This window comes from Lepeophtheirus salmonis, chromosome 2 (genome assembly GCF_016086655.4).
Source record: "Lepeophtheirus salmonis chromosome 2, UVic_Lsal_1.4, whole genome shotgun sequence".
In the NCBI taxonomy this organism is placed as follows: Eukaryota; Metazoa; Arthropoda; class Copepoda; order Siphonostomatoida; family Caligidae; genus Lepeophtheirus; species Lepeophtheirus salmonis.
In genome coordinates, this window is record NC_052132.2 from 18,450,647 (window position 1) to 18,594,825 (window position 144,179).

The 144,179-nt window shown below is 32.5% G+C and overlaps 5 protein-coding genes and 1 long non-coding RNA gene across 13 annotated transcripts; 3 read left to right on the plus strand and 3 right to left on the minus strand.

The window, feature by feature from the left end:
* Positions 1 to 34,180: 34,180 nt before the first annotated feature.
* Positions 34,181 to 96,994, minus strand: RhoBTB (Rho-related BTB domain containing). 8 transcript variants are annotated; one of them, XR_011778954.1, is made up of 12 exons: positions 96,637 to 96,994; positions 40,093 to 40,461; positions 39,737 to 40,038; positions 39,449 to 39,656; positions 39,135 to 39,392; positions 38,605 to 39,075; positions 38,454 to 38,549; positions 37,971 to 38,387; positions 37,426 to 37,574; positions 36,029 to 36,141; positions 35,024 to 35,394; positions 34,181 to 34,513 (listed from the first exon to the last, which is right to left on the minus strand). XR_011778954.1 is itself a non-coding variant. In XM_040727753.2 (11 exons), exons 2-11 carry the CDS (start codon positions 40,270 to 40,272, stop codon positions 34,392 to 34,394), a joined length of 2,316 nt encoding a protein of 771 aa, XP_040583687.1. In that variant the 5' UTR covers positions 40,273 to 40,461; positions 96,637 to 96,994; the 3' UTR covers positions 34,181 to 34,391. The 8 variants fall into 8 exon arrangements, 6 of the variants coding, with proteins under 6 accessions (XP_040583687.1, XP_071742759.1, XP_040583688.1 ...); XR_005869297.2 differs by lacking the exon at positions 96,637 to 96,994 and adding an exon at positions 40,803 to 41,022; XM_040727753.2 differs by lacking the exon at positions 35,024 to 35,394.
* Positions 96,995 to 98,860: 1,866 nt separating this feature from the next.
* On the plus strand, positions 98,861 to 99,863 carry LOC121132357 (uncharacterized). The gene is made up of 2 exons (XR_011778955.1): positions 98,861 to 99,380; positions 99,437 to 99,863. It is a non-coding gene; the product is annotated as an uncharacterized lncRNA (long non-coding RNA).
* Positions 99,648 to 101,185, minus strand: CHMP2B (Charged multivesicular body protein 2b). The gene is made up of 3 exons (XM_040727756.2): positions 100,917 to 101,185; positions 100,150 to 100,539; positions 99,648 to 100,080 (listed from the first exon to the last, which is right to left on the minus strand). The coding sequence occupies exons 1-3, from the start codon at positions 100,951 to 100,953 to the stop codon at positions 99,866 to 99,868; spliced, it is 642 nt and encodes a 213-aa protein (XP_040583690.1). The 5' UTR covers positions 100,954 to 101,185; the 3' UTR covers positions 99,648 to 99,865.
* A 131-nt stretch (positions 101,186 to 101,316) lies between these two features.
* Positions 101,317 to 103,223, plus strand: Coq7 (ubiquinone biosynthesis protein COQ7, mitochondrial). The gene is given in 3 exon segments (XM_040727757.2): positions 101,317 to 101,619; positions 101,621 to 101,799; positions 101,853 to 103,223. Coding segments are annotated over 3 exon segments (579 nt in total). The 5' UTR covers positions 101,317 to 101,485; the 3' UTR covers positions 102,119 to 103,223.
* Positions 103,224 to 107,768: 4,545 nt separating this feature from the next.
* On the minus strand, positions 107,769 to 117,702 carry LOC121132358 (kinesin-like protein KIF11). Its single transcript, XM_040727759.2, has 9 exons — positions 116,290 to 117,702; positions 112,470 to 112,662; positions 110,596 to 110,778; positions 110,115 to 110,365; positions 109,598 to 110,039; positions 108,937 to 109,533; positions 108,432 to 108,824; positions 108,236 to 108,364; positions 107,769 to 108,165 (listed from the first exon to the last, which is right to left on the minus strand). Exons 1-9 carry the CDS (start codon positions 117,204 to 117,206, stop codon positions 108,034 to 108,036), a joined length of 3,237 nt encoding a protein of 1,078 aa, XP_040583693.1. The 5' UTR covers positions 117,207 to 117,702; the 3' UTR covers positions 107,769 to 108,033.
* On the plus strand, positions 112,662 to 115,576 carry Wdr37 (WD repeat domain 37). Its single transcript, XM_040727760.2, has one exon. It carries the CDS (start codon positions 113,493 to 113,495, stop codon positions 115,290 to 115,292), a length of 1,800 nt encoding a protein of 599 aa, XP_040583694.1. The 5' UTR covers positions 112,662 to 113,492; the 3' UTR covers positions 115,293 to 115,576.
* Positions 117,703 to 144,179: the final 26,477 nt, after the last annotated feature.

A 144,179-nucleotide genomic window follows, 5' to 3' on the forward strand; every position in this document is an offset into this window, starting at 1 on the left:
TTTTTTCATGAAATTAAATATTTAAATTTTTTTCCAAGAAATGAAATACCTGAATTTTTTCCCCAATTTTTAAAATTATTTATATATCATTTTTTTAATTTTAATTTTTTTAATGTTTTTTTAAAAAAAAAAAAATTGTGAATAGTTGTAGATTTTTGAAATAATAATAATATATGAAATTTAATTTTTGTAATTTTGTTTAAAGAAATTTAATAAATGAATTTTAATTTTTTACTTTTTTTTTCCAAAAGTTTAAATTTTTGTCCACAGCTGTGGATATGGGAAATCTTTTTCCATAAAATTAAATATTCGAATTTGTTTCAAAGAATTTAAATACGTGAATTTTTTTTTTCAAAAAAATATTATTTTTGGATTTTTTTTGGAAAAAAATCCAAAACCAAGCTCTCCTCAAAATATAATGCTGCGTTTGGCCCTGGTTACTCCCGTCAGTTTCCCTTCAGGATGTCTGTGTGGGTCAGAAACAAGAACTGCTCAAATTTTAGTGTTGGATATAAAAAATATCTCAACATTTTACCATCCCAGTGTAGTTCATTCATCGGAGGAGGACCTCCGATGAATTATGACATGTACGTTTTATTGACTTTATGTCTGAAGATAATCCTGTTTCGACGAGTAGTTGATGTAGATACATTTACTTGATTTTAAGTGGCACACTCAACTCAAAGTGTTGTCAGATAGTCTGAAAGGATCAACAGTATTGCATATTATTAGGTTTTGTGTATTATAAGTCAAAGAAAAAATATAAAATGATATAAAAGGTATAACATTCTGATTTTATAATTGGTATTAAAAAGATTTTCCTTAAATAAGAAATTAAGGTAGGTTTATAATCTTCAAAAATATTAATATCTTACCCACACAATTACATCTTATATGTATGTATATAAAAGAAAGACTGTTTGTGTGCGTGTGTAGATGTCCTTTATAATTTCCCACATCATTGAACCTAGGAGGCTTAAATTTGGCATTGGTCCCTATTTTGAGCTGGGACAGGCTACGACGGGGGTGTTGATTTTTGGGGAGTTTATATATCCCATACCCAAAAATCGTTTTTGACAGCTCAAGGAAACTAGATAGGTGGTTGATAATCAATAAGTGATTCGTGTTTCGAAAACAACTATACGAATTTCTACGTTTTCTAAATTTATTCCAAATCAAAAAAGTTATGGACTAAAAAAAAGAAATTCGGAAAAATTGTAATTTCGTTTATTTCAGTTGAAATAAATTTTTTACTTACAATGGAATATGGGATAGGTAAATAGAATAAAGTTTGTAGAAATTTGTCTGGAGATTCGTTTGCATATAAATAAAAATTGATGCTTAATTGAAATATCTGTCATATTCTGCATAATTTTTCAATTGTTTTGATTTTTTCTCTCTTTGTTTTTATTTTTTTCATTTTTTCATCGATCATCCATTTTCAGTTTTTTTAAGAAAAAATGACACAAGACGATGATTTTTGCGGAAAAAATTTCCAACGCAACAGTCATCCCCGTATTTTCAATTTCCATACGAATTTATTAAATAATTTTTGCAATATTTACAAAAATGAACCAGTTATCGAGTGTTATTTTTTGTACCACATTATTCTTCATAACTTTTTTGTTTTTTGCTTGTACGAAAAAATATTGGTAGGTTTGTGTTTCTTTTACAATTCCAATAAATGCTAATTATTTTTTTTTATGCAAAATTGTGGAACAAAATAGTTTTTAGCAATTTTATTTGCAAATTTCGATTTTTTTATATATTCATAATAATAATACTTAGGTTACAAGAGGCAATAATAATAGTGGTTTTTAAGGGGGAGGGGGAGTTGCGATGATGAAACTTTGTCGATTACTTTACTTAACCGGATTGATATAGAGTGAAAAATCCAAACGAATTAGAATTATCAGGATCTTTTTAGACAACAACGAAACACGATTTAAATTGCATTTTTAGTATTGCTATCTTGTGCATCCATCTTTTTCTCTTTACCTTAAATGTATTGAGCAATCTTTATAATTAGATAATAACATATTGTATTTTAATGTTTTTTTTTTTGGCATTTTATTGTGTATTTTATTTATACTTTTTGTCCAATAACTACCCACAATTGCATTTTCAAGAAGTTTTAAGCACCATGACCCAGGATATTGAAAATATTTAGATCTCTAATAAAATGCTTTTACACCTTCTCATATCTTAAAGGAATAGAAAAAATGCAGAAACATATCAAAGTTCAAAAAATACATTTTTTGAATAGGTCTAACATCTCATTAAGGATTATTCAGCTTAATAGCCATCAACATTTTCAGGAAAAGTTCAAAAGACCGTTAGCATCGATCCTAAGACTGGGCCCAATAAATAAAAACGGACACAATACTACTGTTACCTAGCTAGCATAAATATGCACAAGGTATTTATGTCAGCTGTTGATGTTTCTTCTTCTTTACCCTTTATCAATTTTTTGAATACTGATTGGTTGAATAAGAAGGATCCATTGTTAAGCTTCAAACCATTCCACACAAGTATGTACTAAATAAAAAAAAAGGATTCTTTACCAACTCCTTTTGGCTCTAATTCTCTCTTAATTTTTGATCAAAAGGTTTCAAGATTCAATCAAAGTAACGATGTGCGAAACATACCTCATTCAACCTGACTTTGTGCACATGAAAAGTACGATAGATTCAGTTATCTGTAGTTTTTGAGTATTTTTGAATCACTATTATTAATTCACTCTGTATTTTGTTGACAACTGTCGATATAATTCGTGTTCTAACACGACTTTACCTCGCTAACAAAAAAAATATCATATGTGTGTTGTTGTCATTTGTCGATTCCCACGTCTGACTTGATACTTCCTGACTATTTGATAATTTATTCATTTTGTTTAATAAAGGAGATAATAAGTTATACAATAATTATGGTCCGTTTCCAAAAGGACAGGAATACAGTTCCTGTTTGTTCCTTCGTCGAATATTGTGTTGTGTCTGTTCATACATAGGAGGACGGTCCAGTCCAGTAGTCCCACTCATCAGTCTTAAAAGAAGGTGAAATGTAACGTTATTTAGGTTTTTTTTCCATTTATTTAATTATTCCGTTATATTTTTAATATCTATATATTAAATTCGAATGTGCATGTGTCTGTTTGTACGGGCATCACGCCCAAACCAATTAATGTATTTTGCTGAAATTTATCATTTAGGTTTTTAAGGCTCAAAAAATTGTTCTGGACATCTTCTTTTTTTTTTTGGTCTTTAAAGAAATGGTGGCCTTTAAATGACATTGTTGTAAAAACCAATTGTTTGATTAGTAAAGGACTATTTTATATTAAAAAAATAATGATAATTAACGTAAAATGTTAAGAATTATTCTCCTTACACATTGGTATATATATTTGCACACTTTCTTAAATGGAGATTATAAGATTTAGAGAAGAAGGAAAGAATAAAGAATACCACAAAGGATGTTTGACGATAATATGGAAGATGAGCAAACGATAGCTTAATTTGAATATTGTTTTCAGAAGAGTTCAAAATTAATTTTAATTTCTTAATATCCTGAACAACGCGGGGAGAACCTACTCTATTCTCTTATAAAAAAAGGTTGCAAATATATCAACATACAGCTATAAGAATTCTTAAAAAATTAATTTTTCGTTTGATATTAAGTAGAATAATTCTTAATTAATTCCATTTTCTGAATGCCCTGACAACACTGGGAAAGCCTATTCTAGTAATAAATTATACAACTAAGTAACAATATTTCTATGCCCCTATTTAATTGCATTACAATGAAAATAGTAATATTTTTTTGGAAGAGATGTGAAATCATCTTAATAAATAATCGATATTCTTAGGAAAAAATCTCCTGAACGATGGTTAAGAACCGGCTACAAGGACTAGTCACAAGACTGGACTGGGCCGAATAAATAAAGGCCGAAAAACCACTTGTTGTATATAGTTATTGTGATCAGGTTGTAAATCTGTACAAGTTGCAAATTGTATATGCAAATTGAACCTGTTGCAACCAAAAAATGGAATGAGTAATGTTTAATGAAGGATGTACAGTATTTGGATGAGGAGAATGCACTAATGACAATTTCCATGGATGATTGATATATTATTAATGTTGTCATTTTTAACTATTTTAATACAAATTACTAAAATACAAGTATTCTGCGGCACATTATAAAGTTCAGCTGCCCACTGTCATATTACACATAATTATTGAATAACTATATTATTTAAATGGATCCACATAAAATGATAGTATCAATGTATAATTGGTAGTAATGGGAAGATTTAAAAAAAAGATCCCGAGGCCAATTCCTTAAATTGTGAAATACCTTATAATTAAAAAGTACAATTTTAGAATAAATTTCGATGATTTACTATTGATAGAATAAATCGTTTTCCTTTCATTAATGTTAATAATATTTACATTTAAAAAAGGAAGACCATTTCTCTGCCCGTCAAGCTTTCTCCAAGGCGAATTTTCCCAGGGCACGTAATCCCACGGCAAACTTTCCCAAGGCCAATTATGCAAAGACAAGCTTTCCCAGATCCCTTTACATAGCTGATACCCCTAAAATCAAAACAGCATTATTGTATCATAAATGAATTTATTACGATATTGTATAAAATTATAAGATACAAGTAACAAATTTACATGGTTGTTCCTATATCTTGACAGATATATTATTTTTTTTTTCATGACTTAGAGAAGTAATAAATAGTTAAATAAATAGACGCTAGAAAAGTTTTTGCCCGAGAAAATGTTATTAGACAGAAACAGGGCCGCAGTAACCTCATACATAGTGCCCAAGTTCTAGAAGGATCCCCGAAAACTAAGGTCGCTTAAGACAATAGTTTTTAAAATGAGGCCGTGAGATGAGGCTCGGGAGGGTGGGGGAAACAGTAAGATGGAAAATTGAGGATTACTTTCAGTGAACATATACACAGTGCACATGTTTCTTACACAGTAGAGGCGGTCTGGCTTAGGAAATATTATGGTTGTCATATTATAGGGTCACGAAAAGCTTAGGGGCGGGGCTAGATCCATAATCTACCCCACCCTTTCCTTCTTTTATTTACACTCTCTGGTGCCTGAAACCATTTTTTCAGATCCATAAGAAGCCCGTAGCTATTTGGAACTCAGATACAACTGTATCACCTGGCGACGTAAAAAATCATTCGGGAAATGCTGCATTTGCACACACACACAAAAATCAGAAAATTGACTTATTTATTAAAGATATAATATTCTATATTTTCTTTACATATTCTATATAGGAACAAAAGCACAAGAACCGAGATTGATAAACAATATAATGCGGTCTCGGTTCCAGTATCTGTTCGACTTTGTCGGTTTGGCTCTAGCGGGTCAGGAATCGGAAACGCTAGAACTGATATGACTAATAAGGGCACAACCTTGTTAAAAAGAAATGAACAGTTAAATACTAGTAATAAATAATAATACATAAGAATTGGAATCACGGATTAAATATTTTTATTCCGATGCTGATTACAGAAAAAACACCCGATTCTCCGATCAATCGTCCCATCACTAATAATTGGTAATTAGAATGTTCTATGTTGTAATTAAATAAGACATTTTAAGACGAAGAAATTGTAATGTGTACACAAATGCGTATATGTAAAAATTTTAAAAATCAACAACTGCTCTAAAAAAACAAATAAAATTCTGGGAAAAAATTTCAAATAATTTAATTTTTTGAAAAAAAAATTTCAAATAATTTAATTTTTTGGAAAAAAAAAAATTAAAAATTTAATTTTCTAGTAAAAGCCCAAAATTCCTTCATTCGAGGGGGTACAGCCCCTCCAGCCCAACCCCTGTGGCAACCCCTACTAAGAGATAAATAGCAGTTTGTGCGATTGATTTATTTAATTAACTACTTGATGATTTAAGGCCTTTTTGTTTCTTTTAGGTAGAAAGTTTGCATGATACAATAAAGGTAACGACGTACAAAATATATCTCATTAAAACTTATTGTGTTCGAATGAATATTGCAAAGTTAACAATAATTTTAAATATCTTAGAGTTGTTGCGTTTTATGAAATACATTTAAAATATATTAATAATTTTCATGTAAAAGAACATTTAAATATCCCATTATCTTTTTTTAAATTAATGATTTTGAGAATATTATGCCATTCTATAAAATCGAATTAATTATTTACAAATTCCTTATGAATACTCTATATTTCAACCCTACATATAATACAATATTATGAACAAATGGTATAATTTACCATATTGTTTAAATTTACAATGCTGGGCTTCCATTGAATACAATTTTTGTTTACATTACCCACACATAATATCGTTAATAGAAATTGTTCCGTAGATCGCAACCTCTCCTATGTTCAATCACGTAGAATATTAATTAGAGAGCATATTATTATTTTGAACTTGTTAATCTTGCACCATGACTTGGTTTACATTGAATTCTACTAAATTAAAATATAGGTAGAGTAGATGATCTTTTAAAAAATGATTTGTACAATCCAATAAGACATTTATTTATAATTGTAGGTTGCTACTTATATTTATATCCTCAAAGAAAAATGCATTCTAAGCTCCATCTGTTGTATCCAGTTAATAGCTTGTTATTTACGACCATCCACTTTATAATAACATTTTGTTATGTACACTTGATTTGAGTATTTTAAAGGGATTTGATATATCACGAATTAAATAGCCTTCTTTTGACCATTTGTCGCATTACATGGGATCCAATCTTAACAAATCTTCATTACAACCAAGCTTTCCTATAAATGTTGTTCATACTGATTCTTAAGGATGCCTAGATCTCCCGGTAAGTCACATGGCGATCTTGTTTTATTATCTCACGGATGTACAGCATCGATGTACTCTGGTACAACTATATATTTTGAACGTCCCTCACGAAATTTGTCGTAGAAATAACTTTGATCTTGCTGGAATTTTTATTAAACTATAAGATGGTGCATGATCGCCATATGACGAATTCTGTTCACCGATGCACTGTTACCTTGGTAACCATCGTCGAAAGTTATAAAAAATGAGTCACTTGCATTTTTTTTATTGGAAATAATATTTCAAATCACTATAAAATACTCCAATCACGTCTAAATGACAAAACTTAACAATTGGATTCACGTGGCTCACTGAGCACTGCAATCGACAGAAATTATTCTCTTCAACTCAATGTGCGTCGATTCGTGCCCCAGTTGTACCTAGAGACGGAAATGTACATTATGTATATGGACTTCAAAAAAGATTCCTAGGTCAAAGGGAGTAAATGGGTTTTAGGTAATTTAGCCGCGAACATTTTTGCCGACGGTAAATTTACCACTTAGATTTTTGTAGTTAGTAATTACCCCCCTGAGAAGATGATCCGGCATGGTATATTCACCGTCTTTTTAAACTTTTATATTATCAGTTCAAACTTTATTCTCGATCAGATTTATTTTATAGCTAGTAGAAGAATAAAAACAGAAAAAAAAATAAATATATGTTTGAATTAATTATTAATGTATTTTATTGTCAGTTGATTTTGATTTGTATATGTTCAGTTGATCTATCAATTTTTTGCTGGAAAAATGTAGGCAACAAAATTACCTGAGGTGAAAATGTTTGAGGCTAAATTACATGTCATGGAGTAAATGTAAAACTATAACGTTTACTTATACTTAATCAATGAAACTCGATCTGACCCATTCAAAGAAACATTTAAAAGAAAGTTATTATAAAGTCAATATTTTTAAATGACAAGCTATCAACGGGATACAAAAGATGGAGATTACATCGCATAGCTTCTTTGAGGACAGAAATATAAGTAGTAACCTACATAATTTCAAAAGTAGAGCAGATTTCATTCTCAAATAGTTCATATAATTTGGCTGAATTTATTTGTAACAGTTTAAAGATGGTTGTCAAATAAGAACATTTATTAGATTTCCAGTTGAATTAAGAAATGAAATTATTGTTTTCCCAGTCATGAGTCATCCATTCAATTCATCATATCATATGTTTTTATATATCAATAAAAAAAATAAACCTTTAATGTATAAAGCTTCTCATATTGAACATGAGAAGAGTTGTATAAAATATGTCATTAATGTGTGCGAAATTATTTTCTACAGGATATTCAAGATAAATGGGGAACGATTTCAATTGCTTATATCTCGGATTCCATAGGTTTTGTTATAAAACATCTTTTAGCCACATGTGTTGTTATTAAACAAAATTTTATAAAATAAATCAGTGGTCATATATGGAGAATAACAGAAGAAACGTTATTTACGCATTGTGTCGCACAGGATTAACTCTGCATGAGAATATCCAGCGTCTGAAGTACTCGAAAAGTAGAGTTAACCGCATTTTTGATAAATTTGATGCCAAGGGTAAAACTACAGGAAACATCACAAGGTCAAAGCTGACAAAAAGACGATCCTCAAGCTCCGTAGTGGGGCTTTAAAAGTCCATCGATGCAAATCCGACCACCCCATGGCCAAGCTCGTAATGACCAGAAACTTGACCAAGACGACCATCAAGAGAGCCATCAGTGTCAACCTGGGATATTTCTCTAGAGTCTGGGCTGTCAAACATCACCTCACTAAGGACAACAAAAACACAACGCCGATCACAGGGGAAAAAAATCATCAATCATCAACTCGATGAAATAAACTCGAGGATTCTTGACATTTTATTCAGAAGAGAAAATTTTCATGGTTGACTGTCCATCCAACTGTGGGGAGGACAGGTGGATCTGTTCAGACTCTTCTGGGATCCATACCATCATGAAGACGAAGAAGCCAGCTGAAACCATGATCCTGGGTGCCATCTAGAGTGAGGGGTTCCTCCTGCCTCCACCTCTTAAAAAAAGGGTTTAACAGCGAAGGCGGGTGTGTACACGAAGGTGTTTGTGGAGGTGGTTATTCGCTTGAAGGGTAGAGTAGTCCAAGGAAGAAAATACACCTTCCAAAAAGATAGTGCACCAGCCTACAAGGCCAAAATAGTGTAGGATGTCTTACCCACAAAATTTTCACATTTTTGGAGCCCGTATTTTGGCCTGCAAATAGCCCGGACCTGCCCCCATGTGATTTATATTACCTGAATAATAGCAAAGCTGGATCTGTAAGAGGTCTCCCGGGACTGCCAAAGCTTCCTGCACCGTATGACCGAGGTTACAAAAGAGGTGGATCTCAGTATAATTGATTGAATTTCATTAAATGTAGCTTTCATATCAAAAAAAAATTATGGATTTAGTTTGCCCGTTAAAGATTTTCACTATTTATCTGAAATTCTTGAGACGAGAACATCTAAGTATAATCTAATCACTAGTGTGTTTGCTCATGAAAACGGAGAATAACCCTAAGGATTTGTTGCGTAGTTATGATTATAAGTCCTTGTTGGACTCGGAGTATAATTGAGGATCGAAATTGGAGTAATTTCTATCTATAGCATTGCAAGATATTATGAAGAGTGATTTATGTTGATTCCCTCACTCTCATAGCTGCTAATTTAATCAAACCTTATGACAGCTTAACAACTCTCCTCCAAAACAATCAAATGTTCAAATCGTCAGGAGTACCATGTTGATTTTTGGTTTCTTTTATTTTTAAATACCGGCTGGTCATATTTAGAGTTGATATTTTCTTAAGAAAAAAAGAGAGCGAGGAGAAAGAGGGAGGGATACCTCTGGTACTACTGAATCAGCTGTTTGATATTTGATTGACGGGGGAACCTTCTATATTTAAAATAGCTAAAGATGGGGATTTTGTAAGAGCACGAGGAGAAGGTGGGAGCTGACAAATGGTAAACCTGAATTAAGACCTTTGTTAATATCAGGTGCCTGTTTTATCATTTTGGGGGAGAAAATGAATTACTACTATAAAGAGGAGAACCTTCTACATTCAAAATAACTTTAGCCCAGGAAAAAACTTATAATTATGTACTTTTTGTTTATACATTTTAAAAAACAATTTACAGATCAAAGATAGGGAATAATGCTTACTTGAGAGGAAAAAGTTAACACCGGAACGACCTATTAAACAATTAACAAAAACGAAGAAAAGAGCACCCTGCCACAGCAATTTTTTCATTCTTAATTGCATACTTTTGCCTTTTTTACTCAGATCCCTTCTTTAACACTGGAAAGATGGATGGTTACGATCCCCCTCACACGACGGTGGAAATTAAAAATGATACCCATTTATTTATTTGTGGTTGCTAAAATTGAAAGTAAAGGGTTATCCGTCACATCTCTAAACAAGATAACACAGGGGTAATATCATCAAAATCTAAATTATTAATAAAAATTTGTAAAAAATATCGGCGAAAATATATTTTGGTTGAATAAAGCCTTGACATTTGATCTAAAATATCAGCTCCACACTTAGTTATAACACTGAATTGATTTTGGTAAAATTTTTTGTTTATCTGAAGCTTTCACACTTTTGTGAACAGAGCTCAAAATTGAAACATTTTGTTTTGTTTTTTAGTTTTAAGAAGTCAATTTTTCGCCACTATTAACAAAATTTCTAAAGTTTAGTGCTTGTTTGGTAGCCTTTTGTACAGAAGGTATTTTTGAAGGAGAACAACTCATAGTTCATAAAATACTCGTCCAATTTTTCTGAAATTCTTTTGCAAGAGACATTACCATAACGAAATGATGTATTCTATCCCTGATTTATCCAAATACGGTTCCACTATCTTCATTCATACATATTCTGATAAAGATTGATTAGTTGGTATTTGAAAATCTATTTCCAAGTAAGGAAATCAATTTAGCAAGTATTTGGACAATACATCAACTCCTAACAAAAATTTTATAGAAAATTTATTATACTTCATTGCAATATTTTAAAGAAATAGATACGTAGCTCTTGTTGAGAATAATTGCTCATCAATGTCAATGTTTTTACAAGGCCTGACTTACAACTTTCGACGAGTCAATCTCATAGCGTTGAAATAAAAATGAACTTGTCGTTACGGAGTCTTTGTAATCTTGTGGAACAAATATGAAAACGGATAAATATAAATAATTCGTTATTTCTGTCGAGAGCCATAGTGTTTCTAAAAGAGATTGATACCCACTTTTCTTGATCAAATGTCGGCTGCCCTTTGGCTAAGATTCCTCTCACATATAATATAGCAATTAGTTGGAGTATTTGTAGAACAAAAAAAATATTTGGAACGATTGGATATCAAATATGATACCACATCTTTCTAGGAAGTGTTCACTATATCAAAAAAAAAAAAAAAAAAAACTATTTCTAATTTAAATTTTGTTTTTTGGGGCTAATAAATGAACTATGAAAGTTCATGAACTTATAATCAAGTACACTTAATAAGTTTATGATAATATTTAACTGAATCCCAAATGGTTATCAAAATGATACCCTCGTTGTTAATCCATGAGTAGTGCTAAGGGGTAACATATATATACCAGGACCTTCTTCTTTTTTTCCTGGACTTTTTTTTTTAGAATGTTGAATCTTCCAAAGAAAAGTGCCGCCTAAAACCGCCCCTGTTTACCTACCACGATTTTTTAAATAATGAATAAAAAAGAAGAAAGAGCACACACATCAACCGTTTTTCGATATTAATCGCTATACTTAGTTTTTTCTTTACACACATCCCCTCTTTAAAAATTAAATAAGTACAAGGCAAGATTAATAGAAATGCAAAGATATGCCATCAAGCCGTCGGACTTGCCAGAATTTTCAATTTGATGTACCGTACCGACTGCTGTATAAGACAGACAGATTTTGACGTCATAAAGTATAACAGTGGTACTCTAACAGTAACAGTCATTACAAATATTACAATTATATTTCAATTTATATATAATAGGTTGGGTAACAAGTAATTTCGTATTCTTTTTAATGCTTTGAAAGTAGTGTTCATTGATCCAATATAAGCCAATTATGCCCTGTTTTGTTCGATAACTTGTTACAAACAAGAATCCAACTTCATGATGTCCTTCTTATATAACCATTAGAACCTTTTGGCTAACAAAATTGGACAACCAATTTCCACAGTCCTCTATTGAGAGCAAATTTCTACACCCAAGTACAAATATCCATAGACAGAAACATGTGATTGTCAGTTGGTACCAGGTCCGGACTGTAGGGCGGATACATAATAACTTTCCATCCGAGCTCATTTAGCTTGTGGCGTGTGACCAAATGTATGTACAGCCTGGCAATGTCTTGAAAAAACATGACACCTCTCTTATTCACAAATGTTGGCCGCTTCCGTTCGATCACCACCTTCACAACACAATACGAACCGAATCAGTTTTAACCCCGTATACATCACAAAATTTTATTGGTTGCTTTCGACGCATTTTTCCCTTTCAGGTAGTAAAAATGTAAAATATGGCAAATTTCTTTCTTCGAGACCTCAAAAGTGAACGCAGGATAATTCATCACTGAACGGGTCAAGCACAATACTGTCGAAAAAGCTTTAGTAGTATACACTTACACCTATACAATGTTTTATCGTATGATGTGATACGACCAATAATAAAAACATTAGAGGTAGTTAAAAATAAGGGTCGAAATCCGAAATTTCCCACAATGAATTTTTAAAGTAATGTACACCAAAGATAGTTGAGAATACTTAAGTCATCAATGGACTTAAATACAGTAATACCTTAAAGTTCTAGTTTTATTCGTTTTGGGACAGAAAAATTATTCCATACGAAATAACTATGCAAATTTCGTTTGAAACGGCTCTTGCGTCTTGTTGCCAACTTTCAAACAGCGAAAAAAAGGTATATTGGCACACTTGTATTGCAAGGCATTACAACTATTTATTAACACTTCTGACTCACTGACATTTCATATTTTTATTTACAATGTCCTGTTAGGATTTTGATGAAGCATAGGCATAATAATCATTGACAGCTTCAAAAGTCACATAAATATTGTGTTGCTCATATCTCATAAGTCATATTACATGAGATATTAGATTTGACATTTTTTTGTGATTTATAGAAAAAAAAAATTAAATTAAATTAAAAGTCTGCATATTTTCTACAATTTGGAAAATTGCAGACGGTCTTAAAATGTTGTGTAATCTGTCTATTAGATAAGAAGTATTTATATATTAATAATGTAGGTATTTATTATTCTTCCATCATTGTAAAGAGTTTGGGACGAAATTTAAGTCCATTAAAAAATAATTACAATTTTGTAAAAGAAACTTGAAGTACATAGGAGATCCTGGAATAAGAAAAAACAGTTTTTTATTCACATAATTAGTCAATTTAGGAAATACACAAATCTCTCTACTCCTGAGATTTTCTACAGGGATGTTCAGGTAAATTCAGACTATCTTTAACTACATCCTGAACAATAAGGAACGCAATTCCTTCGGATATTTCAATTTTAAAATGAGAGGTTGAGTGTTTGCTTTAAGTCAATTGCACTACTTTTAATTCAAAACTAGGAGATCTGGAGGAACACCGTTATCGAATTTACTTACGCGGGAAATATCCCGCGTACATCAAGAAGATGCCCAGATGTCCGAAGAGCACAGTCTACGACGTCTACAAGCAATGGAAGGATGTACGTTTTTATCACAACTCCTAATATTCTTAGTAGGCCTAAAAACTTTCCTTGAAGACATGTTCTGGGACTCCGATTAACGCTCTTGCCAAAAAGCTACAAGTATGCCGTGCAACAGTCTCCAGGGCCATAGAAACTGACCTGAGGATAAAGGCATGCCGCTTCTACAAAATACATATCCTTATAGACAAAATTAGAACCACCCGGGCTGCCCACAGAAGAAAATTGCCTAATGGTTTGAAGTCCCATGGTAACTTAATCATCTCTTATTCGAATGAGACGCAATGGACTGTCCATAGATCCCACAATATTCAAAACGACAGATGGTTAGCCAGAGAGAAAAATATTGTCACCACGTATTTAAAACCAATTTTCCCGGCCAGCCTCATGAACCTTGGGGTCATTGGGAGCAACGGCAATGCCATACTTCCCATCTTCTTTGAGCCAAAAGAGAGGGTGGGTCCAAACAGTTCCTGTCCGACCAAGTGATACCTTTGATGAAAGATGTGGCCCATGGTGTCGAGTTCCTAAATTCACAATTAATTTCCATAATTATACAATATCTCCGTACAGATGAAAAATCCTCAGCTTGCCCTGTGACTGAGGTAAGTTGACTACTATGTCGAGGCAAGATGATTATCTTCAAAAAAAAAACATGTACATATTCCAGTAACAGAGTAATAAATAAATAATTTTAAAATGGTGAATGTTTTTGCTATTTGAATACCTAACTATTGGATGGTGTAAATAAATTGGAAATTAATTAGTTAATGTTCCATTGTTTCAAGTTTCACGACAAAGTGAGCTGATCCACCAACAACACAAGGGAAATGAAGTTTTGTTAATAATATGCCTTGCTTACAAAACGTGGTCTTGTCATTATTAGGGTTTGCTTCTTATCCAGCTTAACTCCTTATAACTTAACCCACCTATAACATTTTTTAAATCTGCCTATGGTTTTTTTAAAATGTCACATTTTAAATGTAAGTTAAATTTAAATATGCCTTGAGAAAATGGATATTGTATTCTAAAATGTAGTTCCGTTACATACCAAAACGAACAGATACAAAAAAAAGTTAACTTAAGTTAATACAGATTATACTTCTGACTTATGTGTTTTGTTACTTTTGCATATGTAATTTGTAAGCAGAAAAAGGCCAGACAAAGGAATTAAAATCATTTGATAATATCATGGATGGACAACTCTCTGAAAATTTTGAGTGACCTATTTTTTTATACAAGCTAAAAGTTTTTTTTTTTTTTTCAGAAAGAGTTCTTAAAAAAAGATTTCGGTTATTTTTTTAGATGAGTTGTTTGTATTATAATATCAACTGCCTGTTTTATGATTTTTGAGGGAAAAAATGAGTAACTGGTAAAAAGAAAAGAACCGTTTACACTTAAAATAACATTAGTGCAAGGAAAATATTATACTTATATTTAAATTCATTTATATTTATTTTATGAAGCATTTTTAAATCACTTTCCACAAAAGGTACAGTTTTACTAGTATTATATATAGTGATGTAAATCTTGCTTATTTTTTTTTGTGGCCTGTTTATTGTTGCTTTTTTGGAATTGGTTATCTGAAAAATCAATTTCCTTTTTCTTAGACTAGACTCAATTAAATTATAAATCTGATTGAACATTCGTGAGGGCACATAAAAGACGGTTGCAGAATTATAATTTACAATGACTAATAGTAGAATTGATAATCGATTTCGGAGAAATTCTTACCGATGTCCTTGTTTATATTATTTTTCCCTTCCTCCCTTGTCACAACTAATTGTAGCTGATATAATAAAACGTCATGAGAGCTAAGACGCTCTCCTTCTAAACATTCTAAAATTGGTCAGGGTTACCATATTGGTGTACAGTTTATTTTCTTTGTTTTAACATTTGTGAGAGATAATAAAAGACAGAGAGTAACCCTGAGGATTATTTGTGGAGTTAGAATTGTAAGTCCTTGTTGGACTCTGAGTAGAATTGGGGATCGATATCGGAGTCATTCTTTCAAATTTCCTTACTTATTTTCTCCCTTGCCACAGCTGATTGTAGCTGCTCTCCTCTGAAACATTATTTAAATTACCAGGGTAACCATTTTAATTTTTGGTCTTACACACAATTTTCATCACTAATGATATATATGGTGTAGGTATTGTTAAATCAGATTAATATATTCAAATGTATGACTCAAATATCCTATTTATAGTATCAAATATATTTGCAAAATCTCTTATTAAATTGTCATTCCTTTATCTCTGATTTAAAATAGATATAATATGCTACAGTACAAATATAAGAACCAAAATTTTGTTCATATATGTATATTGATGGTACTACAATAAACATTTAAATAATATTCATTTATAATATGGAAATTTGGAGATGCTCTTAAAGTATTTATATACCCACTTATTTTTTTAAATAAACTTATAAAAATATTGCAAACTCAAACTTAGGCCAGATAAATCATCATTTGGACAAACATAGTTCATTAACATTTGGTAATAGGGTAGACCAGGAAAGTTGCTTTTAGTTTAACTTAGACTCACCAAAATTTAAAATATAAGCATCAGAGTAATTTTTGCCTATGATCTTCCTATATACGGAGTGGGACTTGTGTTTAATTCCTTTCCAACTCTCTCAGGGTGGCTCAGAGCTAATCTAACAAGACGAGCTAAGCTGTTCAACTCTCAAACATTCTTCAAATTGTCAAGTTTACCACGTTGATTTTAGGTAGTTTGCTTATAATATGCCGACAGGGTGAAAATCTTGTGTATAATGGGCATGTTAAAAATAGAAACCAAAAATCAAATGGTAACCCTGAATATTTCAAAAATGTTTTAGAGTTCATCAGCTCTGATAGGGGAGGGGGAGAAGGAAATAAACGTGGGCATTGGCAAGAATTGACCTGATGTCGATCCCCAATTTTACTCCTTAATAATAAATACAATTGCTACGGAAAAGAAAAATTAACAATTCCAAAACAACAGCCCAGCTAAAAAATCACATAACTTATATTATCAGTAAACATAATATTCATCACTGTTTGTGAGAAAACTTCAAGAGCTGAAATGATGTAGTTACGGGTTAGTGACTAAGTCATTTCAGCTGTTGCAGCTGCCATAAAAGACCAATAAGCACCGAACCTTATACTGGCATATTATATTAGTCCTGGACGGATAGAACGGCATTCTTTTTATATTTTTTAGAACCGATCTAACACGGGTGAGTTTTGAATTGTTATAAAACTATATCCACTGATATTAAAGGATATAATAATTCATTCAAATTATATAACTTAGAGCAAAACAATTATAAACTAGCTGTATTATTACAAAAAAAAAAAAGGATAAATAACAATCTTCTTTTATTCCTTAAAATCAGTTTTTAACAAATATTTTGAAGAAAATATGACAAAAAAAATTTGGAACACCATAACCTACATTAAATGATTCAATTGTATTTAATATTTTATTCCTATTGATTATTCGATATTTGAGGGAAAAGGCATGTGTTCGCCGTCATAGGTCTCCCCTATCCTTCAAGTTTGATTATTATGATAATTATTTCACTCCATGAAAATGAGTCATAAATGCGATTTTGTTTGCAATCAGACTGTATTATTTGGTAGAGTAGAGTAAGAAATTATTATATAAAGATATTTAATAGTTGTCACATAAATTATTCATAGTATATGATATAATTTAGCTACGAGAAGTGTCTGAGTCACGAATTGAGGTAGCAAGGTTAAATCATGTAGGTATGTAAAGATTTGCATAGGAGATGCGAACTCTTTATTAGCAGGTCAAGTTTATTGATTAATATCAGAGAGTTTTATTATGGGCATTATTTGTGTGCATTTAAGTATTCATTTAATACTAATTTGCAGTGAGTTAGAAGAACGAGTTCTACTAATATCTGGAGTGGACCAAGACTCAATCACTTAACCTCATGTAGTATTTTTTTTTTTGTTAAACATCTAATGGCAAAACCAAATTGACTTTGTACAATATTATCCCTTTTTATTTCATCAGAATCAGAGAATTTATGTGAAATCACGTGCTGCAATTAACATATATTTCCATTCAGATAACATTTTTGAACTGAAATAATAAAATTTTTGGATTAAAAAAAATTTGCATAGAGTAAGTTTTTCAACTTGGGATTGCTGCAGATGTTACCTTTAACATATTTTTACAAAAAATGAAGTTTACAAAGAACATTTTATCCGTTAAAGTTATGAATAATCTTTTTGGGCAAGGATATACAACATATTAGGTTAGGGTAAAAGTCATTTCGGATTTCCCGCCACTTTTTTTTAAACTAAGTATATCTTGTTCATTATTGGTCATATCGGATCATACAATAGGGCGTTGTAAAGGTGTGACTACAGACGCTTTTGGTGCAGTATTGCGCTTGGCCAGTTCACTCGTGAATTATTTTGCATCAAATATGTAGGTCTTAAAGGAATAAATTCGCCATATTTTACATTTTTACTACCTGAAAGGGAAAAACACGTCGAATGCAAGTAAGAAAATTTTTAATATATACCGCCAGATACTCTTTCTATTCGTGTTACACAACAATGGCTGGAGCGATTTTTTTTTCTTTCTATATTCTGCCCTCCATTTCAAACAAATTGAAAACCAGGCCGAAAACATCTTTGATTGCGTACCAGATAATAAAAAAGAAGAAGCATAATAAGGTCATGGACTGCCTGCACAGTCCATGACCTAATCTCATTAAAAATCTTTATAAGTGGGCAAACTTACAAAATCGACAAGAGATCAAATACTTATTGTTCTAAATCGTAGATTTATATTAATAATAAGTGAATATGACCTATTAATTATTATATTCGACCATAGAATGTTAAGAATACAGACTCCAGTACTTAAGTACTCCTTGGATAAAATATTAAAGATGGTTACTGAGTAAAAATATCAAAATATAGTCGTAACAATGTAGTAAGAATAAATCACGCAACCTTCTCCTTATCTTCTTTTCTTTTTTTATGATGTCAGTGTTTACTGATATTTTAAATATCTCAACAATGAATCATTTTAAGGATAAAAGTTGTAACTTGTTTATGTAAATTCTAAAATTGTATTCTTAAAATGCACGTATTTTTACTTCTCTAACAATGGGTACCGGTTTTAGTATGGGCAGACCCTCTAACATAGCTTGCTAATATTCTTTCTTTTCTTCAATTTATAACCTTTGACATTCATTTTAAATTTGGTTATTTTACAAAATAATTTTCTAATTCTTCTTTTTAGAGAAAAAACAAAAAAAATGATTCTTCAAATGGCATTTTCTTTTTTTATATTCTATTTTATCTCTGTTTAAACAACTGTTGGTTTAAACATAAATCACAAACATTTTTTTATGGTATTTTTTTTACAACAATTTATTCTCAATCTGTATAATTTTCAAAAAATATATCTAGCGGTGCCCCTCAATCAGGAATAGGGGTAGTGTCCCCTATATCCCTCACACCAAAAACATATTTAATTGATCTTTATATAATTTGTTCTATTATGTATTGTATCACGCAACCTTTTCTCCAAAAAGAAACCTTAAAAAAAGTAAAAAAAAATCATATATATACATTTACGACGAGGCATCAAGAGGAAAATATATTTCTGTCCCGTTGGAAACAGAGCATAAGTGTAGTATAAATTATTACTTCGTTTATTTATCAAAAAGAATACATTCTCAAATAGGCATTTTCAGTAATATTTTAACGACTAAGAATAGGAAGGCTTTTGCAACATCTCATCTCTCAATGATTCAAAGAGATTCAAAATACAAGTAACAATCAAGGTTGTGCCGGGTTCATGTTCAGCAGTTCTATCGGTTTTTTCATTTGAATAGTTTGGGTTTAGATCTACCCGTCTTGGGTTCTATTTTATACAGGCTCAGTTTCACTGTGAATAAATACAAGGGGCGTCGTTAGAAAATTTGGGCACAAGAAATTATATTTGATACAAACAGGGCTGGAGTTACCTTATACGCAGAGTCTCTCGTTCTCAAGTTCCATCAGGGGTTCTAAAACTAAGGCTGCTTAAGACAATAGTTTTCTAAGTGGGGTCATGGGGGAGGCTAGAGGGAGTGGTGCAAGAAGATGGAGGATTGAGGATTGCTTTCAGTATTCACATACATAGTTCGCATGTTTCGTATAAAAACACCTCAGGTAAAATTGTATCAGTGTAGGGGCCTTGGCATAGTATAATTCGGAAAAATATTATAGTTATCATATTATGGGCCCTGACAAGCTTAGTAGCGGACCTGGATCCATAATCTACCCCACCCCTCCGCTATTTTATTTACACTGTCTGGTTCCTAAAACCGCTTTTTCATATCCATAAGAAGCCATTAGCTATTTGGAACTCAGATTCAACTGTATCACCCTGGCGACGTAAAAAATCATTGGAAAACGCTGCATTTGCACACACACAAAAGCCTTGTCGATTCTGGTCCTAGCGGTTCAAAAAACTGGAACCACTTGAACCGCTAGACCGATAAAGGCACAACCTTGGTAACAATATATAAATATTAAATTATAATTAGTAACGCAGCATTATGTAGAAAGCGTGATATTTTAACTTAAAATACAGGGTTTGGTTTATTTTAGTAAATAATCCATGGGAAAGATATGTAGTGCACTAGCACGCCGTAGTAACCACAGTGCAACTAATTCCGAAACTATCGGAACTGGCACTGAAAACATAATAAAACCCCATTTTCAGATGTCATAATTTTGAATTCAAACTTGAATCTGAGGATATTTAAACATTTTGTCGTAAAAATACTAACATATTCCGAAAAATATTGACAAAAGACGCAATTCCATCACAGTTTCGAAATCTTCCTCTTTATTACTCAAAAGCAATTACAACACTTACACCAGAAGCTTATCTTTCTTCATAGTTGGGTCTTTAAGCAAATATATATATTTTTTTTTTTAAAGCCATTACGAACTTTGAGATGATTGACACAGTCTCTTCCTTATAATAATTTTATGTAAAGATTGATCAACCAATTGTTTAACCAAATAAATAAATGTAAATTTTAAAGAAATGAATATTCTACAATCTTACATTTGTAAATTTCACTGTGGGATTTAGTATCAAAGTTGATTTTAAATTGTCGATTCAAATTTGGTAAGGAATTTAACCATTTAGAGTACTTTTGCGCTTATTTAGATACAAAAATAATGAGCTTCCATTTCACCGCCTTTTTGCATATTATTACCAACAATTGTATTAAAAAATGTGACGTATTACTGAATATACAAACTTAAATATTTCCTTATAGTGTTTTTGAACTTTATATTGAATGATTCAAATTTTAATGAAGATATTGATAATGTAAAAACATCTTTACATTTCAAAGGTAAAAATTTAATGTCAAAAGTAGATTCTTTTGAATCAAATTGATTAGGGTGGACTAACTCTGCCATCTGAAATGATATTATTAATTTGCACTTTTGCATTTGAAATATTTTTGGAAGTTAAAAAAAGATGTTAACTTAAAAAGACATCACTTCTTTCAAAATATCTAAAAAAATATATGTATGTATAAATTTTTATGAAAATGTTAGCAGATGAGGTGACCCACCCATATGCTTTTGACATTTTGGAATCAGAATATGATGATGATCATCGGCTAGATCTCTTTATGTAGTTACCCTCGGCAGCCTTCCCTTCCTTGTTGTTGTAGTATTAATTGGCACGACCTATTAAGTCATACAGAGAAATCGACAGCTGACAAATTAATACCATGGCATTTTTGTGTTAGCGAGGTAAGGCCGTGTTGTATAGCTGAATAATTAAAAAAAAAGTAAAGACACCCTCCATGACGTCACAAGGGATCAATTTTACCTTAAGGGCCGACAAGTGGGACTGGATTCGACAGGGTGGGATCAGATTGGACTACGGTCATAAATAAGGACTGATACAACTCTAATTCTAATTAATTAAACACAAGCATAATAACTGTAAAAATTTCTATTTTTTTTTTAAACTGCTGTTTAGAATTCAAGTTCATATCGACTAGTGGTGTGTTTCGGTCGGGAAATGCTAGACTGGTCTGAGACGGTTATATTTTTGTTGGGCATAGTTAGTTTGGTCCAACAAAAAGCTCAGTCTGAACTGGTATCATAGAAAAAATTGGTCTAAATCAATCCAAAGGAAAATTTCGGTCTAGATCGGTCTAAAAGAAAAATTAGGTCCAAAAAAAAATTTGTTTTACCGATTTTACAGATAAATTGCTTATAAAATGAAATCCTATGTATTTTCAAGTACAACAATGGTATACAAAGTTTAAACAGAGATCGCCCAGAGGATTTTAATCAACTCGTCCTTAATCTGTGTCTTTTTTCTAGAATATATCGTGTAGTTTTGATATTTTTATGAAAAAGTCAATGACTGCTTATCTAAAAAAAAAGGTAGGCCGTTATATGTGAACCTGAAACAAAAATTGGTCCACAGATTAAGACCGAACCGAAAAAAAAATTGGTTGCTGGACCGAGGCTCAGCAATAATATCTACCCATATTGAAAATGAGAGTTATTTTTAACACGGCCTTACTTCACAAATATACATATTTAAAGTGTATTTTTTATGAGCTGTCGATATTTCTGCATCTTTTCCCCTTATCAGTATGTCGAACCATGATTGGCTGAATTTGAATTATCTCTTGTTAAGCTGTGAACAGTTCCGAACAGTTATTGAATAATTATGATAAAGTTGTAAAGAATTTGCCAACTACTTAATGATTTTGGTCCTTTTTTTTCTGAATAAAGATTGCAAGATACAACATTCTGTGTTACATTCATGTTTTCTTTACATTTTTACTTTTAAATAGAGAAAAACTCTTCTTTTACAAACTAATTAGTGATGTGTCACGAGTAAAAGTCGTAAATTGTAAGAAATAAACAAAAAAGACACCAAAAATTCGGCTCGTCTGTCTAAAATGCGAGTATTTATTCGTAAATTGTACAAAATTATGTTTCTTTCTTTTTTCTTCTTTGAGAATATAAAACATGTAAATCATCAATACGTATTTTTTTTATTTGGATTTAATAAGTTTCCCGTCCGCAAGATGAAGAAAGCTGCTTAAGAATATGAATATTATTAATAATTAGAGAAGGGAAAAAAAGTCAAATTTCAATAATCTTATAAAAAATATGATTTTTTGATAAACCAATTTGTTAGCATCCAAAAAGTGTTAGTTAGTGTCAGGGGCATCCGCAGGGGATGGACTGGAGGGACTGCAGTCCCTCTAAATTAATGATTTTTTATCTTTACTACCCCAAAAACTATCGGGTTGCCAAAAATTGTTAGTTTCATCCTCATAAGAGTAACGGGAATTCCAGCGAGTAACGAGTAGAGCTCGTAACTTCTCAAGTGGTTTTTTTATTAACTCAAAAATATATGAGCCAGCAAAATTTAGCTACCGGCACATCACTACTATTGATTATTTAGAATCCTCAGCAAAATAATGATATTTATGACACTTCCATTTCTAATTCACAAAAATGAAACTTAAAAATTACAACTTCTTTGATAATTTGTGATACACGTATAAAACAAATAATTGCCCATAAGATTGCATTGCAATAGCAATTTAAAAAAACTACATTTTTAAGTAGTAAATATTACTTATCGTTTTTTGTTTTTTTTATACGAAATTTTCATTGACTTATAATTGTAACGCTTACAAATATAAACGATAACATCATTGTAATCTTATTTTTCATTACATATGAAATAGAGGATGACGTCATTGATTAGTTGTAAAGGAATTATTTTACATTCGAAATAAATGTGGGGCTACAAGGTTTGGACATCGGACTTTTTGGTCTGTGTAAAATTATTTTCGGACGGCAGGCTTTCAGACTCGGACCTACACCGAATCCATCTCTACTTATAATTGAGAACAGCAATATCATTCTTCTGAGAATTGTAACATGGTTTGACAGGATTTGAATTATTCCAAATGAAGAAAGGAAAAAAATGATGGCATAACGTTTCATTAGATCTCCGCTAATTAGCTGTGACAAGGGAGGACGGGAAGAAGGAAGGAGACAAGGACATTGGCAAGAATTACTCCGATGTGGATCTTCGATTCTATATTAAGTCCAACAAAGATTTACAATTATAACAAATCCTTAGGATTACTCACGAATGTTCGATCACGTTTATAATAAAATTGAGTCTTGTAGGAAAAAAAGTTTCCTACTCAGGAATTAAATAATTATGGCAACATCTTAGACAATAAAAGTAATTCTTTAGTTTGCCGACTAAAAAGACGGGCAAGCTAAAAAGGCCACCCGATTTTCATCTATAGATCTACCGTCTTCCAAATATGAAAACTCCTTAGTTCCGAAAGACATCTTTTACTCTAGGACTTGAAAGCTAAAAACGAGCCTGTGCATTTTACATGAACTACGTGCTATTCATTTTCTTATTAGTAGTTCGTAGTTATAAATATAAATTAAATCTATACCCATTACTTTATGCTAAAATCTTAGTTGTCAAACATATTACATGTATACAAGTTAAATACAAAAGCAAACAGAGTTCACTTCCACATTAACAATTGCATCTGATAACGATCATTCTTTTGTAGAATTCTTTAGAATCTCAATTATTGAGAGAGAAGCTGGAAGGAAGTCTCAAAAGTAAAGTTGCGAGTTTTTGGGTGTGTGAGTTAATGAGTTTCAAGCTTTGCGTCTTATTAAAATCTGAACCTTGTCGATCTGACGACGAATTTGTAGATAAGTTACGAGTCTTCCATATTGAGTCCAAGACAGATCTGAAATTTCTTTTTTCTAGTCCAAATCGAGTCTCCCTGGAGTTCAAAGTCCCAATCTAATTAGAGTTAATTACAACCCATATTCGAGTCTCCAATTCTGATTAGGGAATTATAATTAATTGATGACCAAATAAAGAGAAAAATATTTTCTTCAATTAACTTCTATGTATGAATGTAACAACGTAAGAAAACAGCACGCCCTTTCAATAGGTTGGGTGAGCCATTCAAGTCCTGAAGTAAAAGATGTCTTTCCTAAGTACCGTACTCATTAGTACTTTGCTAATTTTTAACTAGGAATTTAAATCATAGCAAATAATTGCAACCTTATGCATTAGCATTAAATTGTAATTTATCATGCCTTATAATTATTTACGTCTCTGAATTAAAAAAATCAAAATATTTTATTTTCTACGACATATTTTATTTTGAAAGACATTCGTGGAATATCTTAAGACGATAAAAATTTAAATGAAGAATCATGCATTCATTTACGCAAATATTTTTTTTCAAAATGGCGTTATCATTTAGCCCCTAATTATAGAAGATTATGATTTAACTCTACACACGGTTTACATCAATAACACTCAAATGTACTGTGGATTTTGGAGTCTGCTGTTAATTATATTGCTTCTTTGCTTCTAATCAGTGTTCGGAACGTAAATTGATTGAATTACAATTATCTATTCCCAACAATAGTTGGGAAGTTGGGAAGAATTGGTTAACTACCAACTGATTTTGAGTTCCTTGTTTTGTTTCATTTCGGAATAAAGGTTGCGTGATACAACAAAGGTAACAACGTGTAGAATAGAATATTCAGGCTAATCTTCTTTTTTCCTTCCTATAAATAGACATTTTTCCCTGGGTATAGTTAAAAAATGACTTGACCAATGTTTTGGTAAAGTGTGTTATTTTTAAGTCCAAAAATAAGATTTATGAATTAAAAGTTGTACATTTTATATTTTATTAGGGGTGTCCGCAGAGGGGGAGGGTCTGTGCAGCCCTACAAATTAATGGATTTTCCCTTTTTACTAGAATTCTCTTGGGTCAGGATGAAAAAATTTAAAAAATGTAATATTTGAAATTTCTTTTCAAATAAATTTAAACTTTTTCAATAATTATAGGTTTATGGAATTGTTTTACAAAAAATTAATTTTTTATGCAATAGTTATAAATTTTTGAATTTTTGCAAAAAAATTTAAGTTTTTGTCAATAGCTTGAAAAAAATTGATTTTTTTTGTGAACAGCTGCAAATTACTCAAAGTAGTGGATAATATAGGTGTGTCGGTTAGTGTCTGCATTCTGATTGGCTGAGCTGAGTGACGTCACATATATTGTATCCAATCAAAAATTAAAACAATAATATTAGTATAACAACGTGAATTGAGAATTTACCAAGGTGGTGGAGGATATAACTATCTTCAAGGTAATGTTCTGGTCAAGGGATCTCGACTCTTTAGGAGAGATCTAATGAAAAAGTGTTTCACTTGGCGGATCTCATATCCTTTAATGGAAAGATCGTTCATTGTGCAGGTATCTCTTCATATCAGGGTGACTTGTGACTAGTGATCCTCCACCCACAGCTCCTTCTTTGAAATTATTGAAAGTCAACTCTGCTTCGTCTTCTACTCTAAAAAACTATTCCATTAATAAGAGTCCTTCAGTTTCTTGGATATATATAACGCAAAAATCACTCATCCCTAACACATTTCTATCAATTCCATCAAGCTAGTGCACAGACAGATTAGGAGTTATTATTCTCTGATGATTCATGATTTAAAATGGTTTTTTGTTCAAAAATAGTTGTTAAAAATTTGTTTGTATTAAAAAAATATTTTTTTTAAATAAATATAGAGTTAACATAACGGAATTTTCTTTTTAAATATTAAATACTTAAGCGAATTTGACACTATCAACTTAAATAATATTATAACGAAATAATACATTTAAATAATTAAAACAATTAAATGTGGGCAAGACATGTATTACACAATTTCACTTTTAATAGACCGAACATTGTTCCTCCTTTCTCTGTTCGTCTCTTTCGAGAAAGTTTTGTGTGCATCTTAATACGAACTTGGCTATATTTTCAAATAATTTATATCTTCATATTATAACAATTGGGTACGGCTATATTTGTTGTTTCTTTTTCGATTTGATCTTGCAGGATTTTGGCTACATTTCTTAAATCATTTGTTGGCAGTGATCCACAGCTCCGTCTAATTGATTTTTTTTTTTGCAAAATTAAGCATTTTATAGAGCTCATAACTACTTTCAGATTCGACCTTGAAAGTTGCATTGCCCAACAGCCCCTCCTAACAACCATAACAGTCATGTATGACTTTGGCCCTCTATCATTTACTTTATGTACTTATCCATATTAATGACAGAAAAGATTGGGAGGGGGTTGGGGATTTGGGGAGTGAGATACTAGTGGGTAATAAGACGGGGTTAGTTGTCCAGGAGTCGGGGTAGATGTATTGTTCCCTTCTCAGACTAAGCTGATGTAAAAAAAAACAAAAAAACATTAGTTAGTGTTAACTTTGAATGATCCAAACGTCTTCTTCAAACTAATTACATCCCAGCCCAACCTATTTTTATAGATGTTGAATGATTCTACCCAAGCTATACATTAAAAAAAAGAAATCTGCTTTACAATGCCAAACTGACATCAAAAATAACTTGTCGTCTCCATATATTTCTTTCTCTATGGGAAAAACTCTCACTAATCCAAAAAAATATATAATATGTTTATTTTAACATGAATAAGAGTATGCAATTATTCCCACATATCTTGTGTTCTTTACCCATAACTTATGGGTCATAAGCCAAGCATATATGCATAGATTTATGTAGATTTGTATAGGAAATTAGACATTAACGTATGCATATGTTGTTTATAATAAAATAAATAGATAGTAAATGGCAATGTTTATGTCTAAATATTTCAAGTGATCTGTGTTCTAACATTTACCGGGTTGTCCATTCATATATGAACACTTTGATTTTTTAACTTTAACGACTTATAATTTATTAAAAATATAATTTCAACAAAGTTAATACATTAAACAGATGTTGTGAGACCTCTTTTAATCATTCATATAGCTTCCCTTAGCGGGAATAAATGCTTTCAGACGGGAATGTAAGGCTTGGCACTCAGTGTGTATGTAGTCATCTCTTATCGCGTCTCAGAGTTGGTGAGTGTGGCTTTGAGGGTCTTGGTGTTTTGATGACGAACACTCGAGGCCTACAAATCGATATGCACCCAAAAGGTGGAGTCGAGGGGGTTGGCATCAGGGCTATAGAGGGACCAAAAGTGTTTGGGCCAGAAGGGAATGTTGTTGGCCAACCTTTTCTATGGTTTTTTGAGGTGTGCAGGAGCATTATCCTGCTGGACTACTATATTTCCCTCAGAATAGTCACAAACCGAGCCTGTACCTGACTGGGATCCATACCAGAGGGTATGCCTTACCAACAGAGGCCACAAAGCCCAAGGTTATGGTGGAGGCAGGGTACTTTGTGGTATTAAGTTTCATTATTGATACATCAATGTCTCCCAACCTTAAGTACCTGTCATTGTGCCTGTTCCTCACAGTGTTGACGGTCTAGGTCTTCTCGTCGTAGAAGGGGATGCCCCGTTTGGTTATGTACTTCTTGAGGTCATTGCATAGAGTTATGCTTTAATATATCTGAACATGAATTGATTTCAATTATTCAACCTTAATTATTTATTGAGTTAGTCAGTGTTCAGATTTCAATGGACCACACGGTACATGATTTCTAGTATCAATTCTAGGACCGATTCAGACCTGCCATCCTTGCTTTCTTTTTATTCTCTTCACTCCAAGCTAGAACGTATCATTAGTTGTCTAAATCGTGTGTATTTTTTAGATGGCCGTTCTGAAAAATGAATTCCTTAGCAGTTGGCGTTATTATTTAATTGCAAAGGAGTAGATTTATCATGCAATTATATACAAAAACGGATTGAACCTATGTGGGTACGGGTATCCTGTATAAGTTGGCCCACACGTCATACTTTCTCTTTCTATCCCCAAATTGGAGTCAGCGATAGAGGATACTGAAATTCAACTCTCACAACCTCACAAATCCACAAGTGTTCACAAAAAAATAAAATTTTTGGGAAAAATTTTTAATCATTAAATTTTATGTAACAAATTTCTAAAATACAAAGTTGATCACAAAAAATTAATTTTTTTGTAGAAAAATTTCAAAATCCCCAGTTGATCACAAAAAAATTTCAACTATGAAATTTTTTTGTGCCAAAGTTTCAAAAGTTTTTTTGGGAAAATAATTTGAAAAATTGAATTAAATTTTTAAATATTACATTTTTTGAGAAAAAAATTGAAATATTAAATTTTTTAGTAACAAGCAAAAATTCCTTAATTTGGTAAGGGCTACAGCCCCTCCAGCCCACCCCCTGTGGACGCCCCTTATCATAGGATAGTATCCTCTTTAATGCAAAAACTGTAAGCTCGCTCATTTTTCCTGTATATATATATATATATATATGTGTGTGTAGCGATAACATTAAAACAAGCTGGTATACTTTTTCTCAATATTGCGACAGCATGATAAACGTATCCGTTGATATGAGTACTATAACTTTGATTAATTCAAAAAAGTGATTTAGCCTGATAAAAATCGTTTATTTGGTAACACTGAACAGAAAAAAAATAACGAGACGTCATGACGTGAAATTATTATGAAAGAAGAATTTATAAGTATTTACGTTGCAAAAATAACAAAAAAAAAAGCAAGGGATTAACTGGTTAGAAACTATCCACAGCAACTGAAATTGATTATATTGACGATATCAAAATTTGATTTAAAATTCAAATACCGCTTAATCAAATTGACTGAATTTGTATATAATATGTTCATGTAAAAATATAATCCATATTTTAATAACTTGTTGGACAGTTTTTCAGTGGTTCAATATTGTATTTGACTCTTTAAAAATTCCTCTTCGGTTTTTCATCGAAGTAAAAAACTTATATTGCGTTTTTTATGTTTCATCTAAAAAACTTTCTTTTATGTTATCACCACACATATCCTGCATTAAAGCAAAAAAACAAACAAACGAGGAATAGCATGTTCCCTTGGGATTATTGTACTACTATTTTTCTTTTAAGCATAAATACAGCAATGTGTAACGAAGCAACCCCAAATGCATTTGATTATCCTCGTCTTAAAAAGCTTTTATTCTAAAAGCACAATATTTTCATTAGTAATATAAACATTAAATACCCTATCACCAATTGGATTAGTATTCATTTACTTTTAAATAATACAAATCACTGTTGAAAAACTGCAAAACATTACATGAGATTATTCCTTTAATATATCGCTGAACCTTTTTTCCAAAAAGATACAGAAAAAAAACCAAAAAAAATTGTGAACCAATTCTTCCTAAATCCAAATAGTAGATAGGAACGTATCCAGATAATTATCATACACGCAGATTAGTATCTGGAACATCAATTTAAAAAAAAATACCCACATATTAGTCACATGTTGTTGTTTTTTTTGTTATTGGTTATATAATTAGTAATTTAATACACATTTTACAGAACTATCTGTAAACCTTGTATTATAACGTAATAAAGATTTACTTATACCGAAGCTGGGTACTCCGGATCTGGCTCCAAGACCCATCCTATCTCTATTGATTCGTCAACAAAGTAACGAAAAAATAGAGTGTATGTTCTACGAATAAACAAATGGGCTGAAAAGTCCCGTACTTCAAACATAGATGGCGCTATTTTTTATTTATTAATTCAGTCATTTTCAATTAGTACCAAGTTTTAAAAGATAGCTGTCAAAATTGCATGACCATCTGTTCATACAATTTGTAAGTGTGATTCGACTTTTGTCATTTTCAAAACAATGGATTCAATTTTTTTTTGTGTTTTATTTATAAACTGCATTTTGATTGGGAAAAAATACCGTTCAAGCGAAGCAATAGCTTAAAAAGTGCAGCTCCATAAAGTGAATAATTAAAAATATAATATTAATAATTTAAAAAAAGCGAATTTTGAACGAAAAAAAACATGTTTTCGTTGTTAAGGCGTGAAATTTGCAAGCCATGTGTTGGAGTATTCCTTTCACTAAGTTACACACAATCAAAGATATTACTATATTTGATATTTTTATGTTTCATGACATAATTTCACTTGTGTTACGTGTAACCCTGGTATTTCCGTTTTGTATTTAAGACATGTATGTAGTATGTACCTTTTGTCTTTAGAAAAAGTGCATTATATCGAATAGCTGTTGACAATGACTAATCATGTTCAAGAATAAATAATTATTCATTTCATTCAAACGAGGGAGGGTTGAGTCACTTCAATGACTTTTGACACTGATGGTTATAATTATGCAATGCATAAATTAATCGATTATTGGATTATGTAGTCGTGTTTATGTTTAGAAACAAAATATTATTTGCCGTAGCTAGGATTTTTATTTAGAAGGTGACGGAATTCGTTGTTTTTTTTACTCCTTATAGGATATGTCAAAAATAAAGAAAGATTTTTAACAAACTAAGGCATCCAAATTTGTTTTCAAATTTATTTCTTTTCTTATGTTCTGGTTTACTTTTTGACAACACTTTGACAATTTTGCCAGAACTTTTTTTGAATATGCTTCTTTTCTTTTAAGAAGATTTTAACGGAAAAATTGACAACCCTCCCTCCCCCTTCTACTACCAATTGGTATTCACAAGCCTTATCTTTGCTTTTGACAGCTTTCCTTGCAGCTTAATAATAGGATGGTCATTTCGATTTCCAAAACAGACGATTTTTTTCGTCCGCTGTAATAATTAAATAAGTAATAACGCTTTTCCAACTTATGTTTCACTTCCACCACACTTTTTAATAGTGACGTCAAAGAGTATAATATACAATTACAGTTAATCATGTAATTTCTAGTACTATATACTGTTAATATACCGTTGTTATATTCAATGATGTCCGAATATGTTTGTCCTGTCCAAGAGGTCGGTAAGGTACATCAAATTGGAAATTTTGGCAAGCCCGATTATATGATGATATAACCTTGTATTTCTATTAACCTTGGGATATATACATATAGTAGTTCCAAAATTTTGACGTATCATTCCATCCTCTGCTATGTCTAACAGTCGCGTCCCAATCCAAAAAGTTAGCTCTTCCATATAAAAATCTTTACTCAATAACGTCATCATATATATCATTCACTGACGTCATAATCAATCTATCTTCATCAATTTTTATAAGAATAATGAATACTATACTTAGAGCCAAATTAAGAATAATGACAGTCTATTATAGTCTATGAAAGATAATTATATTTTTCCTAGACTAATTCAATTAGTACACTCAGGTAGTAACTTTACTATAATATTAGTGAAAGTAATGCCTTCTAGATGGCCCATAACATTATGGACAGAAGACTAAGTTATGAGTTAGCATGACTAATGGCTTTGCTCTACCCTTCATAATAATTTAGACGTAAGCGATGTTTTTGAAATGTGATTGTATATACTATAGAGACGTTTGAAATTTGTGAAGTAAACTTATAAATGAGTTAACTTTCCTTAGTTACTAGTACTTAATAATTATTATTTATAATCATTTATAAAAAAAACTTTAAAAGTACTTAATGTAAGCCTTAAATTATAAATAAGTTCTTTTAGATAAATTATACTAATTTTTGTAGCCGGAGTCGGTTAAAATTACCGACTCCGATACCACAAAAAAAGCACTGATTCCAGTCCTGGACTAGAACAGAAAAAATAAGGATTAAAACAACACAAGTATCAATGCAAACGTACTTGGCGACGTGTATACCTACATAATTAATGACCGGAGAGGTCATAAACATTAATTTTTTATACTTCCCACCAAAAAGAGTATTTTCACGGGGGTAAAATATTAACACAAAAACGTGACAGTCTAATGATTGTATAACAGTCTTTTTTTTGCTGTTGTATTGTCGTTCCTTGACTACGAGTGTATAAATTATGTTCATAAACTTTTGAGTCTACTAGGAATAGAAAGATTTTGATCCACTTCATTCGTTGTTCATCTTGTTTAATATCTTATATTCCAAATGTTTTCTTAATACTTGCCATAATTATTTGCTACATATAACTAATAATTACCTATAGCTATAAATTAAATCAATATTTATAGTCTCTTGACTCAAATCATTCAATAGTACTCAAACATTTATATAAATATTCATCCATGTCCGGTACACTTTTGATAGCCACAAATGTTACACATTGTTTACATTGCTACACGTTTTACATGAAAAGTTTGATATTTGAGAGCTGCACATATAAGATTTGGGCCTATTTGTTTTCGTTTCATACTATTCAAATATTTTTTTAAGTCAGTTCCTTCATTTGAAGTAAAAAAATAAACAACATCGTCAAAAATGAATTCAACAAAACATAGAATCAAGAGAAAAGACACAAAAATATAATTGTTACAAATCACTCATCATCAAAATTGAATAAAATTCAATGTATGTTTATACCCATTTTATATCTTGTTCTTGAAAAAGTTTAATAATATATCTTACTGAATAAATAAAAAATCCATAATTATTTATTTAGATTTGCATGCCGCCAATAGTTACTTCATGAGTTTTAACTTAAAAAACCGACTACATAATAAAGTCAAAAAATTGCTAAGAAATTTAAAAAAATTATAAAATGTTTTTTTCTTTTTTTATGCCTTAAATATAATAGGATTTATGTCCTTTTTTTTATTTGACTTCATTTTGAAGTACTTACGGTAACTTTGACCGGATGGAGGGTAAAAGTTTTTAATAGCACACAAAAAAAATTACCACTGTATATAGTGCTCCCTGATGTAAATCATATAAATATTTTGATACAAGAACTAATAGTGTAGTCGTATTCATAAAATATTGCAGGCGTGTGCGTGTCACGAGTACAATATTTCTGTTGTTTTGTTTTATTGCTCTCTTATGTATATCATAATTCCAATGCATTTTTAGTATATTATGTTAGGACTTGAATTATTGAGTAGCTTCGATTGAGTGTGTTCATGAAAAATGTAGAGTAGTAATGAAGAATGATTGAGCAGTTATCTTACATACCATTAAAGAAAAAATTGTCTTTTAGTCGACACTTATTTACTCCAGCACTACTGCTACTAACATAATAAATACGACTTACACGAGACTTAGCAACGAGCGTGTCTTGTAACAACTCAGTCTTTAGAATCTTGCACTCCTTGGTTCTTCACATCACATTAAAAAAATAGTTATGAACCTGTTATTATTAGCTTTTATTCCTAGGAAGACAATCTTTAATTATTAAGTAAGTTTGTGTGAGTATGCTCATTAAAAAACATGGAGTAACGCTGAGGAATCCTTGAAGAGTTATCTGGTATAATATTAAAGCAATGTTTGTCTATTTGTCGACACCATATAACCACCGATAATGCCGGCTACTACCCATTAAAAACATCTTAGCTAATTAAAAATTTCCACCCCAAAATATTTTTTTTTCAAATTAAAATGGGTTGTACATCCTCAAAATATGAGCTGACAGGTCTCAAACTCTATTTTCTGGCTGTGGCCATCAACCAAGGACTTTGTGAAGAAGGAAAAACATATTAAGCCGAAACAAAAACAGTCTAATGTGTAATATCTTACTTAAATATATGCATTATACCTATATCCCAAGTGACTCTTACAATGATATCATTTTGAAATTAAGAACACCATTCTTCAACATGATTGTTTATATTTTTCATTATTATTTCTGTGTGTTCTATTTGAACATAATTAATATACACATCTATATATATATATATAATATAATTACAAATCCTGAAATTGAAAAACAAAAAAACATTCACAAACATATATGTACAACAAAAGAGTGAGTAAATGCCTTTCATACAATTTATCACACAATGATTTAATAAGTTCCATATTTTACATAGGCTTTAAACGTATTTTTGTTCTTTTATTAAAAAATAATTTATTTAGGGGTTGTTCACAGCTTGTCATTCTACTGGGTGAGAACCAGTGTCGGAGTTGCAGGAGGGTCCATGCTCCTACGGTGAAGGATATTTAATAGGGCGGAAAAAAGTGAGAAAAATTAGACCAATTTTTTTTTGGTTTTTTATAGAAAATACTTCTTTTAAATTGAAGGATTTATTTTAAATCAAGGTCAGTAAGTGATTTTTTTTAGACACACTATTAAGCAGTTAAATTAAAACTGCTAAAAATGTATTATTTGAATACATATTAAGGGGAGCCTTTTAGTTAACACATAATATGTACTACTTAATTGAGGGGGATGATATGACGAAAAATGCTTAAAGCCTTAGTGTTTAAAATTTAAATTAAAAAAGTATATAAGAATACTTTGTGGATCTACCTAGATCCTTTTTTGTACTAAGGAAAACGATGCTAATTAGTAAATAAATTAACTGTCACTGTATTTCCCTGTGTATAATATAATGACTGTTAGCAACATGAATTATGATGCTTTAAACTATTTGAAGTGGCAAACTGTTGATAGAATTAGTCACAGGTGGCAAAAAAATCTTTATAGTACATACTGCAAGGCCAATTCGAGTTTCAAGTCTTGGGTTACAATTTCAAGTCCTTCATTGAGTCCTAAGATTTATTTTATACAGGTCATTTCAAATCCATATTTTTAATATAGGATCCATAGAGTTAAAGCCCTCCTTTAGTTGACCTTAAGATGAAGCCTTCAAGTCCAAATTGAGTGTCAAGTATCGATTCCAAGTGAAGTCGCGAGTAATTGATCATGACATCATGAGAAGTCGCAAGTCTTCAAAATATAGACTCAAGTTGAGTGGCAGGCTTTAGCTATGGAGTCCAACTCCCCACCTCTGGTTAATCATCTTCATGTCAGCCAATTAGAGTACATGACTTAGGATATCATTAAAATGGCCCATCCTTATAGCTAAGGGGGAAACAGTAAGGATTATAATTCAGCCAATCAATAGTAAATAAAACTCTAGGAGGGATATTTGATTTATATTTTGTTTGTGTCTATTATTAAATGAAAGAAATGTGTTTTTTTGTATGAAAAAAAATTTGTGGAATCATGTACCATAGTTTGTCCTTTATTATTGTTATATTTAAAGGAGGTGAATTATGCATTTATATGCCTATAAGAGCAAAATAGTATCAATACATGAAAAAGTCTATTTGTTTGTTTGTTCCTAATGCACAAACTGCTATAAATAACAATTTAGTTCAAATACAGCATAAGAAGGTATAAAGTGAATTACAATGATTGTTTTATTGATTTATGTAAATAGTATATACATAAATATATCGACAATCGAGGGTCGAATTTCTAAATAATATATCATTTTTTGGTCATTTACAATAGTATTTATTAATTGTGAGACAAAATAGAAAATATTGGAGGTACCTAAATTATCCGTTTATAGGAAGTTAGGAGGGAGGGATCAGGGCTCAAATGGGCTAACATATAATTTAATTATTATTACATCAATTATAATAATGTGTAAAGATACAGTTATTAGTAGGGGATAAGTGAAAATTACATCAGCTTTTAATTGTTTTACCAGAGAAGCATAGACATCCAGAGTTATTTCGAGTTCTTTTTAAATTCTTGGGACTTTTGTCCCTTTCTTGCTCAGAGAGCATTCTTTGGTAATTATCGAAGTCTTTGAGATACCTAAAAAAAACAAAAAAACAAGGGATTAGTACAAGATATATTTATGACATATTATGTTCTAAATACAAGGCTCTCAAGTTTAGAAATGATGAATTCGCAGATATATTTTTACATCATCTCATTTAACTGGAATCTCAAGTTATTAGGAATGTTTCACACAGTAACGTTCTCAAAGCGATGCTATATTTTTATTTATTAGGATTCAAAAGTGTCGCTGTCACGCGAGGAGGAAATCTTGTTCCTCCGAGGCGGTTAAGAATGTAGAAAACTTACTATTACTTATTAGAAGTGTTGTGTATATATTATATAAAGAATAACTAAAAAAAGGAAAAACGCCTTCAATGGTGTCACAAGGGATCAATTTTACCTTCTTTATGAACCGACAGTAGGACTGGACTTGACCAAATTCACGTCCAGTCCAGTATAATATAGAATATAGGAGCGTCCACAACGGGTGGAGTGGAGGGCCTTTCTTTTCTAAAAAAATTAATTCCAAAAATAATCATCCAGTGGACAAGCCCCTGGACAAAACACTACTTATAAGAAGAGCCGATGTCTTTGTAAGAAAAAAAAAAAGAGCAAGGAGAAAACGGGAGATCCCTGTTAATATCAGCTGCCTTTTATATGATTTTAAGGAAGAAAATGAATTTATGTCTTAAAGAGAAGAGCCTACAACATCTAAAATAGCTTTAGTGCTGGGAAAATATCATAATTATATTTAAACTTATATTTATTTATTTTATTATGGATTTGTAAAACAATTTACTCCAAAGATAGGCAATAGTGCTTACTTCAGAGGAAGAAGTTAACAACACGGCAACCTATTACACAATGAAAAAAAGAGAAAAAACCTCACAACTTTGTTTTCTTTTTCTAATCACTAAAGTTATTTTTTTCTTAACACGGATTCCTTTTTAATTATTCCTTCGTTTATTTATCAAAAAAAATAAATTACATAACCACCATGATGTATTAGGTCAGACAAGAGAATAGACAGCTGATGTAGATATGGTATTTTTGTGTTGGATAAGTAACGCCGTCCCAAATAAAGAACAAACCCCACATTTATAAAACGGGACTTGTGCTCTAGTTTGTGACCTTTATTACAGGGTTAGGAATTTAAGAATTTGGGATTTCTATACAGCCCTTTATACTATCATGATTGATTATAGAGTACAAATGCGTGATAAATGACATGTGTGGCGTGACATTGGATGGAAAGGCGTGAGTTTCAGGCCGTGAGACTTGAGAGCCCTGATAAGTATCTAAGATATATAAAATTACCAAATCGGAGGCCATCTTCGAACATTTAGAGTGGCTTGATTTTCTGGATGCAAGCTCCGCAAAACCTTAGGATATTTCCTACAAATAAGGTTGTAGTTTTGGGCTAAATAGGCCAAACACCATTCACTTAATTGGTCCGCATTATGAATCTGTAGAGAATATATATATATGTAACATAGTATAGAATGTAATAACAATTCTGTCTTTAAAATTAGTTTGCAAAAATATTTGAAGAATAAATTGAGTAGCTTCAAGGAATTTTTGATGACATTCCTAAAGGCGGCGTTGATTGCTTGGTAACTATAAATTTACTTGCTAATTATTATTTGCTAAACGAATAATTTATTTCCCTACACTTTCAAACTTAACAATTAAAGCATAAATTACGTGTAGTACAAAGCTTTTCTTGACAGGGTAGAAGAAATAAAAAGGAATGATAAGGGGTCAATCAAATACATTTCCTTATAGTAGATGGTCTACTTAAAAATAATGGATTGTTGCCTTAAAATAGAATGAATACACTTCATCAATAAGTTATCCCTTACCTGACAATGTTCTAAAATTTTCAGAGCGTCTTCCGTGACATCTCCACCCTTGTTGACTGTACTGCTCAGTTTCCCCACTACGGCAGTTTCAATCAGACTAATGAGTCTCGGTAAACAAAGACGGTTTCCTATTTCTAAAATTCCTAAACAATTAGTAGCAGTGACATGAGGTGGTGTTCGGTCAGTATACAAATAGTAAAGGAGCTCTTGAAACGTAAAACGAGAAACTCCTGGGAATTTAATGACTCGAGCTGATTTTTCAACAAAATCTTCATGAGAAAACATGGCATGCATCATATCACATCGTGCCATAAGCAAGGGTTTGTGAGCAGAGCATGTTCCATCGTCTAAGCTAAAAAATATGTCGGCAAACAGTCCTTGAATAAAGCAAATCTCTTCGAGACCTCGTTGAGCACACTGAAATATATATTAATGCATATGATTAATTCGTGTCGAATGAGGCAACGAAAAATTTGATTTTACCAGTAGATATTGAATTCCATTTTCAGAGCTATAATGGCAAGCTTTCGTATGGTAAATAAAATTATACAAATCCGGAATGTCAAGGAACTCTGCCGCCTAAAGATGTATGATTAAATGTAAATCCGGTAAAGGATTAATAGAAATTATTTACTTGTTTAAGCTCGTCTAATTTGTCGAAAGCTTTTTCCAGGGTACCAGTGTAGATAAACCTTAAAGCTTGGCTCATAGAAAGAGGTGTAATGATTTTGGAACAAGTAAGCACAGTCTGGAGAGAGGTAATCACCTTTCCCGATGCATTAAGGCTTTCACATTGCTGAACCTTTAGGGATGTAAAAGCTGGATGATTTAGTGTGCGCGATGTTTCGGGTGGCCTATAGGATGATGGATTTGACTGTTGAGGTGAAGATGATAAGCAGGAATACGGTAAATTAAAGGATGAGGAACTCTTATGCAGTGTTCCGCTTAGTCGTCCACCACAGCCTCTAAACCTCGGTGAATTTCCCAACAAAGAAAATTTTGAAGGTGTATTGTGCTCAGATGGAGGGATGAGACATTCTGTTTCTTCATCGTAGAAATACTCGCCTCCAGTGAACATTGGACTTGAGCTTAGACAATAACTAACCTGCAAATAAAAAATGAGAATAAAATACACCATTTCCCTTAAATACAAGTTGAACTTACAAGACTAGTTTCACTACTACTCCGTGTAGGGGCAATATCTGAAGTGCTAGATGTGAAAGACTCAATGGACAATAGTCTTTGAAGGGTAGGACTGGATGCTGCAAGAATGAATTTATGAGCAGAGAAGCCAACGTTTCCACAAAGGAATATAACGTCAGTAAAATGCTGGCCGTCAAATAATTTAATCCTATCGATTCCATAGACACTAGAAATGGGCAACACATCCGGCAGCTTAGGACGTGGGGGACAGTGGGGCTCCTTAAAAAGAAGAAAATACCTGAAGTAAAATCCAGTTAGTTTGATAACGGCCTTACCTGTAAGGTTGGGCGTATAACTCTTTTAAGATTCGTCATCCAGAACCTCTGAGCTCTTTTAGCACAGAGGGCAGCTCGTATAGCATTTTCAAAAACTTCATTTAAGCCATAGTAGGTCAAAACGCTGGTTTCATAATATGGTATTCCCAGCTCGTTGGCTACTGCCCGTCCTTGCTCCGGAAAGACAAGGTCTCTTTCCCTCACTTGTCTAAAGATCAAATAGATAATCATTAATCATATGTAAAATCCTGCACGTACAAACATGAAAAATCATTCCTTATTACAAACCTTACAAGAGGGCTCCTTTCTTTACAATAATTGATGTATTGCTCGTCATGTAAAATGAAGCGAACATCATTTTTACATCCTACCAGGATAACTGGAGTATTGGGACAGAACTTTCTTATTTGCTGATACCACATCTCCCTACAATTTTCCAGAGAGCTCACTCGCCCAATATCAAAACACATCAGAACCACATCTGAGCGCCCATACGCAAATCTACGATCCTTGTGATGATCCCCAAATGTGTCCCATAGTCTTAAAGACACATTCACACCATCAAGGACCATCCAAGAGTTCTCCAAAACCTATATAAAAATGTTACTTAACCAAAAATGAAATAAGAAAATTGGCATACATACATCCTTGTAGATGCGATATTGATCAATGGCCCAAACCGTGGGGACGTGAGTATTGAGGAGTTGAGAGAGGGATACTTTTTGTTTACAGGCTCGTGCACAAATGAGACGTGTTTTTCCGACGGCATTGTCTCCGACAAGTACGCATTTGACTAATTCCTGATGAGGTTGCTCGTCATCCATTATAAACGGGGGCGGGAATTATATCAGAATATCTTAGAGGTATCTAGAGTTTCTCTCCAAATTTGGAGATGACAACTGCTAAGGTGATGAGGATAAATGACCAACAACGAAATTTGTCATAACATAAACAATACTTCTCGAAATCGGGCTTCTGGTGAGAAGAGGACGCAATAATTTCCTCTCATTTACCTACAGAATTATAAATAAGTAAGTTTGTTAAAATTAAATAAAGGTTTTTGGTCATATTAGCACATGTATAAATTTTCTAAAAACTGGATATTGAACGTGGGTCTATTGATCCTTTGTCCTATCTCACTCCTTGATAATAATTATTATGCAATATTACTTGAATTGATGTATAAACATTGCAAACTGCATTGTGTTGTTATAAACCCTTTAATGTATGCATTCTAGACAAAAGTACTCTCGTTGTACTTTGCTTGAGAGGGGTTCCAAGATTTTTTTTAAATATTACCGGCAAAAACGATCAAGTAACACCAAGGTTATCATCTTGAAGTACCATTACTTACTATTATGTTCCTCTCTTCGTCATATCCTTACTTAGCTACTGGACTCCTGACGTAGAATCCTTATAAAAAACTAAAGTTTTGAACACTGCAATTGATTCAAATCAAAACAAAGGCACTATGATATATTATAGAAATAACGTCACAACTGAAAGGAACTAATAATTAGTGACAACTGAAATAAAAAAGCTATATTTATCTGTCAAAAAATATAAACAAACGCATAAGAGAGGAAAGAGACAAAAGAAGAATTCTCTTTCTTCGTTCTATGTGTGTATGTACATACGTCGTTGTTATACATTATATGCTCGTGTGTGTGTTTAAGATTTGTTAATTTGCGTACGTAGATTTACGAATAACGATTTAGCTGCGCGGAAAAAAGGGAAGAATAATTAGAAAAGATCCGACTACGTAGTTATTTCTATTCACCTCCTATTGAATATGTCATTATATGGAAATCGTTCAAATGCTTCATTTTGAAATAATATCATACGAAGTATTAAAATAATTTTTGTGTGTTTGTTTGTGTGTGATGTTAAGTGTTGTATCGGCCCTTATTTATTCGGTTCAGTCCATTCTTAGGTTCGGTCCTTAGGACAGATCCTAAGGACTGTTGTTCCTTGGAATTTTTCATAAAATTTCGATGGTTTATTAAGACAAATAAGATATATAAAATATGTATTAAGATTATTGCACATATCTTGCAAAAAATATTATATTTTTCATGATAGGACAATATAATAAGAACATGTCATATTGTTACTTACTTATATAAATAATTAAAAAGAGCAAAAAAACCCTTATTGACGTCAAGAGGATCGATTTTACCTTCTTTAAGAACCGCCTGGATGGGACCGGACTGAACTATACCACGGTCGATGGTCATAAATTAGGACCAACATAACACTAGTGATGAATGTCCTGCTTGGAAAAATAATGATAAAAACGCATTTTTTTTTTTTTAAAAAATGAGACAGATATAGACTTTAAACATAAAATAAAAGTTGTTCAGAATTTTGAGTTACGCACATAAAGCCATGTTTAATTCTGATCAGACCAGATTCCTGGGCTCTGTAGGGCAAGTTTGACTTTTCCCAAATAAATTTAATTTTTTTTTTTCATAAAGTCTTAAAGTTTTTGTCTAAGGTATGGGTTGTCGATTCAAAAATGCACCAAAAAAGTTATAAATAAAAAAAAAACGAATTATTGTACAACAGAACGTATATTAAATACGAATTTAAAAAAAAGGAGAATTAGGATGAGGATGAGCAAGTGAATCTTAGTATATATCTCCAACCTTCTTTACGGTTGAAGAAGAAGTATGTCAAGTTAGCAATGGCAATCACAATAAATAGATCACAGTGGCAAACATTTGAAAAATTACTTTATATTTACCAAAATCAGTATTTTCACATGGTCAAATAAATGTTAAATTTTCAAGAGTGTCAAAAGGTTTAATTATATTTACATCAAATGGACAGAAAACCACAAAAAAAGGGTTGTATTCAAAGAGGTTTTGCAATTTAAATTTATCTATTAGGTATTTCTAGTTTATCATAAACCGTTTTAGCTTAGAATTTGAACATAATCAAGCTAAATATGAATAAAATCTTTTTTATTGGCTATCTTTAAGATAGCGTGTTCATACTTGTATTTCTAATATATTAAAAATTCTGTCAATTTAAACATACTAAAATAAGTCTACATTAGAAATGAAGGAAATTTGAAGTTGGCAAGATCTTCAGGAGTCTTGTTGGATGGAGACATCTCATAATCACTACCACTGATTTCACTTAACCTCGATCAATAATATAGAATATAAATACCCTTCGTAGATGATTAACGTTATTTATTTTTGTTTTAAAATAAATTTTATAACTTTTTTAGAGCATAATTATGTTTGAGACACAATGAATTATGCTTTTAATTAATAGTTTAGGTTTCTAGTTAAATCTAAAGAAAAATACATAACCTTCTCCGAAACGTTGACTTCCATTAAAGTACATTGGATGAATCTATGTCAAAAGACGTGATAACAATTAACTGTGCAAAAGAAGTTCAAAGCGCATATGCACTATTTTAGACCAATCAGAATTGGAGATAAGAAAACACATTTTTGATTGATCTACATGACTCCTCTTTCCCTTATAGTCTTTTTAGGTACAATAACCTTTTGCACAAATGAAGATGAGGATCCTTCCTCTAATTGGCTTTTGTTGCTTCCTTCACAACTCCTATCATTTAATCACTACCCTGATTTAATCATATATATATACCGATTAGACGATTAAGCAATCGCTCAAAAATCCTAAGTCTTTATATAATATAAAATAACAATAAATATTGCAGGCGTGTGCCTATATTTTTTGTATAAAGAGTTGTATAAAACATCAGTTACATAAACGCCGGCGATACTTAATTCCTCTTTTTTTTTTTTTTTTCCATTTTTTTTTTTAAATGACTCTACATTACTTTATTATTTCTTAGATCAAGTATCTATACAGTCTTAAGATACACTCAAAATAGATTGTACGTAGTACATAAATATAAACCGATAAACATTGCTTTATTGATATAGATAATAAGGAATTCAATCTATAATTTGAGGACTGCGTAGACGTTCATCGATTTGGAGTTTTATAGCCCTCTTTTTCGTTTATGGATATTTTTGTTTAATTCGTCGATTATATAAAAGTAACAGGTATCTTGTATAAGTTTGCCCGCATGTCATACTATCTCCTTCTATGTCGAAATTGGAGACAGCGACAGATGGTAGTTGAAATTCAATTATCCCAACCTTTTAATAATAAGGTAACAACTTCGATACGTTTTATTAACTTGCATTCCTTCGCTTGACGTACCGAAGTTATTCAATTGGTTTCAATTTTCGGAAGAAAATATGAAAAATTAAATTTTTCTGAAAAAAAAAATTCAGATATTAAATTATTTGGAAAAAAAAAATCCAAAAAACCATAGTATTTTCAAAAAATCATAAAAATGCAAGGCTTTTTATATAAAATCGAATTTTTTGGAAAAAAATTACAAAAATCCACATTGATTCTCAACAATCAATTTTTCTAAGATTTTCCGGAGAAAAATTTCAAAAATCCAGAGTTATTCTCAAAAATTTAAATTTTTTGGAAATCTGTTTCAAAAATCCAAAGCTGTTCACTAAAAATGATTTTTTTTGGAAAAAAAGTTCTAAAATTAAATGAAATTAAAAAAATAGAAATATTAAATTTTTTGGAGAAAAATTTCAAAATCCAGTCATTCACAAACAATTAAATTTTTTACTAATTTTTTTTTTTAGATCCATAGCTATTCTCGGAAAATATATTTTTTTTCAAAATATTTCTGAAATTAAATTTCACATATAAAATTTTTTGAAAAAAAAATTCAAATATTAAATTTTGGGTAGAAAAATTTCAAAAACTATAGTTGTTCACAGACAACTAAATTTTTTGAGAAAAAAATTAAAAAGTTTAATTAAATATCTTATATTAAATTTTTTAGTAAGAATCAAAATTCCTTAATTCGGGCTACAACTCCTCCATCCCTCAACCTGCGGATGCTCCTGGGGCTCTTGGAAGGCTTCACAATGTCCATATTCCTCACCACTTCAACTTCAGCATCGATAAGATTTGAGATACGCTGCTTTTTGGATTTATCATAACTCATGATGGCGAGATGACGAAACGTTTATTATAGTTTGTTTATGCAGAGAAGATGGCTGAACCAGATTGTTAAAAAATATTCACTAAACCCTCCTTTATTAATTAAGAAAATTATTAAAAGTCCATTTTTCAACCATGTATGCATATATTAATTTTTTTTTAAAGAAAATGTCTTATTTTCGAATGGATTAGAATATAATTATTATGCAAATTTTGTGCAAAATTGAACAACTTTCAACACACCAGAATATATATATATATATAGAAAATGTGTTAATCTTAGTATTATTTGTATGTTTGATTAATGAGCAACTCATTTTTTTTGTATGTAATGTATATATACCCATTTAAAGACTTTCATTTCATGCTGAGATAATTCTTTACGAGTCATTTTGTATATTGTATATGCGAAAAGTACATATTTAGATGTAAAATTATGAACATCATTTGGGCAACCGATAAACAAGTCGACAGGTCTTGAAACTAAATTTTTTGGGGATGAAGTAATAAATTATATCCATAATAATAAAACAAAGTTTCTAAATGTGTATGAAAACCAAACACAATGTGCACTGTATAAAGTGCTCCCTGATGTATATCAAATATAACGAAGGGATCGTTGTAAAGAAATAACTTAGTTAAGGAATAAGAAAAAAGATTATAAATCCTATATCCACACGCCACACATTACATTTCTCACCCATTATCAATTAAAGCAATTCAAAATAGTGTTGAACATATTTTTCTCGAATCTCAAGGATCCGAGAAAATCAATCCGCTATTTAAAAAATTCGCCCTATTAAATCAAATAGGTATATACTCAATGATAACCTTCATGCATGTCCCTTATAAGCGCAAATCTGCGTTAAGCGAGTAAGGCTTAACCGGGTTCAAGTGTATCCGACTTAAAACCACACAAAGTTTTAAATGAAAGCTATTCATAACATCATTATTGCCTCAAAACAAATACAGTTTAATATTTAATCTGAAGCTGTGCTTTGGGTACCTGAGTACTGAAGCATTGAACTCGGTAATATACTAATTATTATACGGACCGGTACTTTGAATGCCATAATGTCAACCAAAATTGTCCCGGGGATAACGTAACTCATTAAATGTCTGGGTTATAAAATTATCCTTAACTAAACAAAAAAAATGAAAATTGTCTTTTTTCTAATGTTCCTTTAATTGGTCAGTTGGAGTTGCACTGAATAAGTATAAGTAAGCTGATGCGTGTGTTCCTTGTTTTTGTTCATTCATAATTTAATAAGAGAGAAAAAAAAGAGGAATAATTAGAAAGGAAAGTGGTGATGGTAAATTTGAGTAAACGTATCCAAAGGAGCTTATTCTGTATTCCAAACACAAAAACTAGGAGACTAGATAGGGTGTTGAGTTATAAATTAAAAAGTATATTGCCTCTTAAAATATAACTAAAAAAAAGAAATCGGTGACAATTAAAGATTTTTTTTTTTTTAGGTAAAAAAAAAATGGATTTCCAATCAAATGTTGTATTTGTAAACGAAATAAAGTTTGTTAATAATTTGTCTAGAAATTCATTTACGTATAAATATGAGACATAAAAATTGATGTTTAACTAACGTATTTGTCATTTTCTAAATAATTTTTCAATTTTTTTCATCAAAGTTCAAATTTGAAGAAAGTCCACAGAACGAACGATTCATATGGACATAAAATTTAAACTTTAACGTTCAAATATAATATTTTCAATTTCCAGAAGATTTTATTAATTATTCTTTTCAATATATGCAAAAATGACCCAATTATCATATCATATCATTTTTTTTTTTTTTTTTTCCAAAATTATTTCACAACAATTTTTTTGATTTTCTTCGTGAACTGCGTTTTCCATTTTATTTTTTTGCCGAAAATAAAAAACGAACTTTTCATGCACAACAATTTTTAATATTGATATGCTATTTGAAGTTTAGAACACTTTTTTTTTAAGTCATAATAATAAAAACCTCCTTTTAAGCTGTGATCAATTCCCAACATATACTGAATAATAATTCAATAGTCATGAAGAATAAAACAACTACCAACTGATTTCTTGACTTTTTTCTATTTCTTTCGAAGGAAAGGTTTTGTGAAACAATAAAGGTAACGACGTGAGAAATTTTAAATCTTATTTTTTTTTAGAAGAAAGAATTTCAATTTTCGTTACTTTTTTCCATAATTTGGTTTTTGCAGCCCCAAAATGTATTTAAAAGTGGTAGCCGAATTATATAATGGTGACATGCAATCTTACAATAATATTATTGAAATATTGTACTTAGTCAAAACGCTACTGTTGGGTACATCCTATAAGTTTTGCCACACCTTACAAAATGTCCATTGCTGGGGGGAATTTATCGCTTGTCTATGGATTCTAAAGAATTTTCAGTTTTAAATAATAGGGCAAGAGTATTGTTTACTTATATTAGTTTGAAAAAAAAGCAATAGAGATTTGCGCTGTCTAGCTGATAAATAAAGCAAATTTTGTATTTTTTTTTAAATCCAAAAATCCATAGCTATTCACAAAAAAATAAAAAATTTAGGATAAAAATTTCCAAAATTAATTTTTAAATATTAAATTTTTCTGGAAAATATTTTGAAATACTTAGCACCTCCAGAATTTCTTTTAAAATTAAAAAATTAAAGTTTTTGGAAAAAAATAGCAAAAATAAAATTTTAAATTTTCCGAATTCTGCCACTATTTACAAAATTTGCGAAGAAAAAATCCTTAAATTCATATCCATTCACAAAAAATTTCAAAAATATATAGTTCAAATACTAAATTTTTAAGAAAAAAAAATTCAAATATTAATTTTTTGGATACAAAATTAATAATTCTAGAAATATTTAGAAAAAATTTAATTTTTCGGAAAAAAACTGAATAATTATATTTTAAATGTTAAATTTTTGGGGGGATAATTAAAAAATTATATGTTAAATATTAAATTTTTTGCTCTGCTGCAGAATTTGCCTGAATGACAGAAAACATTTCTGGGAAAAAGGAAAAATAATTTAATTTTGGGGGGAGTGTACAGCCCCTCAACCCCACCCCTGCGTACACCCGTGATGAATCATAATATCATTAAATAAAAAGTATAGGTTAACCCCGATAGTGAATGGAGATAGACTGTGTATAATTCGAGTATATATTCTTGGATTATGCTCATCTCTGACCAATCAAATATTTTTTTGGAGTCCATCTTTGAAACTTGGGCAGCTGTACAAAGAATTATATGGCACGGGAAACCTGTCTTTGATTCTACGTCAATAATGGATATCGTGGCACAAAATGCTTGCAAAAGATATTTTTTCAAAAGTATAGAAAATTATAGGGACTTGGAAATGAAAGCTATAATTGATAATATAATTACTGTTCATGTTCTACTTGAACCGCACTACAATGTCCCTGTTAAATACTTGAAAACATCGGTTTCCCCTTACAAAATCTGCAAAGCATCATTTACATCCAGGGCTCTGACACTTAAAGATGAGGATTTGCATTCATGTGCTGATATATGGTACAAAATATGTCATAATTTCGTCAGAAAATTGAAATTATCAGAGTCTTGCGCTAACAGAATTGGTAACTCTTTTTGTGGAGTTGTCGAAACAAAAAAAATACGTCTCAATTCCAGATTTCCACAGACTGTATTGTTTACTACGATCCCTGTAAAGACTGTGGAAAGTTTTTTAATGGTACTTTGCATGCGTTTGTCGGGTGCCCTTTGGTACTTTTTTAATTGAATTTGTTTTTTCAGCCAGATAATGTGCTTTTGCATTAAAAATACAAAGAAGGGGTTGTGATTCCTGGGATCATACTATTGACATTGTCAAATATAAATTGTCAGATTCCACAAGATATATAATTACTTTAAAAACAATTGTCCGGGGGTATGAACACTTTCATCGAGGGAGACCAATGAAATGATTTTTATATTTTTTGATGTGTGATTATGACTTTTTAATTGTCGAAATTTTTAACTATTTTTAGGTGTAGATTTTAGCTAGAAGTACTTATTTTTTGCTAAAATGCTTATATATATGTATATGTTATTCACTCTATGACCATTCTTCTCAGCATACGCAATTTTCTATAACAATAAGCTAGAAACTGTCACACCACCTTGCGTGAAATATACCTTTTTTAGTCAAAATTAATAAGATTACTTCTTAGAGAAATACCTCCCATTTATAACATACACTTCCAAAATGAAACTTCAATTAAATACAATAATGATAAAATACAGATATGCACCTGATCTCAATCCGAATTTGCCGAAAATATATTCTTGACATTTAAAAAAATAATGATAATATGTACGTACATACATATTTAAAAATCAAGGAGAACTGTTGTGAGATAATTAAAATATGGAAAAATAAACAGGGAGGAAGATAAATAATTAGTGTTGGATTTTTAAAAAAATGAATTCGGTTGAGTTCGAATTTATAAGCTCTGGGTCGAGCCACTCAATTTGAGTTAGGACAAATTACCAATTTTTGAGTTCAAAGTTTAACAAATTTCCAAATAATTGTCGATAGAGTAAAGTAGGGCTATGGCTCATTGCCCTATGGACCCTTCCCTACTGCCTGTATCGTTGTTTGAGGATTTTGTAGAGTATGATTTCATAGTTCTACTTTGCCTCTTGGCCCGATACTCCTCTGAAAATCGACATAAAGACTCCAAACTAACTATATCGACAATTAGACATAGTTTTATTTAGCCCACTGCTCCTCCAAAAATCGAACTAATATGTACAGGTCTGGCCCCAAAATATTTAACGGCACTATTAATAATATTCTTCTATAGACACTCAAACACTTTTTTTGTAGAGCGCAAGGAGAAGGCGGGAGCGCACTTTTGATGGGAAGACCTTTTGTTCACATTAGCTACTTACACTGAGAAGAATAATATCCATCAATATATTAAAATATATACAGAGTGAGGACCCAAAACTTGCATGACTAAATTAAGAAAAAAAATTGTTTTTATGGAATCGGGGAAAAATTACTCAAGACCAATTTCTGACATGTTTAAATACTATATTTTGGACTCTTTATGTTCTCCTTTACAATGAATAAACAGTCTCGATCCGTCGGCAAACAGATTGGCACCTGTTGATGATGAAGACTGTGTAGATGGCGTACCATGCTGTTATGATGACAGCTTTGAGCGAATCCAAATTTGAAATAGAGGTGCGGCAGACATTCTTCTCCAAGACACACGGAACTACAAAGTCTACAGGTAGAAGTAATGGATGGAGGAGGCCCACATGGATACAGGCCAAAATTTAGCCATACTGTTGCTGTCAAAGTTTGGGTTATTTTTTTGGTATATGGGACTATAATGGACTTCTTGATGTTGTAGACAGTCAGGATGGTGCTACCAACGGTTTCTGCAGCCTTTTTGGTACTGATACCGTCATGGAACACGGTGTTACAACACTAAATCAAAAATACCCTATGTATTTTGTTGTCAGCTGTCGATGCCCTCCTCTAGCTTGATACGTCATGGCTATTCTTGTTGATCCCTCGACGTTTATAATATATATCTATTGGCTATTTTATTATTAATTTATAGCCACGCTCTTAATAGAGTATTACTAAGGAATATTATAATACATTATTCAATAAAATAATATGTAGATTTTAATATTACGAAAGATATATGTATGTGTAATTATTCATTTTAAAAATGGTGAATAAGTAATATGATGGTGACAGTCTGAGAGTACATAAGAGATATATGGAAGTTGGTATGATTGACTTATTTGGCTAACTACGAAATGATTTCGGCCTTTTGTCTGTTTCTTTTCTGATGAAAGGCTGCGTAATACAATAAAGGTAACGAAATGGGAAGAGATTGCACACGCGTTGCATTTTTGTTGAGTGCTCCGACATTTTATACTTGGTCACGTGGGATAAAAACAAAAATTATTTCTTTTTGTTTTTTTGCTCTCCTTTGGTTGCATAATAAAACCTCGTAATGAAATGATACTACAACTTTTAGGTCCCTACTCTACAGGTGTGCTCGTCAAAAACTGATCACTCCTTTAAATTTTACGCCATACACATATTCGGGATTTTCTTGAGTTGAAACCGGTTTATACTTCGAGACAAGGGTCTTGACTATTTATAAACAAAACTCCAGCAAAATCTAAATAGCAACAGTGAAACAACAGCCAACAATATGGAGAGACGTCGAGTCGTAATTTTTGAACTTTCCGCACAGGGAAAAACTCCCACTGAAATTGCCAAGGTTCTGAACTGCAGCTGCTCCACTGTTTACAGCGTGGTAGCCAAAGAGACTCCTGAGGCGACCACAAGACCTAAGTCAAGGTCTCGAAGGTTGGACGAAATTGTTGCTGCCGTGAAAAAGTCTGTCGAGGACAAGAGAGGCAAGGTCACCGTCAGCGGCCTCTCCAGGGAGTTCAACGTCAGCAAAAGGACCATGGACCGGCTAGTTACAAAAGATCTTGGCCTTAAGGTCTACAAAAGAACCCCTTGTCAAGCCCTCAAGCTTGTAGACAAGGAAAAACGCCTAAAATTTAAAGGAGTGTTCAGTTTTAGACGCGCACACCTGTATATATTATAATTTTATAAGGAATTTAAAGCAAAAAAAAAAAAAAAAGAAGGTAAGCGAGAGTTCTGTTTTTCTTTTTTTGGAGGAAGATGTTCTCAGCACAAAGATTTTATATACATTAACGGAATATATCTTATAAAAGAACAATAATACCAACCGTTTTTCCTTTAGTAATCACAAAACTGTATTTTTCTCTACAAAAATTCCAGAAATATGTAAACTAATAATTAATCACAAATTTGGATTCTATGAGTTCAATTAAAAATAATTCGAACAAACTCAAATAGTTCTATGAAAATTGTCTTTGACTGCTGTAAAATCGAGTTATTTTGTAAGTAGGACTAAAACTCGAATCCAACACGAATTATAATAATCAAAAAATGAATCTGTTGTTGCCTTTAATTGAGAGAACAGATCATCATGAATCAAAAAGATTGTTTATACATCTTCATCATCTTACGTGATCAATTATTGTATGTGTACATACTATTAACTCCACAGATTTCTTTCAACAAGATATCTAAATACACAAATACATTTTTCAATGTATTTAATCTATTATAAATCACGTAGAGAATATCAATGAAACGCATACCGTACGTAATACACAATTAAATCCGTTAAAATAAGTAGTAAACCCCATTTGAGTATCAAGAAATATGAATGTTACAATAATATTTGAAGCTTAATTGGGTCTACATATGAATGTATATTCAGGGGACCCTTGAGTCCTTTACATCAGTGGTCCCAAACAAATAGTCCACGGAATCGTACAGGTATTTTAATTTTCGTGGATAGTTGAATTTTTTTGAAATTGTTTTCCAAAAAAGTTCTTTTTTTGAAAATGCCTATGGATTTTTCCAAAAAATTTCATTTTTTGTGAATATGCGTGGATTTTTCGTGAAGAGTTGAAGATTTTTTTAAAAATTCCCTAAAAATTTCATTTTTTGACAATGACCATGGATTTCTGAAATTTATATACAAAAAATAATTTTTTGAAAAAAAAAAATCAAAAAAATAAGCCCCAGTACAGTACAGTCTCACTCGTCGGTCCTTAAATAATGTAAATCGATTCATCGAGACGTCATTGAGGGTGTTTTTCTTTTCCTTAGTTATTCCGTTATGTAATAAAATAAATTATATAACTAAGTAAATTATAATTTGTTTGTATTATAATGGAATTGGATTTTTTTTTGCAATGCTCTTAATATATATCTCATAAATCTTATTTGGGATTATTAATCATCAACATCTTTATGAAATGTTCGAAGGACTGACACTGAAGGTCCGGTCCCTTGGACCGACAGTACCGGTACTAGGACTTGACCGAATAAATAAGGAATAACTCAGGCCTACATTAGAGACCAATAAATAAAAACAGAACCAGTGCTCTTGTTGTAGATGCACAAGCCTACAATATTTCATTAATACTAATACGATACTATTTCTTGATACAAGGAAAACTGTTCTGGGTAAAATTAACAGTGAAAGATTGCCCTGGAGATCATTACCAGGGAGGAAATTTCCAGCTAGGAAAATTGCCCGTATTGTGTTCAAGCTTCATTAGGAATAATTAATACCTTATATATTCGTTTAATATTATTTATGACGTATATCTAAATATATTTGTTTGTTCAATCCCCAAGGGAGTCTCTATCAGATTGGGTATTTGATTGCAATTCCAATGAATCGAGGGGATGGTAAGGAGGGAGCATACATAGCTTAGGGCCTCTTAAAACATGGTTGAATACCCTCCACCCTCGGATTAGCCCGGGGGTAGTGTGGGATTGCTAAAAAACTACTCCCAATTCATGTAATACAGGGAGCGGGGATCAAATTGTCGGCAAAATATTTTTCTACAAAAAACAAAACAAAATATACATTTTTTAACTTTTTTATTGAAAATCAAAACTATGACGAGCATATAGGTATAGAGTAGCCATTCATTCGATATAATCGCCGTTGGCATCAATAACGGCATCAATACGGCCTCTGAACCGGCCGCAGGCTCTTCTAACCATCTCATTGTCCATGTTGCGGAATACCTCCTTGATGGAGTCCATCAGGCTGGCGTTGGTGCTATAGGGATGTCTGTTGGTATGTCTCTCGACATAGCCCCAGACAAAATAGTCCAAAGGATTAAGGTCGGGAGAGTTAGGAGGCCACAAATCCTTGGTTACGACGTCATAACAGTTCTCGGTTAACCACTGCATGGAGATTTTGGGCACATGGCAGGGTGCTGAGCCCTGTTGCCACATCGTGTCTCCGGCCTTCATGGACCTGGTAGGCGCATCCTCAACCATATTCTTCACCTTGTCGACAAAGTCGGTGTCCCTGACCTTCCTGTCGGCGCCCTCCTCCTTGGGTGCCCTCTTTATGGTGGCATCAACATCCCAGGTGTCCTCTAGCTTCTTACAGATACGCTGATCAGTCTGTAAATTCACTCCTAAGGTTGAAGCAATCGTTGAATTGGAGATTTCACCTCCATTATTAACCAATGCCATGACTACGGTGGACCTCAAAAGCTCATCGTTCCACTTATAGCTCTTTATCTTCTCATATGATGACGGTATGATGCTAACTGAACTACGTATCCTCAGCTGACGAGAATAGCTCTCCTATTTGGTAACCGGTTTTTTATTTGATAATGTCGTCTTCAAGTTATCAAGGTTTAAAGTAGGCGACAATCTGATCTGCGCTCCCTGTATATCCAAGGAACCCCTCTAATACCAAAAAAGTATTTCATAGGTCTCATGTTGTGCAGGGTTCTGGGGGGGGGTGGAGGTACCTCTGGATCCTTAAAAAAACACGTCCAATTTATCCAAGGAACCCCTCTAATACCAAAAAAAATAGTTTAATCCCTCGGTTTGGAAATTTACAACCACATTTTTTCCCACTACATCCAGTATACTGTCCAATCCGAGGGTAGAGAGTATTCAACCATATTTTAAGAGGCCCTTAGCTATTGAGTCCCCCCTCCCATATTACAATAATATTACTCACACTTGAAGGTACTCCTTTGGTGGATGGAACAAACAAATATGTTTCTACTACATACATTTATATTCAAAAACTTATTGAACATTTATGTATGCCGCATGAGTAACCCTGAAGATTTGTTTCGGAGTTGAGGTCATTCTTGCTAATGTCCATGTTTATTTATTTCACCATCCCCCCACCCCGTAATGAAACGTCATGACTGCTCTCATCACTCATTATAAGTGACTCTCCTTGTTGGACTGGAGTAAAATCGAGGCTCGATATTAGAGTAGTTCTTGCTAATGATCTTGTTTATTTCCTTCTCTTGTAATAGTTGATTGTAGACGCTCTAAAAAAAACAGCATTGCAGCTAACATTCTTCAAATTGTCCGTGTTGATTTTCCGTTATTTTTTCCCCAAATTGCTTTGGATTAGCATCACTGGTGAGGGGGTACTAGGAAAACTGCCCAGGAAAAAATTGCCAGTGGAAGATTGCCCTGTAGAAAATTGCCATGGAGGAAAATTGTCAGTTAGGAAAATTGTCCGCGAGAAAATTGCTAGTATTTAGTTCAAACTTCATGATGACACATAATAAATTCGCTTAATATTATTAATCACAAGTATATATAAATATTTTTTTTTTTTGTTGCACCCGCCCGCCTAGGGAGAACCTTCAAGTGTGAGTAATATTATTCCAATACAATTTCCTTGCAATTTTTTAAATTCAATCCAATCTTCATTGAAATAGATCCAGGTAGATAAATAGCTTAGGACCTCTTAAGATATGGTTGAATACCCTCCATCAATTAATGGGCCCGTGGGTAGTGTGGAATTGCAAAAAAACACTGGCAATACATCCAAAGAACCCCTCTAATTCCAAAAAAATAATTCCAAACTCTCAGGTTAAGCAGAGTACTTGGAGTACCCCTGGATCCTTAAAAACCACCGCTAATTCATCAAATATATCTGAGGAGCCCCTCTAACGCAAAAAAAATCAAACAGTTTAAGCCTTCGGTTTGCAAATCGAAAAGCCCATGTTTCTTTGTTTTTACGCCATTTAACTCTTTTTTCTTATGGATGCTACGGTACATGCCAACAGGGCCGTACGTCAGTATTGCGCTTTGTCCGCTTCAGCGGACCAAAAAAAAAACAACCTTACTCAACCGTCCACCAATCATATAGGTATGTAAATATAGATGAATTAAGTCATAATTAATTATTAAAATCTATTATATATATGTAACTTATGACCAACTCATAATAGTACTGAGTCATTATAATAAAATTACATATTTGTAGCACGTCCACCAAAAAGGAAGCTAGATAATTTTTCTCAAAATTGAACATGGAATACATTTTCCAACAAATTATAGTTCATTTAAATGAAAAAATGATTCTGATTAATCCTTTGGAGGCACCACAAATTGTACTTAAAGTAGCCAAAATTCACCGGCACATTTATAGAATTAGTAAATTAATAAGTTATATCTCTAAGACAATATTGGGGTCAAATTAAGTCAGATAGATAAAACGGAGGTTTTAAACTACAGTTAACACTCTCGGTATCTCAATTCATCGCAGAAATTTGAATTCAAATCCTGTAATTTACCGTAATATCTCTTTCAAATATTGCCTTTCATTTTATAAATATAAATGATTGAACCTTTGAATATAAAACGCGTTTTCCGCTTCCTGTGATACATTTCTGATAATTAATAAATTACTGCAATTATTTCAAGAGTACTTTACAGCCAAAAATAAAAAACAAAAACGCACACAACATTTTTCGTATGGATTTAAAGTACTTCTCATTGAGTGGATATTTGAGTTAGATATTACGTTTAACGTTACTGTTTGCAAATGTGAAGTACTTTACAGCCAAAAAAAAAAAAAAAAAAAAAGACGCACACAACATTTTTCGTATGGAGTACTCTTGAAATATTTAAGAGCGTGAGAATTTGTTTCATTGAATACAAGATAAATTAAATTATTACTGCTTAAAAGGGACATAAATAATAGTTATGTACTTTTTTGAGTGGATTGTTGCAGTAATTTATTAATAATCAGAAATGTATCACGGGAAGCGGAAAACGCATTTTATCAGAGAGTTGGTGATTTGTTCTATCTGTCAGAAGGAAATACAGAAGGACAACTTTAATGATCACAAAGTTAAACTCCATAAGAATGACCCCAGCTGCAAGTATCAAGTGAAAATTGATCATAAGAAGCAGAAAACATTGAACTCTCCGGTTAAGAAAACTTCCTCTGCTACATCCTCATCCTCAGTCACTGCCTCCTCCTGTCCCAAGGACCCTTCTCCAGTTGAGGCCTTACTGCCTGAACCAAGATCTGAAAAGTCCGTTTCTGCTGAAGAGAAAGTTACTGCAGACACAGAAAATAATGGCGACTCATCAAATTACCCCAGCGGACAGATTTCTCATGGAATAAGACTTCCTAATCTCGATATCGGACCAATCTTCTCTTCCGAGCAACTCTCTGTAGTCAACAACAACAATATTCCCTCTGCAGAGGACTCTGAGACTAGCGACAATGTCCAGGGAGGTGAGAAGAGCAAGACTGAGGAGATGGAGTTTGTGGACGGAGGCGCACAGTACCCTGTCGTCTTCACGAGCCAGCTGGGTGACCTGATACTTACCGGGCGGGAGCCAAAGCGGAAGGACATCCAGACCAGAACCAGAGTGGAGACTGAGCGGGGAAACTGTGCCTAAAGTCGAGTGAGATCATCCTCTATAGCCCAAGTTACAAACATACAGTCCTCAGATAGATGACAAATACTCCAGAGACTTTCAATATGATTGGTTCCGTAAGTTCCCGTGGCTAGGATATGACGAGGTTTGAAAAGTCAGCCAAGTGTTTCGCCTGTTCCAAATTTTCCAATTCCAACCTTGGGAAATTTGAGTTCAAAACATAGAAAAACAGTTCCTCGTTGAAAGTTCATTCTAACAACAAAAAACACAAACTGTCGATGGAAAAGTGGATCAATTTCCTCACATCAAAGAGAAAGAATACCTCGGTTCTCGGCCATGTTCAGTCTCAACATGCTGAGGAGGTCGTGAAGTGGCAAGGTTATTTGAGGTATCTTGACCCTGAAGAACCAGTCTGCTACCCGCTGGAGTCTCCGCTACGATGCTGTACACGCAGTATCTCTAGGGATGGTCAGAATCATGAAGACCCTCATAATAATGAGAAAAGATAAAGATACATTGTCGAGTTCAACAGCAACTTCTCTGCTCAACAGCATCTTTAGTCACCAATTTGTTTTCGGCATTGAACTGATGAAGACACTCCTTCGACACACATCTAGCTTGTCAAATGAACTTCAAGGCAGAAAGGTTGACCAAACAAAGGCCCGGAAACACGTCAACCTAGTGATTAGGACTCTTGAAGATCTTAAGAATGAGAAAATCTTTGAATCAATCTGGAAACTTGCTGAGTTGAAGTCGTCTGAGATGAAATCAGTATTTGACCAGGAGGACTCAATTGATTTGGAATTCAAGGAGGCAAAGATTCCAAGGAGAATAAAGTGGAAAGGAACAACTGAATCCTACTTCCGTGAAACACCTTTCGATGTTGCAATCAATAAGATTGTATTAGAGCTTGAGAGTAGATTTGCCACCGACGATACAAACATCACAATGGATCTCATTGCAATCGTCAATGACAGTGAAGTGGAGACCTGTGTCATTGAGCGTGTCACCAAGCACTACAGACTTGAACTCGAGCAGCTCCAGTCAGACCATGCAATCTTCCAGCAATTCAAGGTTAATATTAAAATGTTTCATTTTGCATTATATGTTTAAAATTTATGTTTCTCTAGGCAGATATTGACACAGAAGACATGGTTTCGTCGCAAATTGTTGCAGAGTTAATAAGCTCAGGAGTGTTCCGCCTGATGCCTGAGCTATACAAGGTTATCGTTATCCTGGCCTCAATGCCCATAAGCAGCTGTGAGGCGGAGCGGTCATTCTCCTGTCCCAGAAGACTCAAAAACCACATGAGGACCACCATGGACCAGGAGAGGCTCTCCTCCCTCACCCTCTTGAACATTGACAGGGTGATGGTGGACAAGGTGCTCCATGAAGACATGGACAGTTTGATTGACACCTTTGCGTCAAGAGTGAGAGGAAAAACTTCTTCTTCTAATCATGATAAAGAACACATGCATTTTTTTTCTTTATTTTTTTCAAGCAAATCACCACGTATACATGCGAGTTAAGAACATCAAGACTTGTGAACATAATTTATTTTCTGTCGATGTAACCGTTTCATGGTATATTATAATCTCGTTCATTATCTTCATCCGTTATTATTTTAAAAATATTTAAGGAGGTTTAAATTGTTTGACTTAATTGTATAGTTCAAAAATTTTCTCTCAATCTTGCACCGTGCATTTTATACTCCAATAATACTCCTTCCTTTATGAATAGACATTGACTTTCCGTCTAGAGTTTTTCCTTTTCATTTTATTTTTCCCAATGTTTGCCTGAAGAAAATAATGGTCAGACAGTCCATTGGACGATATTCTTGCAAGATTTAATCTATGTTGTAGCATTTGCCCTGTTTAAATATCCCACGTTCACCACTGAAAATCAACCGTTCACCCTTGTAAAGCGGACCAAAAAATCTTCCTGACATACGGCACTGCATGCCAATAACATACTTTGTATTTCAATAGTCACATTAATCATTGTTTTCCCTTGAATTTGTAATTTATAATGTGTTATTATTCATCATGAAGTTTGAACAAAATACGGGGTCTCTCGGGCAATTTTCCTAACTGTCAATTTTCTTAAGGCAATCTTCCACTGGCAATTTTCCCCTGGGTAGTTTTCCGTGCACGTGCTGTGGGATATGTACCGGGCCGTGCAGAATTATTTACCGATTTTTGTTCAAAACATATCGCGGACAATAATGACATTTCGAATGACTTGAGAAACAATTTATTCATACATTTTTAGAATAATAAAATAGTTTGTGATCAAATTTAATCAATGTAGCCACCATTTGACTCAATGACACTGGTCAGGTGACGTCTGAAGCTGCCACAGACTTGCTGAATGTAATCATCGTCCATGGAGCTTTCTTGGAAGCGTGGGCGGGTGCTCCATCTTGTTGAAAAACCCAAGGAGAGTTGCCGACTATGGATTTGATCCACGGAAGGACTTAGGACGCCAGAATCTTCACATAATCCTCCACTGTTAATCTGTAGCCAGTGGGGAACCATACCGGCTTCATGGCCTTCCCGTTGGAGGCCACGAGACCCATCATCATCACCAAAGCAGGGTGCTTTGTTGTTGCCACATAGAGGTGCTTATCTTGCACATCTCCAAAGCTCACAACACGGTCATTTTGCCTGTTGAAGACAGGATCGACCGTAAAAGTTTTCTCATCTGAAAAAATGATGATGCGTCCAGATGAACTCTTGATATCATTCAAGATTTTCTTGGCACGCTCAAGTCTAACTTCTCGCTGACGTTCAGTTAGCAGAGGGCGTTCAGTACGCCTCAGGGACTTTCCTCCAGCCCTTTTCAATGCCCTTGAAACAGTTGATCTCGACGTTCCCATCTTTCCGGCCATGTCGGCAATGGACCTGTTGGAAGTCCTCTTGAACACTGTCTTTACTTGCCTTGTTGAGACAGTGGGCTTCCTGCCAGTCCCAGGGGAATGCTTGAGATCACCCCCAGCCTCCAAGCGCTTGGAAACTTTGTAAATTGTCTTCAACGAGGCCCCAACCTGTTCCTTAATGTTGTCATGAGGCACTCCCGCTCGGAGGAGGGCTGCAATTTCGATCCTCTTTGTTTCCTGATTGGACATGGTCTCACGTGTGGAAGTTGTTACCACAAAACCTCTTAAAAAGTATATTTACATCATCGGTAAATAATTTTACAATGCCCGGTGTTATATACATATGTCAAAAATCCGAGTAAAATCGGTCTCACTCGCAGGCTTACCTGTTTTTGCAAGTATTCATTTGCATTTATGGTCCATGCACGAGTCAACGAGTGTAATTATTGAACAACCCCATACCATCCCACTTGTTATCACAAACATATGCACTTTTAATTACAATCTCTTATCCATGATGCAATATTTTTTGCAAATATAATGTAGGAAGCTTTTCATTCTCTACTCATTTCATGATTCCCCTCTTCTGGTTGACATTTTCATATTCACTTTACAGCTAGTTCAATTAATCCACCATATTAGGGTTTATCTCATGGGATCCCGTTGTTCGAGGATTTGAGGGTATTTGTAACTATTGATACATTCTCAAAGAAAATGTAATATTCCTCGTGAAATCTTCTTTCAAAATTATTTGAAAGTTTATTTTACGTCATTCATTAAATAATAGTTGAATACACTTTAAGTAAATTTTTTAGTTATTTCTGACTTGTAAATTATGTGTTTCTGCATCAACACAAAATTATACCCAACAAATCGTCTATGACAAACTTGCAAATGAACATTTAATTATAACTTCAATATCTAACTTAAGATAGATTCCTTTAGGATCCTTGACGAATGTATGGAAAGACCAAAGTTACAAATAAAGTGGCAAAACTCGCAATTTAGCATTGAACCGATTTTCTTGTTTATGAATAAACATTTTTAACTGCAAGATATCGCTTTTGAATGTACATATGTATATTTAGGTGCATTACAAACAAAAATCTTTTTCTTTCTAACTTATATAATATTTTCTTCACTCAAAAAACAAAAAACTTCATCCCAAATAAATCAAAAAGTCATTCAAAAAGTAGGACATTTTAAATAAACAATATTGTATTTAAACATATGACAAATAGGTTTGGTGTTGTCTTTTCTTGATTCCATAAAAATCATGTTTTTGATCCCCACTATGTAGTCAACTAAATTTGGCTAAAAAATGATCACGTGATCATCGTTTTTTTAATATTTGTTGGGTAAGACATGCTTAAAACTCTTATTTCCGTCTTTAAATATAAAAATAATTTTTGTCTCTTTAATTGTTGAGATGGAATTGCACCGATTAAGTACAAGTTCTGAGCTTAGCACATAGATGGCGCTATTTTTATTTTATAAATACACCTTATTTTCAGTTAGGAACCGACCGTCAAAAGACAGCCGTCAAAATTTTATGGCCATATATTCCTTATTTTGTGAGTTATTGTGCAAAGTGTAACGTTACTTTTGTTATTTAAAAACAATGGATCAAAAACTATTTCCTGTTTTAATTTTACAATGCTTCTTCTTGGGGAAAACCCCCGTTTAAGCTCAACAATGCCTGGAGAAGTCTAAATGGGACTTTGCTTCATAAAGTGAATGAAAAAATAAAAATAAATGAATAATACTAATTATTTAAAAATAGCGTTTTTTGAACTTTTCAGAGCATTTGTTCTATTTCCTTCTCTAAGAGCCACCATTAATTAAACCTACACATATTCAGGCCGATATAATAATTTTTATGGAGCACTTATCAATTACTTAAATTAAACAGCATTTTGGTTTATTATATCATCGCTAAATATAGAAATAAATTTCCCCAGACCTTGCTAAAGAACAATTTTCCAGGAGATAAAGTACCTAAATGTTTATATTTTAGGGTAAGAAATGGATCGTTTTAAAACTCTCCAATTTGAATGATCCATTGTATTATGTGCAAAAAAAAAAAAGTTTTTTTTCTTGCATAACTTAAAAACAATTAATCTAAACTTAGGTCGTTTTCTCTTATCAGATGATGACTTTTCATTTGAAGAAAGAACTAAAATAATAATAGAACGAAACAACTGATAGAATTTGACAAGTGACAAGTACCTGCAAATCGATAAGGGAAAAAAAGAATACATAAATGGAATAAACCCTCATTGTTTCGCATTTCCATTATATTTGCAATGATTATATGTCATTTACGTAGGTACACTTGAGAGTCATGCACTGTTATTGTAAAAGAATTGACTTTCAAACTTAGAAAGAAATGCATTTTGAAGGATCAGTCACGTTCCATGTGTTTGTCTTTGAACTTACAATTTGAACACGTCGTTACCTGTATTGTATCTCACAACTTTTCCTCCGAAAAATAAACAGAAAAAAAGGCAATCAAATCATTTGGGAGAAAGTTAGCCAATCCTTCACGACCATGCAATTATTATTTTTTAAAGAGTGTTGGGAACTTCTTATATACTAATTGTATGACGAATTGAGGGTCCCTATCAAATTCATGCAACGTCAGCAATGTTATTGTCGCCATTTTGTGAGGCTGGGCAAGCAAATCTTATAAGAATAAATATCCATTAAGATGAAGGAAAATGGCTACATAGGACCGACAAAAAAGAGGACTCATATTAACGTTTTGTTGTTGAATTTCAAAAGTTTCATTAAAGATCTTTTTCTCAAGTGAGAATATAATTTTTTTTATTATTATTCATTTTGAAGAAAGAAAATACTTTGGATACACAAACGGATATTTTTTTTTATAGAGTGATTAAAATATGGTCTTGCATCCGAAAAATTGGGGCTAAAACGTATTTCCTTGTTTGTTTCTTTTTTTATTTTCATAAATTAACCGATAATGTTAATTCATTTTTACATACCAGATTTGTTATTATACTCAAATCTTGATATATTCTGAAAATAAATATGTATGAGTAATGTAAATCGTTTAATTTTTCAGCTGACTTTTTTTCTTTTTCTTTTTTTTCAATTATTAATCTGAAGAATACATTTTTTTCTCCTTAGCAGTTGTCATTATTATTTAATTATTGAGTAGTGGATATCCTCTCTTAAGTAGATTCAATTATATTCAAATCAAATCAAGATTGACCATTCGTGTGTGCAAATAAAAGACGGAGCGTAACCTTGAGGATTTGTTGCAAAGTTATAACTTTAATCCCTTGTTGGACTCAGACTAGAATTGGGGATGGACATTTGAGGAAATTCTTGGCAATGACCTTATTTATTTCCTTCTCCTCCTGACTGTCACTGAACTACTCCAAAATATTCTTCAAACTCTCAGGGTAAACATCTTTTGGTTTCCTTTATTCAACATGCCCATAATTCATACACACGATTTTCATCACTACATATGAACAAGGTTGTGCCGGTATGGATCCAGCGGTTCAAGCGTATCCTGTTCTTGAACAGCTAGAACCGAAACTGACAAAGTCCAAAAGGGTCTGCAATATATTGCTTATCACTCTCAGTTCTTGTGATTATTTTCTTTTGTTGTATTTTTGAGTATATTTATAACCTTTTATTAATATTCTAACAACATAATGGAGGCCCCTTTTATACAAAAACATGTGTAGACTGTAAGGATAGACTAAAAATAATCCTCAATTCTCCATTTTCCTTCCCCTCGTGACCCCTTTGAAAACCATTGTCTAAAGCAACTTTAGTTTTCGGGCATCCGCAGGAACTTGATGCACTCCGTGTACAAGGTAGCTGCGGCCCTGTTTGTATCTAATATCATTTCCTGGTCCCATATCCTCTAGCGACGCCCCTTGTTTTAAGTGCATGTTACTAAACTGAGCCTATATAAAAGAACTAAGACCAAAGACCGGAACCCAGACCGAAACTATTGAAATTAAAGAACTGAGACCGGAACCGATATAACGGCTGAATCAGAACTCAACACAACCTTCCATATGAATAATTATATACATAAGAGAACTCTAAGAAAACAAACAGAAGTAGTGCTAAATTTTCCATGATACATGCACACGCCTACAGTATTTCATTCATCCGACTACGTTGTTATTTCTTAGATCAAAATATGTAAATAGTATACATCATGAAGCACTTTATACAGTGTACCAGATGAATCTTTTTCCACATTCCTACATACAGACAATCTTTACATTATTAATATAGATGATCCCCAAGATATCGTCACCTGCATTTATTATGGGTGGAATTTGTGACGTGAATGAAACGTTCTATAAAGGTATTTTAATCAATGTATATAAGACAAATATTAACTGAGACCAAAGATGAATGGATACAAGCAACTTTAAAGGGATTTTGAATATATATGTAGGAACAACACGCTATAGAGGAGGCGGTAATGAATTAATAATTAACTTTATTTCGCCATAATTTACTCCTTGGTGTAATAGCAATTTTAATATATATTTAATTCTGTGAATGGAATTAAATTACTTGTATAAATCATTTTTTATCCAAAAGTTATTATTATTGAACAAGCCCAACCACCCTCTTGAGTAGGTTTGGTCTCCCAAAATTAAATAAGCCTTCTTTTTCTTATAAATCAAGTTTTTATAAAGTAGTTTTTATTTACCTACATATATATAAAACCTCTAAGATTGTAATATTGCAAATAAATTGCTAGTTAGGATGTTTATAATTATTTGCAAAGTGTTGATAGGAATTTTGGCAATTATATTTATCTCTTTTCTGTGATTTATAGTTATGTTTTATTTATATTTCCTTCATATTGAATATTCATAAGTGGAATTACTTACAAATGACGATCTTGTGAATTCGATATGAACAATCGTTTCTCCACATAGGGCTTTTGACTCATGCAAAGTGAAGCATAAGGATCTCTTTTATATGATGAGACACATTCCCGATCTTTTCCTAGGAAATGATCTCGTATATGCACATTTATTTGCCTTCCACATACCCCAGCCAGTGTTTAGTCGGTTCTCATATAGGACTGAAGATTGAAGTATCTTTATTATTGCAAATACTCATACAAATTTGGGATTGAATGAAGCCTCAACTGTATTAGGAGATGGAGCTATCGCGAGTTGGTTGGTTCTGTGAACTTAAAGTATACAATTTGTCTTGGGAAAAACTGTATAATTCAGGCTCTTGACCGTCTAACTCAATCCGAAGAAACCAACCACTGTATCTTTCTTCACTATTCTGTTTGCATCTATCGAAATTGTACCACTTTGTTAATATAGAAATACTAGGTTGGAAACGTTGCTAAGTTCCTCAAAACATCCAACATTTTAGTTAAATTGGGTGAATAAGTGACGTATTTATTGTTTGTGTTAATAGTATTTGTTGTAATTTTATATCAAGACCTTTGAGTAAATTATCTTGTTCCGCTTTGATTCGAAAATTGCTCATGTTGTTGGTGGAGAAATATAGTTCAAAATAGACAAAGGCAAGTCCCAAATTCAAATATATTAGCCTCAGCGTATAGGTTTTTGGTTTAAGCGATCCGTTTATTCTTTGTACAGGATAACGCTATTTGAAGGTGATCATGCTGTAATAAGTCGATCTGTAGTACAGACAAGATCTCCAATGAGAACAAATTGAATAAAAAATTTAACTAAGTATAGTATTTCAATATTTCACCAATTGGTTTTGAGTTGTCTTTACTTGATTCCCCAAAAATCAATATTATTTTATTAAGAATTTATGGCCACCCTATACATTTTCATATTTGTGAAATAATATTTGAAATATAGCTTTCATCAAGTCTTCTCAAACAATTTTAGAAGGCAGATTCGTACTCCTTCTCTACAGTAAGAGACTCTAATATGCAAAGTAATTTATAAAGGAAAAAGGAGTTCAAAATGAATAAATTATGTTTCATATGAAAATATTTAATTGGGTTAAGCAACTTTGCTTCAGGTATTTTGGTGAGCAGGCAAATATTTTTAGTATGTGTTAAAATAATAAATGTAACATTTACACGAGTCTTCCTTCCGTCTTATTTTTGCAAGCTTGACAAGTGCAAAAGTAAAAAAAATAAAATAATAATAAGTACTTAACTAGGGAACTACTTAATTTTGTGAAGTAGTATAAAATTTCAAGCTCTCAAGTTTTCATACAAAAGAATATTAAGAGTATCTCATTTCCTTAGCAACTCCATGACATTCTTAAACAAAATCATTTCCTTAATGAATAAAATATCATTAGAACTTAACAAAGTTCCTTATGGATAAAGTATGGGGAATAATCAAAGTTGTGCACGGTTCAGAGTCAGCCGCTATATCGGCCCCAGTCTCGGGTTGTTTCATTTCAACGGTTTTGGTTCAGCTTTATCGGTCTCGGTTCCGGTCTTCAGTCTTGATTCTTTTTTATACAGGCTCAATTTGGTGAGAGGCACTCAAAAAAAGGGAGAAAATTTGGCCCCAGAAAATGATATTAGATACAAATAGGGTCGCAGCTACCCGATATGTATAGTACCCCAAGTTACAGCAGGGGCCCCAAAAACTAAGATTGCTTAAGACAAAGGTTTTCAAATTGGGCCGCGAGGGGAGGCATGGGGAGGGAAGTGGCGCAGGAAGATTGAGAATTGAGGATTGCTTTCAGTCTACACATACATAGTATACATGTTTCGTGTAAAGGGGCCCTCAGCTAAAAATGTATCAATCTAGGGTGCATGACAAAGTAAAGTTTGTGGAAACCCTGGCCTATGAAATATTATAGTTATCATATTATAGAGGCCCAACAAGCTAAAACCACTTTTCCAGATCCATAAGAAGCCCTTAGCTATTTGGAAGTCAGATGCAACTGGCCACGTAAGCAATCATTGGAAAACGCTGGAATTGTACACAAAAAAACTCTGAAAATTGACTTATTTATTAAACATAATTTATTTTGTATAATATATATATTCTAAATAGGAACAAAAGCAGAAGAAACGAGACCGATAAGCAATATATTGGGAGTCTCCGTTAGACTTTGTCGGTTCCGGTTCTAGCCGTTCAAGAAACGAAACTGCTTCAACTGTTAGACCAATAAAGGCAAAACCTTGGTAATAACTAGTGTTGAGACTCGGTCTCGAACCGATTTTTTTTTTCGGTTTGTCTTATGTGATTTTTTCTAGACCAAAATTTGGGCTCAATAAAGACCTGAAAAATTGGTGTCCGATATCTCGAAACTCCTTTTAAATTTACTTAAATTAGGGTGACCATATTTTTTTCCCCCCAAAAAAAAGGACAAATAGTTAGATCAGTGTCTATTTTAGGTTTTTAAACGATTTTGAAATTAATTTAGTAATATATAAATCAATAAATTTTGTTCTTGTTTTGTTTTTGGAAAATATATTTTGGCTCTTATATTTTCAAAATGTAATACTTTTTTTGGATTTTTATCTTTTTTATTGGTAACTTTACTTTTATTTGTAGACAATATTCGAACATTTGAAGGACAAAAACTGAACATTTCATGTATTTATAAATTAAAAAAACTCCCCATACTGAATAGAAATGAGTAAGGTTGGGCACAAGGTTGGTTTTGATTTCAACTTTATGCGAGTTTTGATTCAGGCTAGTTTGGAAAAGTTGGTATTTGGTAAGGAAATAAACTATGCGAAATTTCCTAAGCAAAAGTCCTACTGACGGCTCTGCAAGTGCATGTAAATTGCTCTAAACAAAATTTAGGAATATAGGTAGCTAAATACCGATACTAATTTTGGTATCGGAACCGGTAAAAATGATCGTTTCATAGGGAAAAAAAAGTAATGGGAAACAGAGTAACAAATTTTTTTTCAAGGATTTATTTTCTAAAATTTCATTCGTTTATTTTTTTTTTTTTTTAATTTATGTTGTTTACAAGTTGGGACTTAGTTTGTAAGTATTAAGTAGCAATAAAAAAATGGGATTAAGGATTTGAAACGAAGAATTTAATGTTATCATTACTACAGGGCTGATTACGAGTATTTCTCTTTTTCTATGAGTAGTTAAAAGTGATGTAATCTTTATTATATCTCGTAAACCCTTTTTTTCTGAAAGAAATATTAAAAAGACCTAAAATCAGTTGGTAGTTGGCGTTGTAGTTCTAGCACTGGAATTATTCTTAATTCATGTTCAACCAATCAACGTTCAGAATACAATATATTAGAGCTTTATTTTTAATCTCACCGAAAAAAGGGTTAATTAATTCATCATTCAGAGACAAAAGAACAATAACACCATCTATTTTTTTAACGGGTATTTTTCTCTATGTTTTACCCATCCCTACCATTATAATACTCTATGTATTGGCTTCTGTTCTGAACAGCTGCAACCAACGATACTCCTTCCCACTGACTTAGAGATAGTAGGTACAACGTCTTCTGGAATATTTATCAGCCATTTGAAGGGAGACGGATCTAAAGGGTCTGCAAGCTATCATTGCCGCAGAAAGGAAATTTTTTCAAAGGCAAATTTCTCTGCAACCATTTATCAGATTCAAAAATACTAATTTATTATATTCAATAAAATCCCCTCGATTTTGATTCCCTCCGACTGATAAGTTTCTCTTTGTTGTTGCAGAGGGGAAAAAATCCATTAGATTCAAATCTGGGGAATTAGGAGCCTCAAAATCCTGTGAGATAAAGTCGTCCTGGAGCTACTTTTTTTCGAGGTGCAGCAGGGGTCAGAGTCCTGCAGCCAAATTTAATTCCTCCCATAGGCAGCCATATCGATCCTTTCTACAGTGTGAGTGAGGCCTTATCTTGCCGAAAGACGACGTTACCATCGGGGAAATTTTCCTGGACACAGGGGAGCATGTTGGCATTGGGAGCCATCCTTCCCCTCTATGGTCTCGTTGTGGTCGAGCCTCTTCTTAAAATTGTAGATGGTCGCACGAGCCATTTCTATCAGCCTGGCTACCTCTGTTTGAGTGTGACCCACACGCAGAAGAGTTGATGCCCTAAGCCTTGAATCTCCCTGCGATGACATCTCTCGTCCGATTAAAAAAAATGAAAAGCAACAGGTACTTAAGATACATGTCTACCAATACAATTACAGCCAGTCCTAATTTCCTCACACAGAACCTCTCAAATCAATGTAGTACAAATATATAATTTTCAAGTTTCCACCCGTTACACTCTCAAAAAAAGAGAAATACATAAGTCGTAAATCAAATAATAATCTCTTTAAAGAATCTTACACAATCAAAGCCAAAAAGTGTATATATATTTTTAAGCCCACACTTTTTCATAAGTTATTTCATTTTAAATTAGGAACACCTTCAGCCTCATTTGTAACGATCCACAAAATATTTCAAAAGCCAATGTTCGACATCCTATTGATATCAACATTCCAGAACCTTCTACAATGATTCTGATTTCAATGCACGTCGATACCTTTATGATACATCGCAACCTTTTATCCAAAAAATAAAGAGTAAAAAAATTATTAAAATCAGTTGGTAGTAGTTATCAAACTTTTGCCAACTTTTATCGTTCAACTAATCAATGCTCAGAACAGTGATTAGAGAAATAGAAACCGAAACATTGATACCTGACAAGAAAATACACTGTTTATTTTTATGTTAGTTTTGTAGCCAGTGGCAGTTTTACAGGGTAGCAAGAGGTTGCTGCTGACAACCTTGCAACACCCTTTACCACCCCAGTAGCTAGCCTAAATTTTATAAGTAAAATCTCCATTTTTAAAAAGAAAAAGCATAAGAATCTTTGGTATATCACATAGATATGTATACAACTATATCTGGACCTATTGGTTTGCAATCATAAAAAATATTAAAAAATGAAATAAACAGTTATGTTTTCCTTATTTAGCCAATAGTCATAAATTAATTAATGCAATGTACAGAGCTGAGGAAGTCTGTATCAAAGGAGTACCACCGTACGTATGTCCAGAACCAAAAATGGTACTGACATACGGATACGAAACTGCCGGAAAGATATGGTAAGGAAGAACAGATACGGAACCACCTAGTCTTATGGTACAAACCCTCCAGCCTACACCCTGTGCATAATCCTGAATGTCCTTGCTTATTTCCTTCTCCCCTCTAACAGATGATTTTAATTGATATAATGAAACGTCATGGAAGTTATTATTTTATCTCCTCCAAGACATTATTTAAATTCTCGCGGTTGATTTACGGTTTCTTTTTCTAATATACCCTATATACGTACGATTTTCATCACTACTACCTATATTCCATATGACATCATTAACCATTTGCTAAGAGGGTCGTTAGAACAGTCCTTGCAAAGTCCGAGAGAAGGTGCTACTGGCGTGTATCGAGGTTATGTTTAGTTAGTAGCATCTCTTGGAAGAAGACACACCAACTTTTACCTAGATCGGTCAATTTTTTTCTGTTTGGCATTCGTTTGAAGCGACCAGAAAATTTATAGTGACAGTCTTTTGGATTTGCAAGGAATAATCCTCATCGACTATTTCGAAAAGAGTAAAACTATTCCAGGTGTATATTATTCATCGTTATTGGACCGTTTGATAACCAAGATTCAAGAAAAACGCCCACAATTGTCCCACAAAAGAGTCCTTTTCTATAACAACAATGTACCACCTCACACTTCAGCATTGTTGGTCTCAAAATTAATGGGGTTACAACTCGAAATGCTCAGAGCACCAGGTATCTCACGCACCTTCACTCTTCTATCACATCACCATATCATGGTGTTTATCAATTATTTCTGGAATAGTAACTTCAACAGGGCGTCCATAACGTTTAGCGTCACTTGTGCCCGTATGGCCACTCCGAAATTTTGAAACTACTTATAAACTTTTCCAATTGAAGGTGCAGAGTGCCCATAATATTTATCACGTTTCCTTTAGTCTCCTGAGGCGTTTCATTTTTCATAAAGTAATGTTTAATCAACACACAAAATTATTTTTGGTCCATTTTTTGAAAATCACTCCACTTCCTGAATTCAAACGAATGCCAAACGGAAAGAAATAGACCGATCTGGCTGAAAGTTGTTGTGTGTTTTTCCAAGAGATGCTACTAATTAAACATATTCTCGATACGTACCAGTAGTGCCATCTATCAGACTTTGCAATGACTCTTCCATTTTTTTTAATTAAAAAAAAACAAAACATTTCATTAAAAGATGCAACCCTACGAAAAATGATGGATGATGTCACAAAATTGCATATGTATGCATATAAAAATATATATTAGCAGGCAATGAAGGGGGGGGGGACAGGTATTCAATTAATTAATAAAATTTGATTAAAGATTCAGTATGAACACGCATCAATTAGATATTTCACTTTAGAACGTCAATAAATTTCATTAATTAAAGAATATTTTGGAGATGCCTTATATATAATGCATATGTACAAAGCCTATAGTATGTATACTGTATATACATGGCCTCATTTGCAAATAATATATTTATAAAGTCATGGGTGTATAATAATTGGCCCTTCTTTTGCAAATGGTGGTCATATAATGCTCAATAAAATATATGTTATTATACATTTTTTAAAAAGTATAATTATATCTTGGGAAAAAGTTGTAAATGCAAAAGAAATAAGAGATGGAATCCCTGGGATGATTCTTCCTAAAAGACTTAAGTTAATTCAATGTATGTCGAGGGTATTACAAATATAAATTATGACAAATGACCAGAGGGGTGTAATGTCCTATGTATTTCGAAAGATATTTTCTGCGATTTTTTTCTACTTAAATATGTATTTAGATAGAAGTATGTAGATTTTAGGGAAATATTTAATGCAGATTATTTTCGTGGATAGAAGAGGTTTTGTAAGAAGGACTAAAGTGATATATTTGTTGAAGTAATAATCAATTCTACATGGTTGCAATGGTTTGAAAATGATACATTATCACGAGTTATAAATATTAGGTTTAGTATGTAAAACGAAATCCATTATTTTTATTTTTTTATGTTTTTACATAAATGTTTATCAACTTGGCAATCAGACAGTGCTCACATTGGACTCCACGATTTCTATTATTTTATCTACATTTTCTACAATTGGACTTCAAGAGCGTGGTGCATCTTTGACATCAAAATCATCGGAACAGAATCAACAAAACCAAAGTTGCACGTAATTGGCTTTTACACTATCAGAACCATACACAACATTCACATTTTCAGTGTGGATTCGGTAACTTTTCATGTTGTGGGCCTTGCGGCAGACCTTCCCCTCAACCTCCCAGGCATTGAAGACCCGGTACACCGTGGTCTTGGGTTAGTTAAGAAGCTTGTAGATAGAAGAGGGCTTGTGTCCCGCGCGAGCCAATTCGAGGATGACGTCTCTCCTTGCTTGTTCCATGATGACTATTGTTTGTTGTCAAAACAATTGTGGTGGAAGTTATAGTGTATTGTTCACGCAACCTTGTATATTAATATGATTTAACCCCAAATTTCCACATTATGGATCTGGATGAAGTTTAAAGTAGTTCCAATTTATCGTGCACACCCGTATAAGAAAGAATATAAATAACGTATTTTATCTTGCTCCTATGTCAAAGATAGACACCCATCTTTGACGAGGCACCTCTTTAACTTCGTGCTGGATTGGTACTTGGCAGAAATTTACAAAACCCAATGAGAGGTTTTAAGGCCTAGGTAAAGAAACAATAAAATCTCTCGTCTTAGCAGATGACTCGGTCTTGGTTGTAGAGGACGCTAAAAGCCTCCCACAAATCTGTTACGTTTTCTTGGGTCGATTTAAAAAAGTAGGCCTTAATGCAAACTATGAAAATTGCAAGTACACTGACATTGATCATAACCATAGATGCAGTCTCGCTCTAAACTGGTCATAGATGACCAAATTGTGACCCCAATGGCAGTAAATGAAACGTAAAAGTACCTTGGGGTGCATTACTCACGGTTGGGAGTCAGCTAAGCCAATATAATTAACCAGTTGAGGGATGGGATAAGAAACCTTGAGGCCAGTAAGCTCAGTGTCTTCCACAGATACATAGTTCTAAGGGATCATCTCATCCCTCGTCTAAACTACCCACTCACCGACGCATGTGTGACTTCTTGAGAGTGAGTAGGGATGTCCCACGATACTCCAAAAGAGTTTTAAATTGCTCAGGCGGGCGATGGAGGGTTGGGGCTGAAAGAGCTCCTCATCTCCAGCCGACCCCTAGCAAATGGTAGAGCTCGGGCACTACGGGAGAGCAAAGACAAAACCATCATAGAGGTCTGCAGATATAATAGACATATGTTGGAGTTAAAGAAGGTCCAGATATGGGTATTATTATGTTCTTCTAGTGACCAGAATCAAAGTTGTACAGAAAGGTACTTTATTCAGAAGTAGACACAAAGGGCTAGGGTCAAATCGGCAAGGAAATCAAAACTTATCTTTATTGCTGACACGACATATGAATGTTTCAGACAAAGAATTTGCCCCTACTATGCAAATAATAACAGAGTCCGTCAATATTAAAGCAAAGCATTCCAGATTCAGGGGAATGGAAGGGGGCAATAAATACAGCTTATATATTTATGAAATACAGCTTCAGAGGCCGTATTGAGGCTGTTATTGATGCCAACGGTGATTATATCGAATGAATGGCTACTCTATACTTATATGCTCGTCATAGTTTTGATTTTCAATAAAAAAGTTAAAAAATGTATATTTTGTGTTGTTTTTTGTAGAAAAATGTTTTGCCGATAATTTGATCCCCGCTCCCTCTATGTTATATAATAAATTATTAAACAATTGAATTCGTTCAGTACAACTTCAAATAAATATCTTTCTTACAGTTTCGGGACTAAAACTTGCAAAAGCGTCAGTAAATTACGAAAACGCAATTTTTAAAGACTCAAGAAAATACAATTCAATAACAATTTGTGAAATGTTTAAATACAGTAAATTTAGCTATATATTAGAAGATTAACGGCTCTTGCGGATGAAGGGCGTATCCATGGAATAGCACGCTATCATAATGGCAAATCGGAGTTTATCCAAATTTGGATAAGAAGTGTGGCACATATTCTTCACCAAGACACCTACAAGTGCAAAGTCTATGGACTTAAGGTCAGGACTGGAGGACACCCACGTGGAGGAAGGCCAGATATCAGCCATATTGTTGCTGCAGAAGGTTTGATTCTTCTTGACTGTATGGGACAGTAATGGACTTCTTGATGCTGTAAACAGTCTGGATGAAGATGGCAATGGGCATTTCAGCCATCTTGGTACTGACACCGCAGGTAAGGGGATTCCACACGAGTTGCCTTATTTAATATTGCCCTGGTATTCTTACATATTGAAACATGGGATACAAAATACACTTTTTTTTATGGTTCAGCTGTCGTTTTTTTGTGCAATCAAACCCCGTAATTTGCAAGTTTGAACAAGCTATTTAACATTAAAAAATCAGCTGCCTAAATCCCAGGGTTTGCCCAAGAGAGTGCACCAAAGTGGTGGTATAAATAGCTTGCACACCTTGTAGCTTCTTTTTGTGTTGACGGACCATATATATATAAAATGAATCTAACACGATGCGTAAATACATACTATAATTGAAGAGGTTATGGGAGCAGATGATCGACACAGCATGAAAAGGGTTTATCCATGGGAATCTTAAAAAAAAGAAATAACAAACCACTCATCTTCTCCACAGTATCACAATTCATTTTATGGAATTGAATGCCCTCCATCCCTTAACTTCTTCTTCTAATAAGTGCATTAGAGTAATGTCTTTTTTACATACTTCTGAATCTATTAAGGATTACTTTTATGTAAAGTTTGATTATAAATCTTTAAGGTATTAACGCATAAAGTGACTTAAAAATTCATATATATTAGGATGAATAAAAAGTTCTGAGCGTTTTTCGTCTTAAGTGATCTATATCTCACGATTAATACATTGGATTAAAAAAAAGGCTTCAAGTATGATTAAAGGTTAAGGTTACATTTAAAAAAGATCATTTATAGTTTTGTGTTTGGTGAAGCACGTTGAATGTTACAGCGTTCCAAAATGGAAGTAACAAAAGAGAAAATCCAATACATTTTTCAGTATCACTACGACCAAGGTGAAAAGGCGGACCCAATACGGTATAGAAACCAAGAGCAAAGCGGTGGTTCCAACAATTCAGGTCTGGTAATATGGACGTCGAAAATGTGGATAAAATAATGGAAATCGTCGAGTTAGGCCGGCAGTTGAGCATTGCCCATGAGCTGAAGATTAGCAAGAAAAGCATTTAGAACCATCTAAATCGGATAATCCTAACTATGTTAGTTGTATTTTCAAAATAAAGCGAAAAAACACTCATAACTTTTTACTTTACCCATTGTTTAGTTTTGAATATTCCAATGACATTATAATTATTTTAATACAAACTTAAAAATCACCTAAACACAAACATTTATCTCCTACACTGATCTACATAGTAATATGGGCAACTGTTTTTTAAGGGAGGGCTTGAGACTCCTTAAAAGATTCTGAAGCCCTCTTAAATTTTTTTATCATACCTTAAATATATTTATAAGTCTTTTTTGATGTTATCACTCCAAATCGGTCCAAAATGGTTGAACAGATCAGTCTGTAAATTAGCAAGTATACTTTAAAAAATAACCAACCATGTTCCTATGATATTTTTTGGGCCTTTAAGGTCATTAAGAGCCTTTGCTTGACCGAAAAAAACTTCAATTTCCTTCTTTCGTTCTATATATGTCTCCTCTTTCTTTATTTTCCCTAATCTCTTGTCCCTATTCTCTTCTCCCTCTATCACTTTCTATATCCCTCTATCTGTCTCTTTTCTTCCACCTTCATTCCTTGTTTCTATTCTCCTCTTTTTAGTCCTAGAACGCGGGCACTCTCTATAGTAATATATAATATAATAATATATATATCTATAATATATAAAAAAATAAAATTATTCGTATAAGTAATTATATAACGGTGATAGTAAATTTGGGGCTAAGCCCTCCCTCCCCCCCTCCCACCAAGAAAAAAGTATATAAAATACTGCGTGCTAAAATATCATACTAATATTTTTATATTCATATAATGATCTTTAAAATATTTTTGCATGATGTTTTTTCTTGTCTTTATCAAATAAAAGTTATTTTTGTCATTGTTAGATAAAAGTCAATCCATTAGCTATCTAGGAAATTAACTTTTAAAAATGAATAAATAAGTTATTGTCATTGTGCATACTTCTTGATTATAAATAGGGGGCCCCATGATGGCGTCATGAATTGCTTATTGTTGCAGATTCTTATAGCTATGTATGTAATAGTGTATGGCTTCTTCATCTTTCGCACACATATGTTTCTTTAAGAAAGGTTATTCCAAAACGCCTACAACATTCAAATTGCTTATTTCTAAGAATCAAGTAATGGACTCACAGATAGATTTATACCTATTTCTTAATAATATATAAAAAAATATATCGTTGCTACAGTACACAATCCCTTCATGTCTTTCAAATAATATCATTTGTCCAATTTTGTTCATCCAAACACCCACTCCCTCATCAGTACCACCCATGAGTACATACTGGCTGGTCCATTGAAATCTGAACACTTACTAACTTTATTATTAGTTGAGGTTGAGAGATTGAAATTAATTCATATTTCGATAAATTAAAGCACTAACACTTTTTTACAAAACAAAACAAACCTCAGCTCTCTAGTTTACGTACAAGTTGAGGAAATGACACTTGAACGGGATCGACAAATTTCAATTCACGCACTTCAAGCAGTTGGGTGTCTCCTGGGCCACCGTCTACGCCGTCAGCAAGTCCAAAACGTTGGAGAGGAAGACGTGCTCTGTGAAAAAGGCTAACCTGGTCACGGAGGATTTAAAGAAATAGCCCATGCTAATCCCATCAAGTCCATGAGGGTCCATGCAAAAGATCTCAGGCTTTCACATCAGACTATCCAGAGAGCTATCAAAAAAAGGGGGGGGGTAAGAATCTTATGAGGGAAGAGAGGCCACTTTTGACACCAGTGTCTTCAATGAGTGTTTTAATGATACTTTTGAACTCTTTTTTTGACACTTTTGCCCGCCCCCTCTCGACTACACCTTTTGGGTGGAAGTCGAAGGGAAGTCCTGCAGTGTTTGTCATCCAAACACCGATGCCCTCAAAGCCACTGTCAGCCTGCACTGGGACACTATGACAGAGAACTATATCTGCAGCGGTCTCAAGACATCCCCCGACGCTAAGGGTGGCTACATTTATGATTAAGAGAGCTCAGGCTCAAATCTATTTATAGTATTAATTTTGTGGAAATTCTATTGCTAAGTAATAAATTATACACTGTTTAAATTTAAAATTCCAAGTCTTTAGATTTTAATGGACGACTCTGTGTGTAGTTGGCGATGGGGAGTATTGGCAATGGTTTATTTATCGTTACACGTATACTCCTTATATTGATTAATAACTATATCAATTCTATACGGGGTCACGTCAATGACATATGTAAACATTTACGATTCATTCAGAAGTCGATTTTCTGCTTCTTTTAAACCCTTATTGGTATTTTGAACGTTGATTTGTTGAACTCGATTGAGTTCATGTTAATCTGTGAGTAATTCCTGACAATTATTAAATAATAATTCCATAAAAGTCGAGAAGAATTACTACTAACAGATTTTTGGCCTTTTCTCTGTTTCTTTTTGTAGTAAAGGTTTATAAATACATTTTTGTATACTCAAGAAATATAATTAACAGATACTGAAAATCCATATAAATTTTGTCATTTCATTTCAAAATGTGACATAAATATCTAATGTTAAAAGTTGTCAAAGATTTGTCAAAAATCCCCCCTTCCCCTCTTCAAAGGTGAATCCTAGTAACGGGGCTTGCCAACCATTTCAAGAAATTGAGAAGCAGTGCATAATTATAATATAAGAAATATCTTTACATAATAATAAATAACTAATCTTAACTCTACAATCTTATGTATGAGGTATTATGAGGTACAACAACCCATACTAAACCCTTTGATAAATGAGAATAGATCCCAAGGAGCAAGCGATTGCTTTTTATGTGACTCACTCCTTAGGGGTGATCCACATGACGTACTTAATTACTCTCTCAATACCTTTAATTCATAGTAATTAAGATGTATGTAGTGTAAGTTAGAACAAATTATAGAAGAATAAATACTCTTGATTCAAGAATTTAGGGTCTTCTAATCGAATTCCTTAGGTATGGTGTTAAAGTGTTATGGTGTTAAAATCAATAACTCAATGCAACTCGGAGTAATTGAGCCAAAACAGAAAGTGTCTCGTGAACAATTATTTTGCAGAGAAAAACGCCGAGTACTGTTTGGACGGATTACAGAGATGGGAGCATCGTGTGTAGAGTTGCATGGAGACTATCTTGAAAAATAAAATAAAAATTCACAAAAGAGGTATTGTATCTTTGTTAGGTATGAAACCTTTTACTTCTTAATATGGGACTTAAAATCAGTCCCGTCCTCGCCCTGCCTCGTAACTCTTATCGGATTTGAAAACGTCCCAAATTTTAAAGTGCCTTCTAGAAGGAGATATTTTCAATAATATTATAATAAAATATCTCAGTTTACAATTTGAATTAATTTGGATAAACTTTAAGTATCTTTAAAACGCATGAATATTTTGTTATTTTTCTTATTTTATGGCAAATTTCAGTATAACTAGATACACAACTTGGTTAATAGAGCCTTGCAAACAAATAATGTAATATAATTCTTCCATTCAATAACAATTATCACAGAGTAGAATTCATTTTTATTAAAAAGTGATGAATCATGAACGTGCAGACGAGGACTTATCTCATTATTCATTGAAAATCCTCGCTTGTGATTTAAGTAATTAATCATGGAGCTGTGGAGAAATGAATGATATTGTTGGAAAAAATCTTTTTTTTTAATTGCTTCAAAAATAAATTAGCAAGTATGATTAAATTTGGTCAAGGAAAGAGCTAATTTTATAAATAAAATTTTCTTGTATTCCTTTCCGATCTAGCTTTAATCCCAAATCTCCTTTATTAGTGAGTATGGAAAAAGAACACCTTTTAAATCTCATCGAAGGAAGTCTTTTTTGGAGGGAGTATCCACAACTTAGTAATTAAATTCTCAGTTCTTCCGTCATATTTTGCTTGTTTTTGGGAAGAGTGTCTATTGATGAGCATTTATATATATATATATAGATTACTTTACAGTAAGTAATACAGTAATAAATGTTCTACTTAAACGATAAAATAAAATAATTCATGAATCAAAACAGTAATGGTCATAATAGAGAGGTTGTGTGGTTTTAATAGTGAATAGTTTATCCGAATGTTGGACTTAGACTTATTAAAATTATAGATGATTGATTAATGATGGTCTTACTTGTTAATATATATAATGACGTCATCTATTAAAGATTATTCTATGGGATTGTGTTTGATTCGGAGGTGTTCTTAAAATTTAGAAATTGACGCATTCATTAGTCCTTTAGTTATTCTCTACAAAGGGATTTTAAAACAAATATCATAAGACTGGTTACAATAAAAATGCAAACGTTATTTACGACCCCGTGGCCCGGACCGGATAACTGCTACTCTACATGGCATTTTAGAAATAAGAAAATGATACGAATAAAGTTTGACCCACGAGGTTAGATTCACAGTCAAATGTCATAACATAAAGTCGTGACCACAAAACGAGATAATATATAAACAAGATCCTAATACACTTATTTTAAATATGTACACTTTTTAGAAACACTTTATCTGATAAGATATGACTATTTGAAATTTCATATTCACAACAGTTTTTGCAAACATTACAAATATTATTCATTAAAACTAATCATCTGATTGGACAAATAAATAAGATAACGAGTTTGAAGACTAAAGTTTTCTGAGTGGGGACACAAAACTTACAATAGCATGACTAAATTACGAAAACCGGATTTTCATTAAATCAAGAAAAGACGACTCAAAACCAATTTGTGATATGTTTAAATACTATATTTAGGTATATTTTTTTATCGAATATGTCTTCCTTCACAAGCAATAACAGCTTCGACACGCTGGTAAACAGATTGGTGGCTCTTGATGATGAAGAACGGGTCCATGGCGGACCACGCTGTTATGATAACAGCTCGGAGCAAATCTAAATTTGAATGAGAAGTGCGGTAGATATTCTTCTTCAAGACTCCCCAAACTACCAAGTAGAGGGGGTGAAAATCAGGTCTGGAGGAAGGCCACAAGGAGGCAGGCTCTAACTTAGCCATATTGTTTCTACAAAAGATGGCTGTGTGAGGCAGTATTGGACTTTTAGATATTGTATGGAGTCCGGATGGAAATGCCAACAGTGCCTGCAGCCTTCTCAGCCCTTATACCTACGCAGAGGAGATCACACACACATTGTTTTTGGTTTTATTACTTGTCACTCTGACATTTTTACAGTTAGAGACATGGAATAAAAACAGCTGTCGTTTCGTTGGGTAAAGAAACTTTTCATTTAAAAATAACTCGGATATAATCGTAATTAATTCATTAAAAAATACTAATAAATTAATTGTTAAAATGTTAAACAACCACTTATTCCTAGTGCAAAAAATAATCATGAATCCTAAAACATAAATTAAGATATAGGCACTTTACAACTAATAATAATTAATTTGATGGCAACAACTATCTATATCGGTCATAGTAGCTAATGATACTAATTTGTCTTAAATGGAAACCCTCTTCTCAAAAAGTCATTTAATCAAAAACATGTGTATAAATAGGGTATTATATCTATATACGTGTACAAATATAGGAGAGTTCGATTTATCAGAGATTGGAAGAGTTAAAATTCCAAATGGGTACATACATACAAACACAGCATCATTAAGGTTTTAATACAACATAGAAATGATATCAACAACCCACGCAATAACAAATTGTTCACCCGTTATAACATGCGGTACGTAGGGTGTTTTGGACCCTTACTTCAATGTTGACTTTGAATCTTTCTTCTCATAATCATAACCCTCACATATGAAAATGTGTGGGTTATACATAAATTCAAATAGGTTCATATTATGTACCTATATTATTATAGGCGAGATATATAGTATATATTGTATGGACTCAATAAACAAACAGAGTTGACCACATAAAATTACTTTTGTTTGTATAAATAGCGGTATGACGTCCTCAATCAATGACTCGAATAGGTCTGAACCAACTCTACAATGAAGTCAATTTAGAAATGGAGAAAAATATGACCTACTAAAAATGAAATCGAAAACTAACATGGTAACTCTGAAAATGCAGGTGCGTCCACAGGGAGTGGGCTGGAGAGCCCCCTTCTAAATTAAGGTATTTGCACCTTTTACTAGATTTTTTTTAGGGTCAGGATGAAAAAATTTTACGCCAAAATAGGGGTACAATTTTTTTTTTTTTTTTTTTTGAAAGAGATATTTTTTTAAACAAGGTCATTCTGGCTTGTTATGCCGCCAAGCAAAAAATTTAATATTTGAAATTTGTTTTTCCAAAATATTTTATATTTGTAATTTAATCTTTTAAATTTTCTTCCAAAAAATTTAATTTTTTGTAAACACCTGCGGATTATTTCTAAAAATTTAACTTTTTGTGAATAGTTCTGGATTTATGATTTTTTTTTACAAAAATTCCATTTTTTGTGAAAAGCTATAAATTTTTTAATAAAATGGTTTGAAGTGAGATAAAACATTTCTCAAGTCCTTGGAGGTCAAGATCAAGGAAGATCCAACAGCATCAATGCACTACATGGTTGAAGAACTCAACGTGGACGAGATCACCATAAGGAGGCAATTCATAATGACGTCGACCTTAAGAGTTTTTTCAGGACTCCAAAACATCTCCTCAACAGATATAGTCCTTAATTACTTGAATGTCATCCATCGACTGTGAAGATCTTCTCGTACAAGAAGATCTTCACAGTTGATAAGGTTTTGCACCGCAGAAACGACAGATTGATATCAATATCACCTGAGGAAGTACATGCCACCTTCAGGACAAAACATCCAGCCCAAGTGATGGTAAGAAAATGGATCCCTCCTTCTTCAAGCTCAATTACAAAATCGGGGCTTAGACCTACCATAAGATCCTGAGGTAGAAAATAGCCAGGCTGAAGGCTAACTATTCTAAGAACAACTATGTGCGGGCCCAAGATAGTGCCTCCAGCCATACAGCCTTGAAGACAGAGAAATTCTGCAAGGAGCACTTAGCTGACTTCTGGTGCAATACATTCTGTCCCTCTTCCAGTCCTGATCTCAATCCCCTCGACTTCAGTTTATACAATAAGAATCAATTTATCGCTAAATAATGCTGACATATAGCTCTAAAACTCTGTGCAAACACACTAGATTATAGCCAACATAAAATTGATGTATACTTTGCAATATGCTAACAACGTGTTTTGTGGATTGGTATGTAGGAGTATCGTAATAAGACCTATATACAGACTGTAACAACAAATTCCACCGCTTCAGATTTCCATCAAATATTATGATAAATTGCGTAATGCATTTTTGTTCTGAAATATACATATATACGTTTCACTTAGTAGCCAAAAGACCGCCAAGGAATCAACAAAAGAAGATTTAAAGCCTTTCAAGGTTAATATAAATACAAGGTTATACCATAATGTGTGTACGACTGATGTTTGACTTCCCCCACACTTTTTAATATTGCCGTCATAGTGTATGAGTGGTTGCGTGCTGTGTGACAATCTGTCTTTCTTAGCCAGTAGTCGGTTTGATACATCAAATTGAAAATTTTACCAATAGTGATGTGACTATGATTGGTTTTGTGGTTTGTTAAAATCTGCCACTCTAGCCCAGCAGTCGGTACGATACATCGAATTGAAAATTTTAGCAAGCCCGATTACATGAGGGTCTAACCTAGTATTTCTATAAACCTTGAAAGCCTATTAAAGTTTTAGGGGGAGAACGCAGCTGCGCTGCTGTGAGGATTTTGGTGAAAAACGATTTGGATATTAGCAATGCTGAGGTTTCAAAGATGACAGAGATTGACTGGCGATAGCTTGCAGAGTTGAAGAAAATCCTGGTGGAGACGAAGGGCCACATGTGAGTAGTCACAAGGAAGGATATATCCGAACACTGAGGATATTTGGGCTTCTATCTCCCACGAACTGAATCTGATGGATTGTTTTGTCAGGAGATACCTTGAGTCAAAGGTCAACAGAGGTACTCATCATACCATGAAGATGTCCTTGATCTACTCCATCGTCCTAGGATGCAAGAATTTAGATCAGCCTCTAGTTTCTATGGGTTATGTGCGGTTCAGAACCCGTATTGAGGGAAACAGAGGTTACATTGAGTAAAATTTATTCCAAATGATTGTATCTATTGCTCAGTTATTGTTTTATGAATCAATCTTAAAAAGTGAACATTCAATGTTAATTTAAAGAATATAGATCAAAAGCGCGGGATATTGTTTTGATACTCTGTATATCCAATGGGCAGTGATGAAAATTTGGTGAATTTTTTAGCTGGCCCGTTTTTTTGAATTGGTAATGTGAAGAATGAATATTATTTTCCTTGGCAGTTGTCGTTATTATTTAATTCCTGAGTATTGAACATCCTTTCCTAAATAGATTCAATTATATATAAAACCTGATTGAACATTCGTGTATGCTCATAAAAGACGGAGCGTAACCCTGAGGTTTTAATGCGGAGTTATAATTCTAAGTCCTTGTTAGACTCAGACTAGAATTGTAGTAATTCTAACAAATGTCCTGATTTATATCCTTTACTCATTCCTCCCTTGTCACAGTTGATCTAATCAAACGTCATGGGCATTAAAATTATCTCGTCCAAAACATTCTTCAAATTGTCAGGGTTACCATATTGATTTTCGGTTTCTTTTTTTGTTTAACACGCCCACTATACGCTGGATTTTCATCATTACCAATGGGGATCACTCATATAGTTTTTACTTGAATAAAAAAGTATTTACAAAAGAAGTTTAATATTGAAATGTTCATGGGAAAAATTTAGATATTGATTTGTTCTTTTAAAAAGGTATTTTATATATTTTTTTAATAAATAAATCCCTGAATTTTCGTCTTCCCCTTTATTCTTATCATAATGTATCTATGTATAGAGAATGTAATGTCGTGTACAAGGTACTTAAAAGTCATGTACGAACATTAACTGTCACAAAAGCAATAATTAAATCCCTAATTCATGTCTTATGAATTATTTAAATAATGTCCATGTTGGGCATAATATTATGATGTTTGACTATAAAAACATGTAGAAATGTGTATACATTATAGGAACATTCATTTAAAAAAGTTTCTAAAGAAAGTGAATGGATCCATCAGGCTAGTTGTACAATGCTTCATTGACGTCGCATTGTGATGAGTGAGTAATCAAAGGGGTTGAGTAGGCAGTAATTTCTACAATATAATCTTGGAAATATACGTTAGAGTGGTTTGATTTTCATTTTTTTTCAAATTTCAATTACGACTAGTGCGGAAAAGTTGTCATATGGTTTGAAAATGGTCTATTACAAAATTGCATTAGTCATCTTTAGGTCGCACATCTCGATCAAATTATGAAAAAAAGCAATAACTCTTGACTTAGTCAATATAGATACTAAGAACATATTTTCAGTTATTTTGCACTAGGGATAACAAGAAGTTAGGAAAAATTGATGATCCACGTATAGCGCGCATCCTTTTTTTTATTATTATTATTATTTATTTTTGTTACATTTTCAGGAAAGTGTAAATCAAAATTTCCTTATATTATTTCTTTCTTTTTCCTCCATAGGGTAGCTTTGGGGAAAACAATTATTATTGTTTTTTATAGCTTGGAATAATATCTATCATAGTTAATTAATGCAAATAATGATTAATGTTGTATTTTAATCCTCATTGGCAAAATTCTTCATCCTTTCAAACTTTGAACAAGATGTGCTTCTATAAAATGACTTTGTTGAAAGATGAAATTTTGAATAAGACATTTTTATACCATAAGGCAACTTTTCCGCAATACCCGTAATCGAAATTCGAAAAAAGTTGAAAATCAAACCAGTCATATATATGTGGCATCTACCTTCCTCCTTAATATATTATAGTAGAATCCCGGAACTCTAATTCATTCTACAAGGATCTTCGAGAATAGAAATAGGACGGTTATTGGATCCCGATCTAAAGTACTGGGGTACTATATAAGTAAAATTGTATTATCCAAAAAGATCCGATATCCAAACCAGCTTCGTGTAATTAAATTTTTACGGATGTTAAAAAAAGATCCGAGAGATTTTACGGATAGGAAAAGTCTTAAATCCAAAGAACCTGGATGCGATATAATTAAACTTGTATTATACGAAAAGATCCAAGACCCAAACTCGGACTTTTATGGATCTTAAAAAAGATCAGAGAGATTTTCAGGATCAAGATCCGTCTTATCATTATTAAGCTACAGTATAGTCTTTTGTTTTCCACATTCCTCGGAAACATCCCATTTTCCAATTTTTATAGCCCATAGGAAGGGGGAAGGGGTTTAAGGATGTTACCGGAGCACGAACTGTAGTTATATGGTCGCATTTCGAAGTTTTATTCAAGTTCCGTGGCAAAATGGTATCTATATTTTCCGTCAAACTCCAAATACGTCAAGTACTGAAGCGTTCGAGTTCCTGGGGCCTACTGTAAAGTAATACCTTGAGTTTAATTCGTTCCTGGACAGAGTTCGTTTATTTCATAACAAATAACTTTTAAAATTGTTCCGTCACCAAATCTCAACCAGTTCGTATCTCAAGGTATTATTCTAAGTAGAACTTCATAGCTCTTTGTTGGAGAGGAAGAGAGATACATAAAGATTTGTCACTTTATAACCATCTCTTTTTGCAATAGTTGCAAATAGTAACAACATGTAAAATATAAACTATACTATTTTATACTCCATATTTTACTTTGAAGATCTCCATATGGAAATGATGACTCGAGAACCGTCAATTTGTATGTATTTAGAAGAACTGTAATTAATCCTATATTATAACAATCGCAGATAGCAAACAAATTTTCCTCTATGTATGTACAAACATATCATATCACAAGTCACTGTCGTAGTATTTAACAATAAATATCAAACCTCATTAGGAGGAAGATATTAGTAAGGACGTGACTCATAGTCATGTTATGTAGATGTGAGGTAGTTGTACCTAGGTACAGGTCCAAAATATATCAACGTGATATGAAAGTGGTTTCAAAATGCAAGGAACATGCTTCTATTTTCATTTTCTATGGTCAAGTCTAGCTAAACATTTAAACCAAGAGGCAAAAACGAGGACCCACGTGATCAATAGCTGAAAAATATCTTGGTGTACATAAACTTTCTTTGTCCACTAGAGCACGTAGTAGATGATGTAGACGAATGATAAATCTTAACTTCATTTTGGAGGAGTTCAAACTGTTTTATTGTTTCGTGGTAAGAATGAACCACACTGTATCAAAAATAATTTACTCTTTAGTCATTGTTATATTTCAGATTCATAAACTTTCTCATTGTTAATCTAATTATTGCTCTTATACATTATTGAAGACAAACACAGAATTCACAGAAATTATTACTGGATCAGTTTCATCAGATTTATTATTGGGAAGATACTCACATCACTCATGTATCGCCATGGGAGAGCAATTACTCATGAAGAGCCCACATACAATGGACAAGATGTAAAACTCATCAGTCTCGAAGAATAATAAATAAATAATTGAAACAATATATCGTCATTTGGCAATTTCAATTTATTTCTTAAGTGGTTTACTAATAATATCTAGAATACAAAGGAATCGGAGCCTTAAATAATATAAAATATGTTTTGAACTACTACCTTTGAAACCCTTCAATAGCAATACTAAATCAGTCTATTCATCTCTCGTTCAACCCCATCAAAAGATATAAGTCTATAAACGTGGTTATGACGGTTCCAAATCGTTATATTAAAAATAAGTTTATTGCGTAGGCAATATCCAAATAAAATCCACATTTTAATGAAGGCTACAAGGAAATAGAAAAAGACGGAAGATTATGATGTGATAATAATTATCTACGTCAGTAAGAAAAATAACTGAATGACGTCATATGAAAAGCGACATCTTACGAGAAAAAAATTTGAAACGCTACACCATTGTATCTCCTCAAACTAACGGTCGCATTTCGTTATTTTATTTTAATGCTTTAGATGCAGCTGAAGGATGATTTACAAAAAAATTATTTTCTTTCGGTATGCTTTTTTGAAAAACCCATGGATTTAAATATTATGCATAGTAGGAGAGACAGGGGGCAGTTGCAACACGAGGCAGATATATAAGTCACTTCTTGTAGAATATCACAAAGCTACGGTTAATGTTGTGTCAATCGTAATTCCAGTGCATTCTCGGTCCGGTCCAGTTCAGTCGTGCATATCAGCCCTAAAAACTTATACCTAAAGTTCGGTCCTCGATAACTTCTTATGTAATCATCCGACAGTCCGGACCTGGCAACAAGTTATACAAAAGAAGTGTGATACTTGGCTTAAATCAGATGATTGTAACATTTTTTATAAAGCATTGAAAATAAGCAAAAAATACATTATTATTACTTATTCCCCCAACCTAATATGATACCGATCCACGCCGATTTTTTTGTAAGACCGATCCAAACGGAATGTTTATTTGAGACTTGTCCATACCAAACTTCGTTTAAAGACTGAATTAGTTTTGTTCATTAAAAATTATAACAATCTCAGACCGGTCTGTAAATACATGTCCTATGGAAAAAATTCCATAAACAAAATGGAAAAACTTTTATATCTTTTTTATTGTTACAAAGGAGGGTGTCAAATAATGTTGTGTCAGAGATCGGGGACAGTTGCAACACGGGCGGTTACAAATATCCCTTCTTGCCCAACATCAAAAAAGCTAGAGTTATGTCAATCCTTATTTATGACTGAAGACTAAATTACCTTCCATTTTAGTCCTGCAAATCAGTCTGAAAACATACACAGTTCGGTCCTTGATGACGTACTCAACTTTATTTCTTATTTTTCAATTAGTTCTAGTACTGACAGTCCAAAGGGCCAATGGTCTTAAGGACCGGTCCCAAGGACTGATGAGACCAGTTCTAAGACTGCACTGGACTGAATAAATAAAGACTAACACATTACTAAGTACGATCACAGTGTGTCGTGTTAGAAATCAACCATTGGGGTCAAGCCTCAGAGTGTTGGACTCACCTAGTTGAACCCCAATTGCTAGAGTTATACAAAAATATGGCCTTACTCGCATATAGTCCTAATATAGCCACATACAGGACCGAAAGTTCTTTAGGAGCGGTCCTATGTCTGGACTGACACTATACTAGCCACAGACATGAAATTAACGTCTCAAACGAGCCATACTTGACTAAAGTCACACTTCTTACCAGGCATTGCAGTAAATTTTAAAATACGAAATTACTTTTCCTCAGCCATATACGATTGTATATTTTAATTCAATTTAAAATGATTAATTATACTCCTTAATGTTCGATATTTAAACACAACATATTTGTAAGTGCTTCGAATATAGTTTGAATATTTACTGTTGTAGTACGTTAAATAAATTATATAATAAATAAACATGACAGCAACTCAAATGGAAGAACTTCTTGGTTATCAATTAGTTATCATTTGACATGATGGATTATTCATTTTGAATTGATGGACAGGCATAATAACTTCTTCTATTCGGGTTACTTTCTTTCTTGTTTATTATTTAATTTACTAAAAGTAACACAATACTAAAGATTCGAACTACATTCAAACACATATTGTGGTTATCATTAAACAGTATAATTAATAAATAAAATATTTTTCTGCAAAATAACACAAATTATTTACCCATATGACATTTTATCGTATATGAACTGCACCTTTTTATCCTAGTATCATTTTAAATTGAATTAAAATATGCATTGCATATATGAATATAATAGATATTGATTTGCAGGAAATTGTATCAAATGTTCTTTCGGTGAAAGGTTCGTTAGGCAAAAAAATCGGTCAATTGCCCTAGAACCCTTTTAAATATATAATAAAACAATTACAGGAATATGTAGATATATTGTGTTTAAATTCCAAGAGTCTTAGTTAAACAACCTACGAGTATTGGTTCCAAAAATTGAAAATGTTGCAATTCTTCCCGGTCTACCCTACTTACCACAATCAGAAGTACGGAGGTCAATGTACCTTTATAAATAAATATTGATTTCTAAGGCTTCATGAATTGAAAAAATATATTTCTATCACAGTAACTGAACTTGGATTTAAACTCTTCATTCATGCACTAATTACTTTAATGCTCTAATTGAGAAATTTATTCCACATGGTTGATGGGGGGGGGGAGATATATAATACATGGCGTCAGCAGGATTTTTTTTTTTTTAAATCCAAAAATTACAATTTTTTTAGAAAAAAAAATATAAAAAATTAAACTTTTTTCCAAAAAAGTTAAAAAATTAAAAGCTCTTTAAAAAAATTCAAGATTAAAGTTTAAATATTAAATTTTTCTGAGAAAAATTTCAAAAATCCATAGTTATTCACAAAAAATTACACCTTTTAGAAAAAAAATCGAAAAGTGTGGTAATACAAAAAATTTTCAAAAAAATTTTTGTAAAAAAATTCAAATGTAGAATTTTTCGGAGAAAAATTTCAAGACCCCATAGCTGTTCACAGACAATTAAATTTTTGGAAAAAAATGACAAATTTAATTAAAAATATAACATTAAATGAAAAAAATAAATATCAAATTTTCTAGTAAGAATAAAAAAATTCCTTAATTTGGGGGGGGGCTACAGGCCCTCCAGCACTCCCCTGCAGACACCCCAGAATATGTATATAAATATGTTTGGAATTTAGATATAATCTTATAGTCGAGGGATTTAATTTAAGTGTAAGAAGGGTTGCCGCTAAGTATTGGAAGAAATCACCATTATGAATGCAAAGTGTTCCTTTCTCTACGTTTTGAATGTCTATAGAAATAAATTCTAATAATATAAAAGTCATATAGTGTTTCTATGACGTCAATCCATTTTTGTTCCATGGTTAGACATGCATATATGTATGAACATAAATAATTCATAGCCAGGTAAAGTCTCTGCAAAAGAACCAATAAATTAAAATAATAGTTGTCAAAAGAAGCTTGATTATTTGAAAAAAAAATTGAAAAATGAAATTTTAATATTAGTTTTTTTTGTAAAAAAAATTCAAAAAATCACAATTCTTCACAAAAAATTTCTTTTTGAAAAAAAAATCAAAAATTTCATTTAAAATATAATAATTTTGCAAAAGAATTTAAAAGAATAAATTTCAAATATTAATTTTTTTGTAAAAAAAATCGAAAATCCATAAATATAGTCAAAAAATTGAAAATATCACAGTTTTTTACTAACAACTTATTTTTTTTGAAAAAAATCAAAAAATAACCATTGCTTAACCAAAAATTTATTTTTTAGAAAAAAAATCCAAAAATTTAATTTAAAATATCCAATTTTTGGAAAAAAAAATTTAAAATATTAAATTTTTTTACAGAAAAAAAAAATCAACAATCTTAAGCTATTTACAGAAAATTAATTTTTTTGAAATAAAAATTTGAAAAATGACATTTAATTTCAAATGTTAAATTTTTTGAAATAAAACTTTGAAAAATTGAATTTCAAATATTATTTTTTTATAAAAAGTTCCAAAAATTCATATATATTGTTAAAAAATTTCGAAAAAAAATTTGAAAAATCACAGTAGTTTATCAAAAATATATTTATTTTTACAAAAAAATTAAAATTTAAAAAAAATATATAATTGTTGAAAAAAAAATTCAAATATTAAATTTTTTCTGGGAAAAATTTCAAAAATCTATAACTATTTATAGAAAATTAAATTTTTGGAAATAAAAATTTAATTAAACATTAAATATTTTGCAACAAAATTTACAATATTCAATTTTCTATAAAAAGAAAATTCTTTAATTTGGGGAGGGACTACAACACCGAACGGACACCCCTGCATTTAGCTAATTTTTGAATAAATAAGGGAACAAGCCATAAAAAATCAAAGGCAAACAATGTGTTTCTTAATTACCAATTGTTATTCATTGCTCAATAGATGTAGGTTCTTTGAGTGGTATATATTAATATAGAAACACAAAGTAGTATCTACCTATGTATTGTATACTTCCATTTTAGATTAAAACAAGCTGTCCAGATGTTTTGTAAATAAAAATAATAATTAGATAATCAAGGTTATTTTAGCCATATATGTATTTTAGGTAGGTTGATTTCACATCATTAATATATTGTCTCCTACATCAACAAGCAGAGAACATTAAAGGCATTAAATATACTTGCTCCAAGTATATTTAATAAATACGTAATTACTTCCCCCCCCCCCACCTAGTATCCCACCAATCCAAACCGAATGTTTCCTTAAGACTGGTCCATACCAAACTTCGTTTAAGGACCGAATTAGTTTTGTTCATTAAAAATTATAACAATCTCAGACCGGTCTGTAAACACGTGTCCTATGGATTAATTCCATAAACAAAATGGAAACACTTTTATATATTTTTTATTGTTACAAAGGAGGATGTCAAATAATGTTGTCTCAGAGACAGGGGAAAGTTGCAACACGGGCGGTTACAAATATCCCTTCTTGCCCACCATCAAAAAAGCTAGAGTTATGTCAATCCTTATTTATGACTAAAGACTAAAGTCCATTCCAGTTCAGTCCTGCAAATCAGTCTTACAACATACAAAGTTCGGTCCTTGGTGACGTCACTAAACTATATTTCTTATAAAGTCAATCAGTTTGAGTACTGACAGTCTGTGACAGTGTTAAGGACCGGTCCCAAAGACTGGCATGATCGTTTCGAAGACTGGAATGGACAGAATATATAAGGACTGGCCCAACACTAATGTTAGGGAGATAGAAACAGGGATGAATATATTGAAGATTAAATCGATAGGAAATAATCCATTTCAATTTGTTATTAGTTCCATCCTTGTATAAGAAGATAAATCCTATATCTATGATGTATTACTATCATAAGGTCCTTAAAATACAAAAGTTGGATCACATGAAGGATTATATTTATATTTATTTAAGTCATTAAATATTGCTTTGTATATATTTACATAGTGTACTTGAGGAAATCTACATATTTAAGTAATAAAAATAGATAAATATTTGGTATTAAGTCCAATCTTCATATATTTGAATTAGTTACAAATATGACAGACTCAGATGTTAATCTATGGAACCATCCCTTGGAATATTTATAAGTACTAATAAATAATAATAGTCATCTGTACGTATTTGGCAAGTATTGAGGTATATCCTCTGATAAAATGTGAAGAAACCATTAAAGAGGTAGAAAGTGGAATTCTAACCACGTTCAGACAATATTCTTATAGTATATATCTACATATTTTAAGTAAGCCTGGATTCAAACGCTTATAGGTAAAATATATACGTATACATCGACTCCAAAAGAACAATACTTCCATATAGGTAGATATTAGTCTACATATTATTTACATGGGTACCTGCATAAAAACCTATTCATTAACATTAAGGGGAGCACTAGAGGTGGATGGAGTTAGAAAATATCGGACTTCGGGCTCAGTCAGTCTACAAGGTGTTGGGGTTTGAGCCAGCGTGTGGCCTTTCGGCCCAAAATATGAGAATCTATAGAATAAAAATGTTCCAATATATACTCATGAGAGCTAAATATATTTCAAACATAAGAATGTAATAACTAATTGACAAGGTTGTCCCGGTTCAGGTACTGCTGTTCTATCGGATCCGGTCTCGGTTCTTTCTTTTACACAGTTTCGGTCTCGGTTAAGCTTTATCGGTCTTGGTTCATCTTTATACAGACTTTGTTTGATAAGAGGCAATTAAAAAACAGGATGTCGCGAGAAAATTCGTGCCCAGGAAATGATATTAGATACAAACGGGGCGCGGCTACCGTATACACAGAGTGTGTAGTGCTCCAAAAACTAAGACTGTTTAAAAAAATGGTTTTCAAAGTGGGCCGTGATGGGAGGCTAGGGAGGTGGTAAACAGGAAGATGGACAATTAAGGATTGCTTTAGACACATACATAGTACACATGTTTCATATAAAGGGGACCTCTGCTAAAAATGTATTAGTGTAGTCTTGGTGCATAGTAAAGCTTGACAAGCCCTGGCTTAAGAAATACTATAGTTATCATATTAACTGGGACTCGACATGCTTAGTAGCGAACCTGGATCCATATTCTACCACACCCCTTCCCTCTTTTATATACACCGTAGTCTAGTACAAAACAAAAATTTCTTCATTTAGAGGGAGGCAGTGGGGATCAAATCGAAAATGACGTCATCAATTAGTTGTAAAGGAATTATTTTACATTAGAAATCAATATTGGGATAGAAGGTTTGGGCTTTTCACTCATTGCAAAATGAGGTTCGTACGGAGGCTATCAAGTTCCGGCCTAGACCGAATCCATCTCAAGGGATAACTGACAAAATTTGTATATTAGGTTATATTTGCTTTATTTTGACCATATTTGAAATATTTACTATTATTTATTAAAAATTAGGAAAACATAATAAAAGCAAAACATGAGTTGTAAATTATGGACAACCACCTCTTTGTTAATAACATTAACATATTGTGTAAATAACCAAAATTTCAGAAAGCATGACAATGCAGGGGCGTTCGCAGGATTATATTTGGGAAGGAGCTTGGTTTTTTGATTTTTTTTTTTGGGAAAAAAAAAAATTTGCAGAATAACATATTTTGAAAAATACAAACAATAAAAAGTATTTTTTTGAAATTCAAATTCAAATTTTTCGGACAAAAAATTAAAAAATCTACAGTTTTCACAAGAAATAAAAAATTTGAACAAAAATTTCCATAATTCACAACTATTCATAAAAAAATTCCAAAAATGCAAAGTTACCCACAAAAAATAAAATTTTTTGAAAATTTAATTTTGGGAAAAATTGAAAAATAACGTGTTTTTGAAAAAAAAAAAAAAAAAAAAAAAAAAAGGTTTTTTTGTAAAAAAAATTTTAATTTTAAATTTTTGTAAAAAATTTAAAAAATAAAATAAAAATAAACAAGGACATTACTCCGATATGTCGATCCTCAATTCTACTCTATGTCCAACAAGGACTTACAATTATAACTCCGCAACAAATCCTCAAGGTTACTCTCTGTCTTTTATCAGGTTTTGAATATATATAGTATGAAAGGAAGTTCACAACTCAGGAGTTAGATAATAATGGCAACAGCTAAGGAAAAGAAAATTCATTCTTCAGGTTACCAATTTCCAAAAAAACGCGTAGCTAAAAATACACACGATTTACCTAACTAGTTACTCACCTTAAAAAAATAGGTATAATTTTTATTTTTAAAGTTAGTATTACTAATTTGTTAATATCAGCTGCCTGCTATATGATGTAAGGTGTAGAAAATGAATAACTGGGATAAAAAGTCGAACCTTCTAATTTAAAATAACATCAGTTCAGTGAAAATATTATAATTATATTCATATTTACTCTATTCTGCATTTTTATAACAATTTGGACCAAACATAGGCGAGAATGCTTGTTTCATTGGGAGAAGTTAACACGACAACGATCTATAGAGACGGTTTGATGTACAAGGATGGCCACTATGGCACCTTTTATCCCATCAAAATATGACTGGATCTCAAATTTTAAACAGTAAAAGGAAGTCGAATTTCTGTAAAAAAAATTGAATTGCTCGGTGGCATAATTTTTTTGTGATATAATCTTTGCTATGAGCTTGGATTTTTCACATTTCATAATGTTTTCAGTTATTATTTAAAATCCTATTGAGTTTTGTTACGATACTGACACAGTGCAGCTCCATACAAGTCGTGCCGGACGTTAAACAGTCCCTATTAAAGAATAAACAAAAAAATACCCGGTGGGCAGTTGAAATCTGAACAATTACTAATTCAATAATCAATCAAGGTTGAGTGATTGAAAATAATTTATATTTTAATAACTTTTAAAGCATAAACAATTAGCTACAATACAAAACAAACTTGAGCTGTATAGCTAACGTAGAAGTCGAGAAAATGACACTTGAACGTGATTGACGAATTAACATTTCGTGACTACAACGGGTTGGGTATCTCCAGGACCACAGTCTACACCCTCAGAAAGTTCCAAAACGTTGGAGTGGAAGAAGGGCTCATTCAAAAACACCAAACTAGAGCTGGAGGAGTTGAAGAAAACAGCCAAGGCCAAGACCCTCAAGTCCATGAAGACCCTTGCAAGAGATCTCGTGGTTTCACACTAGACTATCCAGAGATTTAAAAGTGGGTGGAGAGATAGATCACTTTTGAAACCAGCAAACAAAAAAATCAATCTACTCTTTAGCAAAACTCCTTTGAATGTGTTTTGAATTAATATTTGGAATTCTTTTTTAAACACTTTTGCCTCCTAACAGCCCTGATGACAACCTCCTCAACTAGACTTTTTGGGTACATGTCGAGGGGAAGACCTACAGTGCCATCATCCGAACACCAATGCCCTCAAAGCCACAGTCAGCCAACACTGGGACGCCATGACAGATGAATACCGGGTGGCAGGCCTTCCGCCATCATTGTCGCTAAGGGCGGCTACATTAATGATTAAGAAAGCTCAGATACACATCTATTTATGATATTAATTTTGTTGAAATTATCTTGTTAATTAATAAATTATGAAGCTTAAAATTCAAAGTGTTCAGATTTTAATGGACCACTTGATTTTCATTACAAAAGTTATATCCATATTTATGTACCTCTTTACCTCTATTGTATCACGCAACCTTATCTCCGAAAAGAAATAGGGGGAAACGCCAAAATCAGCTGATAGTTAGAATAATAATTTCTTTGTTGGAAGAATGGGCCATCATTCTTGGGAACTATCCACAGCTTACAAAGAACTCATTCTAATTCAATCAATCAATGGTCAAAATGCAGATGAGGGGGAAAAGAAGATGAAACATCAACAGCTGTCAACAGAATATACTGTATATTATTGTGTTAGCGAGGTAACGTGTTGATGATGTATGTATGTAGGTCAAATTCTTTTAAACAGGATTCCTGCTCCCATGATTCTTTCTTCCATTTCTTCGGATATAATTATACCTATGCAATATATCCATATTTTCGAAAAATCCACAGCTGATAAAAAAAATTTGATAAATCCATAGCTATTCCCAAAAAATTAATTTTTTAATAAAAAAAATTCAAAAATTCACAGCTGTTAACAAAAAATTAAATTTTTTGGGAAAAAATTCAAAAATCCACAGCTGCTAAATAAAATTTTCAAATATTAAATTTTCTAGTAAAAAGCAAAAATTCCTTAACTTTTTTTTTTGGGGGCAACAACCCCTCCGGCCCATCCCTGCGGATGCCGCTGGGCTAGGTACTTTAGGAGAGACTAAGGATGGATTTGGGAGTAAGAGCGTCACTGTTAAGTGCATATTATTAGAAATTGGCTATCTATGCACAGCGGTCGTGAATCTAGTAACTACATAATATTACGTAAGGCATGACGTAATCAAACTTCTGTCACAGTGAGTTGCATTCATTCTTTTCTTTGTATCAGTTCCTACTACTAACATATTATATTAATTATTAATATTACTATATTATGCATGTATATATCAAAGGGTCCCTCACATGATTTCCATTTTCCCGAATGGATTTAGAGGGGAATGAATGTGGAAGAGATGCGTACGACGCAACTTATTATATATCAATAAGACAGAAGTGTAGGACATTGTAGGAACTCCTTATAAGAAAGGGGCCTAATAGAATTAACGGCCGCATAGGGATCCCCCTTTTGAGGAAACATGACTTATAACTACAAACGTTTACAAAGAAAAAGGGGGTTTATAGAAGTCTTACCTTTATTTGTAATGACGTCTAATGTCCACGATATAAGACTAATTGGAGCCGTCATTGTTGCCGTCCTTTGAGTGAAGGAAACATTAATAAGTTGATGAGATTATTTGAAAAGGAGTCATGGTTTCTTTAAGTATGGGTATATTGTTATTTAAGTAGATTATTAAGAGAAACGAAATAGAAATAACACAAGGAATTAATTGAATGTCTTTGTTAAGGCTTTATAAGTGAAATAATATATGTAACTATAGAGTCTATAACTAAAAAAAGAAGTTCAAGAAATAAAAAAGGGAGAAAAACCAAGTCGTACAGGCATACACACTTATCTAACTCACAACAATGAACAACAGCAATTTACTTTGTTGTTCATAAATCCTACGTCATTAAGGGAAAGCAAGAAGTACGGCTTTTGCCGTTATGAAGAAGAAGATTTTGAAGAGAGAAACTAGAGAAGAAATATATATACCTACTTACAAACTAGAGAGAATTGCTGTTCGTCCTGATGGATCCTAGAGCTAATTACTAATGACTTGAAAGAACCGTCCTTAATTACTGTTCCGCATATTAATATCTGTAGTCTGAATATACAAATCCAATCAGTTCTAAGCTCGTAGCCAGGGATGTGTACGTACTGTAATTATCTTAGGAGAAGAGTCGATCACGAATGACTAAACAAATTATATAAGTACTCACTCGAAGAAGACTCTTAAAGAAGTACTATATTCATTATTTTCGAAGAAGCCTATGTTTAAAAAAATTAATAAGATGTTTTTTAGAGGATTTACTAGCATAGACAACAGTTACCGACCACCCCTACTCTTCCAATCAACCCGAACTTCGAGGACGGAGTTTATTCCTATGATGATGTTTCGTCATATGGTCTCCATGTCCAACATCATTTCGTATAGATCCCATTTTTGAAATTCTACTACTCCGGAGTCATTTAGCAGGGACGATGGAAGTGTGCGTTGGGGGGGGGGACAATGCACCCCAATCATTTTTTATATCATAACCTCTGGCAATGATAAATTGAATCATCATTACAGGATATTGGTCCAATTTAAGAGGTGAAATTATCAACGTATTTGACATAAAGTAAATTATTCGCTGTTAAATCCATTTGGATTCGACCTTTACCATAATCAGAATAACCTTCCATTGAATCTAGCAAAGTTCTCGTGAATACGCTTGATTAACTTGCTGGATTGAAAGGGATGAATGGGAACAATGGGTCAAGTGCACGTTTTTAACAACTTTGACAAGGGTCACCTAAACCTTCAATATATCCAAGCAACTATACTCCTAGCTATGACTTTCACAATACCTGAGGGATAACCATGATGTTTTTTGAATAAACACATCTCTTAAGTGAGGAACAACATTCATCTGATTCAAGTGCCTCTGAACTAAAGTTCACTTACTATTTACTCCTGTAAGGGTTTTATGATTTGAATATAAACAACCAGTTGCAAGAAGTCCCTGCAGCAAAATTAATAGCTTTTTAGTACTATTGCTTTAAAAAATATATATATTGAATGGTTTCAAGAGAGTATCGGGAGCAAAGCCTTAGGGAACCGAGTCTTAGATCACTTTTGTACAAGGTTGGCTAACGTCCATACATTAATATTTAGGGAAATATTTTTAATTGATGATGATTTGACATCAATGATACCTCATATAGGCTGATTTTAAAACAAAAAGCAGGTGAGTTCGAATCAGTTGAGCAGTTGAGGTTAGACGAAAATTTCTCCTTTAGTAATTATAATCATTGGTATTAACAGAAATTCCATCTTATCAGGGGGATTAATATCATTTCAGAAAACATATCACATAAATTTATGCTCTCTTTCTTAGTCATTATGATCAGGACTTTATTTGTAGAGGCCCCAGAACGAAAATACAATCAAATATGTATAAAGCTGACAGATAAGGGAAACTAAAAAAATGAACGGCTTAGTGCAGGTGACCTCTTAAATCAGGTTTCATATTTTGTAACAATTATAAATTTGAATACTGCATATGACCAATTAGTGCAGTGACAAGATTAAAACAGGTGGCCGTTAGATCAGGTATGACTGATATTTTTTTTATGAGATAACTATAACAAGGATTCTGTTGTAGAAAAAATTAAAACTATACTCATATACATTTATAATGATAAGCTCCAAATTTACAAGATGTGTTGTCATGAGTCATGGCAACATTCCTTTGTACTGTTCCAACGAAATTTGCTTCATGTTGTTGTTTTTTCGCTATTCCAAAATGAACGAATTCACGGAAAAGGGGTGAACGGGTCCAAGCCGGATATTTGTAAATGCATTATAAAAGAGAAATTGTCCTTAGATCATTGAGAGTCCAATCAATCAGGCACACATATTGATATTATGTACATAAATTTATTTACTTCAATCAGCAAATAAAAATCACCTCTAGAGTGATTTTACAGGAAGTTTAACTTCCTATTGTTTGTAAGAGGAGACATTGCCCCAAATATTATTATGTATATAATATATGTTTGCATAGGTACCTATTACTCACTCAAAAACATAATAATTTCTTCATTTTTCATTCAGTCATCCGTCATGGAGCATCTCTTTGTTATAGCAATTGTATTATTATGCCAGTTATTTGGCGTGGATGGAAACCTTCGTTGCTACTCCTGTGCACCATGTGATGAATTTGAATATTTTGCTGGGGATATTTCTCGTTTTCAAACGGACTGTCTCTTGGATCGTCACTGTTTAAAAGTGAGATAAATATATTTACTTCTAAGTTGTAACATAAAGGTATTAAATCTATGCAGATCAGTGGGACAACACGGGACATATATGGGTATGAACACACAATTTCTGTGCGGGGATGTCCCTTCTCTTTTCTCTTTCCAAAATTGCAAGAAGGCTGTACCTCATCCACATTTTCTGTGGCTGGATTTGGAGAAATAGTTGGGGATTTCTGCCTCTGCTCGGATCATTTGTGTAATTCTTCTCCGGCTGTTGATACAAAGAAGACAATCATGATTTTATCTATTTATATTCTTCTTTATTTTGTGATAATTATATAAAAGTGTACAGCTATAACGATATATTTATTTGGTTTTGTACATAATTAAAAAAAGTTATAATTTATAAAAAAATAAGCATCTGTGTTGGATCCTGGAAATCAAAAAGATTTCATTGGCGCCGGCTCCATCTTCAACAAATAAAGGAACATAGCAATATAATATACTTCAATTTCAAGCTTTTAACTGAGCAAGCATTTCTTCAATCTCCCTATCTTCCTTTGTCGTGGTCTTGGTGGACTCACCAATGGTATCTTTACCAGCAGACGGAGCATTAATCATTTTTCCAGATATTTCAATACCAATTTCATCTAGAACCTTATTAATAACTCCTTGTTCCTCCGCCTCATCATCAGATTCTCCCAGAATATCATCAAAGGCATCATTCACTGAGAGAGAATATGTATATTAATAAATTCGAGCACACATAAATTGATCCTAAAAGAAACACCACTTACTGACTTCTTCCGTCATGTTCATTTTATCATTTGCGACAGTAAAGTCCCTCAAAGTCCCAGCTAACTTTTTGGGATCCATAGCCTTATTCATTTGCCCCATTGTTCTCGATGTTTCACCCATGGCTTCAGCAATTTTAACATTAGAAGCCATTCCTTTGGCAGCGTAGCCAGCAGCGGATATTTGACTCGAAGCAACGAAAGTACGATTCTTTTGTTTTCTCAGATTCACTAGTTGCTTAGCAAGGAGAGTACAGACTTGCTTGTTTCCAGACTTGGCGGCTTTTTTAATCTCTTGTTCCAGCTTCTTTTCTTCCATCTCTAACTTTTTTCGGTCTCTTTCGACCTCGCGATTAGCTTTTCGAAGATCCCGATCATTGTCCTTTACTTGCTCTGTAAAGGGATTCAAAAGGCCAATAAATATTAGCGATTGAATATTAAGGGTCTTTTGGGGTCGATCATTTGGGATTCATACATCTTTTCAAGGGGGGACTTTGGTTTCATTTTGAGATTCATAATGATCACGCAAATATCCCCGTGGGAAAAGATAAAATAAAAATGGGGCTGCATTGCTATTGGGCAATGAATTGAAGGTTTCTGATTCAATCGGCATATATCTATGACGTCATTAAATTTATTAAAGTGAAATAATAATTTGGGAAATGTCATCAATATTAATTTGATCATCAGAATTAAACTCCAATCCTTTACAGAGTAAAAAGTAATACCAAAGAAGCTATTATGTACGGACATATTAATAATTTCATTACCCTTAAGAGTCTTTTTTCGTCCGAATAGACTGTCCATTGTAAACTGTTCTTGAAAGAGAGGCTTAAAGCTTTGATACAATAATAACTAATAAGGCACAATATTCTAAGCACTGGGTATTACTTGTTGTTGCTTTTGTTGATCGATTAAATTTGACAGAGAGAAGACTGAGTAATCAGTAATGTTTTGAGGTATATATTTAGTATATTGAAAGAAATAAAACAAATTATTGAAGGGTAAGCAGCTGCGGAAAGGATTGTGTAATGACTAAGAGTCGTGAGTGACAAGATGTTGACGTCAGAGCAGACCAATAGGATCCAGGATTGAGCAATAACTATCCGCTTTTTCTGACGTCACTTACTCACGTGATCTCATATCTACATTAGCAACAAATTAAATACGTCACGTTGACTCATTCACACAATTCCCGTATTTCTTATTTTATTATTCAAATTTATATAACGTGAATCTTAGGTAAAGTCACTCATAACTTCATTTTAAATATCAACCTTATTTTTGGATCCGTGGATTGACTCTTTGATTTGAGGGACTGCCGAGATTGAAAGCCATCATGCTTCGACACACAATTATAGTACGAAGCCTTTCAACGAAGGCGAAGGAGACGCAACGTAAGGCAATGATTGATCGGTTTATTCGCGTGGATCATGCTGGCGAATTTGGAGCGGATCGAATCTATGCAGGTCAACGCTGTTCTGGGCTCCCATTCGGAAACGGGTCCCCTTATCAAGCACATGTGGGAGCAGGAAAAGCATCACTTAGCGGCATTTCATGAGCTCATGCATACAACCAGATCCCGACCCACGGTTCTATTACCTTTTTGGAACGTTGCGGGATTTGCGCTGGGAGCAGGGACTGCTCTGCTAGGTAGGATCTTTATTGAACAAAGGACAAGAAATAGTATATTATTTCATTTCCAGGGAAGGAAGCAGCCATGGCATGTACTGTCGCCGTGGAATCGTCCATCACCGAACATTACAACGATCAAATACGGAGTTTGATAGCGGATGATCCTGAGTTACATAAGGAGCTGATTGAGAAAATTACAAAGTTTCGGGATGAAGAGCAAGAGCATCATGATACGGGGCTCGAGAATGATGCGGAGCAGGCTCCGTTTTACTCTGCTCTTTCCTCTGTCATCAAAGTGGGATGTAAGACTGCTATTTGGGTATCAGAGCGGATTTAGTCAATGTCATTGGTAGAACTTGTAAAGACGACAAAATCGGACTTGTATACAATCTTATCTAGTGGTACACATTTTAATATTTTCAATTTTTCAAGTCTAAATTTAAATGAGAGGTAATTGTAAGGAGATTTATTTAACAATTCATCATTTGAAAATAGTGCCGAGCAACTCTAATAATTGCCTCAATAAGAGGCCTAAATCCCTTGCAGGCCTTGAATATGTATGAGAAGGAGTGCACCTTATCAGACAGGGCACTTCTGAGACGAGTAGTACACACCCTCTCCTCAAGACGCGCTTAGATAGAGTAGTCTAAGGGGTTGTCGTCTGGAGCGGAGGGTGGCCACATGTGGTCCCAAAAGTATGCAAAGTTATATCTCAGGAAGGGCTGTGTCATAGCGGTGCAATGACGCGGAGCTCCATCTTGAGTGAAAACAAAGTTGTCTCCGAACTTTTTCTGGCCCAAGGGAACACTTTCTTATCCAGAAGTTCTATATAAGCGTCTGCATTGAGCCGCTCTCACTAGAGTTTTTGTTCTGAAGACATGTATCACTGAAGCTGAGGCATTGTCTGGATATTCGGTTGTGATGTAGCGGCTGTTTTTCTTAGTCATAGTAGGATGAATGATGAAAAATTTTCATCAGAAAAAAGCAAAACTTTCCCCACATTTTTATTGGCCTTGCGAAATTTAGAAACTTCTTTGCTCTTTTCAACCGTCTTAGCTTGCTCTACTCAGAGATCAGATGTTTTGTTCTCCTCCTCTGTGATTTTGCACCAATGTCATTCCGGATTGAAAATAAGCAAATGTGTACCACTAGATAAGATCAACCCTGTTTTATGTTTAAGTTATTCTATTCATTCTTTTAAAAGTCGTTTAAATATAGTATGTATTTATAAAATATCTCATAGGCAGTATAAGCTGCCTAGTGTGTGCTGAATAAATTACTAAGGTGGATTACAGGAAGAGAAACTAGCCTGCTAGCTTCAGAAGAAAGGAAAATAAAGAAACATTTTGCATCATATACATATAATTATTCATAGTTCCACCTTGGAATTTTTTTCCCTTAATAATTGAAAACATTAGAAAATAAAAACAAAATAAAATGTTGTTTCTTCTTAAATATCATAACGATGTTTGTGGGGGAATAACGATGATAAAAGTATATATAAATAGACAAACAATATTTACACCTCCTCAAATGCTTATGTCCTCTAAATAGATGCATGTAACAAGAGGGTAGATAATATTAATAGGGAAGGCCGGGAACGGTTTCTGCAACATGGCACTTATCTCAAACACCAAAAAATTACAGCCTATCATACTTAGAGTTGAGTAATTTGTACTGAAAAAACTAGCCTTAACAATTAGTAAAGGAAAAACGGTTGTTGCTTGTGTTTTTTGTTCATTATTTAATAAGTTATGGCTAAAGATGAGGCGGTGGGAGAGAAACATATGGTATGACTGAATTAAGACCATTGTCAATAATAGCTGCCTGTTGTATAACTTTGTAGGGAGAAAATGATTACTGTTATAAAGAGAAGTTTCAACATATAAAATAGTATTAGTACAGAGAAAATATTATATTTAAATTCATATTTATACATTTTTAAATTAATTTTCATCAAAGATGGGCGAGAATTCTTTTTTCAGAGGGAGATGTTAACACCCCCACCGATCTGTTACATAATTAACACTATTTTTCCTTTGCATGCTTTAAAGGCGAACTCTGGGTACTTCCGCTAGGATGAATAGGACTCGGCAAAGGTAAAATTCCAGTCTGCAATGGGCATGTTAAAAAACCCCGAAAATCAACATGGTAACCCTGAAAATTTGGAGTTAGTCTTGTAGGAGAGAAATAATAATGATCATGACGTTTCATTAGATCAGCTATAATCAGCTGTGACAAGAGAGGAAGGAAAAAATAGGTTATTCTACTGGGTCCAACAAGGACTTACAATTATATCTCCGCTCATGTTTTAAGTATAATTGAATCTATTAAGGAAAGGATGTTCACTACTCAGGAATTAAATAATAATGACAACTGCTAAGGGAAAGAAAATTCATTCTTTATACTACCAATTAGAAATTAACGGGACAGCTGAATAACATACCGGATTTACATGTGTGCTGAAAATCCGGTGGGTTTTTAGTGAATTTCTCCGATCTATAATATAAATCGTATTATGTCTCAATATGCTATAGTATGAGCCAAAACCTTAAAATGACAAAAAATTATTTATTCCTCAAAAAATATCATTTTCAATTCAATTTTATTTAATTGCTACAATAGTCCCAGCTTCGGGGACAGCTGCTAAAATTAACGTACTATATTTGAAAGTAATTTGGCTGGTAAATTTTTTTAATAGTTAGAAGGATCTGATTCAAGGAAGCTGAGTATTTCAATCAAAAGAAAAGTGTTTCTTCTTTTTTTTATACAAGATATACGTGTATATTACGGTGTCCCATAAATTATTCCCCCCCCCCCCTATTTTTTTTCTAATTGATCTCAGCTACTCAAATATGAAAAAAAATCTCAAAGACAACGATAGCAGGTGCCGAAAAGAGCTTAAAGTCAATTCGATGACTTGATCGTAGGGTGGACAGGTAAATTTACCATTCAAATGACAATTACCCAAACAAATCCTATAAAAATATTTTAACTATTAGTAAATAGATTTATGTATATTGCTTAAAACTTTGGCTTGTCTAATTTGAAGCATCTCCATGTAATTCAGAAAAAACGTTTTTCAACTTTCCCAGTCCTTCCAACTCTATAAAAAGTGATAATGTTCCGTTTATCTTTCAGGATTGACAAATAAAAGTTTTTTATTCATCATAATAGTATTTTAATAAGTCTTAGTATTAGTAATCTAACTTATTAATGCCTTTTTCGTAGAAGCCCTAGTCCCAATGGGCATAAGAGTTGGACAACCAATTTTCATAGGTCTCTATTGACGCCAAATTTGGAACCCCAAGCGCGTTGGTCATAGGAAGAAACTGGTTGTAGTCACTACATATATACACGTATACGTCTACATGTACGATAGATGTGGTAACTCACCTTAAGACGGAAATATCTAAATAAAAATACACATAAAATATAATTTAATTTTTCTTCTCTTACACCTCTTGCTCAAAATAAAAGATGTTTGTACACCCAGCTTTTAAAATTTATTAATATATCTGTTGTGTACAAGTTGCGATGTCTGTACACGTCTACACATATATAAGCAAATTGTACAAGTTACAATTTCTTCATCCTAAGATGTATTATTTAATTGCAACGTGTATTAATCATTGATACTATATCATTTCAATTTGATCCGTTAAAATTACATGGTTATTATGTATTGATGAGTAATATAACTGCAGGCCTTTTAAGCTTATATTTTAGTAATTTGTATTTAAGTATTGAAAAATTATACCCCCAGGGGTGGGTTGGAGAGGCTGTAACACTACCCATATTAAGGATTTTTTTTTTTCTAAAAAAATAATATTTGTAATTATTTTCCAAAAAATTTAATTTTTTGTGAATAATTGTAGATTTTTTAATGTTTTTTTTTCAAAAAACTAACTTTTTTTTGTGAATAATTGTAGATTTTTTAATGTTTTTTCTTTAAAAAACTAACTTTTTTTTGTGAATAATTGTGTATTTTTGAATTTTTTTTTTTTTGAACAGTTGTAGATTTTGAAATTTTTTTTCACATAAATGTAATGTTTTGTGAATAGCTATGTATTTTTGAATTTTTTTTCCAAAAAAAATTAATATATGAAATCAAATTTTTGAATTTTTTTTTTTAAATTTAATTTCTCAAATTTTTTCCAAAAAAAATTTAATTTAAAAAAAATAAATTCCAAAACCCTAATTTCTCGATCATCCATAGAATATTCCTCATCTTTTGTAATGTAAATCTTCATTCATCTCATCTTTTGGTTGCAACTTGTACAAAGCGTATTGAGCTTCATTAATCACTCATATATAAGACCTAGCCCCAAGATTAAAAGGAATAGAATGCAACCTAGGTACCCCTCTAAACTAACCCCCCGACCCTTAGGAAAGGGAATAAAATCATCAACTCTAAATCAAAAACTAGAAGTAATAAAGAAATCAAAAAGAAGTGTAAAGAAAACATCCTTCGATAGTTCGAGTTGGGGTTGAACCCACATTCAAGAGGCCTCAACTTATCCAGATTTATTTCTTCCCTACGCCTTAACCCATACCCTAACCCTATAATTAATAGAGAAAGAATAAATCTTAAGATTATAACCCATAAGAACATTAGTTTTTGATAACATTAGGTTATGTTTTTATGCAGTGCATTGACGTCTGAGAAGTGAAACAACTTCCCTTCCTAAACCCTCCCTGCCAAGCCGTCATTATTCAACAAACCAGTTTTCTTTGTCATCAATTTGTATAACAGAAAAAGGTAGAATTGTCCCTCTATTTAACGTTCATCAGAAATCTGAACACCAGGCGGCGGTGGAAGGTCTGGCACATTCAAGTGCTCTGTCACTCATGACGTCCCAGTGCTGGATGATAGTGGCTTTGAGGGCATCAGTGTTTAGATGAAGGTCGCCGCAGACCTTTCTCTCGATATGCACTCAAAAATTATAGTCGAGCGAATTAGCATCAGGGCTGTAGGTGGGCCTAAAGTATCAAAAAAACAAACTCAAAAATGGCCTCTTCACCCTCACAAGGTTCTTTCCACCCACTATTCTATGGCTCTTTGGACACTCTGGTGTGACACCCCGATATCTCTTGCATGAACCCTAATAGACTTGAGGGATTGGCCTGGGCGGATTTCTTTACCTTCTCCGGGTCTAGTTTGGCCTTTTTGACGGAGCCCTTCTTTCACTCAAACGTTTCGGACTTGCTGATGGCATAGACAGTGGTCCTAGAGGTGCCCAACAGTTCAGAATGCGCGAATGGAAATTTGTCGATCACGGTCAAGTGTCCTTTTCTCGACTTGTACGTATGCAATAGAGCTTAGGTTTGTTTTTGTTTTGTAAACAATTGTTTATGCTTTAATATATCGAAATGTGAATTAATTTCCTTAATTATTGAACAATTAAGTATTCAGATTTCAATATACCACCCGGTAGACGAAGTACTTACAAAATATTACAAAAGATGTTAGTAAAAAAACAACATAGAGAAGGATGGAGTAAAAATAAATTCTATCACCTTTAAAAATTTAATTATTCATCAGTGTAGAATAATAAAAATGAATAATGCAATAAATTTATATTTTATTTTTTAAGAACCTAATAATAATAATAATTTCATGATTCAGAATCGCGTATCCCACACAAAAAAAGAAGGAGGGAGAATAACATAATAATCTGTGTGTGTAGTAGTATTACGTAGTGCGTGTTGTATTAAAGAGTTTGTCACTGGGTATTTCAAGGGATTTGAATTCAACATATATTTGAGTGACTCATAATAAGAAACTATTATTATTATTCAAAAGCCATACCACGTCAGGAGGAGACGGTCTTCTACATTCTTTTACCAGCTATAAAAGTCCATTGAACACACGAAAGGAATGAAATCAAGGAGGAATTAGGAACTTATTTTTATTTTTCTAACTTTACTCTAATTTAAAAAGATAAGACTCGTAGTAATATAAAAAAGAAAAATGACTCAAATAGTTAATAAGGTAAAAATCATTTAGTACAAATATTAAATATAATATATATATATATATATATACCTATATATAACTTAAGCAGCATTCTAAAATGAATGCAATAGATGTATAGGTATGTAAAACAAATGCATTCAGGATAAACCCCAAGGAATGAAGATACTCAATAGTATTGATGGAAAGTGTGTAAAAATATATCTCTTAAAGTAGTACACATTCATACTATTTTATGATTAATCACGAATGAAAAAAGTCAAGTTGATTTAAACTCAGGATGTCGTCTGTCCTTTATTTTCTCGTACAGTACTTGTACTTCTAGATCTTGCGCCTCCTAGCCCATTCTCGGGTTTTCTAAAGTTGGAATTAACTCGGGGTATAGATGATTTTATTACTTTCGTTTCCTGAAATCAAAGAGATTTTTTTACCCAAATTAAAAATGCAATAAACCTCATTTATATTTTTGTTACAAACCTTAATATGGGTAAGATCATTTTCTAAAGAATTTTGACGAGAAATACTTTGAGACCTACTACCGTCACTGTCCTTTAGAGAAGAGCTGGATCCACTCATATCTTCACTTGCCATCGTATTAGCCGAAATCTAAAATAAAAAGTAGTAACTCTATGCATATGAAAATAATGACATTTTTCTTAAATATAAAACTTACAACAGAATCCACGTCGTCCTCAACTAAATCGACTAAATCCAAGTCCACGGTGGGAACTGAAGATAAGCCTCTCCTCGATTCCCGATGTCGCTGTAACCGTTCTTGGTTAGGAGTTCCTTTGATAATTTTCTGTGGGTAACTTCGAGGCGGCTTACGAATAGGAGTGAATGAGGTTGGTGCGTCACGGGACAAGGCTTGGAATACAAAATGATTCACACTTCGACCAGACTCACGCATATCTGCACTATGTAATTTTCCAAAAGCTTTGGTATTTTTGCAATGATCATTAATTGATTGCTGAAGCGATTCTGTATGCTTTTCATCTTCACTCCTATGAGTTTCTAACCGTTCCTCAAGGAGTCTTTGAGAATCCAACGTTGAGGATCTAACACTCTAGAGGAATAGAATGGGGAAAGAAAAAAAGAAAAAAACACGTAAAGAGGTATAAATAAATGAACAAAATAAATATATATTTCCCCCCCAAAATAACGTTTGTTTTACGAACCTGCGTTTTTTCATTGAGATATTTAAGGTTATCTGCAGTCTTTTCGGATTTTCCCCTTAAACGACTTTCAAGCTCAGAATATTTCTTCTCTAAATCATCTTGAATTTTAGATACAAACTCCTTGGATTCACTAGATATAGCCTGCTCTGCAGGTAGTATAATATCGAAGCCCTTGTTCATGGAGTCAAGTAAGTGATCTTGTTTCTGTTTTGTGGTAGAAGATTCCTGTGAAACTTGATATAGAAGAGCTTCTGATCTTTTAAGAGATGTTTCAGTCAATGCCTCTATTCCAGACGCCATCTTTTCTCCCTCACTATTTATGGTTTCGCGTATTTTGATATTTTCATTCACTCTCTTATGAGCATCAGATGTATGAGTTTCAATTTTTTCCGAAAATGATTCAAAAGCTTTACGTAATTCGGAATAGTCCTTCTCTAAAAGAGAGAATGACTCTTTTAGTTTATTATCATTTACGTCAATATCCTTGGAATGATTCTCTCTAGATATGCCTACTTCCTTTATTAATTCTAGAGATTCCATATTCAGCTTTCTTTGATCTGTCATGTGTTCCTCCCATTTATCTACTTGAGAATTGACCTAGAGTAAATAAATAAAACCATTGTCATTTTATAAATATGTAATTGAAGTTGTTTTCACTCACAAGGGAGTATATTTGCGTAGAGGTTTCTTGCATAACTGATTTTTGATCTGCTATAGCAGTGGATATACTCATTAATTGTGGTAGAATTTTATCAGTAAGATACACTTGTAAATTTTTTTGCTGTCCATCTGCGGCATTTCGAGCATGTTTCATTTGAGAATTAACCCAAGCTTGCTCTTCATAAATGTTGTCAGATACGGATTTCTCAATATCGGAAATCAGACTAGCAATAGAATCCATGGCAGTGGTGAATTCTTCGGAAGTTTGTACTTTATGGCCATTTCTCTTATAGAGTAAATTGTTTAAAGTATCCCGTGTCTCGGCACAAAATCTACTTTGTTCCATGATCTGACTCTCAAAAGATTCTTCTATTCTATTGTATTTTGAGACAAATGAAGAATGAAAGTCTTTTGATACTTCAACATTGCGAGCTTCCAGGTCCCTGAGAAAGATTAAATTACACCATTGTTTGTTAAGAAGAAAATCAACATCTCACTCAATCTTATCATCATCATACCTTAATCGATCAAGTTTATCGTGAACCCCATTAAGATCTTTGGTTGACTCATCAGAGACAGCAAGTAATATGTTTGCTTGTTTACTAAGTTTGCACTCAATTTCGGCCTGTCTCGCAACCAAGTACTCTTGCTCCTCTTTTTCTATATTAGTCTGAGCTAATACCGATCGTGTACATTCTAGAGTACTTAAGGTTGCATCTCTTTCTTTGATTGTTTCCTCAAGATGAAGCTTAGTTTGTGTGAACATATCCTAAAGTGAAATTCATTTTTTTTGAAAAAAGGCTCGTAAACTGTCTTACTGCAAATCATTTATTCAAGACGCCATCACCAGAAGTAAAAGTGATCTACTATTTAAATGTGTTTTTTTAAGATACCTGATGTGGGCGTTTTAACTTATATACATAGTATGTAACATAAATATGTAGATGTATGTAGTACAATATAAAAAGATTGAAAAACAAATGTAAGTAGTGTGCCTACCTTAATTTTTTCACTCTCATCCTCAAAGAACTTAATTTTTTCAATGAGACTTGTAATTTCCTTTTCTTGGGACTCGTCTTTTTTGATAATGTCCACATAATTATCCTCGGTTAAGTATACTCCATTTTTTTCACGAGCAACTTGAAGTTCAGACTTGAGACGATATATTTGATTGGTGTATTCCTGTGTGAAATAAAAGTAAATGACTAGAGTTGAAATTACAATCCCAATGAACATCATCAGAATAGAAAGAAGAGTTGAGAGAGAGAAACATCGACATTTTTTGCAGTCAAGTGGTTCACTCCTCGTGGTAGAGTCAGCAGTTAGCCATATGATAGATTGCGAAAGTCTATTCATATGATGATGACCAGCAGTCTTTATTTTAGAGGTTGAGAAATAAATGGGTGGTTCTCTACGACGTCCCAGTTGAGGACCCTCTCGTCGAAGTACAGTTCCTCCCTCCTCAGGTGGTCTAGGCCTTTGAAGAGGGATTTCCTCTTCTCTTCGAGGACGAAAACCATTATGATATAACAAGTCGGGTGGGTCTTCATAGCAAACCGCTTTACGATGATCTATATTCATACTACAACAAGTTGCACATCATAACATAAACCACATGTGATATAGATATATTTTATTAGGATGATTTTAAATAAGTAGGTAAAGAAGTTGAATCACATCATGCTCAACACTACTAATAACACACAACAAGGAAAAATAATATATATATCCCCCGATCTACTTTCATTCTCGACCGGTATCAAACTAAAATTAAAGCATTAACTTTATGCTACGACAAATTCAAGACGCACGCTTGCATATGTATATGTATTTCATTAGACGACCCACCGGTATTTAATTATTTTTGAGCACCTGCCCGTTATAAGTGTATGTATGTACATACTCTAAAATTGACTGTATCACGTATTATTTTATTAAAATAAAATAAAAAAGAATGAAAAGGAACATTTGGGAGGAGGAAATTCTCAACATGCCGCAAGTGAATTTTAAACATTCCAAGACCTACATAACAATGACATAATACTACTAATCATTTTCGCACCATTGTATGGAGGTGGTTTATTCATACTTGGGGATCTACATTTCACTTTTTATTGGATCATATTAATCTCAGATCATCATCAGTTTTAATTAAAAATAAAGGATATTTATTGTACTACTGATATCTTAATTATTTTTTGCTTCTGTTTTAAATACCAACTTTATGCAACTTCTATAATTTAAACATTTCAAACCCACTCACATTCATATACCTACATAGTATAATATAGGCGAAAAGTGATGATTCATCATCGCTGCTTGTGTTATTGCCTTTGAAATATTTTCAAATATTCGAGATAAATGACTCTCTTTACTAATATGTTCTTAAAAAACCCTAATACATTAATAAATAAATTAAAATAAAAAACATTGAGATAATTACTATTGAAATGCACCAAATATGCTAAAACATATCGGAAAATATAAATGAATTGTTTTCTTATTAAAAAGTCAAAAAAGACTGTTTCTTAGAGTGACACAGAAATTATATGTTGATTTGATCAATCATTTTCAAAATGGATTTTTCTAAACCAAAACACGTGCATTTGCAAGGTTTATTAGGGATAAATATTTAAAATGAGTCAAATCTATTTTTATTTGCTATCACTCATTAGACTTGATTATAAAGTTGCTAGAGTATGTAAGAATATAAAGCCGTGAGGCGTGGAGCAACCCCAGGGGAATTTTCAAAAATAATTAGGCACCCTTCTTTTTAAAAAGAAGAATAAAAAATTCCCTCTTTAAAAATGAGGGAAAGGGCGCACCAAGCACCACCCAAGTTAAAACAAAATTAGTATGGAAACAAAACTTACCAATAACTTTTCAGTCTTGCAAATCTTTTGATTAACTTCCGGTTTATTTGTAATACTCTTGGCTCTATGGGCATAGTCAAGGGTGGAGAGAGTTTCTTCCAAGTTGATGAGGGCTGGGGATACTGTTGCAATAATAGAAGTTTTTGTTCTTCCTCCGAGGGAGTCCTGGAGCAACCGAGTTAATTTTGACTCTCTATAATAATTAAAGAATTAAAAATTTAATTTATTATTTATTATGTGGCATACCATAATTTTAAGTACTCAATAGAAGAGATAACTGATATAAGAGGGAAAAGGGGCGTCAGCAAGGGGTGGACTGGAGGGGCTGTACCCCCCCCCCCCAAATTAAGGAATTTTTTATTTTTACTAGAAAATTTGAAATTTGGTTAAATTTTGGAATCCATCCCCCAAAAAAAAAAAAAAATCCTGCTGACGCCCCGGCCGAAAGTTGTGTTACAAGTACACACCCTATAAATGTTAATATGTTTTTAAAAACGCATAAATCAAGATACAACCGTATCATTTCATAAGATTATTGATTTTTTTATAAGCAGATTCTTTCTCTAGAGTTTAAATATTAGAAAAATGTACATTTATATAGATATAAAACTATACAGCAGGAGAAAAAGAGAGAGAGAGCTACTAGAAAAAGCCCTCCGTGAATATAATCGAAAGTAGGAAAAAGAAAGAAAGGGAGAGAAAAGGGAGCACATACTAAAAAACTAAACATTCATACAAACATAGATAGGGAACGTTAGATTTTGAATTACATATATTGCTTCTTCAGCAATCCAATGACAACAATCATTTAATAATATGGGAAAGTTCCTCACCCAATGTAACCATCCTTGATCGACCATCCTAATCATCAACAAAAACTACGACAAGCAAGAATGAAGAGAGGACTAAAGAGAGAAAAGGACATCTATAAATGGAAAACTATAAATAGTGTAGATAGCCTTTAAGAGAGGAGAATTATGGAACCTTCCTACCACCGCGCCTTTTAACTCTAATCCAATTAAGATGCCAAGAGATAAAACCTCTACAAAAGGAGGAGTATCGAGTTCCTGCAACACTCGAACAAAAACTCAACAACATTGTCGTCACTCCTCCATGGATGAAATGCCTTTCCCAACAACGTCAACGACCTCTCTACCACCCACTCTTAGAATACGCCTCCACGAACTATTTGTTCAGATAGAAAAGGAGTTTGAAATGATTTATCAGGATAATCTAAGCCTTCAGGAAAAGGTGGACATACTCACAGAGAGGTCCAAAGCCAGTAGCAATAACAACAATCCTAGCCGTGGAAATTATCCAGAGTTTGACAACAGCAAATCCTCGTCCACACATTTTGTGTTAGGAAGCATAGCACAGCGTGGTTTGCCGCCTCCTCCATCATCTATTTTTGGAAACAACAATCTTTTGACTGGCGGAAATGCAGCAGAGTACGATATTGTTGATGGAAAGGCATTAAGTACATTAGGATCTTCTCATAGCGCAAATAACGCCAACAATAATACTCATCTAACAACTAACACGAACGAGCCAAATAAAGGCCCTTCTCACTCAAAAGCTCCATATACTCAGAAACTAAGGTGTCATACCAATAAACTGAGAGCCCAGACAACGAGAATTATGTCTAATTTGAAAAATCCTTCGTCACTCACTTGTACTCCAATTAGACGATACACAGGTCACAAGGACGGAATATGGGAAGTTACTGTTTCAAGAATGGGACTACCCATTATAGGCACAGCCTCAGCAGACCACTCGGCCACCATTTGGGGAATGCATTCAGGACAAGCTCTACTTAACTACACTGGCCACTGCGGATCAGTTAATTCATTAAGGTTTCATCCTACAAAAGAATTGGTTTTGACAGCAAGTGGCGACGGAACCGTTCATATATGGCAGTGTGCTGTGCATCTTTATAATGAATCATCCTCAGGTCGGGTTGCCTCATCAGAAGATGAATTAGATCCTATAGAAAAAGAATACATGGCTGAGGAAGATAACAATCAATATACTGTCTTGCGAACTCCTTTGAGATCTCTAAATGGCCATAATGGCGGGGTTGTTATAGCAGCAGACTGGTTGCCACCCTATGGCGAACAAGCTGTCACGGCAGGATGGGATAGACTTGCATGTATTTGGGATACTCAAACAGGGCAACTGATACAACAGTTAGCAGGCCATGACGGTGAGCTTACTCACACTGCAACTCACCACAACTCCAGGCTCGTGGTAACTTCAAGCAAAGACTCAACATTTAGACTGTGGGACTTTAGAGAGTCCATTCACTCTGTAAGTGTTTTTCAAGGGCATCAAGATACGGTAACCTCTGCAGTTTTTACCAAAGACGATCAAGTGGTATCTGGATCAGATGACAGATCCGTCAAAATTTGGGATCTACGCAATATGAGAAACCCAGTTGCAACAATACAATCAGACTCCTCCATTAACACACTAGCTGTATCACCAGCAGGTATCATTGCAATACCACTAGACAATAGAAACGTACGACTCTATGATTTAAATGGACAAAGGGTTGCAAGACTTCCTAGAAATTCAAGACAAGGTCATTCCAGAATGGTGTGCTGTGCAGCATGGTCCCAAGATAATTTGGGAAGGCCGAACCTATTTACTTGTGGATTCGATAGGGTAACGCTGGGATGGAGCATTCAACCAAGAGAGATTAAGGATGGAGATGGAGGAATTAGTACTCAAATAGGACATGGAACAGTTAGTATTTCCAACGCTGGGAATCAAGGCCAAGGACAAGGATCAAATAGTAAACAAAATCCACGCAATAAAGATTAATTAATTAATATTATACTGAATTGTACAATTGATTATTATTATGAGGTGCTAACGTCCCTGTACCACCCCCACCAAGTCAAATATGATATCAAATTTACTTATTTTAGCTTAAATTATAAAATGATCTATTATTTAAAAATTATTCAAATTGTAAAAAATTACTAAAAAGTACATATAGAAATATATTTTAATTTAATTGAATATTATAAATACAATAGAATACCAAGATGTATTAAGACTTTAATCGACTAGCATTCCTTAGTCAAATAAAATTATCAAATTAATAGATTAATTATTCATGTGTGTGAACAAGGGAACTCTTTTGGAGCGTACATCAATGATAATCTTTAGTGAATAAAAAGTTCTGTTCAGGTTATAGCTACAAAAAATCGATTCAGCTTTCTAGGACATCTTTTATATACCTCTATATATCATGGATTCAGTGTACCACATGAGGGGAATCTAAAAGAATGGATTGGTTGAAAAAATGAAAAAGAGTCAATGTCATTTCTTTAAATCAATTTCTTCCAGAATGGAAATAAAGAAAAATAAGCTTTGTTGCATGCGTGATTATTTCATGTGTCTAGAACAGCTTATCTTAAAATGGGTACCGCTAAAAAAATACGTATTTTGTTATCTAATTTAAAAAAACGTATATGAACATTTCATATATAAAAATATTTGAATAAATTAATCCATTATTTTTTCTTATGAAAGAATAAAATTTTAAATTCATTTAGATAAATATTTACTCGTATAAATAATAAACTTAACACTAAATCCGTATTGTTTTATCAAGTACGAATATAAATTTGATTTCACAAAAGCCGGTTGATATATCGCGTATATCGCACAGGGAAATTAGTTTTTATAATTAAGTATAGACTAGTTATAAAACAGAAGTACCTATTTCCAGCCTATCTATAGCAGATAAATAGTTTGGTCATATCCCCGAATTTCCTACTCCAAAATCTAAGAAAGGGTTGAGTGTAATTACCTGTAAGGGACATGAGGGGCCCGCTCCACAAGACAAGAGATGACTCTTCCCAACGTGAGTAAACTCTGGTTGATATTCCCTGCTTCTCGCGCTCTCTTGTCAATGGCGCCAGATCTTCCAATGTTCTCCGACCCAGCCAGATCCACCAGATTCAACTTGCCGATCTTGATCATTTCCTCACCTCCCACAGAACTCTGATTAATGAGCACAGTGACAGTGAAGACGGTGTGTGACCTGGAGGAGCTCGCATTCATCAGAGTGGCTGCCGTTTGTCTTTTCACAGAGCCCTTCTTGAGGATTCTGTAGACCTCTTCCTTGGTGTGGACTTGGACCTCTTCCAGTCCTTGAATGATGACAGATCCCTTCTTGTTGCAGTCCTCATAGAGCCGCAGTCTCGTCGTATCGTTCACGTCAGAGAGCAGATCGAAGATTTCTTCATTGTACAGCTCCAAGTAGGACACGCGCACCGCGAAATCCTTGGCTCCCATGATGCGAAGTCCATCAAATATATCGTTGAGGGACCGCGGCACAATCCCTGCCTCTTCATTGTCGTAGCCCACCTCTTCCTCATGGCAGCCTTCCATGGTGTGGGTCTTGCCCGTCCCAGTCTGTCCGTAGGCGAAGACCGTGCAGTTGTAGCCCTGCATCACCTGGTCGATCAAGGGCCGCACTACCTTCACATACACCATCCGCTGATCACAATCAGGCCCGAACACGCCATTGAAACTAAATGTCTTGGTGAGGGAAGAGTTGCTCTTCTCCTTGACAATCACTTTCTTCCCGTCCGTGTCCACCACGGAATAGGAACGGCTCGCCTTCTCAGACTTATTCAGAGGTCGAGCACGGACAAACACTTGAATGTTCTGGGACCGCTCACTGCTGCGAAGGGTCTTCTTGGTCGGAGTTCCCATACTCATCTTCCTGATGGACAATCAATCACAATCACAATCAATTCCAAGAACGTTCTCCGTTTCAAATGACTCAGTACCTCACTCATGAATCACACAAATTTAACTGGATTTGAATTTGAAACGTACAGGAATTTGAAGCAATCAGCGCCTCTCTTTTCACTCACAGCCAATCCCCTTTCAGTAGCTTCCTTCTTCTTCTTCTTTTTGTAACTGCTTTTTTATTAGGATGCTATTAATACAATGAATCATCCCTTGCCGAAATAAATACATATTATTATTAAATGAATTACAACTTAATCAAATACTTTCTCTATCATCCATTATCTATTTAAATTCAGTCTAAATAGCCCAAATTTATCGAAGGGTTGAATACTATTCTATGGTCAAATTAAGGTGGCAGGTTCTAAGTCAATATGTACATTTTATTCTCTCATTCAATAGTTTATTCTCCCTCCTATATTTCAAAGTCACGTGATATAATGTTCAAAGATGAAAAATAAAATAAAAATGCTATTATCAAAGAGGGCTTTTTGCAGTTATTAGGTAGCTGAATGAGGGAGAGCGCTCCTTGCCTGAATATATGTTTTTAATTATCAAAGCTGTCATAATTATTCTTTTAATCTTTTTTATTCCCATTAAAAACATCACTAATTATATGCCTATAGAGTCCCAAATTGAAGTGATGTTCTCAAAGATTAGGGAAGAATTTGTGGAATAAGGATATCTTGTCTAATACGAAACTGCAACTACATTGGGAATTTACTTATTTTCCCATGGACTCGGAGTGGACCTGAACACTGAAAAATTGGATTCAAATACAGCTTTGAATATTGGATCTAATGGATATTTACTCTTTTTTATTATTATATTTTGTATTTACTATTTAGAATGAGTAATTATTTATGGAATATGAAAAGGATCTATAACAAAGATGCAAAATAATTAATGAAAATTATGAATATAGGTTGATACGAGTATAATATTAAAAATTTGGTTTCTCATATTGATTGTAACCATTTAGGTTTTATTGATATGAACCTGTACATAAATGTGTAGCGGCCTCATTCATTAGTACATATTTAAGTGGTGCGAACAAATTTCCATATAACAAAGGTTTTATAATATGTCATGAATGGATAACATTGTCGCCGTTGATTGATTGATTATATTTTTGTTTTCATTCATGCAATTAAGACTAAATTAAGGTGCTGGGCGTAGTAATCAAACTTTTTAATTACCAAAATTAAGAAACAAAAAATTTTATCAAGAGGTAAAAGTGTTTCTATTATCTAATTAATTAGGACAGAGTGTTGTTTTTCTGTTTAGACCATGAGTGAGACAAGTGACATGGAACATCATTGGAATATGTTGCTTAATGTTTTTGACTGCTTTACACAATGCGCTACACAATCGATAGTGAACCCCTTTAGTCTCTCGTCACAGAAATCGGAGCCAAAAACGTTGTTAAGACTTCTATGCTTGTAATTTTTCTATTGTCATCCTTCTTAACATCTTCCAAATTTATTTAATAAGGAGAACCTACCAACAGTTATGGATCGTCTAAAACAAAAAGATTATCATTTCTTACAAGTTCTTTCTTAATCCTTGACAACGCTACTTTACTTTGGGACTCCGTTGACCTTGTGATGGCGTAGCAAGAAAGAATGGCTTTGCAGGCTTGAAGTTACATTAATTTTACAAAATTTGGATGTCTATCAATATGGTGTGGAATATTGCAGGAGAACTGCATCTTGTTCATATCCGTTATAAGATGAATATTATATATAATAAAATTAACTGTTCAGAAAATGAAGTATAGTTGTTATATTTGTTAATTCATGTTACATGCATATTATTTAAAACAAGTTAGAATTTTTTATAAGAAAAGTAAGTAATCTTGGAATTGTCGGTATACTTAGTTCTTAGAATATATATTTAGAGGACATGTCAGTTTAATATTGTAATATCAAGGATCTATATCGTCAACTCTTCCATGCCTTTATTGAGAGCATTGCCATTGTAGGACACAAATGATCCAGACCTAGATCCTTTCTACCAAATTGAACATTTGGTAAGTCCTTGATAAAAACTGAGCAAGATAAATGGATTAATATTGTAACTATTCTTCGATATACAACATTGGTTAAGAAGTTATGATCATGGTTATGATAAAAAGAAGGACTAGAGTTTTGGATCGACTTCAAAGTAATTCTTACCAAGTCCAAGAATCTTTTGATTGAGTCTTCAGATTTCTTTCAGAAAATTCAAGGTCATAGGGTCTAAGGAATTAAGGATTCTTTTGATGTCAGTATAAATTAGCTTTGGACTTGAGAGATATGAATTTAAAATCCTAAAATATTATTTTTTTTAATGTATACGGAACATTTCAAAATCACATTACCTACCCATATAAAAATTTCCCAAACAAAGTTTCCGTGGAAACCTTCCGAAACTTTTCAGTCTCATTTATTTACACAGGGTTGTAGCTGACAAAAAGTGTGTTCGTTGCCATAGTATTCCCCAAGTCTCTTAGCCAACAAAGTAAATTTGTAATTAAAAATAAAATATTGTATATTCAATAATGTCTTTGTCAGACAATATAATTTTATGTAATTTTTCCTGTTAATAGACAAAAGCCAAAATTTTACCGGTATCCTAATTATAGTTTACTGGATATGTCTGGAAGTTGAATAAAAATAACCTCCTTTAAAACACGAATTTTAAAAAGTCTATTTTAAATTTATTAGAATGATTGAAACATAAAGTAATTTAAACAGAGTTTTTGTGACTTAATTAATTATATCCCAAATGATTTTTTAATTAGGACTCTATCTTATATGTTCATGAAAAGTTTTCTTTTTGAAGAGGACTCCAACTATTTGTCTCCTCAAGGAAAGTGACCGACATTTCTTCACACGAAAGTCAAGATAATTTTTTTATTGAGGAATGATTACTTTATAGCTATTAAATAAAGGCAACGACAACAGACAAAATCTGACTTTTTCTTCATAAAATTTATCAAAATCTATATACTAGTAACTATGTATATCGGAGCCCTTTGATCTCCTGCACAATGGAAGGAAATATTACTGTTTGAATCATTTGCTCTACATTTACAGGCATTATTGAATTTAATACTCATGGCTTATACTTCTCATGAATTTGACTATTATTATTTTCTTGATAGAATATTTAATATATATCTGACGATATCAAGATGGTCCTTTTAAATTAATTTTTGTATCCTGAAATCCAATTCAATTTATTTATCTACTTTTTTTTTTTTTTCATCATTTAAATGTTAGAATTGCAATTATTTATTTTAGAATCCATGGATTGCTATTAAATATAAGTTAGCTGATTTCAAATTATTCGATCACTTGTTTGAATATTATAATATTTTCAAAGATTAGGGAGAATTATCTCGTCGCTATTTTTGATTTTTATACTATCTAAACAATTTCATAACTTGGGAAACTAAAGTGCATCAGGAAATTGATAATGTTGATTACAACCATTATTCAAATATTTGATTAAAAATGGATAAGACCATTATTGGACCTAAGATTGAGAGTAACAATGATGATCTAAATGCTCAAAACAATTACCAAAAATATTTTCCCATATCAAAAATTATTCTCATTCATTGATATAATTGATTTTGATATTTTGCTACAATGTATCTAAAAAATTTAAAATATATTTAAAGAAAGTAGAAGGTTCAATTTGACATGGGCTGATAACCAAATTTTTTTAAGTACGATATCATAAAAAAATATTTTTCCGATCCGATATTTTATTTTTTGTTTTGACCCAATTGTTTTGTTTCGTTTACCAACAGACCCATATTCTGAGACCTACAATATTTCTAAAAAAATCAATTATTTTGTTTCGGAATCTGACTGGCCATTTTGGAGATGTAATAATTAAAAACTTGTTGCTCATTTGTCTTGTTTTAGCCCTTGTTGGTTAAAGCATTACTTCACAGAAAAGGCTAAATTGCAAGATACAAATTTACTTGAGTATGGATTCATCCATTTCATCTGGGCTTAGTAATGTTAGTAAGATGACCATTAAAAAACGAGGGTTTTTATATGGAGACGAACTTGAGAAAATTGGTGATGAATAAACTACCACGGAGGCAAACTTTTGTGTCATATTCTTTTAAAGATGTACATAAAAGTCCTTTTATTTGTTTGTCGCATTATGACAGCCAATAGTTTATTATTTTCCTTAATATTAATTAAAAAAGGGGTTTAATTGTTATAAAACTTGATTGTTTAAACTTCAAAATGGCTGACGTCAAATGAAAACGTTCTATAATCAAAATGTCTAATAATTTTTTCCGATACCAATATGATGCAGATATTGGATAATTTGTCCGATATGTCGGTTTTCCAATCCGATATATTAAATCACATTTAGTAGCAATACATTATTACCCTCGTATTTTGTTAAGATGGTTGTTTAATATAGTACAATTGTTAAAAGTAAATGAATTTTTGGGAGGGATGGACTTGGTATGAAGAAGGGCCCGGGAGCCGTTTACGATTAAATAAAAAAACTACTCATTGCATATGTTATATATTATTAGATGAAGAATTTCACATCCTTATAAAGTTATTCAATTAATATCGTTGAAATAATTTGTAAATTATTCATTATTGTTATCGCAACGTTTCTAACTTATAATCACACAACCTTTGATATTTTATTCGGCAATGAACCTAAGTTATGTCAAAATTCTAAGAAGTTTACGTGAAAACATACGGAGTTCAATATTTAATAACAAATTCGAATTAATTAAAAGTTATAGATAGCCTCAAATCCAAATGAGACATTCCTTCCTCATTCAATGTACCTATTAGGTTGATTTGTTTTTCAACTTACTTCGAATTTCGATTATGGCTTTTCGAAAAACTTTTGATATGGTAAGGAAATAACGTATGGAAAATTTCATTTCCTACAATAGTATCTTTAAGTAGCACATCTAGTTCAAAGTTTGAAAGGAGACATTAATGTTTATTTAGTAAAAAAAAATTAAAATGTAGCATTCATAAATAATTATGAATGCCACATTTTAATTTTTTATTACATTCCATTAATTACTTTTGATGGTCAATATTCTTACCTATAAGTAATAGTTGAAAAGTTTTTTTCTAAAGCTTCCTCAATGCTACAAAAAGATAGATTATCATCGTAAGGAAATTTTCATTTTTCCTTTTTGACTATCCAAAAATGATGCGCGTTATAGGCAGAGCATCAAATTTTCAAAAAATATTTTATCATTTGTATGTTCTATCTAACAATTTTAGAATAAAACTTTTTTAGTATTTCTGATAGGTTTAAACAATGTCTATCAAAATTATTATATGCGAAATAACTTAAAATGTCTTTTTAAGTATCTATATTTAACTAATGAAAAAAATGTTACCTTTTTTCATAATATGATCAAGATGTAAGACCTAAGTCTGACATAGTTGGACAATGCAATTTTGCATAAGTCCTTTTCATGCCATATGACTCTCTTTACATACTAACCATAACCAAAATTCGAAAACAGCATCCTCTTATCACTGAAATAAACGATCTATGCGAGTAGTTTCTACTCGTTAGTTAATAGTTATCATGGGATTAAAACAATTAAATTACAAGGAATAACATTTATTGTCTTTATCACTCCTCCGCTTGATACCTATACAAGCAAATCTCATAAATTTGCTGAAAAAATTAAAATGATTATCTGGAAGCAACTTGCTCTTCATCAGAGATAGGCACTCGCAAGTTTTTTGGCCATTCTGCTAATTTTGTAGATTAATGTGTCCGCTAACGCTAATCTGATTATGATAATCCACAAATAAGTTATTTTAATGCAAATGGCTGTCAAATAACCTGCATATTACCAAGGAACCCTCTAGGTCAGGGGAGAGGGCAGAAATCTGTCTTGTTTTTGACCTAAAAATCTATTAAATCCGCTAGCATTCCCCAACCCTATAAATAAATAAAAAAGTTAAATATTATTCAAAAATAAAACCTCTTCAACGGCCAGCATTCCCACCCCCATTTGTCAATCTGCATATCCCTAATTTTTTCTTAGTTGACTAATTAGCGGATTATTGATTAACGAAATGCCCAGCTCTGTGCTAACGCTCTTTGGGTCCTTAGCAATGGGGCAATTTAGCAAACTATTGCATATATTTCTCACGGCGTTATTTGGCTAACACAAAAATATTCAATTTGTTTTGTTGTCAGCTGTCGATTCCCTCTTCTCTTTTGATACGTCATGGCTATTTAATAATTTATTCTTTTTCATAAATACACAAAGTAATAAGTTATTCTATACATATGTTCCGTTTCCAAAAGAACAAGAAAACAATTTTTTGTAAATCCCCTCTTGCTTATATAGGATATATATTGGACATTTTATTATTTATATAAAGAAATTTTGGCATTTTCTTCATAAAAATAATATAATAAGTTATCATAACTACTTTTTTAATAAAATATTACTAAGCAATATTAGAATACAGTATCGAATAAAATACTATGTAGATTTTAATAATATGCAATTTATTTTAAAATGTTCAAGAAATAATATGACAGTGATGGTTTGCGACTAAATGAAATATAAATAGCAGTTGGTAGGATTCACTTATTTGGCTACCTACCAGATGGTTTCGGGCCTTTTTTCTGTTTCTTTTTGGGTGAAAGGTTGCGTGATACAATTAAAGATAACAAAGTAATCTCTTGAACCTATTATTAATATATATTTTTATGTTCCTTTAATTCAGGGTTTCCAAAACTTTTGTAGGCTGGTACCCCCTTGGCTTCAATATAAACTTCTCGTCCCCTCTCCGCCTCATAAATACATCTAAATTTATAGGATGGGTGTATTTGGAGTAGGAATACTTATTAGGCTTAATCTTATTAAAGAGAAGACGTAGTCCGAAGTTTGGTAATTTTAAGCTTGTTCATTTAATTGAAAAAAAAACAAGGAAATTACACTGAACCCCCGTTCTACCAAATATGATGTAGGAAAAGCAATACAATATATTTTCAGCTTATTTCATGATCCTGTATGAAGGTCAGATACTTTATCTTTTTATCCAAAAATGTTGGTATGATATTTTGAACTTAGATCAATGTCGTTCTTCGATACATAAGTTTGTCCGCACGTCATACTTTCTCTTTCTATCTCGAAATGTGATCCAACGACATCCAATAATCTAACATCAATTATTGCGACCTTATAATAATAATGAAATAACTTTGATCAATTCGTGAGTTAGTGCGAAGTTTCCAAGGCAATTAGTGAGTCATAAAAGACAACATCAAGTCTAGTTCTAATCAATTCGTTGATCTTTGACAGGGTTCAATTTCACCGAGAACCGAAAAATGTATTATATTCTAGATTAGGTTATAGAAAAGAAAAAGGGAATGTTAATACGGTTCTATGAAATTTTGCCACGAACATTTTCGCCGCTGATAATTTTGGCTCGAGGAAATTTTGCCGCGTTACATACTCGCGCCTTTTATATTATCCTTTCGAACTTTAATGTCGATCAGATTAATTATATAGCTAGGAAAAGAAGAAAAAAGGGAAAAAATATCAATATGATTGATTTATCATTAATCAATCTTTGATTAGTGTATTTTATAATTAGCCTTGTTATTCTTTGATTTTGAATTGTATAGATTCAGTCGATCCATCATTTTTTGGGATTTATAATATTATCTCAAAATGGAAGACTTCCTTAAAATACCACGTGACGGTCATGTAGAATTACAACTACGACAAATATTATATCCTTATAATTGTACAAAGTACATATAAGTTAACCAACAGGAATTTTTTATCAGAAATAATGTTTTTCACTACAATAGGTTGTATGATTGGAGATTTTATTAGAATTAATACCTCTTTGACCATTCCTTTTTATTGTTTTTTTTTTCTTCTTTTCGTAGCTATATAATCAATTTCATCGAGATACAACTTTAAAGTTCGAATCAATAATGTCTAAACATAAAAAGGCAGCAAAATCAAAATCAAATTTTGAAGATAGATTATGAGACCATTCGAGGCGAGTATAAATATTCAAATGGTAATTTATTTGATAACATTTATATTCAAGTATTCAATTTAAATACTTAATGATGATAAAAATCTAAAACGATCTAAATGTTCACACAATAGTAATTCTCTAAAAAAATTATTTGTTAAGCTAAAATTGTCAAATCGATAAATTTCTGGTAATATGCAATTAACAAGTTTTTTTTTTTTTGCAAAAGAACAGATGTTTTACTCAATTCAGTCAAATTATATTAACTCACTGAATACTCAAATTGTATCTCATGGTCTCAAATTTTCTCAATGGAATATCCATTTACATTGAAGGATCCAGGAGTTTATGTTATTATAAATTCGAAGGAGTTCAACTATTTGTAGTTTAACAGAATAATAATCAAAGATATTATTAATCTCGGATTGTAATATCATTTGTGTTTCGTAACATTTATATTGACTTCCATAAAATTTTAAACCATTAATAGTGTCAAAACTTTAATTTTGTGATCAACTTTAGTTAACATTAACTAGATACAAGAATTCTATTTGGACGTTAAAGGCACTAAAGACCTATGAAATTACTCTTTAATTAACGACGCTTCTTAAATGGATGATCCCTTTTAATTGAATTAAAGAAAGTGAATTCTTTGAAAGGAAAAAAAATTGCACACATCACAAAAAAAATGATATACAGGTAAAATAATTAAAGGCTTATAACGAACGAACAAGTTATAGTAAAACCCTAATTTTATTATTATTTGAAAACTACATTTAATACAATAATTCATAATGATATCTGCCTCTCTTGATTACTTCGGTCACACGGCGCAAGAAGCTTTGGCAGGTCACGGTGACCTTATGCGTATCCAGTTTTATCATTGTACGGATAATGAACTTCTTTGGGCCTCCACAGACGAATGATACTTAACAAAAGCCTCATAGTCGACCCTCTGCCATAGAAAGAAATCACATGGGTTTGGGGTCTTTGCAGACCAAAAATCCGTGCTCCAAAAGTGAGGACATTTTCCGGGCAAGATATCCTGCACTTTTTTGACCTTGTGGGCCGGTGAACTGTCTTGGTGGAATGTTTAATTTCTTCCTTGGGCTACTTCCTCCATCCAGGGAATGTCAATTAAAAGTGCAAACCTATAATTAGTACAATGGCTAAGAGGGATCTGCACGAGGTCCCCCGAGCGTGCCAAAACTTCCAGTACCGTGTGGACGAGCTTATCAAGAGAGACGGATCCCATATTAAATAATTGAATGTCATTAAATGTAGCTTTCAAATAATAAAAAAATATGGTTCTAACCCATCTAGTTCTTTCGTTATAAACCTTTAAAGATTTTCCTTATTTATCTGGACCACCCTGTAGTAACATAATCTGCAATATATCAAAAGTGACATCTTTGGTGAGGGATAAAGTTTTCGTGGATCCCAGGCAATCTCCTCAAACTAACAAGTACATTTCGTCATTTTTTTATAGCATCAATCCCGGCACCCCTGACAGATATATACATCAAAAAGATACTTATTTTCAAAATAAGGACATAGCAGCTAAATTACTTTTATGTTTAGATCATTTATTTAAACATTAATTTTCAGTTGTCAGTGCTGTTTGAAAGATTATTTTTCATGAATGTAATTTGCCTATTAAATTTGTGCAAAGGATTGGAGAATAATTTCGAAATAAAAAGGAATTTGCATTATATTTAGGTAAGTAATATATTAGCAAAAAATCAAATGATATTTTAAAGTCGTTCAGAATACCTAAGAAATTTTTTATTGTAGGGAGATCAGATATTTCATTAGAAGCTTTTTACGGGAATGTATTTTTCAATGCCTGACATCTTAGCGTTCCTATTGACTAAGCCACATACAAATCTTGTTTGTATCTCTAAATCTGTTATTATATCTTTTAGGAATACCATTGATGGATAAAAATATCAAATAGCTCGGTAAAAATTATAATAATTTTTAATTCGTCCTTCAAAGAGTTTTATAACTAATTGAACAAAGACTCTTGTAAAATGAAGACTCTAAAATTAGATTTGTTAAATAAATAAGAATGTTAAATGTTAAAACTTCAGGTATTAATGATTAATTGATACATTTGAACAATCAACATACATACATAATACTAACTATTTTTTCGTGTAATGATTTTTTATGATTTCGAGCAGTGGACTCTACGTATTTGCACATTCAAAATGGTACTGATTTTTTTACTTTGTAAAAAATTCACAAAGCAACAAATAGTTTTGGTCAAATTTTTCATTTTCTTTTGAAATTCGAGGTTGAGAGTGCACAAAAAAGCTCCTTGTGAGGGATGCCGTAATCAAGTAATGAGTATAAATGAGATTTGTGTAAGAGTGGACGGAGACGGCGGACGAGTCATATGGCATTACAGAACTACGATCATTATTGATATCAGCTGCCTGTTATATGATTTTGGGGAGATAAAATAATTACTCCTATAAAGAGGAGAACCTTCTATATTTAAAATAGCATTAGTGCGGTAAAAATATTATCATTATATTTAAATTATAATTTAGTTTTAAATCAATTTACAGTAAAGATAGGCGAAAATTCTTCTTTTAGTACGAGATAAAACACCCCCTCGACTAGTGATGTACAAAAATCGTATGCATTTTTTAGCTTGGCCATTTTATTGGAATTGACAATCTGAAGATTGAAATTACTTTTCCTTAGCTGTTGTCATTATTATTTAACTCCAGAGACGTTCACTTCCTTTCCTACTACAATCAGTTATATTCAAAACCTGATTGAACATTCGTGTGTGCTCATGAAAGAGTAACCTTGAGGATTTGTTTCAGATTTAGAATTGTAAGTCCTCGTTGGACTCGAACTAGAATTGGGGATCGAGATCGGAGTAATTCTTCCAAATGTCTTAGTTTATTTCATTCTCCCGCTCCTCCCTTGACAAATCTGCTTGTAGCTAGTCTAATGAAATGCCATAACAGCTAAAATGCTCTCCTGTAAAACATTTGTCAAATTGTTAGGGTTACCGTGTTGATTTTCGTTTTTTTTTAACATGCTCAAAATACACACAATTTTCATCATGAACCTTTTCTCCTTTTCTAATCGTTCATCTTAATTTTTTGTTCTTTACAAGATCCCTTCTTTTGTAATTATTTAAGAGAGCAGGGGTACAAAATTCCGTCACAAATTGATGAAACCATAAAATTTACGCAACTATTCACTATTATTGCTCCTAAAAATTTTTGAGGGACCAATCATCCCTTATCTCCCTGTTCTGATGTTTAAGCTCTTGATGTCTAAGAAAGCTATTTTTAAAGATATGCTGTATTTTCTGTCAAAATACCAAGGCTAGATGGTGATTCCTGGGACTATGGAACTGTCAGATTCGGCTATAAACATCCCTTGTTTAAAAAATAATTCTTCCAAACCACTGGTACCGGAATTTATTTGATGTGGGGTGTGGGATTATTTAATGGGAACGTCATTAATTTAATAATTTTGAAAAAACATTTTTACTTTTAATAAGGCCTAATTTGGCAGTGAACATTTAGAATTATAAAATTTGAACAAAAACATTTTTTTATAAAATACATTTTTAATTATTTTTTTTTCAGGCAAGACGAAATTCTTTAATTGCGATAACCATAAATTTCTTGTAAAAGTAGGGGCAAGGGTCCTTATGGTTTCGGGGCATTGGGTTGGAAGAATGACGCTTTCATCGAGAAAGACCAAGTTTTTATTGATTTGTTTTAGTTATAGGATGTTTAATTTTAAGCAAAAGTGCTTGCTTATTTATGTTAGTAGCAGCAAAAGGTTATCCAGCGTTGCTCCTGCCAACGAGGGAGCGGGAAATCATATTGAAAATGGTCAATATTATTTCTCCTTAATTTTTAGATCCCTTCGGTTGGGTGATCATTCTAATATAGCGCCTGTATCTACTATAATATAAATTATAGTTCGTGAATGTTTGTTGGCGGATTTACAAGTTTGTCTTAGTACTCTTAGTCTGTGCATAATAAAATAATTCGTAATAAAGGGAAAGAAGAGGATTAGCGAGTGTGTCTTAGTATTGTTAGTATTATCACAATAAAATAATTCGTAATAAATGTATAATACGGGTACATCCTAGTATTATATAAAATATATTATTATGAATTGGAAAAATTATTTGTGTTATAAACTTTAAATAACATTCTCATATACTCGTATATGCATAAAAAAATTTGTCAAGATGAGAAGAACACCTTTTATTTTTGTCAAAAAATTGCCAAATCGAAATTCGCGAAGAAAATTGCAAAAAACTGTTTTGCACTAATTTTGCAAACAAAAGTAGAATATATCATTTATAGGTGGTGTAAAGAGAAACACAAACCTACCTAGATTTTTTTCGTACTTTCAAAACGAAAAAAGTTATGGAAAATAATGTTCTCAAAAAAATAAGACTCGATAACTGTTTCATTTTTGCAAATATTGCCAAAAAATAATGTAATTAAATATTTTGAAAATTGAATATGCTACATAGTAATGTTGCAGTTTTTAATTTTATGTCCAAAATGCAGGATTTTGAGATTTTTTTTTCTGAGAAATATAAAATTGACGTTTGATGAAAAAAAGAGAAAAAAATTTAAAAATTATTTAGAAAATGACAGATATTTCATTTAAACATAAATTTTTATTTGTCAAATGTATTAGCAAACTAATTTCCAGATAAATTTCTACAAACTTAACTTTGTCTACGAATCCAATATTCTATTAAAAATCTATTTTTTTTTTGCACCTGAATAGAAACGAAACAGCAATTTTTACTGATTTCTTATTTTGCCAATAACTTTTTTGATTTTTAATAAATTTTAAAAGCTTTTTATTGGTATTGTTTTTTTTTTGGACTCCTGTCACTTTTTAATTTATAACTCAACCCTAAATCTAGTCTCCTTGTGCTCCAAAAACATTTTTTGTGTTTCGGTTATAGAACCCCATTATATGACGCCCCCCTCGAAAAAAAAATCGCTACCTCCACCTTAGACTAACCAAGCTCAAAAGAGTCGCCCATGCAATGTTAGAGCCTCCTAGATATAACGGTGTGGGCACCCATAAAGGACACAGACACACAAACTCTATTTTATATTTAAATGCGGATAAAGCAATTCCTCCTAGTAATTAATATTATATTAATTTTAGGTTTTGAATATAACTGTAATTTCTACATTATCGATATGAATAGAAACTATTTTTAATTAATTATTCAAACTTTTTTATATATTTCTCGTCAGGCAACTTAATTAAAATGACTCAAAGTAATAGAAATTCAAATCAAAAGATGTATCTCCTATATTCAAAAATCATTGCTTCATAGTCTATTAGACATACTTATTTGGTTGTTTCACTAGACTCAGGATCTCGGGGCCGTCTTCCGGCTTTAAAGGGTTTGCTTAGTTGGCACATATCCTAATTTTACTTGCAACCCAATTTTCAAAACTTTTGACGTAGGTATTTATGTATAAAGTATATTATTCAAATGAGTTTAACCTCATTTGAACGAGAGGTTTCGTGCTTCATTTCAATTGACATTTTTTCCGTTATTTAATGAGGATCTATTTATTTTTAACTGATTAAGAATGATTAGTACATACCTATTTTATAGGTTAGCAGTATAAATGATTTATATCAAACCCCCTTGGAGTAGATTCCCTAGATAAAAATGTCATATATGACAAACAGGTGGAACTGAATAGATGTGGCAGGAAGAAAGAACTCCTAGAGTCAAATCTACTACAACACGATTTATGACCTCCTTCTTTGTGTAGTTTGAAAGGGGAACACAATAGTACAAAACACACTCCAATTGATACGAGTCAAAATATATGTATATTATGAGTTAATCAATATTATTATTATTATTGTATTTGATATCGATGTGGTAACTAAATATGTGTATATTATATACACTAATTGATATTCAATTATATGTCTAACGTGAATGAGTAATCCACATCTGCTACTTTCATCTCTCTCTCTCTCTCTCTTGTATTATATCTTACCTCCCTCGAATAAATCATGTATTTATGTACTAAAAATGTTGGTTAAAAAAATATACATGAAAAAAGATGTGAAGCATCGATTTGAAGGTTATTTTCCAGAGGAATTCAGAAGCGATGAGCACTGAAGAAGGATTTCATAATGAGATACGAGCAAGACAACGACACTGGTAACGTTAGTTCTTATGAATATCGTATACAATTCTGTATTTATATTCAAGAAAAGCACAAAAGTAAAGACTTTTGCTTCCTCCAGTACCTGTTGCAATACTCAAATCTAATCATGTAAAGAAAGGGTCTTCGTTGATGGCTTGACGATGATGATGAAGTTTCTATGAATTCCTGATCGTTGAAATAGACTGTTTGGACTTATTTGGTTGTTGCTTTTACATACCTATATTGTTAGTAAATGTAGTTGTAGCTCTTTGCCTGTTGAATGTCCAAATCCTAATGATGAAAACTAGGAGAAGGGAATTGCCAGGAAAGGAACCTTTTTGAAGGGTCCAGAGAAAAGCCGAGCTCTCTCTCTCTCTCATACACACACTTGTTCACATCTGCTTTTACATGCAGTGAGTGTGTCGGAGGCACATATGAGAGTTTAACCAGATGTGAATCCCCTTTTCACTCTCTCTGTTACACAACCACTACCACCAGACACGTGGCAAACAATATGTAAAAAGCCTCCTTTCTACATATAGGCAGCAGCCTAGTTATAGGTAAAGTGCGACAGGTGATGGTGGGGGTTTCTAAACACTTTAGAGAGACAATAATATGCACTATGCTCCACTCATCTCAAATTGATTTGTGACAAAATATAAGTATTCTGAGAAGAATATATTCTACTACTCCAAAGACTCTCTTCTTTCAAACTGACAAAATCCATATGGAAAATGATAATTGACAATCAGCATATTACATTGTACTATGTACAATGTAATAGATAGGACCTCATTATCTATAGGTGATAAATAGCTTTTAAAAAAAGAGACACGAAAAATAAAAATAAAATACATAATGTGTATTCTTATCAGTGACTCTTCAAATAATATTATTAGCTCAAAATGTAACAAGTTGCTACAAGGTATCATCTTGATCTAAATTCAATTGGATAATTATTATTGTGAAATGACTTATGCTTTCAATTTATCTTGCAGTAAGACATGATCAAGCTATATTATTCACAAGGTGTTATCACAGTCTGTAGCTTGGGAACGTAACATACATTTTTCAAAGGGCTGCGTGTCGGAAGTGGCATGCGTGCCATACTTTGCCGACTCCTATTCTATACTAAATAATATCATCATTCTATGAGAGTATTATTTTGCCACTAGATGGCGTCACTTTCTACCCTATTGTTTTCAAATTAATATAAGTAAACAACGCTCAGGCCTATTATGTAAAACTCCAAATTCTTAAAAATCCTAAGAAAAACGATAAATTCCCAACTATATACAATGATAAGGAGGCCACAAAGTCTATCCCTCTATCCGCAATAGACATTTTATAAGGCGGCAACTCTTATAGGAGGCACCAAACAGGAGTCCCAGAACCATAGAGGCTATTAACCCACTTTTTAAGACTAAGTGTAATATTTCAATAATATTCTCGTAACGTTGCGCGAGTGTGACGTCACAAGTATATAATTTGCCCCACTTGTGAATACATTGCAGGGCTTCTGGAACCAAATTAGTGGGGAAATGGAAATTCCTCCTCTAAAAAATAAATATTCCAATTTTGCACGTCGTTACCCTACTTGCATCACACAACCTTTCCTCCTGAAAAAAAGACCGAAAATCAGTTGGTAATTAGACAATTCTTCCCGTCTATGGAATTATTATTCACTTGTTGTTTTAAAATCATATGCTTTCACCCTGCCTTAGGTATATACCAGTGTCAGGTTCATAAAACTTTTTTTCCTTCGATTTCTTGACGACCTTCTAGGTCTTCCTTGTGGCATCGTCATTCTCAATCCGTTTGTTCTATCATTTCTTTATTCAAAAGTGATTCCCTTATTCTCATCCCCAGGTTTCCTTAATGGAGTGGCGGGGAAAAGGGTAAAATACCCCAAAGGGATAATTTAGACAATTTTGTGGGTAATTGGAGTGGATGTTAGTTATCATTACTTTCCGAACCTATTTATATATCCTACTAACCTAAAAATATACATATACTCTATTTTTGTTCAGCTATCGATTCCTCCAATACATACGATAAGCCTTATCAGTCAAGACGTTATCTTTTATGTAGTCCTCACCTCTTACAAAAAGAAAAGAAAGGAAAAGGTCAAAAATCAGCTGGTAGATGCCCAACTATAGGAATTTTCTTCATTTTATCATAGGGAGTTCTTTACAATATAACAAAAGTTAATTAGAGTTCAACCAATCAACGTTTAGACAAGCTGCAAACATTCCCTGCTACTAAATGAAGAAAATACATTTTCCTATGACGACATTTATCCAGGCCTAAACAACTAAGTTTTATAACAGTGAAGCCCTTTTTTGATTAACATTAAGGACACTAACGAACTATTGCAGTGGGTCCCCAACTTTTTTGAATTAAACCATGAAAATATATTGCTAGACAATGTACTACGACCCCTACACCTTCCATTGAGAGATGAATATAAAGTTTATCAACTATTTTATACAAATAGTTGATAAATCAGCGATATATATACTACTTGGAATCATTTCTGTTCTATCACTTCTCTTTTTTTTGCGATAAATAAAGTCAAATTTGACACTCACAAACAAATAATATTACTGACTGAGTATATGCAAAGAGGTTTATAAACGAATAAAGGATTAATATGACGGATGTGCACTGTTTGTTAAGCAAAACAAGTCTATTCTCGGTTGGATTTTGGAGCCAACAACTTGAATAAATATCATCCTCCACGTTAAGCTGCGATCTGTATTTATTTGTGATCTAAGTTTTTACTGTAAAGGTCTTCTCACATAAATAAGTTGAGCCAAATTGGATATGTAAATCTAAAGCTGCTTTAGCGAGCAGTGGATATTTATTCATCACAGAAATCCAGAATTTGTCAAGTGCTATGGAATCCAAATCTGTTTTTAGTGTTTGATCAAATGAAAGTTCGATAAACGTATCTTACATATCAAACGACGTATAAATTTATGTTTTTCTAGAGCATAATCTTCTGTGAAATACTTTTTAAAATAATCGAGAAGAGACTGATAAAAAATATGTTTATTCGTTTTGTTACCAATTTAAATTATATTTGTCTTTTTCGAAATAATCTCGTCATCTCTGCGTTGTGTCCCACAAACCCCACTTTGGGAGTCACTGAACTGTTGTATGTGAACAAATAAAAGGACTTAAACCTTACTGTTTATAAAAATTGTAGCCTCTTTTGTCTAGCTTTATCAAATACATACATATGTATAACCCCAAAAAGTATTAAAGATATGTTATAACATCGTTATACAATTTTATTTCCGTATTTGTTGATAAATATTAACTATTACAAGGGAAAAAATATTTTTGGCATATTCTTCTAGAATTATCTTATCTTTCTCGTCCTTAGGCGATAAAAACAAGCTTACAAATCTTCTTATTTTCAGTACACATTACATTGATTATATTAAAGTATCAGGTTTTGTCATTGGTATCAAGTAATATTCAATAAAGGTATTGAGCCTTCCTTTACTCTTAAAGCCATTTGAATGAGATTTATCAAGGATGATTGAATATTTGTTCATTTCATGTAGTAAAATATATCAACTTTGAGCCTCAAAGGTGGCGTCTACTTCGATTATGATGCTCCAGAGTTTATGGTCTTTGTTTTTGATGCATAGTCTCTAATCGTAAAATGTCGGAGTAACAACAAAAAAGACAATGCGTGTTCAATCCCCTCCGCACCGATGTTAGTTCAGCAGAAAAGGGTGTAGAAAATGTTGCCACCTACATCCGAACTGTTTACAACATCAAGAAGTCCTTAACAGGGGCGTCCGTAAGGGGGGGGGGATAGAGGGGCTAGTCCCTCCCAATAAAGGAATAGTTGCTTTTTACTAGTTTTTTTGGGGGGCAGGATGATTTTTTTTCGTGAAAATAATGGGTAAAAAATTTGAAGTTAAATTTTTTTCCAAAAAAAATGAAAATTTTAAATTTTTTTCATACACGTTCAATACTTAAAAATTTAATATTGGAAAAAAAGAAAAATAATAATTGAAATCATTTTTTGCAAAAAACTTCCAATAAGCAATCCTGCATAACCTCCCCATACAGCCAAGAAGAGCCAAAACTTTTACAGCAACAATATGATTGACTTCTACCCTGACTCCGTGTGGATCTCATGAATCCCCTATACTTTGCAGTTTGGGGCGTATTAGAGAAGAATGTCTGCACTCCTATCATCCAAATTTGGATTTGCTCTGAGCTGCCATCATAGCAGCGTGGTACGCCCTCGAAATTGTAAAGAGCTGCCAATCTGTTTGCAGGTATATTGAGGCTATTATTGTTTGTGAAGGAGGCCATATTGAATACAAAATATAGTATTTAAACACATCAACCATGGGGTTTGAGTTCGTTTTTCTTGATTCGAGAAAAATCAGGGTTTTCGTAGTATAGTCGTGCTACTGTATGTTTTGGCTGTTCATATATTAAGTTATAGAAAATAATAAGAAATAATATGACGACTAATGTATAGATATTGTAAAAATATTTTCTCTTGTTCCTATACTTCTCTTGTGTAAACGGCGGATATTAATTATATACATATATCATATATGCATCAAATGTCTCAACCTGAAGTGTATTTTGCTATGCACTTGCATGGAAACAAAATTGTAATTATCAAATACCGGTAATTGTTAGTTTAAATTGCCCACGTAAGCTGGATTTAAAAACATTTTTTATTTCTTGGTTGGCAGCACTGTCTTCGATTATGATGCCAAGTTTGAGGGCAATTTGTCGACCAGTTTGTTTGCAACTGGATAAGTCAGTCTACCTCACTATTGCTCCACGGTTTTTTACAATGAACGAAATTATTGAGCAAAGAGTTTGTCTTAAGTCTGGTGTATCATGATTTCGTTCCAAATGCACAAACGGTCAATAAGGAGTACTATTTGTGCGTACTAAACCGTTTGTGTGAGAAAATCCGTAAAAAAAGCCAAAATTATGGAAGAAAAACTCTTGAACTTAACACAACGATAACGTGACATTGCACAGAGCCAAGATTGTGAGCCAATTCAAAGCCAAACACGTAATAAATACCATCGATCAACCACCATATTCACGTGATTTAGCTCCGTGTGACTTTTTTTGTTCCCCAAACTTAAATTGCCACTCATTGGAACCCGTTTTGAGTCTATTGAATCCATAGAACAAAATTCGTGGAAGGAGTTAAAAGCCATGTCAAAAAGTGGAAATAAAAAATGTTTGGAGGACTGGAAAAACCGTTGGCATATGTGTATTGCATCTAATGGAGATCGCTTTGAAGCGACAAAATAAATTTTAATTATGAAATCTGAAATTTGTGTTCTATTAAACAATTTCCTGTACTTTTTTGAGAGAATGTAAGATGGAACCCTTAAAATAAATATTATTTAGGGTTCATGACACGTTGAACAATTTGATTCAGAAATTGTTTATCTTTGATAAATGAAACAAAATCCTAATCCTTTTTCAAATCGTTTAGAAAAAGACTCTCCCACAACATAGGTAGCAAATACAAATTAATCGACAATGTTATACACACATAGGTATATCCTATATACACATACAATAAATTTCCTTCCTTTTCAAATATCAATATCCTCTTCTATCGAGAGTTGTTCCATTATTATTTATTATTCAAATATGGAATACACCTGTGAAGTGTAGCAAACATCTGTAGACCCAAGTCATCGTTGGGGATATACTGCATCGCTTTTGTTACTATCATTGTTAAAAAATATTTTAGGAATAAAAGTAATTTTATAGTACTGCCGTTTTGGTCTATATCGACCCACTTTAGATCCAGCAATGCTCTTATACCGAGTGGTCCATTAAAATCTGAACACTTTGAATTTTAAAATTCAATAGATATAATTGATTAATTGGCAATATAATTTCAACAAAGTTAATATAATAAATAAATGCGTGTCTGAGCACTCTTAATCATCAAGGTAGCCCTAATTAGCGGCAATGATGGCTTCCAGGCGGGGGAGGAAGGCCTTGACAACTGCTTCAGATGTAGTCTTCTATTATTATTCCCAGTGCTGGCGGATAGTTGTTTTAAGGGCATCAGTGTTTGTATGACGGAGACTGTAGGCATGAACTGAAGGGAAGGGGGCAAAAGGGTTGTCAAAAAAGAATTCAAAAGAACTCAAAAGACTAATTCAAAATAGTCCTGCAATGCAGGAGTCAATGCTATCTGACAGGGGTTTTGAGGGCCTTGGTGCTTGGAAAATTATCCGGTCTCCATGATATTTAAGGTCATTAAAAATACTCCTCAAATGCTCCATACTGAATTGTTGATACTTTTAAGTCAAGCCTCTTTTCAAATCTAAGCCTGCCATATATGTCTAAAAAGTCTGCATTTCGCAATTTTTTTTACGAAATACTTTGAAAACTAAAAAGCTATAAAATAAACGGATGAATTAATATGTCTGAAAACAACTGAAATGATTGTAGATCATTGTTGGAGATGTGGAATTCACGGCAGTGTCATTAATAGCCCTTTAAAAAAAAAAAAAAACATATATAGTCAAATCTGAATAAAGGAAACTGCTGTTTTTCAGATGGAAAGTTGACCATATACAGATTTTTCTTATATCGAAAGTATATATAAAAAATCCCCACTTTTGGATACTTTTGTCAATAAGTAATTTTGAAACTTCCTATTCGGAGGCAACTCGGGTTTGATCAAAAAATGCAAATTGAAATTCATCCTATCCTTTTCTCGACTTGTACGTATGCTCGAGATCTCAAGTAAATATGTTCTATTTTTGTAACTAATTATTTAATCTTTAATATATCGGAATATCAATTAATTTTAATCATTCAACCTTCATTAATGATTGAATTAGTAAGTCTTCAGATTTCAATCAACCACCCGGTATATAAATTTCTTATATAATATATTCGGCAATATTGCAGCTAGGAAATATCTTAGCAGTGTATAGTCACTAGATTGTCATTTTTTAAAAATTATTTATGTCTGTTATCAATACCAAATTTATAAAAAGGAAAACGGTAATGGACTTTTTTTTTTATTAATTATCAAATAAGTCGGGCGATGTTGACATCTCCCTCTGGAAGAAGAATTCTCACCTATCTTTGGTGTAAATTGTTTTTAAAATACATCATAAAATAAATATTTATGAGTATAAATATAATTACAATATTTTCCGGGCACTTATTCTATTTTAAATATAGAAAAAAAAAATTACTTAAGAGGTAACTGATATTAACATTGATCTTAAACCAGGTTACCGTATATCACTCCCATCTTCGCCTCACGCTCTTATACAAATCCCATCTCTACATATGTATAATATTTTTTATTCAGCCTTATGAAAACGACTCATGCACACCATTCAATTCGTTAGTCAGCTCGAGATGACTAAATCTTTATGATTCAAGCCCTTTTATTGAAATACATATTTTGTCATTGAATTCTCCATACGGATGCAAATATGCTTGGCATTTGAATAATGACATTTAATACATAGGAAACTTGGGAAAAATATAAATGCTTTGTGAAATTTGTTAATGATGGCTTTAAGACTTACCATGCAGGCAAACCAGGGTTAGCGCACATATAATATAATGGATCCTTAGATTCCTTCGTAAAAATCCCAAGAATCAACACTGAAATTACGAGGAAATAATAATATTTCACAGAATATCAGTACAATTTGACAGTATCCTTGAATCAGTTATATTTCATGTTTTTCTTAACCTTCAATAATGTATACTGATAAGTAAATAAAATCATTTTATTTGTGGATTTTAAGCCTATCTTTGTATCGGTGATGAACAGTCCTCTTTTCAAGTTGCGTTATTAAGAGGCTCCCAATTCAAACACATTTCCCCGTTCTTTCTAATACATTTTTTTAACCGAAGAACGATAACGATTTGAATGATTAAACGAGTAGGAAACTCCTAACGCTTTAGATAAACAGAGTTTAAAGATATTATTACTATAATCAAACCAAAGTAATCAATTATTGTGACATGTATAAAATCCCAAGATTTTGACATTTTGATGCAAATCATCTCAAACGTTACGTCAATATCCCAAGATCCTCAGATAAATCCCAAGGAGTGGCATCTCTGATACAATCCCAGTATTTGTTAAATTCTGGATCATCATTATTTCTCCTTCGGCCTCGACGCAATTTACCCTACTTTTAAATTGCAGTATTTTTGAATGTTTTGAAGATATCAATCTACTTTTAAAACCATTTAATAGATCATTATTTTATTCTTTTGTTGCATTTTATTAAATAACTCAATAAAATGACTTTTTACCCTTAAAATATTTTGAAACATGTTCATTTCCATTTCAATCAAACTTTTATTAGCCAATTTATAATATATCATAAACATATACAATAAGTTTTCAGAGATGCATTCGATTCCACTTAATTACTATATATAGTATAGGATATTTAGTATATAAATATATTCAGAATTTGGCTCTTACTACGCACACATTTTCATCTGTTGTATTTAAGTCAACATGAACATTCAGAGCCACCATCCTAGGTACTAATCTAGTTATCTCTCGCTTTGAGGGACTGTTTGTTTATTTGTGATGACAATGAAAAGGCCCTATATGTCGTGGATATAGCACGGAAACATGCTATTGCAATAAAACTTTGAACTAAAATAATTAACTTTCAATATTTTGGGGATTAGATCTTCACCAATTTTGAAGCTAGGAGATTCAAATTTTGCTATCATTAAAAGGATAAAATAGTCACTAGATTGTCAGTTTTTCTTTTTAATTATTTATGACTGTTATTAATACCAAATTAATAAAATGCCAGATTTTTTTTTGTTATATAGCTTTTTCAAACCTGCAGCAATTAATTGACGAATTCATTGTCCCATATATTTGGAAAAGGCATGGAACCTTCATTGGAATTCACACAAGAAATGACAACAATTGCAAACATGTACATGTTAGAGACCAACGTGAAGCTTTGGATCGAAATGGATGTCAATGGGAGGCCTTACATGGGTCAGAAGGACTCTGCTTACTGCCAAAAAATAAAGTATGACCTGGGTATTCTGTAAGGGGGTGTGCTGGAGGGGTTTTAAGTCTGCCCAAATTAAGGAATTTTTGCTTTTTACTATAATTTTTTTGCGTCATTCGGGCAATTTACGCAGCAGAGCTAAACATTTAATATTTAAATTTTTTTTCCAAAAAATTTAATTTTTCAAAAATTTTGTCAATAACTCTAGATTTTTTAAATTATTTTCCAAAAAACTTAACATTTAATATTAATTTTTTAAATTTTTTTTCCAAAAAAATTAATTTATTTGTGAATAACTGGATTTTTGAATTTATTTGCAAAAAAACTCCAAAAAAACCCCTAATTTTTTTTGACCACTTCATCTTAACGGACTTTTGCCCTCCAAACTCGCCGTATCGGAATCTAATGGATTTGCTATGTTAGGACGCAATTAAACGACAAACCAACGGAACACCCTGAAACAGAAAAGGCGAACTTATCAGTCGGATCATAAACGAATTCTAGGGTTCACCAATGGACCAAGTGTGTAGGTCTGCTCACGCTTTAGACCTCATTTAGAGACTTTAATTAAGGCTGGAGGAGATTAACATTGAATAAAATAAACCAAAATCTATCAAGCTTTCAGAATCTTTTTTTTTTTGGTGGTAAAAATAGCTTGCTTACCCTATATGAATTTATTCTAACTGTAGACTGGTAAAATATTGCTATAATTATTTTTGTTATAAGCTAATAATATGGAGAACACACCCTTGTAGCTGATAGTCAGTATAAAATAGTCACAAATTTCATTATCGATCTCAAAATATTACCTCCATTATTTTAAAAAAAAAACAACCCTCTCCAATATAAAATCCTGCAAACGCCCTTGATTGCTCTATACAGAATCTGAGGTTGATTAGCACGTGATACTTTTGAGAAGGAAGACCGTTTTTGTCGATTGTACTATCTGTATTTTAAATCGGTTGTTTTTTTCATCCACATAATATATTGATAATAATATAATTATTTTGACATCTAAATAGTCAATATTATATATAAGTAAATAGACTATATATATATATATACATCGATATAGGATATGCAGATGTTTTCTAATAGAACACCTCTTTTTTTTTTTTTACCTATCACAAATTTGTATCTAAAAGTTAACATATTATTATATTGACGGATATAATATGCGTTAAAAGTGCTTCTATGGGGAGTCTCCTGTTTCAATCCACTCCTTCCTAAACAAATCAGCTTCATTTTTGCAAGACTAACTATAAATTACACGGGCTCCGTTTTTAGAATTATATTTTCTGGGAAAAAAAAATCAAAAAACAAATATTTGGGATAAAAATTTCAAATATTAAATTTTTTCAATGTTTTTTTTCCAAAATCCACAGCTATTAACAAAAATTTCAAAATCCATAGTTCTAACAAAAAATTTACGAAAAAAAATTCAAAAGTTATTTTTCAAAAAACCATAACTATTCACAGAAAATCAAAATTTGGAATTTTTCTTTGAAAATTAAATTTGTGATAAATAAATTTAAAAAATATCCATAAAAAAATTTCAAATATTAAATTTTTGGAAATTCAAAGTTTCCATGTTATGGAATTTTTTTCCAAAAATCACCTGTTTTTTTACAAAAAAAAATGAATTTGTTAGTAAAATATTTAAAAAATTTAATATTTTGGATAAAAATTTCAGATAATAAATTTTCTCCATTTTTTTCCAAAATCCATAGATGTATATTCAAATATTAAATTTTTGTAAAATAAATTCAAATATTAGATTTTTTGAAAAATAAATTCAAAAAATTTACAAAATCAACAGTTTTTCACAAAAAAAAAATTTATAACAAAATATTTCAAAAATTACATTTTTTGGAAAAAAATTTAAATATTTAATTCCTTGCTTTGCAATTTCTAACTCTATTTTCGTATAAAATTTATTCATCCTGACCCAACAAAATTATAGAAACAAGCAAAACTTTCTCTATTTTTTAGGGCGGGGGGAAGGGCCTACAGTCCCTCCATCCCACACCCTGCGGATGCCCCTGAATTATGGACTTATATTACTTTTTGACATTATTGCCTCTTTAGTTGAGCAAAAATTTAAGAATAGCTTTTGAAATACCAATATACATATACGTACAAAATTATACTCACATTGACGTTGATTCATGATTTTTTGTTAGTTCACAATTTGCTAAAAACTTGTACACGTAGTCTTACAAGTGGCAAATTAACGTGAATTTCAAACATATTTGACAAAAATTGACTTCATAATAACATGTTCATAGATAGTGGGGACCCAAAACTTGCATTAGTATGATCAAGGGCGTTTGCAGGAGATGCCGTGTAGTTCCCCTCCCAAATTGAGGATTTTTTTTTTGAAGAAAATTTAGCATTTTAAATTTTCCTATTTTATATGCCAAAAAAATTAATTTTTTAAATTTTTTTCAAAAAAACTAATTTTCTGTGAATTTATATCATTTATTGAAAATTTTTCTCCAAAAAGTTTAATATTTGAAATTAAATTTTTGAATTTTTTTTCAATATATGAAATTTTTTGAGAATGGCTCTGGATTTCTGACTTTTTTGCCAAAGAAATTTGTTATGTTAATAGCAGTAGATTTTCGAACAACTTTAAAAAAATTTGATATTTTAAATTTAATTAAATTTTTCAAATTTTCTTACAAAAAATTTCATTTTCTCTGAATTACTATGAATTTTGAAATTTTTTTCCAAAAAACTTAACCTTTGAAGTTCAATTTTTGACTTTTTTTTTTTCAATAAATTAAACTTTTTGAGAATGGCTCTAAATTTCTGATTTTTTTTCACGAAAAAATTAGGTTTTGTTTGTAGCAGTAGATTTTCGAATTATTTCGGAAAAATGTAATATTTTAAATTTAATTTTTGAATTTTTATTCGGAAAAGATTTAATTTTTCTAATTTTATTCAGAATTTTTTTTTATTTGTGGATTTTTTTTCCAATAATTCAAAAAACTAAGATACCTTCCGCTGTTTAAAACAAAAGATTATATATATTTTATCATGCTGACGCCCCTGATGACTCAATTACGAAAAATTGGATTTTTATGAAATCATGTAGAGACAACTCAATAACAAATTGTGATATGTTTAAATACTGTATTTAGCTATATTAGCATTCAATTCGTCCTCCTTCTAAAACAATAAAAGCCTCGACACGCCGGAGAGAAGATTGGCTCGCTTACACACAAATACAAACTGTATTTTTCTGTCAGCTGTCGATTCCCTCCTCTCACTTGATACGTCAAGGCTATTTCATAATTTTTTCTTTTTGACAAATAAACAAAGTAATAAGTAATAACTTATGCTCTCTTTCCAAAAGGACAGGAATAGATATGTACGATATTAGCTATTTTTTTATTTCTATGAATAATATTTTTAGCTATCATAGCGACGTTTTAGTAATAAAAGACAATGTAGGACTTTAATATAATGAAATATATTATCATATAAATATGTAATTCATTTTTAATAATTGTCATTGTAATAATACTACAAATAGCAGTTTGTATGACTGACTTTTTTTAAATTTCTTTTTGAAGGACAGATTTCGTGATAATGTATGTTACAAAATGCCAATTTACGGTGCGAAAAAAACTTGCAGAAGACGTGCACAAAAGTCTAAAAATG

What these genes read in the sequence shown, in the direction of transcription:
- RhoBTB (XM_040727753.2), bottom strand. Translation starts at nt 40,272, where the DNA reads ATGGATGACGAGCAACCTCATCAGGAATTAGTCAAATGCGTACTTGTC. An exon ending in TTATACGCCCAACCTTACAG is followed by an intron (nt 39,393 to 39,448) that starts GTAAGGCCGTTA and finishes CTTCTTTTTAAG; the next exon opens with GAGCCCCACTGTCCCCCACG. An exon ending in ATGGAATTCAATATCTACTG is followed by an intron (nt 38,388 to 38,453) that starts GTAAAATCAAAT and finishes TATATATTTCAG; the next exon opens with TGTGCTCAACGAGGTCTCGA.
- CHMP2B (XM_040727756.2), bottom strand. Translation starts at nt 100,953, where the DNA reads ATGGACAGTCTATTCGGACGAAAAAAGACTCTTAAGG. An exon ending in ACGAAAAAAGACTCTTAAGG is followed by an intron (nt 100,540 to 100,916) that starts GTAATGAAATTA and finishes ATCCCTTTACAG; the next exon opens with AGCAAGTAAAGGACAATGAT. An exon ending in GAACATGACGGAAGAAGTCA is followed by an intron (nt 100,081 to 100,149) that starts GTAAGTGGTGTT and finishes ATTCTCTCTCAG; the next exon opens with TGAATGATGCCTTTGATGAT.
- Wdr37 (XM_040727760.2), top strand. Translation starts at nt 113,493, where the DNA reads ATGCCAAGAGATAAAACCTCTACAAAAGGAGGAGTATCGAGTTCCTGC.
- LOC121132358 (XM_040727759.2), bottom strand. Translation starts at nt 117,206, where the DNA reads ATGAGTATGGGAACTCCGACCAAGAAGACCCTTCGCAGCAGTGAGCGG. An exon ending in ATCTCAATGAAAAAACGCAG is followed by an intron (nt 108,825 to 108,936) that starts GTTCGTAAAACA and finishes CTATTCCTCTAG; the next exon opens with AGTGTTAGATCCTCAACGTT. An exon ending in AGGACGACGTGGATTCTGTT is followed by an intron (nt 108,365 to 108,431) that starts GTAAGTTTTATA and finishes TTTTTATTTTAG; the next exon opens with ATTTCGGCTAATACGATGGC.